At 38.9% G+C, this 105,801-nt stretch overlaps 1 protein-coding gene across 3 annotated transcripts; it reads right to left on the bottom strand.

The window, feature by feature from the left end:
- Positions 1 to 8,082: 8,082 nt before the first annotated feature.
- Positions 8,083 to 67,248, bottom strand: sema3g (semaphorin 3G). Of its 3 annotated transcripts, XR_014871515.1 has the most exons (17): positions 66,667 to 67,244; positions 50,050 to 50,210; positions 44,529 to 44,591; positions 37,843 to 37,962; positions 28,908 to 28,998; positions 26,108 to 26,224; positions 25,769 to 25,911; positions 23,991 to 24,105; positions 23,792 to 23,861; positions 23,525 to 23,669; positions 18,958 to 19,189; positions 18,732 to 18,823; positions 18,427 to 18,468; positions 18,089 to 18,314; positions 15,760 to 15,890; positions 8,933 to 14,364; positions 8,083 to 8,872 (listed from the first exon to the last, which is right to left on the bottom strand). XR_014871515.1 is itself a non-coding variant. In XM_085145732.1 (16 exons), the coding sequence occupies exons 1-16, from the start codon at positions 66,773 to 66,775 to the stop codon at positions 13,852 to 13,854; spliced, it is 2,367 nt and encodes a 788-aa protein (XP_085001858.1). In that variant the 5' UTR covers positions 66,776 to 67,248; the 3' UTR covers positions 8,083 to 13,851. The 3 variants fall into 3 exon arrangements, 2 of the variants coding, with proteins under 2 accessions (XP_085001858.1, XP_085001857.1); XM_085145732.1 differs by having other exon boundaries at positions 8,083 to 14,364; positions 15,760 to 15,887; positions 66,667 to 67,248; XM_085145731.1 differs by having other exon boundaries at positions 8,083 to 14,364.
- Between the last annotated feature and the right edge of the window lie 38,553 nt (positions 67,249 to 105,801).

The following is a 105,801-nucleotide window of genomic DNA, read 5'->3' on the forward strand; positions in this document are numbered from 1 at the left end:
CGTAACTACAGTATTACTTTGTCTCCGATCCAATCAGTTTCCAATTCCTAACAGATGACTCTCCTTGCCAACCCACATGAAAACACATGTTCTTTTTATTTGTGCAGCAAACATCTGTTCAAGGGTCAAAAACAAAACAAAAATCTTGCTAATATCAGGAAATTAAAAAGCCCAAAAATAATCATGTATATCTCTTGATGACAGGCTGCGCTATACAGTGATGATACAAAAGCCCTGTCATCTGCTTGGTAAACAGTGCAAATGAAGTGCTAACCTCAGTGATGACTCATAAACGCTGATGCGCTATAAATCATGTTCAGGATCAGGTATGCGAGGGGTGGGTGAATATTCTGAGTCTGAATTCTGGACTATTAATAATCTGTTTTGCTTTAAGTCTACACGTCCAGACATGAACTCAGCACGGAGCAGGAACGGGCCACAGTGTCACTACACTACACCCCAGATGCAGCCAAGTTAACGCCTCACCACCACAGAGAGCAAATTGCTCTGTCTCTCATATTTTCTTTCAATACCAGCAGATAAACTGAAATGGTGCAGTAGTAAATCTATCCTATACTTCCTTACTCATCTTACCCAGGTCCATAACTTCAAGTCTATCACCACAATCAGGACAACGTTTACACCCTCCCTCTCCTCGCCTTTGCCACTGACCCAGACAGCATAGCTACAGCAGCAACTGTTAATATAAAGTCTTATGCTTTACTATTGGAGTATTAGACTTTTGCCTTTCACACAAACACAAATCCACTAATCTATTCCTCCTGCCTAGTGACCAGATTTGAATGGATGTTTTATTTTGTTTATTAATAAGTTGAAGTTGTTAGTTAGAATTCACTTGCCTTATTTGTATTCTTCAGAATTCATTAAGCCTTTATAATCCATCTGTGCTTCCAGGAACTAAGGAATTCTCACAATTTACGGACACATAGACTGTTCATAAAGTGTGACTAAGAAAGTGGGTGGAAACGTCAGCATCTAATATGATGTTTTTCATATTTCATTGATCTCTTTCAAAAGAGATGTTGGTCTCAGTGAGATTTCCAGAAGAAGTCAAATTCAACATCAAATAAATGTGTCACAGCGAATTATGATCAACTTGATTCCAGTAGCAGAATGAATCCAGACGTCTCCATATCGGGGATAGTCTTAAAGTCAAGAGGTTTGTCGTGGGTTTCCTGTCACTCATCAAAGACACAAACAAAACGATTCAAAAAATTCTCGCTTCCTTGCGCTTCTCTCCAAGTTCACTAACATAAGACAAAAGAAACTGCTGGGACTGAATTTAATAGTCCTAGTTTATCTTCAAGACAGTAAAATCTGATTTTTTTTTTTTTTTTTTTTACACCAAACACAGCCTTTTATTAATTTCGGAAAGATCTGAGTAATTAAACTGGAGCACATGCTCATGGGAAAGGTTTTCAGTTAGGGAGGTGCATTTAATGGAAGTTTTTAGCAAGTGATGACAGACTAATCCACAGCATCTATTTCCACAGGAAGTTAAACTTGATATTAGTTATAAATAATGGGGAAAACATTAAAAAAATGTTGCTTGGGATTGAGTTAACAACTTGAACTACATTATTCATTAAACAGAAAATCGATCAACTCTGTTTTTCAGCCAGATGTTCCTTACCCCCTTGTTCTAAAGGATACATTTTTGGTGACCCTGCAACAAACCTATTATTTGTCTTATTAACTTTGAAGCTGCAATCAAGTCTTGTCATCTTAAATCTTAAAAAGAAAAAAAAATTGCAATATCTTCCTTCTCAGCGAACAGATTATGTGTCTGGAGGATTTTTTTAGAGCTCTGTTCTTTTTCAAATGAAACTTAAGTCCGCACGGATTAAAAAAAAAAGATTTCCACACTATTTTAATTAAGCATCCTTTCAAGTTGCATCAGTGACTTCTTTTGTGGTTTTTGAAGTATGCAAGCCTAAGGACGTTCTTTGGTTATGTGAAACATCAAGGAGGGTCAGTGAGAGATAAATGAACCTGGACTGTGTACTGAAAGATAAGTAATATATAGTCCAGCTGAAAGTGGGCCACAGTGTTTAAGTGCGTCCAGGGACTGCGTTTCCTGTAACACCGTGGGATAATGACATTAATGAGTGATGGTTCTGTTGTATACAGAGTCCCATTCCCATTCTGCTAAAGGCTTTGACACAAAATAATCTTTTATTTTGAATGTCTTTTATTTCTTTCCTTCGGGATGACTGAGACCAAACATAAAAGACTAATGCTCAAGCTTGGCTTCATTTCTCATGAGTCTTCCTTCTTCCCTTGGCCATTTCCCTTGTTTGCCCTTGATCATCACTTTCCATTCAAAAATTTACTATCAAGTGTACCCCACCCATACCCCCCCCACACACATACTATTATGTTTTCCTCCTCCGTTTCCTTTGTGTACTATTTCTTTCCTGCTAGTCCAAACTTGTTGCTTTGATACAATTAGGATGATATGTGCATATCCACAGTCCACTGGTTTACAGTTAAGAAAAAATAGCAGTCATGTATGCATGTTGGGAGAGATCCTGACATGTGGAAGTTAAGGACAACGTGACCAACCAAAATTTCATTTGGCTTTGTTCTGTTTTCATAGCTGCTTTAAGTTGAGCTGTAAAAGTAGTCTGTTGAGAGCCTCCCTTACAAAAAGAAAAAAGAAAATGAAAAGTGGTTATTCTAAAAATGGGATTTTATCAAAATGTTCAAAAAACGAGTCAGAAAAAATATTAGAAACAACCTTTTAAGTTGACACATATGAATGAAAGCTCCCTATTTCACAATAACTACCATGGTAGTAACAGGAAAAAACGATTTAGAATGAAGACAGATGTCATCCACTTCAGCGTATTACAAATACATGTGGATTTTTAAACTTGTTTTTTTAAAGTGTTGCTGATGTCATGTCCCCAGGGCAGCCTGGTTTTGCTGCTGATGGGTGATATTTTACTTTAGAGGAAAGTTCTACAAAAACCAGAATGTTCCAAAATGAAATATCACTTCACCATCTATCCAGCACAGCCGGCCCCGTCTCTGTGGATTAATCTTCATCAGTCAAAATGGAGCCTCCACATCTATAGCCAGCTCCCCGTAGATTGCTTGAGCATGCCAGTACTTACACACACACACACACACACACACACACATATGTGTCTCTTTATGATTTCCTCTCAGAATGTAATCACTACCAGCCTAATCTAAAGCTCACAAAAGCTTCTCATCTGCTTTTAGCAAAGTGCAATCAGCATACATTAATAATACTGTAAATAATATAATACAGGCACCATAGTAAATGTGTACTGATCTTTTCAAAATCACTTTTTTGTAAACAGGTTGCTAAACTTGGAAGCAAAGCGTGGATTCGAGGCAGAACAAAATCACAATGAAGCCAAAAATTAAAATGAAATGAAATTGTTTAATATATAATTTAATATGATGTTATAGAAATGATGGCAGTATTGGGCAGATCATTCTCTGCAGTCAGTCCGGGTGACACTTTCCAGCACACAGAATTAAAAAGACAGCCTAACTCGTTATGATCAGTGAGTTTAGACTGCTCCTGAAACGGCAAAATAAGCTCAACAAGTGGACACTTGTTTGTAGTCCTCCAGACAAAAAAGTGGACCTACTGAGGCCAACATGGTGATGTGGGAAAACTGAGCTATAAAGTTGTTGCTGAGGTGCTGTGGTAAAGTGAAATCAGAGGCTATAAAGCTGCTTAGCCCAACCTATTTGAACACAAATGACACCTCAACACCGGACTGTGGCTAAATCCATCCTGGGAAATAAAAAAAAATCCTTTTCACGGGAATAAATGATTGCTCTTGATTATTTGAAATTAACCACAGTGGTGTCAAATATTGTTCTATTATATTTGTCTCTCTTTTCCTTTTTATTCTTTTTACTGGTAAAAGTGATGCATTGCATTAACTGCTCAGCAGTGGGTATGTTATTATTAAGATAATTAAAGTCCTTCCAGTGTGATCCATTATAGCTATTAAATATAACCCGATCAGCTAATTTAATATCATTAAACATATAAAATGAGAGATATTGTGATAAAGATAAGTATAAACATACCCAAAATTTGACTTGAACAGGCCAAGTGTTTTTCCATATGGTCACAGTTTAGTCAGGCATAAGAGGGCTGTGTACAACAGTTTCAAATGAAACATTATACGTATGCATTTGTGAATCAGATCTGTAATATGGCCAAGCTGATCCGTGTAGATTCTTGCTTCCAAAAAATTCAACTGCGAACCAGAAAAAAAGCTTTAATACATCCAAGTGAAACAATGCAGTCTGAGCTGATGAAGACATGGAAACTAAGACGTTCCTCTTTTTAATCCAAAGTGGCTTCAATCAGTCAGCTTTGAATCATCTGGTGGATTTTTATGGCGTGTAATTTATAACAAAGTGTTATCATTCAGATTCACATTATAAATTTTATGGTTACAGGAACTGTGAATAGAGGAAACGAATACAACATGATCAAAAACACTATTTTCAATAGTTAATTGTCTGTGAATATGGGAAACTGTCTGAGCCCTGGTCGTTAAAGTTCACTTCATTCCTCATAAGCATGTTAATATGTTTGTCAAGACTGTTGATACCAGTGCATGTAATGGTTATTTTCTCTGAGAGAGAAAAAGCTTTAGTATTAGTATGCAGTGCATACACAAAGAAAATTTTAAAAAGTACAAATAACTTATTGTAAGATCTGAAAGACCTGAAAGAATAGAAGTACGAAGGGCTAAGAGAAGAGCTCAAGAAGATGTGGAGGATGAAGGTAACAGTGGTCCCAGTGGTGATTGGAGCACTTGGTGCAGTGACTCCCAGGCTAGGCGAGTGGCTCCAACAGATCCCAGGAACAACATCCGAGATCTCTGTCCAGAACAGCAGAGATGCTGCGCAGGACCATCAAGCTCCCAGGTCTGTGGTAGAGGACCCGAGCTTGAAGGATAAAGACCACCCACAGGACTGACAGGGGAATTAATTATGTATATAGTTGCTGATGCATCTATTTTCAAATTAAAATTAAGTTTTCTTTTACAAAATATTGTAGAAATGCAAAGTTGCATTTAAGCTAAAAAGACCCATATCTAGTTCTATACAGTCCATCCGTTTCTGCAAAATTTCTATGTACTAAAAATCTCAGAATATTTCAAATCTCAGTGACCTCAACCTCAAGGTCAGGGGTCAGATTTCAAGATTTCAGAAAATCTTGTGAATGCTAAGATTTTGAAACTGATACCATAGGTGTATATGCACACATATGTATTCGTACGTATGTACACATTTTTAGGAGGCTGAAAGGCACCATTGGCTGCTGCAAGTAGTTTCTTTCTTTTTTTTTACTGAACAATAGGACTGATAGTAAAATGCAAATAATGCAAATGGTATCCGGGACATAAACAATCACGTTATGCCCCTAACAGAGCTTCAGCTCTTTGCAAGGACAGACAGCATGCTACCACAAAGCTAGCAAGGAACCAAGAACGATGACAAAGCTAAGTGAAACTGAACCCAAGCAGGGAGCCAGAGCCTGATCAGCAGGTAACAAGAGCAGTGGTGAGAAGCCTCCAGTTCTTCCTGTTCATAGTGCTAAAGTAAAATCACTGTGGCGATTAGTTTGATGGCTCTTTGGGTTGGTTTTTAATGTTTGCTTTGTGTTGTCAGCTTTGTGTTCATGCATAAAAACTAAAAGAAAGATCTTCGTATCTCCTCACTGGGATAATGATTTGTGGGACTGTAGTATAAGGTTTCTTTTGTTACATGGTAATCATCAAAAATTGTGCTTCAGATCATTTTACAGACAAGCTAATGTGACAAATTACTTTTTCCATTGGGTATTTCAATAAGATACTGGATTACTTTAAGAATAGTAATGACTAATGTGTAAAACATAACTTATTTTGAATAACGACACCAACACCGCTGGTTTCAGGGATTGTAAAAAAGCCTAGCACCTTGAGAGAGTTGTTCTCTGATATAAGGGGAAGTAAAATAAGGATGTAATAATAAAAGTCTGAAGTAAAAGTTTATCTTTTCTAGGTTAATTCTGCAGGATTTTCACTTTTTTTTGCCCAGTATAGCCATTATATTTAAACATCTGTTGGGAGGTACATTGAAATCTGCAGCATTATATAACAGGACACATTTTGTTATGATTTAAATGTCTAGGATACACCTGAACATGTCACAGACAAAAGAATATGAATATTGTTTTACCATTTTAGCACTTGAATTTAATTGTTATTACAGGAGACAGCAGCAGCTCCCTCTGAGCTGTAGTCATAACAGGAAGCAAATGTAGGTCATAACTCAATGTAGAGAGATAGGGCTGGCAGTAGCAGTGCAGCAGCATCAATAATGCTGTTGTGGATGAGGATTATTTTAGTTAACTAAAATTAAAAGTTAGTAAAACAGCAATTTAGTTAACTGATGTAAAAAAGACAGACTGAAGCAGTAAAATAAAGTAAAATATAATAAACATATACTGGAAATATCCTTAGCTTTGCTTAGACTTGATTTATATGTTTAAGACTGGGAAGTCTATTGTGTTTGTTACACTTGTACAATAATCAATATATAGTCAATAATAGAGGTTAAACAGCCAAGGTGAATTTGATCATTAGAAAATTTATATCTCTTTTTTCAGTAATAGCTGACCATGTTTATGTCTCAGTGATATAAAGTATATATAAGTATATGATGGATGTGGCCAGTGTCATGGCATCCATTGGTTTTGTGGGCTCTCATTTTGAACCCTTGAGGTTGTTATTTCAGTTCAACTTTATTATTTTCAAAACAAAAAATCACCGTATTTGGATAAAATCGTTTTAATCTGCCAGTTAATATTCCCCCATGCTAGTTTTCCATAAGTTGCTGTGACATTAAACGTAATGCCAGACTCAAAACAAAATGTACCTTCCTGACAAAGTGAATATAATTTTTCAACCTCAGAGATTTCTGCTTGATGTGCCCATAGCCTGGAGGTAAATTTCTGCACAACCAAATGAAATCTCCCATTAAATCACTGGAAACCAAAGCATAAAGCTATTTTCCGCAGGCTGTAAGACTTTTACATGTTAATGAGATGTGTCCAGAATTTGAACATTTTGGAATCCACAGACACGAACCTCTCGAGGCTCCTGTTGGTTTCCCTTTGTTGATTTCTGCCCATCAGTAAATCCTCAAACTTACTTCAACAAACCGAGGCCGCTTTACTCTCTTTTACACGTTGACTGACGTCAGAACTGGTATTTTGAAGTTTTATAGCGAGCTGTGTGCACGCTGGGAATTTCTCATCTGCACGTCAAACACATGAGCCAACGTTCACTCGGGCTTGTTTGCTCTGTGGTTGTAGTAATTGACAGGGTGTGAAGTCGTTTAGTGGGTTCAGTTGCAGGTTTGATTTTTATGAGATGGTCTGTTTGCTGAAGCGACAAGCAGCCATTGTTACCCCACATTTCCAGTGATGTTACAGCCCAATTACCCTCCAATCACACGCATGGCCAGAACCAGTAACCGGGCAGTAAAATAGGCAGACACTTGGTCTCCAATGACCTACATATGTTTTCCTGCTATTATGAAGACTTTTGAGAGAGTGCACACACACACATACACACACACACACACTCATGAGCATGTGAAGAGCAGATACTATTGCACTGAGATATTTGTTATAGTATGAAAAACTCTTTTAGTTGTATGTATTTTCTAACTTTAAGGTTAGGTTGAGCTAAAAAACAATGCTTTAGGTCTTAACAATATTAAAATAGAGTCAATGTCTTGTACTGTGACATTTAGTGCTTCATCGCCAGTGTGCTGCATGGTGCTTGTTGCTGAGTATGAAATAGAGCATGTCTTGGTTTCAGTACAGTAAACGTTGCCGTTTAGATGAGTGATTAGATTTAAGGCATTGCAATTTGTCCACATTTATGTCACTGGTCCCATTAGTCTAGTCCTCCCACAACACTACAAAGTCAACCAAAGTTAAAGTATGTTCACTGCAGTCTGTGAATAAAGTTAAAGTAAAGCAGCCAGTCATGGATCACCTGATGTTAAAAACTTTTAATTGTGTTAAATAGCTTACAAGTTCATAGCATGCAGGATAGAAAGACATTTAAATAGTATTTAAATATACATTTAAATAAGACTCTTTCTGCCAGAGTCTAAAACCAGCACACTTTTTTAAACCACATAATAATGGGAAACTTCACAAAGCAAAGTTTTATTAGCTGAAGAATCCTTACGATTAAAAGCATGCTTCAAGAACCTTTCAGGTTTAAAATGATTATGTGCTAGCTGGACTGCAACTACTGAACTACAGGCTTTTCTATTGTATAACTGATAAACCACATTTTGCATTTTGTTTCTTAATGCACCTTAACTGTGGAGTTTAGAGCATGTGCAGACTTCTGTCAAATTCAGGAGGAGCAGCTACAGCCCCCGGCAAAACTATGGTATCACGGCACAATAATAAATCAGAGATATGACACGGAACTATTTTATTCATTAGCTGAACATTCTGGCTTCATGAATCATACCTCAAACAAATTAATTTCAACTATTTTAATACATGACATTTCTGTTCAAGATCACATGGAGGGAAAAAAATGGAATCACTGTTGAGGAAATCATCTCAATTTAGTACCTCGTCAGGCTTTTATGACACCCCAAAAGGTTTGAGGCATGGAGCTCACTAATGAAAAGCAATACTCTCCATCTGGTTAATTCTAACTTTTTCAAATAACAGCTGAGCTCAGTTTTTCACCATAAATTTTCAGTCAGATTGAAATCTTAACCCTTTGTTTCGTGTCCATAGCACTGAGGTAATGTGCCTTTTCTGATGCAAGGTTTTAAGGCTCTATAACTTCTTAAGGCTCTTGCAAGAGGTACTGTCAACCTGATAAATGACTTTATTATCATCACCAAACCTGCTTTCTGATGAGAAGGGTCCTAAAATCTGAGTGTACACTTCTGCATTTACTGCTGAAGTAGTGGTTGCCATCTTCCCCGGGCCTTTTATCTGGTAAAGTTTGCTTGTTTTCATCAAGCAGTCATCTTCATATATGTCATTGGAACAGCATCAGGGTATCTTTTTCTTGCCCAGTTGGCTGACTTTGTGATTTATCACTGGGGTCACTTTCATCCAATCATCTATAGTCCCAAGATTGCTTCTTTTCTTTCTCTTTTTAGCTCACTGTAACCTTGTTTCTGTATGGATGTTAGTGCTGGTTTTCCTTTTGGTTTTCTGTATGTAGATCCCATTTCATTTTTATAATTCTGTCACAAACATTATGGCCCATTTGTTAACAGCTTTGAACATTTTCCATTTTAAGGGCGTTCTGCTTTGATTTTCTATCCTGACACTTTGACATCTCCTGTCTACCCGCAAGTTTTCCTCCTAGAACTTTCCCATTTTGGTTGTACTTACTCCAAGTTATAGACACGGTTGACTGGGAACAAACATCTTTAGCTACACTTAGTGTTGGATTCTTCTGGCAATGAGTTTGATTTAACTGACAGCTCTCTTGTTGGGGGCTTGCCTCCTTTCAATCAGCCAGGTGCAACAGCTTCTCTTCCTCTACTTGATTTTGAAAAAACCAAATACATTAATTACAATTATTTAATGTGCTTGAGGTATCTTTCATGTTCCGCTATTAAACAAAAACAGTTTTGTGACACAGTTTGTTTATTTGCTACAAGGTAAAGGAGTTGAATTAATGCAACGATGCTATAATTTTTTGCCAGAGGGTGCGAACACTGAAACAAGCCTCCTGCCTCAGAAAGGTTCACTTTGACAGATTGTTTCTGCTTAAACACAGGTGTGATTAATAGCATTAGCTATAGCCCATTTCAATTTATATAAGTCATGGTGCTATACATCAAATAGAATGGGATGAAAAGTTTTGCACTCACATCTATTTGCATTGTCAGAATGAAGACTGTGAAAACGGTGTCTTAAAACACAAGTATCGTGATGTTAACGGGTGATTGAATCCCCATCAAATGACCAATCCATCAGTTGTTTTATATAATCATTAAAAAACAGCTTTACATGAAAATGAAATGATCTCGAGAGCATGGGATAGCTATAGAAAGTGAACATCATAAGAACATCATCCTAAGAAGATAAAAATAGAAAATATCACATGCAATAACAAAACACACTTTGTGCAAATCTGAAAAGCACTGAATGGATTTACATTGTTTATGAACCATGCACAAATAACTGCATTTAGTCAGTCACGGCACATTTGTCTGTAAATATGGAGTCCATACTTGTTAAATTTCAATATATAAGTTAAGTAACAGCAAGTTTTAGCATTTATTTTTTGGCAATTTCCTCTTCCTGACAGGTACTGTTAGATGGAAATTTGCATGTTTGTACAATTTTACTATGTTTACAATCACGATTACAAATCAACTACACCTTAAAAACATTTGAAAATGTCGCAGTGGTAGTAATTCATGCCTTACTTAGATAAGCAGAAGCTCAAACAAAAGACACCACCACAAGAAAAGGAAAAACGTTCACACTAAAATAGGAAGCTTTGAGAAAAAAACCCTCTTCCATCCTGTTATCGTCATTGTCTTTAAGATTAACAGTGCAGTAGAAGAAGAGTTTATAGAGAAAACACAAGTAATAGGTGTCATTTAATAGGCTTTCTCATACTCTCAAACTAAGACAATAAACTTCGATGGATTAAAAATGATCATTTGCTGCAAAACTGGGGTTGGAGTTCGGGGGGGGGGGATCACATTTTAGAAATATTATACAATGATGTATTAAAAAAATAATATTATGGGTTAGGATCTTTAGGAATTCCAAATACAGCCTTCATAAGATGCTTATAGTACCTCTTTAATTAACAACACCCTGACTCTTTTTTTTCCTGCTTTTGTCACTTCTGTCATTTCATTTCTGTTTTGAAAAGCCATCGACACAGACCACAGAGCTTCCCATTTAACTGTAAATACTGGAAGGACTATAAGAATAAGTGCATTGTTGTCGTTATACGTATAGCACACACTCCTTGTGTTTGTGAAGAATTGCCTTTTGCTAAGCGTACTTGATTACCTGGTCTTTTTATACAGTTCTTTACCAGATCTCTGTGTCTTCAGATGCTCCTAAGATCTCATTTCTATCCACATGCCATTCTGTTATTTAGTTTTTGTCTTTCCTGAACTTCACTTCTTTTAAAGCATTTTATCAGGAAAATGGAAGTGGAAACCATCTCTTATTTTTAATCAAATCTCCAAAAACAGTGTTTATGTTGAAGAGATCACTGGCCTTGAGGAATATAACTGGTGTCTCTGGATAATAGTCTGAATAAATATGAGGCTGGTGTTAACAGAGAAGTCATCCCAACACTCATGTCTCACCCAAGTTCAACAAACAGATTTTGTCTTGTTATGATGGATTTTTACATTTTGTTCATCAGAATCGCAATACTTTGATAATCCTAACAGAAATTATGTTTTTTACCCAAATATATAATGCTTATATTTCACCTTATTCGGTATTTGTAGTTTTTCAGACAACACTCAACGGTTAGAAACCAAAAGTAAAGTGAAGCCTTAGGAGGCCCTGGTCAGATGGAGATTGAGATCTCATCATTACTGCTACACCAACACAGGGAGGATAAACGTGAGTGTGAAATTCACTTCTTTATAGACTAGTATGTTTGTTCAGTGTCAATCCCTTCTGTCTTGAGATATGTGCTCTGTTCCATGATGTCAACCTTATTTTCTCTTTTCCACCCTCGATTTTAGAAAAGAATCTTTTCGAGTCTCAGCAATCATAAATCATATTTTAATGACAAAGCTACTCTTAAAACTAGTGTTTACACTGCAGAAAACAAGAGGATCCAGCCAATACACTTGACCCCTTTCTATCATTCCCTCCATTATCATCGGAGAGCTTCAGCACACAGAGAAACTGTGGGAAAATTAGTTTGGTGGGTGGCTGCAGTGTGAGGCAGCATCCCCCACAGAGAGGTCAAGTTATGTAATTTTGACTTGAATAGCTCCTTTTAACCAGCACTTGAAAAGAAAAAAAGAAGCTATTTAAAGATGTTAATGAGATTGTCACACAGACAAATTGAAAACATAATGCTGAGTCATTTTGTACAGACACAATAAATGCATAAATTAAGAGGTTATTAAAATAATTGTTATTTGTATGGCAAAATAAATCAGGATCCTCATTCAGACACTATGCTGACATGTGCCAGTGACTTTAGCTTGATGGAAAGGACTAAAAAGGAGCTTTAGTGAGAGCACTTAGTGCACAGAGACACATAAAGTTCACAGAGGTAAATATCAGAGACAAGTGTCATGGAGGTTCTTTCTAAGAGGTGTTATGGCATGTAACCAAAATCATGAAAAATAAACCACCATTTTGTTTAATGGAAAGTTCAACCCAGTGGAATAAAAATAAAGCCATGTGCCTTTAATCTGCTGAACCATCAACAGTCGTCTTATGGTAGCTTCTGGTTTGAGCTTATGCATTTAGCCGTTTGAGTGAGACTTCCATTAATGTAAGACTTGGCACAAATGGAGCCAGACAGACCAAGATCAGATACAGCAATTGCCTAAACATGTTTACAAGTTGCACCTTCCTTCTGCAAATATACTGCAAAGTCATTTATGAGCTGAAGTCACACATGAATATGTAATAACAAGCAAGGTAAGAGACACAGGTCATTAAATGTAAAACAAGACGGAAATGAATCCAGTGAACTGCATCGTATGAAATTCTTGCAAAAAAAAAAAAAAAAAAGTGTGTGTGTGTGTATCCTGGTGGGGACCAAAATCGGACATTTATTATTCTGGTGGGGACTATCTGCACCGTGGGGACCAAAATCCAGGTCCCCTCGGGGTTGAAAGCAATTTTCACACTCAAAATGTGGTTTTAGTGTCAGGGTTACAATTAGGTTATGGTTAGGTTTAGGGTGAAGGTCAGGGTTAGGCATTCCTTTTTGATGGTTAGGGTAAGGGGCTAGGGAAAGCATTATGTCAATGGGATGTCCCCACGAGGATAGCAAACCAGACATGAGTGTGTGTGTGTGCTCTTTGCAAAAGAAAATTAACAATTACATACAAGAAATCACAAACCACCATTGAAGAGTCAATGAGGCCTAAAAGCAGGAAACCAGCTGTAACTAAAATCACCCCGCAGGTACGTGTATGTCACTTAAATCTGAGAATGAGAAGTTTTGCAGGTTTTCTCAGTGAAGACAGAAGTTGATTAAATCAAAACACTTCCTGCCATTTCAGTGACACTAGAAATACGAAAGAACAAAGGTGGGGAAGGCAGGCAACTCCTCAGTGACTGAGATTTTAAAAAGCATCCTCAGAGTGTAGTTGAAAAATTGTCTCTGACCTCTCTTTTTAAACTACTGTCAACATCAGGATTAGCAACAACCTGTTTAGTTCAGTTGGAGTGTCTTTTTGTGCCATCCTTCCAGACAGGTGAACACTTCGGTCTTTGTTCGGGTGACAGCCAGAAACACACGGGTTATGCACTAACCTCATAATACCCCAAACTTCCCATACACTTTCACATGCAGTTTTTCAGCTCAAGTTGTGCTTCCATCCAACATGACTGTCAAATATTCTGAGCATTTTTTTCAGATTCTTTATACACAAATTTTCTTTACACACTAAAATTCATTTAGTTAAAATGAGCAAAAGAGACACGCTGCTTTGATCTACCATGGTTTTACAAAAAACTATTAGGCTGGTCTTTATGCCTGTCTATTTATCTTGTCCTGAACTAACATTTGCTCTCATATTCCACTCCTCGCCTTCTTTTTGTCACTCCTCCCACGCCCTTAGATCCCGCGGCGTCCTGTTGCGTTCACCAGAGCTCTTGCTACGAGTCTTCCTGGCGCTCTCCTGTGCTTGGCGGTACTTCTCTATCATGCTTTTGTGTTTCCTCCTCAGCTTGTCGTTGCACCACATCCTCTCGCAGTACTCCTCCACGTGCGGCAGATTCGATGGCCCGATGAGCTGCATGATATCCTTGAACCATATGCGCGATTGGCCAATTTGGCTTGATGAACCGCCCCTGCTGTATGCGCTGCAAGGCATCCAGGCTCTGAAAGTCCCTGTAGACCGGTCTTTGATTGAGTCAGAGTTTCCTGTGTGTCCACGCGACATGAGCTCATCCACGGTCTCCCCTTGGAGGACTTCGAGGGTGATGCGGGCCAACGTCTGCGTGAAGCCGTGCTCTCGAGAGCGGCAGATGTAGACGCCTTCATCTTGGTGGAAAAGGTTACGAAACAGGAGACCCTGATCCGTGGACATCACACGATCGTCTAGCTTCACCTGAGTGTGGCAGATAGAAAATATGTGTCTGATATTTGATACAACAACATATTAATGACCTCACTAAGTCAATTCAACCATCACTGCTTTTCACTTGAAGTTTGCTTATGACTCAGCTTCAATTTGTCAAGTCATAATGATGCAACGTGATGGAAATAACTTTTCACAGATTTGGTTAAATCTCCACTGACTAATGCAAAGAGCTACATGTGCTAATCAAAAAAGCATGAAAAAGTTAACTGGCACTTTATATATAACTGCAATCAGACCCTTAACCTAACATTTATCTTTTTAATTTATTGCTATATATATATATATATATATATATATATAGATTTGTTTGTTGGTTGGTTAATTCTTGATTTCTGTTTAAAGTTTTAGGATTTCGGTCCCTAAAGGAGCAGAAATTTCTAGTTCTGACCAGGATTTGACCTTAAATAGCACATGTTTCTCAGCGCAAATACCACAGAGGCGTTGTTCTTTAAAGAACTAAACACTGAAGACTGCCCAACAATGTGCAAACACAGTACAAAGAAATCAGGACAAGAAAGCTTTCAGTCTTCCCTTCACATTATGAGAAAAGAGAAAGGGAGAACTGTTTGTATTGTTTTCTCAACTTGGTTTGCAACATCAAAAATATATCATGGGATCAGTCACTGTTTTTATTTTTTATTTTTCTTTCCTCACATTCTCTAATCTTTCCATACTGCCACCCAAAGCCTCTCTGCCAACCCTATTCATTTCTACATTTTCCTCCATCTACCTCCCAACTCCCTTGTCAGATCCTATCTTTCAACCATCCTTTGATGCCAACAAAAACATGGTAGCCTTGTCAGATAGAGTGGCAGCCAGATGTTTATTTGCAGGGAAATGGAGAAGGGTGGTAATGCTTTAATACTTGCATGGCTGACCACGACACTCAGTTTAGCTTGGAGGAGCATGACCTCAAACGGTTGAATGATTACTGTGGGTTTGGGCACACAGAGCAACATAATTTTCTGACTTAAAAAGAAAAGAAAAAAAAGACTGTATTTAAGTCTCAGTGACCAGCAGACAGTGAGTGACACTTTCAGTGGCATATGGTCAAGTTTTGCAGAGAATTCACAGTTTATGGAAGACAGAGAGAGAATGATTGGGCATTTTGCTTTGAAATGCAGCTGCTTAATTTCAACCACATGCCAAATGGTTGTCAACTGTATCAACCACGTGCCAAACTCACACTCAAGTCTAACTTTTAAAGGCAATTACTCAGAACATTCTTTGCCAGAAGTTTTATTCCACCCCTTGACTGTTAGCCAAAACTTTCCCACCTTCATCCTATTTTGGATGCAGTGACATCGACAGGCCTTTTATTGTGTTGATTCTAACCTGAATGTTGTTCACTGGGAATCTTACCTCTTCCTTGTGGTCATCACGTTGGACCAGCCAGGTGACAGTTGCTTGTGGGGAGCGAGGAACACACTCTAGGAAGGTGCTGTTGTTCTCAGTACCAAAGACCACTCTGTCTTCTGTTACATCAAGGTCTTCTTTTTTAAAACAGAGAGTGACAAATAGTTTATTAAATAATGAAATCCATCCATCCATCCATCCATCCATCCATCCGTCCATCCAACATCTTCAGTCTGTCCTGGGTCTAATCATCTCAGCTGGTTTCTTCTGTGGCAGAGGACAGTGACTCTACATTCATTCCCTCCTGAATGACTGAGCTCTTCACCATTATCTGACAATGTGAGCCCAGACCTTTGAAGGGAAGTACCACTAGCTGTATCCGGGTTACATTCTCCACAAGGACCTCTCTCCTTCTACTGTACAGCATTAACAGAATGAATATTAAAAAAAATATAAAGACCTGAATATTAGGTGTGTAGTCACAGACAATATAGTGAATAAAATAAAACTGACTGACTTAGTCAAGAGTTTGTTATGTGACTACACATAAACAATGAAGAGATGGAATCTGAAGACGTCTGCCCCTTGAGTACTTATGTAAACAACCTCACACTTGGGCACAAAGAAACCTTGGTTCACCAGGAGGGTGTTAGGGAGGCATCTTTCATCTGTGCACTCCCTTACACTGTGTGCCCTTAGGTAAGAAAACACACACACTCTTTCTATCCCAATTCTCGATGATGTAATTCCTTTTTCTTGTCTGTCTTCACATTTTCTCACCCTGATCTCCAGTATCAACTCAGCCATTTTCTGCCAAGAACTCAGTATGTTAGCTGATATTTCTACTTCACAAATCCCAAAGCTTACACTATGAGAACTAGTTTTAAATGAATCCTAGGTTGTTTTCTGCATGCACTAACATATTGTAAAACTTTGTCTCATATACTTGGCAAATATGTCTCAGTCACATGAGTAAAAATAGGACAGCTTACCCTGAGATGGTCTCTGACTACAAAAAATACTAACTGCAAATAGTTGAGATGACCACTTTAATTTACAAGCTGATTGTACAGGTTACCTGGTGGGACCTGTCTTCAAACAATCACAGTCCAGCTTAGACTGGCTGGACTCTTAAATAACTGCAGTCCGATTTATAAACGCAGACAGATTGCCAGCAAGTTGCAACCAGTGTGAGTCTGTCTGCACTGAGATGCAGACTGACTCACCTGACTCCACTCATCTGTTTTGCAGTAGGCGACTTGATTCATAGTTGTTATCTGGTTATATTCTTATAAAGTTAGAAGCAAAGTTTCCAATTTTCCATTTGAAAACAGATAAAATGTTTGTTTCACATCTGTCAGCTCCTTATTGGACTCTGCATGTGACTAGTTAATGTTGATTTCTATGCAGGGTAACAAGATTTAATCAGAGTACATGTAACTGACAACTTAACCATTTCAACTAATGCAAACAGCTTGATGACTGACTCTGATAGCTTTTCATTTTATTGAAGATGGCAACTGACTGGTCACTGACATGGTGAAGCAACCATTTCAAAGGCAATGAGATCAAATTCATTGGACCGAGAATCATTTTGGTTGAGCTGCGGTCTTCAATCACTGTTTTAATGACCTCCTACTGTAATCGCTATGGTTGTCATCCTGTGGAAGAAGTCTCACAAACATAATCTAACCCAGACAGGCACAACCACGTTCATTCATTCTTTCAAACAAAAAGAAGCTGGCCTTTGATTTCTAAAGAGATGTGCAGTATACAGGAGACTGCCCTCTCACTGGTGTCCTTCCTGTCTACTCCTAAATCTCTTAAAATCAGTAAAAAGAGGTCATGCATTTTTCAGCTGATTGCCACTTTGATGTGGAATGATCAGCAACTTCAATGTTTTTCTGGGTTGTCCTACAAAAGTCTGAAATATTGCCATACCTTACACTTCGTTAAGACGCGGTTGTAGCTAACATAGTTTAAAAACCACTCCATCTCAGGTTTCAGCTCTCCCATGATGGATTGGTTAACCACTAGTCCATGATGTCATGTGGGTTCCTTTTTTAATCATGACAGCTAGCCCTACTAGAATATGAAAATATCAATTTAGTAAGATTTTGTTTATCCAGTGATTGTAATGCACACTAGATGACAAAAACAAAGACTACTTGATTCAGTGAAGCCCAGTCAATGAAGGGGTATGTGACAGATGATTCAACTGTTTGACTTTCAGAGAAAAGCCTTACAGTGGTTACTTCAAGAAGTCACTGTGGCCAGTGCCACATAATCAACAAAGAAGAAACAAAGCAAGGGGCAGAGTTACAGCCAAGCTTACCACTGAGATTCTGATCCACACACTGCAGTGCAGGGTTTCCATGTCTGATGTCCTGTCTGCGGTAGCGTCGTTTGCTGTTGGGAATGAATCGCGCACAGGACGATCCATCCCATGCACAGTAAGGGTCTCTGGCAAGACAGCATTCAGCACAGGCTTTCCCGTAAGTTTCACAGCGATGGAGCTTCACCTGCGCCACACCTAGTGGAGAGCTTGCATACAAGGCTTGCTGTTTGAAATTACGAGGAGAAAAAAGGAAGTAAGGCATCATGTAGACAACACTGCATGTCAACTGACAGAAGCAGGCACTGAAAGTAGCAGCTACAGTTGGATTAACTCACCCTTTTCACAGATATATCCAGTGACGTAATTGGAGTTGGCACCTGCAATATTGAAAATAATTAACTTCGGTTGTTGCGCTTAGAGGCTTAAAGAAGAGTTGAAATAGAAGAGCAGAATCATAGATTTTACAATTTGTGAACCAGCTTTTTGCACAATTCTTGCATACTATCATCTGAAAATAAATCTTAAAAGAAAGTAAACGAGATGCTACCTATAATGATAACACGTTTCTGGAATATGGATGAATCCTACAGTACATTATCACAGAGTGTATATTTAACCTACTCAATGGAATAAGCCTTACTTTAAAGACTTGTAGCTCCTCTAGTGTGACTTCCTCTGTCTCTAGACTGTTTCCATTGTTTAGTGCAATGGCCTTCAACACTGTGCCAATATCTGAAAGAGAAGCAGAAAAATTAAAGGGCTACAGAACAGACATAGTGTTGTCTGCTCCAATAATTCAGCGTCTGTGCTTGGATGGCTAAAATAGACCTGGATGCCTAAAAGTTATGGAATAAAAATGCACCTACCTGTGCCAATAAACATGACATCATACTGCCCGTCCTCCGCCTCAACACGATCCACCACTATTTGTTTCAGCTTATAAGGAATGTTGGCCTTTACAAGCACAGGGCGACGAAGGGCTGGATACACCGGCCGCCACATCAACGGGTGGCTGCGGGCAAACTGCAGGACTGAATCGGGGAAGTCCTTTGTGCTGCCAAACTCCCTGCCAGGTTGGTTGATGATTTTACTGGGGCACTAAAGAGATATGAGGGGGATAAGAAAGACATAGAGAAACAAAGGAAAAGAGAGAAAAACAAATGACGATAGCTGAAATTCAGTCCATAGAGAAAATTGTTGTTTGGCTAACTGATGGTACATTTGAAGTGAAGAAAGTGGAAGGAGACATGGACAGGCAAACAGAATCACGACAGAAGGAAGAAATCTAAATTCTCGCCTTTTCCATGTTGACTCTAAATTCCCAGCATTTTCTTGCATACAGGGGGTGTTGCTTTCGGTAAGAACTGTGGGCTAATTATTGTGTAGAAAACTTCTCAGAAAGCCCTCATTAAGAGTTTTATTGTGCCTGAAAACTTTGGATGAAAGTTCAGAACCACTGTTGCAGCTTTATGTGCGTGGTAGCAGTTTGTTTGCCAAAAAACAAAGAAAAAAATCCAGTCATTTGTGTCAGTGTAACAGTGAGAAAATGAATGTGCTAGGAGATTCTGTAAAAAATGAATAGTGCTGAAAACAGTCCAAATGAAAGCATTTATATGACCTATATGGTCTCTGGGTTTGTTTATTTGATTTAGATCTGCAGTTCTCCACAAAGCAGCTTAAGGTTTTGTGACACACACTGACAGTTTCATTAATCTTCATTGCAACTCTTTTACATTAGATTTATGGGTGAGAAAATGCCAGTCATCAAATACTTGACCCCTCCATCTCTGCTGGTGGTCAAAACCACTGAAAAGCAACGGCTTTTTCTGCGCTTCCAAAGCTGATTTACCTTCTTCAGTCTGTCAGTTCGTTTAGTTTTCTCTTAAGCTTTGATGGCGTTCCTGTCACAGTTAAAGGATGATGCAACCTGCTGTGGCTCTTATTAAGTTCAAGTACTTCAACAATAAGCAAGTACGGCTTGACCTCTTCTTTACAGAGGTCTTTACTTTCAAGATAAAGAAAAGAGGTTCACAAGACTGCAGTCTGGATTTAATATACAAGTGGTCACCAAAGACAACAAAAGAGTACTTAGTGGCTCGTTTCAATAGTGTTACTTTATTGAAGTGCAAGTGCTGCAACCAGTTTTTATAGTTTTATATTTTTTTCATCAGTTTTTATTAGAGTTTTTATTTCTGGTTGAGTTTGAGTTTCATTTGTTTCAGGGCAATTGGAGGTATTATGACACAAACATGTGTAGAGATACCAGTATCCCCAATGCTGTTTATGTTACAGAATAAAGACTATAGACTATCAGATTCTCTGATTATTTGAAGTTTGACATTTAAAGACCAAAAAAGGTTGCAGTAGTAACGGTTTTGCCAAAAAATCTTAAATTGAGGTTGAGAAATGGAGAGAAATTAAATAGAGATTAATGAACTTAAACATAACGGATTCATGAAAGTCCAGTTTCGTATTTGATCACATTATAATGGAAGGTATGGTATTGTTATATTGTATTGCGTGTAATTGTCTTTCCAGACTGCACTTCCATATGGAGGGAATATAATTACTGCTGCTTATCACAACAGTAACTGATCCACACAATAGCTCTGGAATGGCATAGATCCAGTTTCAGAGGGGGGATTTGAGCTGTGCAGGGAGGTTACCCTCAAATATGCACAAACTATCGATGCATAATTTTTCTGAGTATGCTTTCCAAATCACACTGGTTATAATTTATTCCAGAAGATGTGGAATGTATAAGCTAAATCCTTCAAAGAGAATAACGATAACTCACAAACTTCAAATGTTTATCATACAGTTTTAAATGTGAATGCATGACATTGTTGTAAATTGTTCTAGCATACCTTCCAAGCACAATTTCAAATATGGAGCAAAATCAACTGGTGGCATTTGTATACAGTAAAATTGACGCCACACTTAACCCTGAACATGGTTTCTGAACAGAAATAAGTGTCAATCTGTTTTTGACCTGCTCAGCTTACACGTTGAACATTAAATGTTTGTGCAGCAGAGGAAACTTCACTAATGTGTCTCCACTCATCTGTTTGCACTTCAAGTAAAACCTAAACTGAAAAAGTTCCTAAGTTAATACTCGACCTATCTAAACTTTGCTGCAGCAGCTGAACTGCCTTATGTCTCCATTTAAAGCCCAACAATAAATAATGAGAAGGAAATGATGTATGTTTGACAGGCACCTATTAATTTATACTACTACTGTATATGTTCACGTGTCAAGCATATGTTTTGTAAGTTTAAATCCTAATGAATCACCTGCATTTTCACCCCTTTTTGACCTCGAAGGTAAAAGAAAAACAAAAGCAATACTTCATACTAGATAGGTTGGTGTGGGCAGATATGGGCTGATTTAAAGCATTACAAATATAACTTTAATGCCAAAAAGTATGGTTCATCCCATCTGACTTCACTGTTCTATAAAGATCAAGAATTAAGATAAAGTTCAAGATCAAATCTGAGGCTTTCGTGATGAAAATTTCAGTAAAGATGGCAAAAAAAAAACAATTCCGGAAAACGTAAGGTTAATAAATCTATCAAATTCCATATCTGTGCCTTGGTAGGATTACCTCTACAGCTTTAGTAAAACTGTAATAAAAAAAGATCCCCCCGTCATTTGGTCTGCTGGAAACAATTCTGGTGAAGTTTAAACACAGGAACATCTCAATCCAAGATAAATATCTTGAGCAGATAAATCAACTAAATCTGAAATTAACTTCCATTTTCCATTCTTTTATGTTTTGACAGGTGACTTAAGAGACGATGATGGGTAGGATGAGGCTTAAATCTGTTTCAATGAAAAATCCATGGAAATAAAAAGGTCTTTAGTGTTCTGTCGGTGCAAGTGAAAAAGAACAATGTAGGTTATTGTAACTGAGTTTAAGAAGAGAGGGTAACAATTTTAACTGCAACCAAATATCAAGCCAGGAAAAAAAAGCAACCTCACTCTTCCCACCATCTGTGCCTCCTCCAATCTGCCCTGAGCCATCACCATTTTCTTTCTCCTTCTCTATTTCCTTTTTCCTTCGCTTACTCGCAGATTAAGGCCAAGACATTCCTGTTAATCAAAGAGCCAGTGCGGAGAAACCACAGAGGTGTCTGCTCTGTTCTCACATAATTCATTTTCCTCCTGCCCCCATACTCTCCCATTCGCTATGGTAATGATGCTGCCTACACATGTGTTTGTGTGTATAACAACACTGAGTTACAGCGATGTGGCTGGGAGAACTTGACAGAGCTCTGCTGAGTGTCAGGATGTTAACCAGAAGAAGGGTCTGCACTGCGTACAGTCACCACAGCTGCACCGCCGTATACAGTAGTTTAGTTTACTGACACGGAAACTTTCTACACCCCATCCTTAATGTTGTGATAGCTCCACTTTCCTCTCGGAGTCAGTACACACAGGAGCCGAGCAACTGTTATTATATATATACACACCATTGCAGTCCTTTTTTTTTTTTGCAAAATAAATAATGAAAGAAAAAAATTGAAGTGTCAAACCACAATCAGATATGTTTCAGCTACTGTACGGGAGGTAATTTGCAAATGTTATGAGTAAGCTTCAGTTAAGTCAGTTAACCAACAGTCAAGTTTTACTATTACTAGCTTTTAGTAAAGTTTATATATAAAGTTTGTATATATATATATATATATATACACTGAATGCATCAAGATCAAGCACTGATGAGCTGGTCCTGATGTTTCTAACAAGAGAGAGAAGAAATGTACGTTAATCCATTCATTTCTTCATCCAATTCTCACAAGAAGTCAGCAACAGGGGAAATTTTAAGGTTTAATCTCGGAGTTGAAGATGTATCACGACTGAAGTGTTATTGGGGCAGTTTGAACTGTTGGTGGCAGAGATGGGACGTCATCTGAGGAGTCATTGACTCAATTGGGCCAAACTAATTGACCTGGATGGGGTAAAATACTATGATTTTAATATTTGTATATTCAATAGCTTGCTGCCAAATGCACTGGTCTGAGTTGTCTGATCTGTTCATTTGGATATGAAAAATCAGAAAAATCGTTCTTGGTTCGCAAATTCGGCCATTGAAATTATGCAGTCATTGTGAATAACGACATTAAGAATGGGTGATTCTAAAAAAACCAAAACAAAATGAAGACCTAAGCACACCTGACTATAACAATTAAGTGAGGTGTCTGCATTCAGAAAGTCTTTGCAGTTGGTTTGCCAACACTAGTTATGCAGATTATAGAGACAGATTCTGAATTTCATTAGAAGTTATGAGTATTTGCTCATAATGTTGGCATCAATAACATGTATTACGTTTTTGGGAAGCACAGCAGGGTCACTGGGATGGTTAATGCTGGGCAGCAACAATGCTGAAGTAACTTTAAAATTAAAAATGATACATTTCGATTGTAATCACTCACCACGCCTGGTCTTGGATAAGGAACCCTGCCTTCATAAGCACCCCATTGGTAGTCAGGACCTTCTTTATGTGCAAAAGGTCCGTTGAAAACCTCTCTGATATCAGTCATGCGGTAAACACACACAGCAAAGCCCTGGAATACATTACTGTAAAGAAGAGAATGTAAAATGTACAGTTTTGGAATATAACATATCCAAAATTCATGTTACTGAGTCGTACAGATGTTGAGTGCACATTATTTTGAAAGCTGAGCTCTATGCGTGTTTACCTGATGGTACTAAAGATTGCATAGACATCTGGGTTCCTTTCATCCTTGGTCCTCATCAGGAAAATATCCTCTGTTTTATCAAAAGACAGAGTCAATGTGTGTGAATATGTGCAGATATGATACACTGTAACCAAGTGCAGGATCATATGGAAATTCTTGTGTGTGTGTGTGTGTGCGTGTGTGCTTTAATGTGTCTCACCAAGTTGGTTGAAGTGAGTATCTATTCCGTGAGGTCCTGGTACAGAACAGACAAGTCTGGCTTTGATAAAGGTGCTCCACTTATTGACCAGCACTCTCTGACCGCCGACATCATTCTGGCTCAAGATACAGAAAATCAATCTATAAAGCACAGCTGCGTATTTATTTCCAAACACAAATCATTCATTGTTTTGGCTCTTTACACCACCTCGCTGGATGTGAAGTGAAAGATGATGAAAGTGCTGAGTTTCAGCTTTAGCGTCGAATTAGGATTTTCTGATCTCCAAGCAAGAGATCTACTCATAGCTCCTCAGTTTATGTGTATGTGTGAATGCGTATAATGGTGATCAGCTTTGGTAAAAAGCTTTTTGGTTAAAATCAGTATAGGAGTGTGGATGACATTTGTCTTGGAAAGAATTGGAGGCCTGAGAAGGAAATACTACTTGTATGAGGAAAAAATAAATAAAGATGGAAAAAGGTGAACACATGAGAAGGAGAAAGAAAGTTAGATGGTGAAAGTTTAAGTGGGTTTTTGCCCGAGTGGTTTATCCAAACTTTACTGACACAGTCTATCAAAATCAATGGAAACCCCAGCAGCTGTGTGCATGTTTTTGTGCTTGTGTGTATTTGTGTGTAATATTTTATGCATGCCTGTATTTGCGTGTGCCGTTACAGTACAGACATGGGTTTATAAGGCAAATCATTGCGTGAAAGAATGTTACGGAGCGTGTAGGGCAGATGGAGATCATTGTTGGGAAATCTGACAGCTGTGTGCATTTTGGAAGGAGAAACATTTCATATACTTCTAAATTTCACGATCAACCTTGGGGAAAGTAAATATTTGATCGCACCAAAAGAAATTTGTCTTTTCCACAAGGTAGTTTATGAGTGACATAATAGGAGGATAAACCCATAAAACCATTACCTTCTGTCCTGGAAAATTAATTCTGCAGACATCTGTATGTGGCCATACACTCAGAAAGTCCCTTGAGTCAAACTTTTTGCTGTACAGTATCTAGCTCAGTGTTTCTGTAGCTTATCAATGACTCAAAATATGAGACCTTTCGTGACTCATCTGGTGCTCCTTTGCAATCTCATCTTCAAGTGAAATATCCCTACAGATGTCTCATTCCGGGGACAGGATATTTGAATGGCCTCGAGGAAGTGCATGTCTAGCTCACCTGAACATCTGGCTTCTCTCATCCACACCTATCAACAAACCATCTTTCAGTGTTTCAGCATATATATGTATCAGTTTTTGTGGATCTCCTGAGTTAATGAAACTTTGTTTTTCTGTCTTTCTCTGGCATTATGATGCGATATGCACGATGTTATATGTATTTTATCAATGCTTAATCCTCTAATAATGCAGTTTCTTGTGTAGTTGTAGATATCTTAAAATGTCAGCTTACCTTATATTTTAAGGTAAAGGCCGTACAATAATAACCAATAGAAAACCCCAACATTCAAATGTCCCCTCTATGAGCAAGCACTTGATGACAGTGGGAAGGAAAAACTCCCTGTTAGCAGGAAGAAACCTCCAGCAAAGCCAGGCTAAAGGTCTGTCGGCCATCTGCCACAACCGGTTAAGGGTGAGGGGAGGAAGATAGGGGAAAACACACCGTGGGAGAGAGACAGAGATTAATAATAAACACACACATAGTGAAAAGCCTGGGTCTGTGCACAACGAGCTCTATTGAGGTGGCTTTTACAACTTAAATTCTAAACCTTAACGGAAAAATTTACATCAAATATAAAAAGCATTATGGAGTATCTTACCGCACACACTCGTCCAACTCGTGTGTGTATGGCCCCCTCTGTTTCTCCAGCCTCAGTGGCCTTCTCAGTGAAGAAGAAATACACCTTATCATTGTCCCTGTCATCATTATCCGGGATGAGGTGGGCTGCAATGAACTTGGGATCTGCAAGGTTGAAGATGGAATGAGTTGCATGTGGGAGTATGAGTAAATCACTTTGATCTTTATTTCAGCATCTTTATAGTAAAATTTTGCATATTTCTAACAGACTTCCTGTTGTTTGTTTGTACTTCTTGTTGACTATAATTGTCCTGTATTGTCATTGTATTGTAGAAACGCTCGGGAAAGAGTGAAACATTACCGTGAAGGAGTTTCTGGTCAGTCTCTGTCCTCATTGTGGAGCGACCACCCATACTTCTGAATATCACAGAGTCTCTTCCCAGGAAATCTGCTGTCAGTCCTGTATACAGCTCCCCACCTACAGAGAGACAGGAAATGTTTAAAAGAAGTGGGGGGGAAAGATGATGAGAAGAGCAGAGTTTATTGAAAATGGTTGCAAGAATGTTAAAAGAGGGTAATTAGTAAATAAAAAAGGAAAGGCAGCCAAAAATAATGGGTGAATTTGAGGTTTAGTTAAATGAAGAACATAGATGCAGGACAGGAAAGAAGAAAATGAACAAACCCAACACAGAACACACAGGGAGTGTAATTTGAAACTTAAGCATCCTCCACTAATGCCGGGCTCACACTGTGCGATTTTTTCAGTCGCGCGATTCAGCTCCTGCTCAAACTGTACGATTGACTCGCAGGGGTTAGAAGTTCACAGGTCACGATGCAGGGTCTCACACTATACGACCCGATGCTCTGATGCGACCCGAGTGCTCACACTGTGCGTCCATAAAATGAAGGTTATAACAGAAATTCTGTCGCTCGCTCTCCCTCTCTGTCTTTCACTCACGCAGACACGCACACCACCGCCATCAACTTTGCTAAATTGCTAATGAAAAACATTGATCAGGCAGCTGTGATTGAGCAGCAATGTCTATCCAACTATTTTCACGGTTGTTGTGGTCGTGATAATTTTGTGAGGCCACATCGAAAAGGTTTGGATGAGCTTTCCAAAGTTCTACAAGTGCCTCCATTGCTTGTGTCCAGATCACACGCTGCACTGCCGTGCTGCGCCGTCTTTTTCGCTGACATTTGTGTTTGCGCGTGCGCAGTGTGAGAAACTGCGGTGACACCCTCACGACGGTCAAGCGATTGACGATCGGGAGCTGGTCGTGAGGTGTTAATCGCTTCTCGTTACCCCACGTATACTACACGATGCACGACGCACGATGAAGGCCAAAATCGGGCCAATCGCCAAAACGGTCGCACGACTCAAAAATCGGCTCAAAATGGGCCAAAAATCGCACAGTGTGAGCCCGGCATAAGACCATCAGTAGTGGACCAACTTTAACGTTCAGCCACTCTGAAAATTCTTAGAAATGGAGATAAATAACAAAATCTCTCTTCCAGCACATTTTTTACAATATATTTTGGGAAATCCTCAGCTGTTGGAGGTTATCGGTCACAAGACAAGACAGCGACCCCAAACGCCTATAAAACAACCCACTGCAACTATCACATAATGAAGAATTATAAGAGTGAGTTTTTCATAGTGAAGCTGGGTTGTTTTCAAAAACACAACTGTTTTTAATTTTTCCCAGCTGGTGTAGAAACTCAATCTGGTGACAGACTGCTCTCATGTGACCTTGTGGAAAGTGAAAATTAATTCTTCTTATTTTATTTGGCCATGATAATGGTATTAGAAATGCACAGATACTTCTTTACCGTACAGCGAGACACCCATGCAGTCAAACCTATGTGGTAACACATAATCAAACGTGCAAATATAAACACACGGACATAATAATGCTTGCTGACAGGTCGTGGGGAATTGAGGTTTGCGCGTGTTGGGAAAAGATCCTAAAACTGAGGAGGAGAGATCATTGAGTTGATAACTGATGAAGAGGATTTTCATCAGGTTTTTATTGTTTCATTCTCAGCGTCTCTGTTTCTCTTTATCTTTCTCATCCAGGGCTGCAGAGTGTCGGTCGAAGCTCTGTATGTGTATTTGTTGTTTCTTTCTTTCAGTATTTGGTTATGGCTTTAGGGATACAAAAGAAGAAGCTTTAAGGCGAAGAAGAAAACATGCATAACAAAACCTTGTGGTTTTGACCACTAATGATCACTGAGGCCAGCAGACCGACTGAAAGTCAAATTCAGTCCCGTAACAAGAGTCTGAATTCAGTCTGTCATCAAACACATCCTTGCTGACCCAGAGTGGAGCTGGAGATTTGCTGACTGCATTTTTTAGATTTTACCATTCAAATTGATGATCAATCCTAAACCTTTCACAAATTATGAGCCTCTACCAGCATGTACAGTATGCTTTCGTCTCTATCTGTTACTATTTCTATGACAATGCTTTTGTGTCTCTTTTTCTGTATGCATGTGACCGCTGCAGTATCACTGCAGATGTCCAAACTACTATTTGGCTCTAATTTGCGGTCTTCCTGCCAATTACAGTGCACTGAGGGATGAATTCTGATGCTGAAAGCGCCCAGCTGTGGAGCCAGAAAGGGATGCATACGTGCACACACTCACACTATATATATTTCCACCCTTAGTGGATCCTGGGATTGTGTGTCATTGGCATAAATCAGCGTTATTTCACAAGCCCCAGTAAATACCTCGTGACATTTAGAGAGAAACACCCAGAACTTTTCAACCTTGTCCGGGGGGTGGGGGGTTAAATAGTCAGATGCGGCAAATGAATTAACAGCTGTGCCACAGAGGCTTATGAAATTGATATTTTGTTGTGCAACCCCTTTGACGGAAAATGCTAGAACACCCCCTACTGGGTCTTTAACCTACTCTCTCTTTTTTGGCATGTTTACCTTTACTCTGACAGCAGAGAGGCAGACAGTAAACAGGAAAATGAAAAGGGGAATTGACACGTGCCAGAGCAGTCTGTGTTTTAAATGTTTGGAATATGTCAGCGTTATTGCTGTACGACAAAACATCTAATGAATCTTAAACGGGTGCCCTCACCATATGGCTTCATAAACCACTCAGGAAGTTGTTTAGAAATGTAGGCCAAACAATACGGGACATACCACTGAAGGTGCTGGCGAAGGGGAAGCTGGGGTCATGTGGAACTCTTCCTCTACCATTTTCCACATTTACAGGGTCCATTGTGAACACGTGCTGGGGAAGGAAGACACTCAGTTAGTGTTTAATTCCTTAAGTATAGCTGTTATAATGTACCAGTGCATTGATGTTTGTTTTCTCTTCAAAACAAATTAGAACCGTCTTGCTTCAAAACTCAACGTAACACCTGAGATTAATTATGATTCTGAGGAAAAGCTCAGCGGGTATGTCTCCATAGCAGAGCATTTGGATCTTGTATAAAGGGTTAATTTTTTAATAACTGAAAGGCCATTGTTCTTCCCCTCTGTCCCATTGTCGACACAAATAAAAGAGACCATGGGCTGGTTTTAGTTTCACTGGGTGTTACATTTATTTGTCCTTTCAGCGAACCCGGCGACCGTCTGAGACTGACGGCGCTGTCTGAGATAAGAGGAAATGCAGGATCAGAGCAGTTGCCAGGGTTCAGAGAAATTTCCCACCCTGTTCCCATTGCAGATTATTCCTTAGAGCTGTGGATTTCGAAGAGCCAGGAGGGTAATAAGGGGGGGGGGGGGAGAGTCCGTAAAACACTTATTAAATCGACTTAAACTGCAAACTTTGTCAATAATAAAAAAAAGTGCTTCAATCCTGAGATCATAAAACTCAGTCAACACATACTCTGCAGGGAAAAACAAGCAAAAATATACAGCCAAATTCATGACATGAAAATATAAACAGTTTTTTGAGTCTGTGGCCAGATGATAGACTGAACCGTACACCATGTTCATTCAAACCTTTCCTATTTCATTTATTTTCATAACAGCAGCATATCTTGCTGCACAGCAACTGCTGTTTTCAGCAGCACCAACAATAGTCTGAAACAAGGCGACACGAGTCTGCAGCCACATCAGCTCCTTCACTCACTCCAAAAACAGTCTGTGCTGGAAAAATGTAGGAAGCATGAATGTGACATCACTCTATATTGCATGTTGGGACAATGGCTGAACTTTGTGATGAAATCAAGTTGTTATCTGACCCACTACAGATTTACTGCTTACCTTTGTTTTGTTTGGCTAAAAAGTCTGTTAATTCAGTCAAAATCAAAGCCTGTCTCCAAAAAGGCAGAACAAGGCATCGTGTGTGCACCGTGACAACACTCCAAGGTATCTGACGGAGCACATTTGATGCAAATGACCTGGGGTTTGATGGCATTTTGGGGGTTTCATGACATGCTGAAAATGAGCCACACTTACATAGCTGTCACTTACCTTTCTGTGCTTTTGTCAAAATTAAAGGTAAACACAGATAAAGTGCTTTCCCCCCCAACCTGGCAGTATAATTTGAGTATGCTGAATAGAAATGGATGGAGACATGATTTTACAGGTTTGTCCTTCAGTGCGTCCAGGTGAAGAATATATTTTAGGTTTTATAATCCAGTTCTTGCCTGCCAAGTTAACATAAATTCACATTCCCTGCTGACGTCCACTTTACGTAAAACTGCATTTAAATTCTACTTTTCTTACTCTGGCAGAGCGGAGTAAGGAAGCAATTAAAAAAGCCTCACACAGAAGGCTTCTTTGTCATTTACCCTTTTGTAAAGTTCACCTGACAAATACTGGCCATACTGTATCTTTGGATTGTGAGATGTCTCGGCTTAAAAAAGGGTCATTGTGGACAAAAGGCCTTGTGTTTTTCTGTCTTTGAATTTCCACTTCACTGACACCAGTGTACCAGTCTGTGTTTGCCAGAGATGCCTGCATGTGATCAATTCCAAATGCAGTCAACTTCCAGGGAAAAAAAGGGGGAATAGAAGGTGACAAGAGCAGCAGTAGGACCTCTGGTTTAATGCAAGTGCATGTTACTGATTTAAGTGTCCTTACAGTGAACTCTGTCCGTCTCAGTCTTTGTTCCTGTAATAAACAATGGCGCATTGTTACAAGGTGGGCGAGGCTTTGACTGAGCAGAGATCACAGGGGAGATGATGACATTGAAGTAGGCTTGATAAAAATACTGTAAGAAACACAGTGGACAGCAAATACGCCCACACACAGCGTGTCACCCGGGCAGTAATAAGTGCCAAATATCACGGACACGTCAAATTTCTTCACACTTCAAATTTAATGCACAAACCTTTTCATTTAATCTTCATGTAGATTTTTGGTTTGAATGACTTTTAAAGGTGTTGAAGGGCAGGCATATGCACAGAATTCACACTTCATCAGTTTTTTAGATTACGAGGAGAAGTTAAAAGTAATCTGATTCATGTCTTGCCCTGTATTAGAATAGAACTCTTTAATTCTTCCAGTACTACACAAGTGGGATTTATGAGGGCTTCATTTGTCATTTTGACTAGATTTTATCCACACCGTGACGATTTTTATTCAAAAACTTTCATATGTCAATAACTTTATAGCAAAAGAGCAGAACCTTTTGTATAAATGTATTGTTTAATTAGTTCATTATGTCATACAGTAAACCCTTTCCTCCACCACTTTGACTCTTTCTGTGTTGCATTTTTTCTCATTTCCAGCTGCTTTCTGCTCTTCGTCTCCTCTCATGCATGCGCAGGTCCTTTAGCTCATTCATTAGTCATCCTTATCCTTTCGGCACCTCTTCACTCACATGTGTGCACATATGTGTGTGTGTTTGAGTGTGCATGTGTGTTTTGCATTTCTATATGCAGTCTTTCCGCTGTGCACTTGTGCAGCAAATACGAGTCGGTGCGGCTTTCGGGGTGTTTGCATGTGTGCGTGTGCGTCTGCGTTATCTCATTGTGATCCAAAGGAATGGCGCAGCTGCCTGTTCAGCTGATTAGACTGTCAGAGTCACTTTGCCCATACTTTGCCAAAACAAATACACAGAAGTGCCGTGATACATGGAGAGGGAAACATCCAGGCCACTTTACACACAGCTGTGCCAAGCAAAACACATCGGACCCCCGCTACAAGACCGGCAAGACAAGTGACTACTGACGCAGGCACACACTTCCATTTGTGTAATTTAACATGCGGAAAACTTCATTTATTTAGTTTATTCATTAACCTCCATCCAGCGGATTATTTAACCTTTAAATTAAAACTAATACTGAAAACAATGTTCACCCTTAATCAGCGGACTAAAAGAGAGAATACAGATTCAATGTTAAAGACTGACCCACCTTCTTATAAATGAGGTACTGGGATTCACAAGACAGTTTACTGCTATTAGCAGTATATCCAGGTGTTTTCTGTTCCAGCTGTTTTGGTGGTTTGACCACTTAGGGGGCTATTATTTTGTGAGTAATGTTAGCAGTAATATGGATATGTGCGTTTTCATTGCTGACAGCAACTACAGTAAACCAGAATTCAATGAATGACAAAGTTGCATTCATAAATATAGGGCCCAACTTGTCCAGTAAAAACAACTCTATTACTCTTATTGTTGGGAATGTGAAACCAACTACTGGTTACAACCAAGGGGCAACATCTGAAGCTGAAAAATGAAGTGTTGAAATAAGTGCAGTTCCTCTACTTGCCATTTGAGGCTGGCTCCAAAATCCCCATAAACTCACATGTAAAGATGTCCAACTTTCAGCATTAAAAGGGATTGTTACAGCCTGGCTTAAACAAAAGGTCTGTGCTACTGGATTTGGTCATTTCTTCATATTGTATAGATCTCTGTATCTTCCAGTGCATACACAGGTCGCTTTGCTCCTTCTGTTCTGTGGCTTCAGTGGTTATGAGAGTTTCTGCCTTTGTAATGACTCTGAAATGGGTGACATTTTTCTGTGATGCAATCATTGACAAGTGTCTCAATTAGCATCTCACAGGCTTCAACACTACTTAAAGTGATTAAACTGGACCTGTTCATGGTGTTTGTGTGCTGTTGGAGGATTTTAATTTTGATTCAACTTCTAGGTTGGTGACTGCATCTACACTGTTACTAATCATTTAACTTTTACAAGACGCCTTCATCCTCCCATATTTTTACAATCCTTTCTTTGTCAGGTTGACGACACAAATGGGTGTGTTTTCTCCACCAGTTAAATAAATGGATAGTGTCTCTTTGGGATTGTTCATTCTGATCCTAATCCTAAGAATAAAATAATAGGCTGCATGCAAAAATAACAGACAGGAACAAAAATTTGACTTTCAGTTTGAATTAGATCATCTGTCCCATTAAGATAAACAAAGGAGAAAAAAATCCCATTTTGTCCTTGATTGTTATAAATGTTTTGAAGAAGTGACGCCGCATTAAAACATAAAATCATCTGTCCTGGACATTGAATCATCAAGTTTATTTGACTTGTCCGGGGTTTATTATTTAACATCAGATAAAATTTTGCGACACAGAGCTGTATAAAACACTTAACGTCTAAAAGTGTTTGGTCTCGCTTCAAACATCTTGGACAACTAGCAGACCTCGTGGGACACCATGTTGTACTTGGCTATGTCCCCTCTGTCCAGTCAAATAATGACTGGGCTTCCTCTCTCACCATTCAACTCTCCCTCTGGGGGAAGTAAGCATGGGAATCACGCTCTCCCATTTCATCTTTTGTTGCCTTTCATTCCTCTTCTGTTTTCGAATTTATCTTTTCTGGTTTTATTTGCTTTTGAAAATTACTGAATATTCGTCAGCCAAAGAGAAACGGTCTGAGAATGGAGGGAGATTAGAAGACAAGCGGGGAAGATAAAGCAGAAAAAAAAATAAAGACACAAGGATAGACGGAACGAGAGCTATTGCCTACAATTATAGCAATTATTACAGTTAAAGTTGAAGTAAACTACCAATTAAAATGAGATAAATGGGGCAAAATGAGCAGAAAAAGCACAGGCAGTAAATTTAACTTTCACTTAAAGAGCTCTAGTGAAGAGTCTGATCCAAAGGCAACGCACATGAGAAGACTAGAACAGGTGATATACAAAGAATCAATTTTTCATCATGCTTTCAACCTTTTTAGTTCACTTGCAGTGCTGTTACGCTGACAGGCATTTACTATTTTTCCCAACGGGCATGAAAAATAACTCTTTTTAGGCCACGATGGTGAGCGGAAATGATTTAGCAAATTCCTTACTAAGCAAGTTTATTTTTTTAAGCTCCACAAAACACAAATCTTAAGTAAAAGTCAGCTTTAACTGAATAATGGAGCTTCAGGATCAATGAAGCTTGCGTTAACTCCCTGTATCTGCACATATACATTGAACGTTTTTATGTTTGAATGTTTGCTTGTGTTTCTGTCTCCCTGTCCACATATTTATGTTTTAGCTGGTGTTATTTGTTTTGATGGCTTCTATGTGTGTGTATAAGTGTGTGCCCATGTGTGTGTGGTCTTGTATCTTTATGTCGTCACTGTAACATGTTGGTTTATTTTCACATCTATGACGCTGCCCAGGCAAGCTGTGTCACTCACCGTTGGGGACTTCAGTTTATGTTAGTCTTTAAGTGTGGGGGGGGGTAAGGGAGAGAGAGAAGGGGGAGACAAAGACACACAGACCTGAGACAAAAATTAGAGGTTCATTTAATGGGGATTATGAAGCTCTTAACTGATGACATTTTTCTGAAGCAAGGAACGGGACACACGAGTTCTTCTTGAATGGCCCGATGAAGCTTAATCTCATTGCACATGAGCATAAAAAATGCTTTTAGTGGTTTTTAAATGACCTCCATGACCTCCAAGAAATATGAGCATTACTGACACGGCCAATCATGAGGTTACGCTGGTGGGTTCGTTGACCAGAATGTTTCCAAATCCAATTCTTTGTTTTCATCTTTGAATAAAAGTATGAAATACAGTTGGGCTTGGCTAACACCAAAAGGAAATAACAGCATGTCCAATACTAATAGATTTAGTCAAAACACTGTCTGACAGTGCATTTTTTTCCACTGAGAGCCAGCTGTTGTAAAATGAATCAAATATTTTCTCACAACATGTTGAAATTTTTTGCGTAAAACATTGTTGACAGTCAGGCAACAAAGTGACACCAAGAAAAAGAGAAGAGGGAGAGAATGGGGTGCCACTGGAGCGATAGAAAGAGTATGTATATGCCCCCTAACTGAGATGAAACACCTATGAGGTCAAAGGTCATCCCACCCAGAGTCCAGGAACTGAGAGCCCGCCGCCTCAGTTCCTGGGAGAGGTCAAGCACTCAAATGGGTGTGTTTTCTCCACCAGTTTACAATTGGTTATATAAATGGACAGGCTCTCTTTGGTGCTGTCCATTCAGCCGGACTCGCTGACTACCTGACAGGAAACACTTGTAGTCTGAGTGGTGGTTTCAGACAGACACGCAAGCTGGAGAGCAGCTGGCGTCATGATATATTTTAGGAGAGAAGAAGTGATTTGTTTTTTGACACCCATACGACTGTTGCAGGCTGTTCCGCTCATTAAATACACACCTGGGCAGACACGCATACGCGTGCAAATGCAACTATCCTATCACAAAGTGCATCCCGCGGGGCAAATAAAACAAAAGGAGTAATGATTGAAAAGACAGGTGCACCACCTTCATCATCTTAAACTGGATAGCAACAGATGATTCAATGCACTTTAACAAAAGAAATGACACCTACAGTCCCTGTAGTTTCGTAACTGGCTATCTGAATCATTCCTGCAGGAAAAAAACCCATAACCGCTGACTAAGAAGTGCTGAGTTCAAGTGTGTTGCTTAGTTGCACTGGGGGCAGAAACTCCTGCACTTCCCAGGAGGCTGCAGTTTAAAACATGTGGCCTACATTTCTGCTCTGCTCCCAAATGCATCGCAACCCTTAACAAGGATTCTGCTGAACTGTTTCTATCTCCAGTGTTTGTTTCCTCAGTTTTGAGCCACGCAGACCACAGTATATTGTATCTGAGCTAAATTATTTAACATGAACAGAGAAATATGTATTCCATTTTCCATGATGTGCCATAAAACCCCGAGTTCAAAAACCACACTCGGGATGACAGATCAGGGGGGAGGAAGAAAATGACACCGCTAAGGAGAACACACGCTGTGTCGAGCACCTAAATCCATAACAGAAAAGGAAAAATGCACTTCCTGTGCTTTATATGCACACACAAGCCACACACACAAATCAACACACATTCTACAAGGTTGGCACTCTCCCATCCCACTGTCTCATTTCCCTAACAGAGCGCTTTGCCAACATCCACCTCCCCCCTCCCCTAAAGACTGACCCTCTCCTGCTGGGCCCTACAGGGCAGCACACTGGGCAAGGATCTGTTCAAGTGCCGTTAAAGAGAGAGCGAGTCTGTCTTAATAGCTCCATTCATACATTCTTGTCCTTTAAAGTGGCTGCAGAGGTTTCCACTCAGCTGAGCATCTGAGAGCCAGCCTGTGCATTTGAAAAGATGTATAGAGGGTTTAATGCTGCGGCTGAGTGGCCTGCAGAAAAACTCATGGCAGAGCTGCCTGTAGAGAATTAACATTGAACCTCAGGGATCTGTGCACAGACCCCAGTCAGTCTGAACTGTGTTTTTCTGAAAAGCCACATTGGCACCAACCCCATTTGCTCCATTAGACTGATTTCCTCCACAGCTTTGAGGCCACCCAGTCGTTCCTTGTATCATCTCATACATATACACTATTTCCTTTGTATGGTGCCATGCTTTTCTACTGAGAAGTAGTAAGACCACCAACCTTTCATTATCATGTCAACTGTAAATGTTTGATTAACTGGCCTTTAGTCAGTGTTCATTTACTTAGTATTGACAAATTAATTTCAAATGAACATTTTAAGAGTCACTGGACAATATGTTTGATGACCAATGGCAAAAGTGTGCAGAAAGTAACACCCATCTTTTTGAACTCTCTTACTATTTGGCTTGGTGGTTTGATTGTATATTACTGTCTTTCAGCAGTCTCAAAATATATATCATCGACAGTCATTTCCAGGAAAATTCAGGCCAATTGTATCTTTATATGTCCAGCCTTGATTATACTTTCTGCACTTGTGAGTCTGCTGGGGTCTTCTTGGGTCCAAATGATATAAATTTCATCATGCACAAAATGGTCGGTGGACCTCCACATGCCTGCCAATTTTTGTGTGGCCACAGACTCGTCCACTGAGGCTTTACATTTCATTGCAACAGCTACGTATGCACCCCAGGCAGAGGACTTTTAGTGGACGTCAAAGAAAACGTAAAAATAATTGCTACTGCGGTGTCTCCAGTTTTCCATGTCTGTTTCTGTTATAGAGTCTAATAAAAACTTAAGGCCTCAACCACAAAGGTGTAGAGACTGGTACCTTCGCAGTCCTGAAGACAATGACTCCATGGCATCCACAGAGTGCAAGGTAAAACTGTGCTGGGGGGCAAAGTAGAGCTGAAATGTAGTTCAGTGTAATGAAATATATTGATCCATGCCTGCTGCATGTGCATGTAAACAAATTAGCGGTCAGTAAAGTGTTTTTGTATGTGTATTTTAAAAAGAGAGAGAAGCAATAAAAGTTCTCAGCGTAACCTGCCAGTTCTTACAGAGTGCGTTAATGCTGTGATTGGTCAGTTATGTGGAGGTGAGAAGTCAGGCTCTTATTAAATTGTCATGTGAAATATATATTCAGAGTTTCTAAAGTTGCAGCTCAAACTGCTAATAACACACAGTGCATAAAAAGCATGTATAATTTGCAGTTGCCAAAAATGCAGAGTGAGTGCAGTTCAGCACTAAAATAGGAGTTTTCCACAACTGTGACAGCTGCACACCACAGAGCTTTCATCAGCAACCCCAACTGATATATGTGTTTGCATGTCTGTGTTTTGAGGGGTTTATGGCTGTATTTAGGTAACTGATTGTCAGTGCATGTTTTTCTATTTTCTGCTGAATGATGGATGCAGTGAGATAATCAGCTGCCCAATACAATCTGCAGATGTCCAGAGTTCTATAAGAAGCAGTAGCAGCCCACAGCCACCACCACCACCCGCAGCCCATCTTAAACCCTTCTTACCTCTCCTCTGTGCCCGACGTAGATGAAGGCACACATGGGCTGGAAGGCACCAGTGCCACAAGCCAGGAGGTGCGTACGATTGTAGGGCTGCAGCAGACGAACAAAGTTGGCACACTCTGTCTGCAAAGCACACAAACACACAGTCAGGTTAAAAATCTGTATTTCAAATATGTTAACAAACTGCAGACAAGCTGAGGGTACCAAAGAGAAACCAACAAGCTTATTGATACCAAATGTTGTCCTGAGCCCTGAGAAAGATGAAATGTGATAGCCTCCATCTAGGAGTGGTATCTGTGATTTTTGGATGTCCGCCAAAGCGACGATAAAGAAGGAGATTCATCATATTCAGGTCAAAGGAACTCATGAAACCCAATCCTGGGAGCCCGTGTTAAAATGTGGTAGATAATTCTGGTGGTTTGGTATAAAACGTTTGTGGTTATGTAGAGGATAAGATGAAGAGTTCAGCAATAAATCTAAATTCAACTTTTGACAACAGCAACAAGAAAGAGAAGAGAAAAAATATAGAATCAGGAAGAGATCAAATCGGAAAGGAAGGCTAGAAGCTGCTCCTGCTTTATCAGGCACTCTGTAACTGAAGGAAATTCAGAAGAAATTCAAGTTAAAGGTCCTAAGAACAGAGATTGGTGACACATGACAGGAACAATAGAAGTAGTGACTAAGGAAATGAGTATTAAGATCTTTTTATGATACACAGAGCTGCAGAGGAAGCAGAGGGCATGACTACTTCCTCTTTCCTTTGTGTAACAAAAGCAGCAGACAAAACGGGTGTCAGCCTGAGGAAAGAAAGGATCGGGCAGCGATCACTCGCAGGTCAAAGTCATCTGCACAATCAGTGCCTAGAGTGTGTGGGTGTGTCTGCATGAGCGTGCTTGACTGAGAATTAGATACTAGAGTGTTGGTGAAGGTTTTTGTGTGTTGTGTGTCTATCTGCGTGTTCCATCTTGATCTCCACATGTGTGCATTTGCTAGTCTTTGTGTTTTTACAAGTGCATGTGTTGAGTAAATCTGCCATGCTGTGCATTTGGCCCCTGTCCCTCTCGATGCTGGACCTGAAACCGCCTCTGATCATTTCCCTGAGTGCTTCGTTGCAGACCTGATGTAAACCATGTCACTGCACTAAGAGAAACAGTTTACATCATTATATTACTCTCCTCCACTGGATAATTTCTGTGTTTCAAACAAAACTGGGCAAGTGAAAAACAGAAAACGCATTTATATTAAAAATGTTTTCAGCAAATCTAAATGTACTACTGGTTTTTCGATGTACAAGCGTCTAGATTTCAAACATTCTGTTTCCAGTGAGGATGATGGGATATCATTGAGCCCGTTTGGCATAGCTTTTAAAGGTTTTCGGACACCGCGTCCCCTCAGTTATTTATCCTAAATTAGTGTTGTTTTACTTGCTTATAATTTATCTCCAGCCTGTTGGAATCATCTTCTAAAGGGATAAAATTAAGACGTAAATTTAATTTTGTGGTTGTAAGACGACAAACAGCACAGCCCACGTAGCCTATTGGAAATGAGTAGAAACCTTCCCCTCCTGCATTTCTGTGCTTGTACTTGGGCACTCATCTGAAGATCTGTGTGGCCCTGAGAAAAGAGCGAATTGAAATGTTGAAAAGAGGAAATATGTCTCTCCCACTCTGGGACGTTTGGTTTCACAGTTCTGTGTGGGCTTACTGGGATTAAGTGGCAATAAAGGGAGTGGTGTTTAACAGAAAATGAAAATGTTTGATTACTAAATCTGGTTTTGTTTCACTGGGAGATCTCGGGGAGTAGTCGTAACAACGGCCAGGGCTGAAATTTACCACATAAAAAGTCATGGTTAGGGCAAGATGGTGAAAACAAAAGCATGTAATGTGCTCGTATTAACCTTTAATTATCAAGAGAAGGTTGCCGCCCTCCAAAATGTGTTCCCAGCAATAGTGCTTCCACACTTAAAGATCTGAAATTACCCACAGAAACCACATTTGCGTAACCTAGTATTTGGAAAGAAGAATGTACAGCATTTTAGACAGTGACCTTTTAATCTTTTGCTCTGAGACAAAAGTATCATTAACATAAGCAAATAAGATCCCTGCCAAATCTCTGGCAGAGCTTTGCAATTTGCAGCACTAAACCTCTTTTCCCACTGAATATGGTTATTAATTCGGATCATACAGGAGTAAAGCAGTTTACTTTCATTAATAATACAAGATTTCAAAGTGACAGTGAAACATTTGCAGGGTGCTACTGGAAAGAGAAACCTTTTTGTTTTTTTCTTAGTTTTATTTGACATCTACCTTCCTACTTGTAGTGTGCACAATATACTATATTTAACAGATTTTGCTACATTTGACATATTTTTCAGTCAATTTGAAGTAAAAAAACAGAAGTTGAAGAAACAAAGAAAGGTGAATGGAGACCAACTATGTTTAAAGTAACTAAAAGATAGAATTGCAATCAGAAATGTGTCTCCTGGGCTTATTGTGGCATGTACTTTGCTATTATGTTTAATCCTGGAAGGTCAGTTCTGCACTGTGTGGTCGTCCAGGGTTATTTTTTTGCCAATAATACCTCATTTTGGAAAAGGGGATCACATTTGAGGAGGACTGCTTGGAAGTTTGAGGCACCAGTAAGATGCTGATTGGAGAAATTTAATTTTGCGGTCACTGGTCCATTAATTACCCGTGTCCTTGGAACACAAAGCTACAGCTAACATGGAGCAAACCACAGAGAAAGCTACAGCAGCAGCCAAATATGTTTGAGGATGACTGACCCGGGTAGGGAGAGGCAGGTTTGGACATGGAGAGCAGTTTCCAGTATAAACAGCCGATGTTCAACAGAAAGAAATCTGTTATTCTGTAATACTAACAGGAAGTGAGGACCGACACATTTGTACACACGCACACGCGCGCGCACACATGCACACACATGCACACAAATATGCGCATGTATAACGCTACAGCGAACAGGACCTCCTACATAAATACAGACACACACAAACACTGTGCAGGCAGTTCAAAGCTGGACAGCTGAATGGTGTGTTCAAGTCTTTGGTCTCAGTTTCCGTTTGATCCTCAAAGAAACGACTTTTCTCGATTGAGCAATGAAAGCACTCAGTCAAGACACGAAACTCCTGTGTGGAGACCTTTGTGGCTTCTTGGAGAACTTAAAAGTCATTCTGAACAGTTACAGACATTTGCTGCATCTTATTGACATTTTTATTAACACAAACAGTGAAACGCAATCGAGAGGAGCTTTTGCAGAAGCCCCAATCTGGAGGCCAAAGGCTTTGATGTTATCATAGCTTGGGAGTCTGAGCGCATTATTTATCATACGTTTATTTATTTTTTAAAACCCAGAATTCTTTATGCTTGGGATCTTGACATAATCAGGTCTTTCTACAAGAAATGTTGGAATACTGACACTATCAGGGCTGCCATTAAAGAAAAAAAGCAGAGCAGTGAGTGCACAATTGATTTTTGGAGCCTACATAAAGAATTCAAGCTTCAAATATGCACGCTCAGATGTCAACTTTGCAATCCTAACACCTGTATTCTTGATCTCAGTGATTTAATCCCCGGAAAGCTTTGTTTGTGCACCATAGGAACAACACTGTGACAATTCCTGGCAGCGATGAATTGTTTGATCATCAACCCAGCGGCAAGTGGAGGAAAATTTAAAACAAGACACTACATGTTTAGCAGAAGCTGCTGTCCGCCTCCCTTCCCTTCTGCCTGGTACTTATTTGTGTGAGCTGTGATTAATGGTGGTGAAGGCCACGAGGTTGTGATTCTGGGAGGAAACACTATCAGTATAAACATGTTTTAGGTGGTAGGCACGTGCCAGTAGAACAGTGTGGAGACAGACTTTCATTAAGGAGATAAGATAAACACATTTATTTATTTCCACCGAGTTTCAGTGTCACGGTGTCAGGATGTGGATGCTGAAGATATTCATTCTACTGCAATGTGCTGAGAAGAAAAACTGCATTTCATTGCTTTTTTTACTTTGTGTAACAAGGATTATTCCAAAGATTAAACTACATTCTCTATAAACTATGAACTGTATTTTTAACCTGATTTTCCTCAGTGTGATTGGACCTTTCTCCCTAAATCACCAAACACCCACACACTAAAGTCCAAAGACCTTTCACCTTTCAACCTTTATCGCTTTCTGACAATAACCATATAAGTTGTAACACATGCGCCTATGAGTGTGTGTTCAGTGTGTATGTCTTTTGCTTTGTAGATTATATAGGACACAGCAGTAATCCATCTCATTTGACACCAAAAAAAGCCCAGAAACACACAGTAAAGGAGATATGTGAAGGAATGCATAAAGGTGGCGGTGCAGTTTAACAAAAACTGTCAAATATCTCAATTTATTTCCCGTGTAGGGAAACACACAATCAATACGACTCCTTTGGTACCAGTAAGGTAAAGTTTCACACAGCTGGTTTTCAGACCTGTGCAATAATGGATCGTGACATCACTTCTCCACTAAAGAGAGTACAGTAGCGCACACACATCCAGCACCGTATGAGCGGCCTGTAGAGGAAACACCTAATAAAGGTGATATAAGACACCCATGACACACCTGCCACTTCAAACACAGAGACTACACATACTTACAGACACACACATAATATCTAACCACTTCCAGATGGAGGGGCTGTCAAACTCCTTGCCATAAGCACAAAAGGGTACAAAAATTGCTGTGCTTTTATAACTCTTACACTATGTGTGCATTTTGGTGTGTGTGTGTGTGTGTTTGTGTGTGTCTGTGTGTGTGTGTTAACCAACAGTACCATTTGCTTCTCCAACTGGAACCAAATGCAACGATGTCTCATTAAATCAACCACACTCTAATAAACTTGCCTCCTTCCTTCCTCCAGTCCTTTCTTTCCTACTTCCTTACATCCTTCCTTCCAAAAAAGCACTGAGTTGATCTAAAGTTGCTTAGAACTTACGACATGATGACATTTGCATAATAAGCTTTCTTGCTTGAAATAATCTTTTGTTTATTTCAATCAAATTCAGTTTGATATATTATTGTTAATTTCCTCTGTCATCATTTTTCTTTTGTATTTAAAGATAATTGTTAGCAGCTCATGTGTCCTGCTGCCAGTCAGATTTTTAAATCCAATAAACTTTGCCAGGATCAGCTCCGAAACCAGTTTATGACCTCTATCATCGTAACTGTTCACACTCACAGTCACAATGTGAACAATCTAAAATCACCAGCTAATCTAACCCTTTGAACTGCATGTCTGTGGACTGTGGAGATCCCATTTTTCTATGTTAAAATTTATTGACTCTTCTTATTAAAGATGTGTTACATTCAGTCACCTATTTCATGTTTATATTTATGCAATAATGCTTTAGTTTAGGATCATTTTCAAAATAAATAGATTTCATAATGGACATTTTCCTAATATTAATAACATACTGATATGTTTTCATTTTTAAACCCAATGTTAAACCCGAGCGCTACATTTCCTTGACTGTAGGTAGTTGACTATAGGTTTAAACACATATATTTGGTTGAGAAATGTCCTTCCAGCTTTGGGCTTCTGTGTCAGTGCCCAAATAGTAAATCACTATGTTTTTCCCTCCTCCCTCTCCTCCTACCTCTCTATATTCCTACATCCCTGGCATCCTTCACTGAAGTCTTTATTATGAGCTCTAATGAACAACAAAAATCTTTTCCCTCAACTTCCCTCTGATGTAGACTTCAATACAGAGAAACTTGTTTGGTTCCTAACTCATTAAAATGCTTACTTTTAATAGTTTACTTTCTTTTAAGGCAAAATATGACTTGCCTTAAGGCAGGAAACTGCAGTGTCAGCACAACACAACATGGCACCAAACTGTCAAGCTATCCCATTTACTGCACACTTAGTAGCCCTAGAGGAACGCTCTGCTCCTCCCATCATAACACACCATTTGAGGACTGCTGTTAATGAAAAGCATTGTAAATGTTTTGCATCCTAGTTTTCAAACCTAATAAAATCTTGTTTTAATCTAAACAAAATGTAAACCCAACTGAACTCTGAATGCAGGATTTGGATCGTGAGCCTTCAGAATCATTTGGAGCCTAAAGTCAAACTTGGGAAGATGGAGAGAGCCATCCCTCTGTCATAGCGGAGGCAGTTTATTAAATAAAGAGTTTCTGAGCACCATGAGCCAACTCAGGCACATTTATGGAGAGGTTCTGATGAGATTTTTGGCAGCAATGCACAGTCAGAGTCCAAGTTTCTAGAAACAAGGATACGACTCTAAAGGTGGACATCAAAACTTTATAGGGAATAACCAGCAGCTTGGAAGACATGCACAGGTCAGGTAATCCCTGAAGAATGGAAACGTGAGAGGAATTAAAGGGAAGGTGAGGCAGGACTGGGCATGAAAGTGTCAAGACCATGAATGCTCTAAACTCTATCTCTTTGGGTATGTTTGAACCACGCTGATGGACGTAGCCAAACTGACAACACCCATTTAAAGCCAGCCAGGCAACAGAGACGCCCCCAAGTGTCTATTTGAATAACGAAAGTGGAAACAAAGGAGACAGAAAAAACACTGGATGTAGTCGTTCCTTTTTTAAGCGCTCAGTTTGACAAAACTCACCATATTGCAATGAAAATTAAAATAAACAAGCAGATATTAACAATGTCAAAAAGCTACCTGTGGGTCCTTCCCTGTCTGAATGCAGTCTTCTCTGTTGCCAGGTAATGGAGGCCAGAAGATCTATGAGAAAACGGGGACACAGAAAAATTAGTTTGATGATTAATGACCTCATAACTATCAAATACTGTAATGCAAAGAACCGCCCTACTCAGCCATACTGCCAAATGTCATTTTTTCTTGGAGCGACTTGGGTGGGATAGAACAGAAATATCAGTCTTTGAGTCGTTAAATGCAAATTATCTTCCTCAAAAATTCAACTTTTGTAGCAGTTAGAAGCAAATTGAGGAGAACAGCTCATCCACAAATGATGAAACAAGGCTTTCCAGTGGGCAGCCAAAGATGTTAGGCGTTAACTTTTGGCTTGTAAAGCTGAAACCCTGTGTGTGACAAGGCAAAAATGTACTTTCCACTCCAACACCAGAAGCCAGAGCCACACACTGAATCATAACTATCACAAGAAATAAATTAAAAACATCAAAAAATGAGCTATATAAAGTTTTTCTTTCAAGCCACGCAGATGATTTGGTTTGGATTTTCCCCAAGTTTTTGATATGACAGTGAAAGAAGGTCCTTTTGAGGCCCTCACAGTAAAACAAACGCACTTATAATGATCAACAGTAATGTCTTCTCAGTGACAATGCAAGGCCAAAGGCTTGTGGAAAGAAATGCTTCTGATGAATGATGTAATGCTCTGTGTGTCATTGTCCCGCTCCTCTACTTCCACAGCGCTGCACAATCTTTAGACCACAATGTAAGTCTTTTGGTTGAAATTTTCCATTCGCTTGGTCCGAAGAGCAAATCTTGCATGTACTGTACATAGGCTACACTAACATACTACACAGATGTCTGAAAGATTTCAAGACTTTCTTTTTCTGTGCCAAGACAGGAAATTAGATTTCTGGCTATAGATAAGCAGGGAGAAAAGTGTTCAGCCACCTTAAGAGTGTCCTTTCGACACCATCTGGAGCTATAATAAAACACAAGTTCTCGCAGCATAGATTAGGAAACTCCCGGAGTCTTCCTCTCAGTCTGCAAATTGGATAATTCGATGAGGTGAATCTCAGATAAGCATGAGGTAAAATTTGGACTTTAAACAATGGGGCTAGTTTTCACACTGCCACTGAAGAGAAAAGCCCAAGTCAGTTTGAGCTGAGCTTCAGTGGGGTGTGTAAAGTCAGTGTTTGTGTACTACCACGAGTTTCTCTGAGACAATAAGTCTTTGTCTGATCTAACAGGAAACAGCCTTAGCGGGATGATAGCAACCAGAGGGGAAAACAAATGGTCCCGACTTGCTTCACCATGTCTGATTGCGCTCAGCGTGTGGATGAACAGCATGTGCACATGCACTGAGTGCCACTGTGAAAGCCACTGTTATCAAAGAGCATTATGTTGATGGATGTTTATCATAATGAAAAACTAAATTGATGCACATTGTTTAGCACTGGGATCCATAAAGAAAGCCTTTTGGTCTCCTAGATGAAGGTTTAGCGCTTTGTAAACTAGCCGTCCATCCCAACTACCTCCTGGAGCTGTTCCGAAATAGTGTGCTTCATTTAGTTTAAACAAATCCAGCCAGTGTGTACACTGCAGCTGAACGTAGATGGAAACTGTTTAGTTGAGCAGAAACATGAATTCTCACCACAGCCGTGTGAGTGGTGACACGCTTCATCCAATTCTTTTCCAGATTCCTAATCAAAAATGTATTGGAGACAAATCTTAGCATAAAATGGACACTATTGCTGATTAATTTGTCATTTACAACTCCACAAGCTGGCTTGCAATGGTAGAAATCAACTGGAAACAATGTATTCTGTGGATCAGGCTAAAGTGTAGCTCGATTATGGTCTGTTTCAACATTTTTTAATATATACACAGTCAAGAGGGTCTTAAAGTGTTCCTTAATTTTGAGACCATAAATGCCAGATGTGTGCATTTTATTGTTTTATTCATCAAACACAACACTTTTTATGTGCTGTATGTAGCTTTTTTTTTTGCATTTATGCACAAAATAAGCTGACATCTCTGCATAGTAACACAGCCAAGGCAAGATGTAAATGGAAACTTGATTTAAATACTAAAAGAAAACATTACGAGTCCTTTAAAACCTGCTCAGTATTTAAATCTTCTCTCCAAGAAGATTTAAATACTGATTTAAATGTCAACACAACCACCACTTTTATCAACACATCACATTTTACTCTGTGCTCTTTTCGGGCCAAAGAGATCACTCTTACGCTAAATAAGCTGGGTTAGATGCCAGCTCCAGAATCTCCAAGGAAGCACACAATATACACTGTAGTGTGTAACCAAAAACTCTGCAAAGTAAACCAGTTGTCTAAACTTGCTGAAAAACAATGTTTTTGACAGCCAGCCACATTTTCAACCCATTAAAGCAAGAGTGAAGATTTCATATACATTTTTCAAAGACGGGATATCAAATACCAATCAAACGTGTTTATCTTTTCGCATGGAGCAAGTGGAATATTTATTCGATCACGTGAAACATTTAGATGCACTAAATCATTATTTGTTTTAGTTTACCCTTGGTAATTATAATTATGGAAATTTTTCCACTTTCCTGATGTGATTCAGACCGTAGTGGAGCCAGTTCTGGGCTGACACATGCAACATGGACCAAGTTAATGCCATCTGATTTTTATTCGACTAAAGCCTTGAGTTTAGAATTAAATCACCCCGCATTACTGCACTGCTGGTCAGATTTATAGAGGGCACCAAACTGGGATTATATAACAAATATATACTTTAGACTTTTATGGGCAAAGATTAAGTTGAAAAGCTACAATATGCAGTACTATGAAAAAGTCTTCCTTGTAATTTCTTTAGGTAGTCTTCATGAATAGTTTCAAAGCTCTTTTTTGGATGTTTCTGCTTTTTGTTCTGTTCTTTGTCAAGATGATCCCACACTGCTTCAACACTGTTGAGGTCCGGGCTCTGGGGAGGCCAATAACTGGTAGTGTTCCACTGTGTGTTTTTCTATCCAGGTATGCTTTTACTGCATTGGCAATGTGTTTCCCAATGGTTTTGCATGGTGGATCAAACTCTGATGCCACTTTTCTGTTTTCATATTTCCATCAATTTTGATAAGATCTCCAAAATCACTGAAATGGAGCCCCAAACCATGCCAGAGCCTTCACAGTGTTTTACAGATGGCTATAGACACTTACTGTTGTACCTCTTTCCTGACCTCCGACTGAGGATGACTTGAACGAAAACGTTCAAATTTGGTTTCATCGCTCTATAAGACCTGTTGGCACTGATTTTCACTCTGCCTGTTGTGTAATTTGGCATACCTCAGCCTTTTCTCACAGTTTCCCTTCCTTAAGAATGGCTTCTTGACAGCCACCCTTCCACTGAGACCATGTCTGATGAGGCTTAAGTAAACAGTAGATGGACCACCAGATGGGCCAGACATAGCTCCCATATTCTGTTTCAGGTCCTTGGAGGTATTTTTTTCCCTTTTTGTTAAGGACGTGACTTTCATACCGTTCATCTGCTGTAGATCTTTTTTGGGCCTGCAAATTCTTCTTTGGTTCTCCACTTGTCCAGGATTCTTCAGATTTAAGAAAATACTGTACACTATGCTGAAAGACGCAAGTTTCAGCTAATAGCTCTCTTTGAATCTCGTTGTTGGAGTAGTTGACTGAGTTCTTCTCACATTTTAGTAAAATTTGTAAGATCATTATTCAGACCAAACTTTTAATTGTAACTTTTGGATTTTTTTCACCATATTTGGGAAGATCTTTGCACACTCATGCATGCTGAGGGAAACATTTGGCAGGTTAAATGAGAAAGGGGTACATATTAAACTGACTAGCTAAACTAAGAAGGATGTGATTTTACAGCATGATGTAAAATCATGTTGTAAAAAGGGATAAGCTGCAGGACATGTTGTGCTTCTCGAGTTAGGCATACTTTCTCTTAGCGATGTTATGGATGATTTGGCAGATGCCTTTAATCTTGTAAAAATTTCTTTTACTGAACTCACAATGGCTGGCTCCTTTAGAAACATGGTTGTTAACCCTCACACCGCTCACAGCGCACTTTGTCGGCAAACACCGCGTGTGATCACGAGCCAAGACAGAGAGCTGTGAGAGAATGCGAGAGAGGGATGGAAAATTAAGAGGTAGATACGGTGAGCGACATCTGGCTTCCTGCGTACTTAAATTCCCCATTCACCCATTCACTTCATGTCATCAGTCTCTCTGACCCATGTACACGCACCGCTGTTCTTAGCTAAGTGCTGTAGCACACCGGGGACTTTGGTTTAAAAGGGTTGTTTTTGTTCACCATGTACTAGAAACCAGTTTAATGGAACACAGAGTAAACTGGACATCCTAGTGGAAAATTAAATATTGATGCAAATTTGCAGTACATTCTTGCTCCAAAGTAACACAGTTAGATGAAATTATATCCCGTTTGAACCTAAACTCACTCATTTCCCCGATGACAAATTCTTCTAATAAAAACTGTCTGAAATCTTATAGGATGCAGCTGAAAGGTATAATAACTCTGTAAGTTCACAAATCACAGCAAAACCCCATATGGATTTACTGTTCCCGAGCATAAATACTAATAAAACCTAGATTACACTCTAGTATGAAATGCATTTATTTTTTTTCAATAATTTTTTAACATATTCAGTCTTTTTGACTTAAACTAATCAGTGATTGTTCTCAACTTAATCTAGACTGTTAAAGAGAGAAAGTTTCAATTTTAATTATGATAAAGGCAATAGAACATCTCATCTTTTTGTCTTGGTCAGACTCTCAGTCTGTGATAAACCTGCAGTGAGGTGCAGCACTCGGCTCCTCATCTGGTTCCTGGTTTATAATTTACCTTTCAAGTCTCTTTGCTGTTACAGTGTTTAACAAACCTTAATGACAAACCGGTGCTGAAATTAAAAGCAAAACAGACAGAAATACAATGTTTGATTTATGGGTAGCTGCTTTATTACAGGTGTTCCTTTACTGGGAAGGGTAGAAATGAAGTGTAGTTTAGAGGGAACCTGTTTATAACACAAGAAGTGCAAAAAGTAATGTAAAAGTAAAGAAAACAGAGGAAACCCCAATAATCATATGACTCCCTATAAGGAAGCACTTTGGCAACAGTGGGAAGAAAGAACTCCCTTTTAACAGGAAGAAAACTCCAGTGGAACCAGGCTCACTGAGTTGAGGGTGATGGGAGGAAGACTTTTCAGTTTGATGCAATACCAGTAATATTAAATGAAATGTCTGTTGCCATATTTGTAGCTGATTTGTAACAGAACACTTAAACAGATGTTCTACAAGGAAGGAATTCTGATAAAATGTTAAATCCTCCATCTGTCTCTTCAAGTCATAAATCATCTTTCTACAGGGTGAAACCACTTGAAGCACAGTGTCCACAACCTAAATCAAAATAAAACGACAAATGTAGACTGTGCAGTAAAAACACTTTTACTGTGCATCAATCATCGAAGCAGAGCTCAGTAAAAATATTTAAAACACATCATTTTTACCTCTTTCGATTCACTGCTAACAGGTCCCAGCGTGAGAGAGTACAGGACGTCTTTCCCGCCCAGGAATAAACGGTCACGGTATTCATCCAGGAAGACAGCAGTAACAGAGAGGTGGCCATGGTGACCGCTGAAGATGGATGACCTGTTGGTGGACAGCAGGTCTGCAAAGAGAGCAAGGCATTAGTGACAGCAGAAAACATGGAGGAGTGCCCACTAAAAAACAGAATAAAGGCCGTAATATTTTGGGTGTGCTATTGTCACGGCCCTGCTATTGTGCATTCTGAAAAAATGCACTTTTTGCATTACATTTGCTGTATTTTGTATGGGATTCAAAACTTTAGTGTCAATTCATTTCTTTCATTTCATTTCATTACTTCACTGAAGTAGTTCTTGTAGTTAAAACACGGCACTAAAACAATAAGAGGAAATGTTAAATATTAACATGATGCAGTACTGCAGAAATTCACGATACTAAAAGTAAAAGTACCACGGTAACGAATATGGAGCAATTTGGCAGCAGCTTCAAAGAGGGTCTTGCAATAACTCTGCAGGCTAGGTGCAGACTGAGGTGAACTCGAGTTCAGCTAGACACAGGATGTCTTCTCTTCACACACACATACACTGCATATTGATGCACGTATACACCACAAAAACCAAACATAAAACCCAACTGCCTGGAAGTCTCTGACAACTTTGACATCTTCTACTCTCTCACCCAAACACGTCTTATTTTTTCCCACTTTTTCTTTGTTTCTGTTCATCTTTATCGCCCGCCACCTTACTTTCTTTCTGTCTAGGTATGAAAATGAGGAGAGAAATGTGTGTGTGTGTGTGTGTGCGTGCGTGCGTGCGTGCGTGCGTGCGTGTGTGTGTGCGTGTGTGTGTGTGTGAACACGTCGCTGGTATGCCAGACTCTCAGCGGAGGAGTCAGCTCGGGCTGAATCGACTTTTCGTTTGTCTCTCATCACTCGTCTGTCACATCGGTTATTTCTCTCCTCATTTTCACTCAGCACAATACACACTGACTAGCATGCACAAACACAGAGAGTGAGAGGGGGAGCCCGAGTCACTCGCCACTCAGCGTGAGTACTGACTGAGTGAGGCAGGAGGGTCCTATGTACCGGTGATACCTTGTCCATCACTGGGGCCATGTACACACAATGGAGCTGTTTTTATAAGAAATCAGCATTTTTCCACATACATAAGCATGAACACTTTTCAGCAGTGCTGCAAGTATGCTTTACTTTCTCAGGTATTATTTCATCACTTATCCACCATTTATTTGTTTTAGCTCACACTCTCATAAAGGCCTTCCAAAGAGGTTTCCACTGATATTGACATTCATTTCATCCTGTGTCTTTGCTGAACAGCCAAAAGTTTGGCTGACTAATGAGAAAATTGCCAAGTAATAGCAATATAAGGTAGGGAGAGAGGAAGTTAGACAAAGTTAGAGAAAGAAAGAAATAACTGGTAAGAGAAGGAATGCAGACATCGAAGAGTTCAGCAACTGGTAAGAGTCTGAAAATAATTAGAAGGCAGACAGACAAAGAGAGCAGTACGACCGATTGATTCCTTGAAACTGGCAGGGCTGAAAAAAACATGCTGGCGAGACAGAAGGAAAGATAACCGACAGTAGCTGAAGCTCAGCAGTCTCTTCCACCCTCTGCAACTTTTACATCTGCCACACAGAGATCCTCCACACTGTTGCTTTGCTTACTTTCAGAAACCAAGCATTTCCAGGGACAGCTTCAACTCAGAGATGAAGCTGTTAGGCTTCTTAGCAAGCATAACCCCAGAGCCACGTGGCTGCTGCACTTGAACTGAACTTTATAATTAAAGAATTTATGTAAGGCTTTATGTTATAAAATTGTGTATTTTCTAATCAGGGGCAGAATTAATTTATAGCCTTGCTGCTGACAACATTAATGTCTCTTATAGACAGAGAATAGCATTTATCAGTCTTGTGTTGTCTCAAAAGTCCGACATGTTTTGCGTCATTAACTCCAAACTCTTCTTTTTTCTTCTTTCTCAATATGAAGTGCGTGCAGTTCTGAGCCATTTGTTTTCCACAGGACAATCGGATTCATTCTGTTTCCACCTACACGCACACAAACCCACTCAGACTGGAAGCGGCCTTTCTCCCTCCCGTTGTTTCTCATAAATTACTCGATTGTATACACACATCTTCCTCAAACCAAAGCAAAAATGCAGCGACATAAATACCAGAGCGCACATACACAGAGACACCAGCAAGCATACCCAAACAGAGAGGAAAGGTGAGCTGACAGCTTCCATCTGTAGCTTGTTATCACTCTAGCAGCTCATCACCTCAGTGTGGAAATCACGCCAGTGTCTCACCTCTTACCAACCTCTCCCCCTCTCTCTTCCCTGCTCTCTATCCAGCTTCACCTCACCTCTTCTGCGTCTCCACCACACTCAGTCTCTTCTGTCTATCCATCTTTAACGTCCTTACTTGAAGTCATTTTTGAATAATAGCGTCTTAAGTTTCATCTCTTGTTTCTTTCTGTCTTCCTGTCCCTTTTGCTACTTGATCTTTATTCCTTGTCTCTCTTCTTTTTATCCATCTTTTTGCGCAGTCTATATATACATCCACAAATTCATGACAGCATCCATAGTGAAACATCTGTCTTCAATGTGCATTATTTCCCTAAAAGCAGTCAGCCAGTGCTGCACTGACAAACAGCAGATGTGCCAAAGCAAAGCGACACGCGAATGAGCATCTGGTTTCACTGTGTCAACCCTCACGCAGTCTCACCCGCTGCAAAGATGTGTTTGCAATAATTTATTATTGATTTGTTTACATTTCACTCTTCTGCACAATCGGGCTAAGGCATGCCCTGGTGTTTGTCATATCTACACGTCAGACGTGTGGACTTTGCAATCTCATTCACTGCTCCTGTTTTGCATACTATTCTTTGATCCGGAAGCCTGTGCAGTGATGGAAAGAGCATGAAAAGGAGGAGAAGTGAGGTAAAATTGACGGCACCACCACTGCCTGAATAGATTTTAATTTGGTTCTTAACTAGGAGGTATCACATGTTCTGCTGAGAAAACTTATCTGCAACTGTTTTTTCCATCATGTTAAGCAGTATGGCGTCTCCGTGTGGAGTTTGCATTACCTGCGTGGGTGTCTCTCTGATGTCCAAAGGCATGCACGTTTGGCTATCTGGGGGCTCTAAATTACATGTAGAAGTGAAAGTTGTGTGTCTACATTGGATCCTACTTCATGTCCAATACATGCTGGAGAATGGATGGATGGACTATGACTAGACCACTAATAATGCTGCCAACTTGCAGACTCCCTCAGAGCAGTGGTCGGATTTTGCGGTCAGACTGAGGTTGAAAGGCTGAAACACAAAAAGTAACTGGACCTGGACAATCAAATGAAATGAATGAAACCAAGAAGTTAAAAAAGTTGGGGAGATTAATGCAATTAAGCATTTTTTCTTTTAAGGTTAAAAAAAGACACTAAAATTCAGTAATTCTGGATTAGGAGTACATGCAGTATTGTGCAAAAGTCTTGAGATGTCACTTTCACATACTGCTCTTCTACTATATTTGAAGTTTTCGGTCTGGAACTTCTTCTTTTGTCCCCTTTGTTTAAGGAAACCACACTGAGATATGCCAAAAGAGCCATGAAATCTTTGGGAATCAGCTTGTTGGTGCAAAAGTACTGTTTTACGCCTGTCCAACTCTGTTATCTTTGTCATGTTTCATCAATTTTAATGATGAAAAGGGAACAGAATTTGCGATAGTGATGTAGCAGGCTAGTAAAAGCAAAGGGTCTAAAGATACAATTTAAAATTTGTTCTTTGCTAACTTGTCTCTTATGTGCAGACACAACGCACAACACGGAGGGTACATCCCATGGGTTGTATGCTTTACTGATTTAAAGGTAAGTGCTAAGTGGCTTTACAAACCAAAAATGTTTCTCTGAAAATAGGCAAGTTAATGATGAGACTGAAAATGAGTGAGCTGTGATCTTGAGCGGTGTCTTGAGACGTCTGTGCAGTACTGTATGTTGCTGTGTGGGTCACTGATGTCTGGTGTCACAAAGTTTGCTGGAAATTTTAAAATATTGCCAAACAAGTGAATAACAATGAAAAGAAGCTTTCATGTGCAGCAAATATGCCTTTTTTCAATGAGTACCTGTACAACTTATTATCACACACCATATTTAAAGAGTGTCTATGCAACGTCGCAATATTTAGGAGGGATTATTAACACAAAATCTCAATGGTAAACCTAAGAGTCAGTGTTTTATTGCCAGCAACACACACTTCTGTCTGCACAGTCCGCCAGTCTGCTGCTGTCATTTTCATGGCTCCATTTAGTGATGAAGAATAAATGTAAGAAGCTGGTTTGAACTGAGAATTTTATTAATGGACTATCGGAAACAAAAGAAAAAGTGGGTTAAATAACAAAGTGAAGAAAAGCTTCTCTAATACATATATATATATATATATATATATATATATATATATATATATATATGTATATATATGTATATATATATGTATATATATATATATATATATATATATATATATATATATATATATGTATATATATATATATATATATATATATATATATATATATATATATATATATATAAGCACATGCATACATGTCTGATAGTATCAGTGTTATTGTTGGCTCAGCAGGAGAAAAGAACACATCTGATGCCTATTAGACCCCCTGAGCTACAAAATATGTGCTAGTAAGGCACACATGCATGCCATAATGAACCAATAAGGTCAAACTATCCTTGTTCAAACCACATCTGTGCACATCTGAGATGACAAAACTTACTGTCAGACGCTTTCTCTAAATATTGCTCTTTGGTGTTTTATTTTCACGAGCTCTGATACCAAAAACGCACACACCCACATCCACAAACAGAGACGTATTAGACTCATTACACTGCTGACAGACTTCCCAGGGTATCATTAGATCTTGGCTGTATATTATTGCAGAGTGCCAAATATCTCTGGAATCCGCTGCGTGCACAAAAAGTCATCTCACAATGCTTCTCCTTCTCTCACCTCACCCACTCCTCCTGGGCTTCATCCTCCTCTCAAGGATATCAGATTCCCTCTCATCCTTTACATTTTTCCTCCTCATTTTTATGAGAGCTGGAAAATTCCTCAGAATTATGAACCTCTTCCTGACCTATGTCCTCGCTTTTTTTTATTTCCTTCCTGACAGCATATGCAAAGAAAAAAAATGCACAATGTAATTCTGCTACATTTACTGTTAACTACTTACGTATTGCATTTGACACTTCATCACAGACTTTACTTTTCTCTGGGTTGATTTGTTTACATTACGGCATGCTTGAATTAGGTATACTGTTCCACAGAGTTTCACCTTTCCTTTTTCTCTCACTTTTTCTATCACTTTCAGCTCAGCTTGCCTCGCATTTATTGATAATCTGAACATTTCTTTCAAAAATTTGTCTGAAAAAACATATGAAGCTTTTGTTGTGATTCGGTACTATATAAATAAAACTGAACCGAGTTAAACTGCAAAATTACTCAAAGCATTCAGAAAAAAGAAGACTAAAACCAAAAGTCACCTTCTGCTGGTCATTAGAAGGAATATATCTCTTCGTTTGCTGCACTTTTTGTAGGTCAGTGATGTCCATCTTTTATATACAGTCTATAACATAATATTTTTTTTAATAACAGGTGTGATTGTAGCCTCTGTCACATACTCACACAAAAAACACTTTTCTATACTCATGTATGTTAATTGTGTCCTGTAAGATAATTATTTGGGGGGGTTCTACTCATTTTGCTGAACCTGGAGAAGAAGTCCAACAAAATATGTAAGTTTTTCATGCAGCTTGCACATATCACCCATGTGCTATCTATCAATTTTGTTGCGCAATTATTTTGAAAGTATTAATTTGCAGCTATTAATTCCCACATTACATATCCCCAGGATTTATCCTGAAGATAACTCATGACAGAATAAATCCTGAGATTTCCTGCCAACCTGTTACTTCTCCTCACTGCAAATGTCACTTTACCCTCACAGCTCATATTTTAATGCAGCCGGTCCTTTATATGTGATAAAAACTGAGATTAATTTCAGAAAGGGAGCACAATCTTATGTGGGATTTTCAGTTTCTTTATTTTCTTACTTCCTGAACCTTCCTTCTGTCACAAAATTCTGACACACGCGTGCACACACACATGCACGCACACACACACGTACACACACACACATGCAAGCACGCACGCACACACACATGCGAGCACGCATGCACGCACACACACATGCAAGCACGCACGCACACACAAGTAGTCAAAGCATCTTCTCCCTAAGTCATCTCAGGAGGCTTGTCAGTATTCCTGTTATTCGATCTTCCCTCTTGGGCCAATCAAAACACAGCGTAGGGTGTTACCTCATCACCCTCAATCCCCATCAGGTCACCCCCCTCTTCCCTTATTTCATCATCTCTACCTCCTCTCTTTCTCTCCTTATCTTTCATCCTCTCTGACAGCCAGATGCTTTCTTTTTATCCAGCTTTCTATTTTGTCCTCTTTCATCTTTTCTTCCTACTCCCGTTTTTAATCCACTCTAACTCCATTAATCAATTTTACCACACACTTTACTCTTTATGTCTTTCATCCAAACTGATCCCTCTTAAACTCCATATCCCCTGGCCTCGGCTTTCCTCCATTCTTTTCATCATCCTTGCTTCTAACCTCTCTTAATCTCGCTCTTTCTCCCATTGTTTCAGAAATCTTTCTGTCTTTTCCTGTCAGGCTCTTATTTAATATCACTTCATCAGTCCTACAACACACTTAACTGTGTGAGAGAGAAAAAAACAATGCTGCATCTTTCTAGATTTCCTCCTCAGACTCAGCTTTTTAATTTACAGTTTTGCTCCCAGCCATTGCGCCCTCGATGCCTCCAAATCTGTATGATATTCTGTGATGTCACTTGTTTTTGCAAAAACAATTCAACCAGATTACAGCTGGTCTCACCCACGCTTTATCTAAATGCAATAAAATGAAGACAAATATGCATTTAATTCCTCATTCCTAAATCAAATCCACTGATTAAATGATTTCAGGACTACTGAAGTAGCTCTGCTGTAATCCGCTGCTGCGCTAATGAAGATGAACGATGTTGCTGCGCTGCAGATCATTTCTAAAACATACAAAATATTTCAAATTCAGTTTTGAAATGTAATAAAAAAAAAACAACAACAAACTGATTGATTTGTTCTGTTGTAGCAAAACGAATCAGGATTCAATTAAAGGCAGAACGCTTAGAATCGGACAGCTGGTTGCAATACACGTTTGGCTGTCACAGTAGCAAACACAAAGATGCATTCACGCATAGAGCCTTCCTCTGGTATAAGTTAACGGCCATGTTTGTATGTTTGCAGTCGCTGTTTAATAGATCCATCAGTCCACAGAGGAGTCCTTTGTGCTGTGTTCTTCTTGTCAGCAGCTCTTGTGGAACTAATTGACTGCTACAAGCTTGAGTTTGTTTGTTTCGGTGGCAGGGGTGAAGCATCTCCCTACGTGTGGCTTGTAATGCCCCTCGCCCAGCATTAGAGAGGGCTCTGACCTGCTTATCTGTCATTTCACTTTGGCTTGGAGCCAAAACACTAAATGGTAGCACACTACAATGACGTGAGTGGGCAAGAGGAACCCTCTTTGTCTCTTAAAGGGTTTTTGTGTCCTTTTTTGTCTGCTTCATTTCTGTTGGAAGACTCAGCTGTACCACATTTCTATCTGAAATGCTTACTACTCCCTTTATGTTTACAGAGAAAGAATACATAAGCAATGATAAATTCATTTATCTGTCTCAGATCAAGAAAATGAGTGGCTGAATGATGTTTGTTCCTCAAGCTGGAACAGCAGGACTTTGTATGAAAAACACTGGCAAGGCATCTGTCATTTCAGCACCACAGCCCTGCATGCTCTTGGCGGATGATGACATGCTGGAGGAGGCCAAGTTCAACATTAGTCCAAGTGAGTACAAAGTTTGTTTTGTGTAAAGCTTTTAAAAACTTTGGGTGGACTAACAGTACAGATGATCGTGTAAAATATGTGGACTTTCAATTTAAACCTATATTTCTTTGTTGGCCATAACACAATTATTATTATTTTTTACCTAGGCTGACCATGGACTTCTTGTGATTACAGCATCTTGTTCACTGATTTCCGTTCAGGTTCCAGGTTCCAAAAGACTCTCACTTGCTCATGCATGCAGCTTGGTGAAATCACCATTTTATTAAAGTGCGATAACAAACCAACTGGAATGACTTTTACCAGCATAGTTTTATGTTCAAATCACATCACATCTCTGTGTGCGCCAATATCAGTCTCCACATCAATCTCATCCTCATATAATAGCAACTTGACAATCACAAGGTCCTAAATGGCATCATAATTTCATCATGTTGCATTAAAAAAGACAAAAAACGAACACCTTTGATGATAAACTAGTTAAGAAAATGTTTAACGAGGTCATAAATCACGTAAGATATAGGGTCATTTTCTCATAGGTTTCTACACAGTCTATTTCTTGCAACCAGACGTGCTGCCCCCTGGTGGTCATTAGAAAGGTTGTAGAGTTAAGGGTGTGCCTGTCTGTGGCCTATAGTCAGTCCACCACTTTGGCAATGGAGATGAGAATTTGGCAAATTTCTAATGGGTGCAACCCACATATACAACTCTGCTGCTAGAAACAAAAGTTGAATATCCCTTAAAAATGTGGCACCATTTAAGGGAAAAAATAAACAGCCTTTCCAACCGCATTAGATTTATTGCCAGAAAGCATCATTTTTAGGTTCAACACACTGAAGCGATCGTGGCTCAAGAGTTGGGAGTTTGCCTTGTAATCGGAAGGTTGCCGGTTCGAGCCCCGGCTTGGACAGTCTCAGTCGTTGTGTCCTTGGGCAAGACACTTCACCCCCTACTGGTGGTGGTCAGAGGGCCAGGTGGCGCCAGTGTCCGGCAGCCTCGCCTCTGTCAGTGCGCCCCAGGGTGGCTGTGGCTACAATGTAGCTTGCCATCACCAGCGTGTGAATGTGTGTGTGAATGGGTGGATGACTGGATGTGTAAAGCGCTTTGGGGTCCTTAGGGACTAGAAAAGCGCTATGCAAATACAGGCCATTTACCAAGAAGGGTGTAGTGTATTTTCAATGTCTTCTAATCATCCTTTGACTACTTTTCCAAGCCTACCTTGAGAGCCTCGACTTGGATGTTTTATGACACTTTTTTGGACATAGTTTTACCATTTTTCTTTTCACTTTAGTGTAGATAACATGATCTGCAGCTCCACTGATGCTGTCTTCCAGAAGCTGACAGTGATGCTAAGTGCTAATTTGGCAAACAAGCGTGAAAATGTAAGAGACTTCCTAAAAAGCTTTCAGAAAACTTCCTCCTTACTTCTAAGTCTGATTGTTATCAGGAAACAAGACCCAAACTAGATTCAGAGTAGAGAAGACCTATTGTGAAAACCACGGAGGGGGGCGGCTGTGTCTTTTGGGTGTGGCAGAGTGTGGAAAGACTAGATAAATAGTTTGTCAGGACTTGAGCCCCCCCCCCTCGCTCAAGACAACATAAACCCGGCACTGAGGACACTGAGATTGGTTTTGGCTAGCCTCTTAGCACACATGCACACTCACACATACAGCCATTTACACACACACAACTCTTCTTAACGTGTTAGTCAAACAATTGTGGGCAGCCAGAAAGGTTTCACAAAAGACAGAGATACAGGATACTCCCACTATATGCACAAGACTCACCAGTGCACACACACACACACCCTGTAACTCCTCTGTGTAAGTGGCATACTTAGTAATCCACATGACAGATAGTCAAAGCCACATTGTTGGGACTTGAACCCTCAACCTTTGCTTCTCAAAGGGACCAGTGTCTTTCAGTCGTCAGGTTAGCTCCTGTCTTCTCTTTATCCTTCTATCTGTCATGCTTACACCGCTCTCATTTTTCTCTCTCAACCCTTTCAACCTCCTGTCGTTTCCTTTCCGTTTCCTTCTCCTAGCCCCTCTCCGTTTTTTATCATCCATTTATCTCTCTCTACTACCATGACCTCTTTTTATCTGCCCTCCTCTGGCATTTCCATCTTGTAAAATGCCCCCCCCCCCCCCCCCCCAAGCCACCCCAATTCACCATCCTTTTTTCACTTTCTTTTACAGTCTCTCTATCAAAAATCCCTCATTGGTTTTCTCTCAACATTCACAAATCTTTCATTGATTACCTCTCTCCTTTTCCGTCTCTGATCTTAAAATTTCATTGATGTTTCTTTGCTTTCATGAGCATTCCCCCTCTTCAGTTCATCATTCACCTCACTGATTACTGGGGGCGCATATGTTAATTCAGAGTTCAGCTTTAGACAGTCGAGCCTTGTAAGGCCTGAGCGCACTGACCTTTTAGGGCATCAATGCAGTGTTTATCTGAACATGTTTTGCACCAGCATTAAGCCATTTAAATCCAACACTGGTTTATCAGTACAGCCTTGAACTTTAAGGGCTATGCTGGGGTGTTATATTTATCTCCTAAGGATAATGAGTAGGTGCTTATCCACAGAACCGCCACGAGTGTATCTTAAAATATGCTACAATACTAATTGTGGTGAGCTTGAACACTGTTAACTGAAATGATGATGCATTTATAAGGTTCTAAGTTCACTGGAAATGTGATGAGGAGGGGTTTCTGACTAAGTGTCAGGAATGTGTTGGACCAACACAGATGCACATCATAGACATAGCCTCCTCCTGGTGTCTTTATCTTTCTTGTCTTATACTGTGCCATTTTTTTCTTGATCCTTTCTATTTCTCTCACGCATACACTATTTTTCCATCCTCGCATCTGCGCTCTCAAACCTGGCTCTGCGTTGATATCAACACATGTCTCACACATTTACTGTCAATTCTTATTTCCCTCGTCACTAATTTCTCCATCTGTGTCTTGTCAGTGATTTTGGCTGGTCACCATCTGAGGCTTATCACACGAGGCCACACAAGTGACACCTTGAGAGACACAAATGTGGACATCAGATGCATTAGCTCTCTGATTGAGACACTCTCATACAGTTAACTCTGCACACGCACACATAGTCTAGTAGTTCAGTACATGCAGATGTTTACTTTTAAAAGCAGTACGTCTATGTATTTAGCAAGGACAAGGCTATGCACGCGTGCACATTACACACTTCATACACACATAAAACACGCACACTCACACATTAGTGCTTTGTATTTATCTCTCAGACACTCTTCACCCCTCATATCATGCCTGTGGTGTTAGAAACATGCAATGTGTTTCTTCTGTCAGCAGGTCTACATACCAGACAGGAAAGGTCTCATTATGTCTCTGTAGCCTCAAAAACAATTATGGCTGATATTCCCGAATGGGACAAAGTACTATTGTGCCTCTTTTATATTTTATATAAAGCGCCTGTGAGTTTAAAACACAAACACACATTTCCACCATGACTAGATTTACAGTAATTATATATTATCAAAAACATGCATGCAGTTTTGAACTACAGTGACATGTGCAGGCAATGTGTTCACTATGTTCTGAAAGCTCAGCTTTGCATACATGCATTTGTGCTTAAATGTTAATCCACACCCTTTTTCCACACCAATCACATTTGCAAATAATTTCACAGTGTCAGACGTGTAAATCTTTGAGGCAACTTCTACATCACTCTTATGATTTAAGCTGTAAGTACCTTGTTTTAGTTGATAAGCTTATATCACGACTAACAAATGTGAAAGCTTAGCTTTCGGTTACATATACCAAAACAATGTTTTAAAACAATATTTGCTTTTGATTGCTGGAGGCTGTCTGTGGGATAACATGAACAGCCCACTCTGACCCATTTGAACAAACATGGACAACAGTTATATGCTGTTTTGATAGGATGTTTAATGTGCTGTGTGCTTTTTTTTTTTTGGTAATTGCAGGGTTAGGAACAGTTTACTGCTTATAGTTACTGGGCAGTTCATTAGGTACACCTTGCCAATACCCAGTTGTACCTGCTGTTGACTTCAGAACTGCGTTAATTCTTCATTCGCACAGATTTAACAAAGTGCTGGAAACATTTCTAAGAGATTTTACCGAATAATTATAGGATAGCATCACACAGTTGCTTCAGATTTATTAGCCACTACATCCCAAAGATGTAGCTGAATTGAGCTCTGGTTACTTTGGAAGTCAATTGAGTAAAATGAACTCACTCAATGTTGAAGAAACCAGGTTGAATTTATCTAAGCAACAACAGAAACAGAGGCTGACTTTGACTTTCAGCGCTCGTAATCAGTAACACATGAGCTTGTCCATTTCAACTTTTCATTAAGACACTAAACACCACTGTTTCAAAGTAACAAGGTAAAAAGAGAAACTCAAAGAAAAGTCCTTGAATTTTCCTGCTGTGTACCGAACTCTTGCCTGAATCCTGGTTTCAGGATTCTATACATAGGCGACTTTTACAGCTTCTTCTGTCAAGTCGTTAAATTAAAACTCTGCTGTCTGCCACATCCTGCAGTTATGAAGGCTGTGTGTCTGAGGAAATTATGCACATGGTTTGTTGGCCTAGCAAGTGATGGTGCAGCTGCTTTGATGGGCTGATAGAGAGAAGCAGACACACATCTGAGTGAAAAGCACAGTCCTGCACTGCATCATTCACAAGTTAGAAACTGCAATCTATGAGGATGTAATACATTCAACAGAACTGAGTCATTTTCATACGTTCTTCTTCTTTCCTTACTATAATGACTGTACGGTAGCGTATTTATGTTTGTACCCTATCTCCTCATTAATCTGTGTGCCAATCCAAATAAAACTTTGCATGAACATCATCCCATATGCAGCAGCTGAGCTCAGTAAATGTAGGATTTGCCTCCTTCTGTGTTCAAAGGTTTGCAGATGTGGGTAAACAAGGGGTGATGCGCTCCAGTTGGTGCACCGCAGGACAGCTGTGAACTGTGAAACAGCAGCAGTTCAAAGTTCATCTTTAAATTTAAACCTCTAAATGACCTCGTCTATGCATGTTTAAAATACCTGATACTCACTTAGATGTTTCTTAGCATTTTGTTAGCACAAGAACAATAATCACACCCTCCATACTTAAATGTTCCATGATTGGAATGGAAAGTAGAAGTTGTTCGCCCTCATATGATTCATTTAAATATCACTGGTATAATACTGCCACTATAAAAAAGTAATTGCAACACATAAACACATGCATAATAAGATCCAGTGGATCATTCTTGGACAAAAACTCACATACAAGGCTTAAAAAAACAACGCAGCACTTTGATTTTGACCCAGAAGCTTAGAGAGCTTTTGAAATGCTTCTTTAGATGCATCTTTTTCTAACTAATGTGTATTGTACAGCTGAAATCAATAAAGGATCACTACTTTCACTTGGATCAGAACCTTATTTAAAGTCTGTTTCTTGCCATCCCTGCATTTTTTCCAGTTTTATTAAGCTATCTGGACTATTGTTCATGTACGGTAAACTTTAAATATTTGCTATTGAGCCTGCAGGCTAAAGGCTCTCTTGACTGTATGTTAGCATTTTACGCAGGCATTTTAGATTTAAACACATGTCAGCTATTACTAAAGCACAAAAAAAACCTCTAAAATATTCTTGACTGCCTAGTGCAAACATATACACATTGTAGTTAAAAAAAAAAAGAAAGAAAAAAAGGTAAAAAAGCTCATTGGCTTGGGTACTAAACCCTCCAGTCTCATTCCTTTGTTTAGTTTTTTTTCTTTGCTGGACTTTCAATCAGGTCAGAGGACTGGGAGCACTTCAGTTGAATGTGACAAAGGCATTAGGGAAGACTACAATAAATGAGGAGGGTGGGAGAAACTGATGCAGACCAGAGGAAAAAGACCCAAAAGATGAAAGGATGGGAGACGGTTTACATTCCATCTGTCCGGACCATCTCCATCTGACTTGATGACAGATTACACTCCTCCACCTAAGAACAACTAACACCAGTCTGCATGTAAGCATCCAGGCAAAGCCAACTAGGAAAACAAACTCATTAATTCACAGGCTGTAAGCAAAAACAAACAGGACCCTTCACACGGAGAGCTAATGCAATCTGATCAGAATGGGACGCTGATGTGAACGTTTGTGTTTTCAAGTGCACCCCCTGCCTTACGCCAGACAAAGTGAATATTGTGTTAGACACGGTGTGTGTGTGTCTAAAGTCAGTGTGGGATAGTGTGTGAGCACACAAGACCCAGAGAATTCGAACGAATAAAAGAATCGGGCCAGCTGAAGGGAGAGGAGAACAAATGAAAGACATACACAGACAGAAAGAGAAAGAGCTTGATGGGAGATTTGTATAGATGCTTTGCTAGGAGGGCAGGGAGCCCAGCCAACACATCACACATTACAGACCTCAACGCTGCAGCGTCAGCTCACAGACACATGAACACACACATTTTTACTTTTGCACAATCACGTTTTCAGAAAATATAAACTACAATAAATTCTTACAATATAGTTTTTCTAATGAAACAAGTCACAAGACCATTCAAATGAAAAAGGAAAATTAATGAAAGATTTGCATGTGCAAATGAAAACATTTGAAACCAGGCGCGCTTTGCAACAGTCATTAAAATGCTATTGACGCTATAGCCATGTGTTATGTAGAAAAGATATTTTATCATTAATTTAACTGAATTGTTAAATTCAACAAACCTTTGAATACATTTTTCAAACTATGGTGTTTGAAAAAAAGCTAAGAAGACAAGAGGGATCCACGTACTTTAATGGTTCCTATGAGGTAAAAATGGCCTTCTTCCTGCTTGAACTTCTACCAACTAAGTGATTGAAATGAGATAATGACAGCTTTTCCTGTTGCTAAATTACCTCTACATCCTCCTGGGAATACAAACACCCTCTGGGCTTTTGGGGGTTGCAATGGCATATGCAGCTGATAGAGCACAAGAGAGCAATATAGAGGGGAAGGATAGATGTGAGGCAGGGGAGAGATTAGACTAAAGAGTGAAATGATGAGACACATGTAGAGGTTATGAGAGATTTGCTTGTAAAAAACAGATGAGGAGGGGAGAGACTTGAATCAATGGGGAAATTATGTAAAATAGGGTAAAGTGATGGGTCAAATCTGAGGTCATGATGAAAGGAAGCAACAAGCTCCATAATGTTAATCTCGTAAGCAGAGACCTTTCCACACTCCATGTGATGCTCATAAAATGAGAAGTGAGTGTCTTTCGATGGCAAGCTATGAAGAAAAATGGCTCAATATGGATCTGCTTATTGCACCACCAAAGTGAAAATATGGCATTTGCAAACTAGGCTTTGCATGAGCAAATACAGTGAGTCACAATCGTGAGCTTTTTCCATTTCTAGTGTTTGCCTGGGGCCTGACTTTATTTGCGCCCTAACAGAAGTATCTCCTCCCTGCCTCTTCTCCTAAAATGCTAAACAAATACAGATTTTCATGCCATTTATTAACTTCTGCTCCTCTTGTTGCCCTTTAACCTCAATATTAAAAACCACTTCCATTTTCTCTCCCTATTTTCTATGAGCCTCTCTCGCTCTCTTTCTTCCCCTTGTATTTATTTTCAGTCCAGGCAACAGGAAGACAAGCAAGCTCAGTTGGTGACTTTTCCCCTGAAAAAATGAACAGAAGGAAATCCTGTGTGATATCTATCGCTGATGATGATTACAGAATCATTCAGGCCTGAGTAAAACGAAACAATGACAATAGTTTGGCAAAAACCCAGTCAAGCATCACCTAACCACTCACACACTTTACTGCCTCATTATCATTAAACTTGGGTGAGTCATAGACAACAACTAGATTAGAGCCAGGAAAGGAGGAGATCATGTGTGGGAACAAGCCAAAAGATATGGCAATGATAAGGAAAAATATTTGGTAAACAAGAAAAAAAATCTATCATCAAGCAAGCAATTAGTACAGTCATATGTTGGAGAATTGTGATTACGGCAGCGAAACAGCTTGGACACAATGACGCACAAAATCCACCTGTGAGGACGACTGCAGTAAAAACGAAACAAACAACAAAAAAAAGACCAAGTCTAAATTCTCCAGTGCTGATAACAATTTAGCAGCAAAAATGCTAATTATCAAACATCCTCGTTTTAGGTACCTATTCCGTCGCAGTTGCCCTCCCTAATAAACTTTTACAGTGAGACGATCGCCGCGGCGTGTCTGACCGCAGAAAGACGAGCCTCAGCCAAATTCTCTCCTCTTGCTGCGCACCCGGCTTGTACTGCGAGCTGTTTCAACCTGCGAACCAGCAAATGCTTACATGTGCGTCTCCTAAAGCGCATTAACTCCCTGAAACAGTAGCCAAAAAAAAAAAAAGCAATTTAGCTCTTCCAGCTCAGACCACCACGGAGACAATAAGTGGTTTGAGGAGAAAATGCGCAAAATACAAGAAGCAGTTATTGTATCATTCAAGTATCAGATAAATATTTCACAACCAAGACTTTTCTCCCGAAAAAGAGGAAACAACTAAGCGCATAAAATAGTGATGGAGAGCTTTTGCCCATAGATAGATAGATAGATAGATAGATTACCTTTGTGGGACAGTCTCAGCCGTGGCACGTTTAATTTGGTGGCAGAGACGGTGGCGACAAGTACCGCAACAATAATCATGATAGAGCAAGGTGAAAATATCTTCATCATCCCGAGGAGATGTCCTCCAGCCTTAAGCTGAAGCTGTACACAGGAGCTGTCAAACACAATATTCCCACAGAATTTAAAAGGGGAAAATCCGACGGATCCTTCTTTTCACGATGCCAGCATTTGACTTGGAAGTGTAATTCCCCCCCACAGCGTAAATGGCTCTCTGACCCACCAGCTTAGTGACTGAGCCTGGGCTGGTGAGAAGATTTACTGACTCAGCTTCAGCAGTTCACTTCCAACAGCTGCCCCGCAGAAGTCTGTTACAGCCACGGAGAGAGAAATACCACGCCTCAACAGAAGGGAGAGAGGGAGAGCTGTAGCAGCGAGAAGTGACCTGCCCCTTCTTTACGTATAACAGAGCACTCTCCAAACAGACGCACCTGGAAGATGACTTATAGTTCAAATTTATCATCATCTGCTAGTGAAGGCAATCTAACAGCTTGAACACACAGCTGAGTAAAACCTTTGGAGACAACAATAAAATCTTAACCCCCACTTTAATTCCACCCACATTCTGTAAATATTTCTCAATTGCAGCACATAACAAACACAGAAAGGTTACTGCAGCGTGTAGCAATAACTGAGGACTCACAAGCTGGACTGTATGCTGTTGGGCTCAAGGCAAACTCCTGATAAACTGCAGAACATTCCTTTCACAAAAATAAAAAGCTCCCAATTTCTAAAAGTAGCAAAAGCTATTTTTGTGTATGTTGTGTGAGCTGTGGGTTTCGCAGGACAGAGGGAGGAAGACGTCCCTCTTTCAAGGGACTGAAGATGTCAAAAGACCCACAAATTTATGAACTATGAATGAATCAAAAAGATCTCCCCTTCTACATTTCTTTCCTCCACAACACTTTTAAGCAGGTTCTCTGTTTTAACCCCTTAAGCACCATTGTGATGATTTTAATTAAGTTGTGGAGTTCAAACACCCCCTCCTCCTATGTGCATCTATTCACAAGCAAACCTTCAAGTGAACACAGAGGTCACGGCAGAGTGAAAAAGAGCCATTCAAGGTGTCTGTGTTACTGCAACCCCGGGTCTTTTGGAAATGCTTGTTTGCAGCATGGAAAGAGTCCCACACACTGTGTGCTCATAAAACTGAGCCACCTCGTAGCTCTTGTCAACATCACCGTGGAGCCCACAAATATTCATATGTCTTTAAAATTAATTGTTTGTTCCTTTTTAGTATTTGGGAGGTTTTTAAACTTTCCAAACAACACCTACTGTCTTATTTTTGAATATATGCTGAAAGTGCACTTAAAACCACAATGCAATATCTCTCAAAAACTGGAGAGATACCTAACTGTGTACTGCACACTTTCCGGAACTATTATTCAATCAGTCTGTACTGCAAAGAACAGAAACATGCATGATAATTACCATAGCTTTAAAAGTCTGTCGTGAAGTAACACAAACATTAGTCTATCACATATCAAAATAACTTGCAAAATGACGGCAGATAAATGAGACCATAAGGCTGACAAGGGGTAGCCTCCATCTCATTCTAGCGGTATCGTGCTTCATGAAATTGAGGTCATATTTCGAGTAAATACTGATGTTCACTGATGGAAAAAAGATGTTTCTACTTCTCCTTCTCTTTGGGCACTTTTCGGTATCTTTTAGTACACAAACATGTTTGGAGGGATTTTTTTCCATTTGACATTCTTTGGTTTTCTGTTGCCAGAAACGCTGCAACAGTATCTGTGCGTTCTCATGTTTGTACCTTTAAACAATATAACAGATGTATTTAAATCAAAGAGAAAAAAAAATCAGGTATAATGGTATACATGCAGAAATGCAACTTGCACATGATGATCTATGTTGAAGTAAGTCAGTAGAAGCTGCCAAGGATGATGCTGTGTTTGTTTTCTGCTTTCAGCCACCATTAATATGACGTCAGTTTGAGGCTGTGTTCTCTGGTTTAATGATTAAAAGGTGGCTGAAATCAGATAGCATTTAAAACATGGTTCAGAAATCCTAACATATAAAGTTTATTCACATTAATCCAAAGATGATCAGTTCAACCTTGAAGTTCAAAAGTTTGTTGCATTTATGATGTTTTCATGCATTAATCATTAACCGGAGCAGATATTGCTTATTTTAGGCACTCTTTAATAAAATGCATGTCAAAACAATAACAGTGTAAACTTAATTGACTTATTCAAGCTTAAAACAAAGGATTGCTTGAATTGTATGCAGAGAAGATTTTTGGTGTAACAAAAACGCCCTGCTAACTAAGTGTGCAGACAAATGATTCACATGACAATGAAAGCAAGCTGACAAAGATTACATGAATGCATTTCTTAGGTTTACAAAATTGCTAAAGAGAAGGACAATTAAAATTTACTAACAGATTTAACAAATTGGTGACCGATTGTGATTGAAGTCATTGTGACTGGCAGTTTTGTTGAAGTGCTCAACAAAAGTCCTCGGGGGCTCGTGATTGGACAAAGGTCCTCAAATGTAGTTTCTTTCAGAAGGACAAACAGACGTGGGAAAGTATCACAAGAGGCCACAAGCGGGGTGAGTGTTTAAGAGCTGAATTAATTAATTTGTAAAAGCAGCAGCAGCCCTCTTTCCATCCTGGTGAATGAGCGTTCTCCGTTTTTGTCAGAAGGAGTGGGAATGACCTGAGAGCAGAAATGGCAGAGAGGACTACAAGGAGCTGAAATGATTAAACTAAATCAGTTTCCTTTGCTCTGCTTGTCTTTTCTCTAACGCTGCCCGTGAATTCCTCAGTGTCATTACCAATCACAGACGACACTGGTGTGGTTTTCAAACATGTTGCTTTCTCTTTCCAAAAATCTCACAATGGATCTCCTTGGTTCTCAGTCTCACCAAAACTCTTTAACAACATAATTCATTCTGAAAGGTGCGCCATTCGTACTGTATGAGTGAAAGACTTTCTTTGCACCTCACAAAATCCTCCGGGGGGCTACATTATGCTCTTCGCGCTGTCAGTACAGATGAAATCCAAGACCATTTACTCTCATCCTGACATTGCGTCGCACTGACAAATCACACTGCTGCTCCTTGAGTGGTGATTAGGAATGGCAGAGCAGAAGTTCGTGAATTCACAATGTGGGAGGTTGGGCAGAGAGAGTGGATGGAGAAGTTGGAGGCACAAGGCAAAGAGACAGCTGGTGTTTTTGTTTTTATGCCACAGGGTTCGTAAATGTTTCATCTTTTGTGGTGAAAAAGAAATACAAAGAACGGAGTTCACGTTTATCGAGGCAAAGTGATGAACAATATGGTTTAGGAAAGGCACAGTGAGTGGAGATGTTAAGAAAGCAGTGATCAGTAGTGACAGGGGCAGAGGGAGAGAGTGTTGATATCCATGACCAGTCAATTGTAGTCTATGTCAAATGTGTAGAATGGGAAGCTAAGAGGTACTGTGCAGTCCAAGGACAGTGAACACAGCACTGCCAAAAAGTATGACACACTGAAATGAAATATCATTTAAACTGGACCTTTCCAGTCGCACCGGCCACTTAAAGTGCTGTACAGTACACCACATTCAACCATTCGCACAGCACTTCAATCACCTCATCAATGTGTCAGTCACACCTACAGCTATTTTTCATTTAACCTATTCACACATATGTTTCTGCACTGTGGGGGGAAAACAGAGACCCTGGAGGAAAATACATGCAGGTAAAAAGGCCTGTTTTGTTGTGAGGTGATGTTATAGCATTGTGCTGCTGCATTTTGTTTAAAAAAATATACTATATAGTACACAATGTATGTGGGGGTTAAAACACATTTAAGACTTTATTGCTACTGCTGTGATGAAGTAACTGTTAGAAGCTATTATTACATACTGCCCAAAAGACTTGATCCATCCCTCGTTACCCTCATTACTTTATATTTTACTTCCAACGAGACAAACTTCCTCGTTATGTTTAAAGTGGTCTTGAGAAACAGTTCTCCAGGATTTCTGAAGGAAGTTTTTCTTTGCATATTGACTGATTCTTCACTCATTTTCAGTCCAGTCTTTGTACCTGACCATTTTCAGAGGAATGTTTTCTTGTTTTTTAAGCCACTTAATGACCTAAGAATCCTTCAAGCTTAAGAAATGGCACCTAAGTCAAAGAATGAACTGGCGTTGTGTGTGTTGTCTGTAAAAACAAGCACTTGTAGCTAACAGCCTGTTACAAAAGCACAACATTTGTTCCAGTTTCTTTAACTAAATCTACAAACACACAGAGACACACGCACACACGCACAAAGCTACAGTAAGAAGTCGTTTTGTGTGTGTGGTATGGGGTTGCCTGTTTGTAACAAAAACCATTCTTATGGAAAGATCACCAGGGAGAAAAGACTGAGGTATCCCAAATCGACAGAAAATCAGTTCCAGCAGATCTTATAAATCCAAATTTTTAATTTCCATATTATTGAAGTGATCATCCTGACAGAGAATGGAACAAAAGACAGTCAACATCCAAAGATTAACTTTGAATGTGCTTCGAGAAGCCTGGAGGACGATTCCTGAAGACTACTTTAAAAAATGATAACAAAGCTTGCTGAACAGAGTTCAGGCTGTGATAAAGATTCAAGGTGTTCATACCAAACTTTTAAAATTCATACAAACCTAAGATTTTGCTGTATCTATTTACTTGGAGCAGCATCTACCACTCAGTGGTACAAGCTCAAAAAAACTTTAAATATAAAAGAGTGAGCAGCTTATTTTGGCACATAATACATTATACAAAATGGAAATGACCTAAAATTGGCAAACCTTAACATGAAGAGCTGCTGATATGAGTGTAAATAGTAATTGTGGGAAAACTGAAATGAAATGAGTCAGTTTGACCAAATTTGGAAGTCTGTTTTGTAGCAGGCTACAGCATGTTACTTCTTTTTTTCCCCACTTTTCCACAGGGGAAGCAGGAAGGAAAGATCAGCACAAGCCAACATTATTAAGCACATGTTACTCTTACTCACCTTTCACTTTAGACAAACAAAGACCAACCTGCATAACTGTAAGCCGGGACCACACTTTCCAGTCAGGTGTTTCTCAAAACAGCCAGCTGATCTGGAACAAGATATGTATGAACTGTGAGCAAGCACAAGAATTAACAGCAATCAAACACTGAGGGCTTTCCACGAGACTGAGAGAAAGAAATCCATTGAGAAAAATACTCACAACAGCTGCAGCATCTGTGAGAAGGGGGAGTGCAGCGTTTCCACACAGCCCTGAAATGTTTCGCCACATTCTTCAAAATGCAGCTCTCTGTCATTATTTTGTGGCTGTATTTGTTTATGTTTCTTAAGCTTGTTGGAGTGTTTATTAATTTACTTTTTAAAAAGCAATATTTTCATCTAAAGCTATATTATGTGGCTTTCCCATCCAGTGTACAGAATACCAAGTGTATGTAACATCATCTCACTAAAATGCAAGGTTGGGTCCTGGCATTCATGTGCATGCTGTTGAACATCCTACACTGAAAAAAAGGAATTGTCCATCTCTTGGATTTATGTAAGCATGTTGATGTGTTTATGTATTCAACACAATTGCCTCGTGCTTTAAAGTTAAGTGTAACTATATAGTGTAGAGACTACATGATATACAGAGTGGGCAAATGAAATTATTCATATCATGTTCGAGTGAAGTAAGTCAATAATATAGCAATGTTAAATCTCGCGATAAAACACGTGATTTCATCTCACGCGCTTTGGATCATGGTTTGAGGAAGGCGTCCATCTCGGTCAAGTCGAGCAGTCACCTCTACTTTTTTTGGTATACCGAAAAAAGGAAATTGGATGGTTGTTACATTTACAAAAGTCTTGTTGAGATGACATGATACAATCTGGTAAGTGTGGTTAGTTGCTGGACTCATGAAATTCAAAAGATTACATGAGATTTCAAACTGCAGAAAAATCACTGGAGTTATAAGAGACAGACAGCTACACACACACCACGTGTATGCTATCGCTATTTATTGTGTGTTTAATCTTTACCTGTCAACGACAAAAACATACAGAAAATTCTGCATCAAGTCTTAAAATCATGGCTTTCCTACTTTTGTTAAAGTTATTTGAGTTAGGTTACTTGGTGATACCAAATTGCCCATGAATGTGAGTGCAAATGGTTGTTTGTCTCTGTGTGATAGACTGGTGAGCTGTCCAGGGTGTACCCTGCCTCTTAAACTATCAGCCCCAGCTCCCCTGCAACCCGGATAAAGATAGTAGGATGGTAGTTGTTGTAAATCCATTCAATTTTTATGTTAACCAGACTCTAGACTTTGTTGAACATTATGTAATATGAAGACAACATGTAGTATTTTAGTGATCAAGTAGGGTAAACATTATTGAATAGTGTTGGAATAAAATGCTAAAATGGTGAATAATTAAAATATTCCAAGAGCTCAACTTACTTCATCTAAACATGTTTCAATCATGTTTTATCAACACAAAGTGAACAGGTTTACTGAATATAATTAAGTTGTGTTGATTTAACTAAGTTTTTTAAGTTTCTGCCAAAGCAAAACAATTGTGTGCAACCAATGTCCACTATTGAATTAAGCAAGTCCAAGATGGTCTTTTTTTTCGTGTAACATTGTTTGACACAAAGCCGTCCCGAGTGGATGAAGGCAGCAGATGAAATGACGGGAGTTGCTGAGGAACATCAGTTATCTAGGCAATATTTGGCCAGTGGTTTAAATATTGTGACTGATCAAGATATGAAAAGTGTAATGCTGCTCATAGTTTTTCCCTGGATGCCTTGGACTCGGCATCAGAGACGACAATTTGCAGCATTGTTTGCTTGTGTTCTGCTTTGCTAATTTCATCTGGCTCAAATCACAGGGCAGAAGATATAATCATGAACATCTGCGCTCCTTCAGCAAGCCAGCAGACTGGACGGCTATTTAGGTGTAGTTTCAATTAGAAGGCTAACGAGCCAACAATGATTCTGTTTTAGTTTTCTCGCAAATCATTTCTCTCGTTGTACTTTTCCATCCACCTTTAAATACACACAGCTACACAGCAACAGAAGTGCGGGCCTTCTGCACATATGGGCTGTTAATAAAAGGGTGACATTTGGGAACTGTCTGCGCACACACAGAGACCATGCAGGGCACCTTTAGGACCTATATGTGCCCCCAGTCTCAATTTAGACTGATTAGAGTCTGACCTCAGCAGTGAACTGACACACACACGCAGAGGGAGAGCTCCTGCCTGTCCTGATTAAGCTGTGACCCTGCCACTGACCACTGGACACTAAACACTCCCAGACCAGGATAAAACACAGCTGACATACTGGGGAGACCACATGGGGACTTCCATTATGCAGAAAAAAACGTTTTTTTAAAAAAAGCTTAAGTTGTGGAACTGCATGAGGAACTCATTTAAAGCTCCTTGTCCTGCTCAAAATGTGGATAATTTCACTTTACCACAGCGTGGAAAAGTCAAAAGTTTCCTGCTATAACGATATTTAGATTTTTCATATGCCCAGGGAGTGTTTTCTCACATATAATTAAACGTATTGGAAAACGCCGACACGTCTGTTATCAGTTATTTTGCCTTCAAGTCCTTTCAGAAGATACTTTTTGTTGGAAACGTATGTCAGTTAACGACAGTTTTAGTGATTATAATGATCTTATCCACATTTTTCTCCCTTCAGTGTGGTTGCGTTCAGTGTTTTGCTGCTTTGGATGTCGTGCTAAAAAAATAAATCAATAAAAAAAAAATCACGCAAAACATGAAACACTTTAATTGCATCATTTCCATGTCATATATATTTTTTCTAGAAGAGCCCGGGTGTGAGTGAGATCATTTTCATACAGATGTCACAGATGTGCGTAATGATTGCTGCAGCTGGGATGTTATTAAGTCTGAGAATAAATGTCTAACAAATCCCAGGCTGTATATATATATATATATATATATATATATATATACAGCCTGCCATTTGTGCAAGGACAAGTCTAACATTAGAAAAATAAACTGAGTTACTGTATTTGAATGTGTTGTTGCCCATCATGTGCTGATCAGTTCGGATTTGAATTATTTCTTTAGTAGAGCATGTGTACATATTTCCATGTGTGCATGTTTCCATGCGTGCATGTTTCCATGCGTGCATGTTTCCATGCGTGCATGTTTCCATGCGTGCATGTTTTTGGCTTTTCAGGCTGAATTTTTTTTTTTTTACAGTTGAGTAGCTCTTCTTTGTTCTCAGAGAAAATTATCTCTTTAATTTATAATTTACTCCAGGTTGTTCCCAGAAGCTGCATCCTGTAGTGGGAGGAATGAAGTCAGGTCATGCACGAGGAATAACATCTGCACTCTTCTACCAAACACTTCTACACACACACTCTCATGTGTCTGTGTCCTTACCTTGACATATGCTTCATTCTTATCCCTGACTCTGAGTCGTACTTTCATGTACTCTGTTACAAGGTCGTCTTCCAAAATGTCTCACCCAAAACTAAAGCCGAGTGGGCTTTTGTTGTTATTGCCCCCAGGCTCGGGAATAATCTGCCATACTTTATGGTAATAAGAAAATCTGTGAAACAACAGACAATTTTAAATCAGTCAAGTCTGAGGTGGCTCACGGTTTTGTCAAGTCCACTGTGAATGTTTTCCTTCTGCACTTTCATTTGAATTCTTTCTACTGTTAAAGTTTATTTCTGTATATCTTTAAGTATTTTTATTTAAGTGCTTTTCTAATTTTATCACATATGTTTATCTTTTAATTACTGGAACTTTTTTTAAGTTCTTAAGCTGTAATTACTAGTGACTGGTAAGTTACTTGTGTTGGACGTAGCACATGACACAAGTGCAACCAGAAAATGTAACAGCATTCACAGGGAGATGAGAAAATGAACGTAACTTACAGGAAAATCAAAGGATTTCTAATCAGTCTTTTGTAAAGCATGTAGATGTTAATAATAGTTACATGTGTGACGATGTTCATGCAAAGTGTCATTCATTGGCCCACACGTTAAGTAGGAGATCATCATCACCCTACTTCATAGCACTCGACCATCAGTACATCATTATAGTAGGATTTTTTTTCCTTTTACTTGCTTTGCAATGACTGCAGGTGATTGCTCATCATGATCTGTTATTGCATGTGATTTACATGTCTGTATTCACATGTCTGTATTCAATATCAGTTGCCTGTTTACTTGTTATACTGTTACATGTTGTATTTGTTCTCATTTCTGCTGCCGTCTTGGACAGATTAATCTCAATGAGACTTTTACCCGGAAAAAAAGAAAAACATTTTTATCATGTTATTTGTTGTGTGGGGTTTTATGTTTTTTAAGTAGGTTTTTGGACCTGGAATGCAAGTATGCCTGCCTGCAAAGCACTTAGGGTTAGCTCCTCTTGTTTTAAATGGGCTAAATAAGTAAACGTGACTTGACTTGGCTTAAAGAAGTGATAGCATACTAAAAAAAAAAATCCTCACTTAGCGTCTGTGAGGAAAAATTGGCCCTTGTAAGCACAGAGTAAACAGACCCAGAGATAGTTTTATCCTGGGTGAAATCCCAATTGAGCAACTTTCCTGTCGTCACCCTCATCCCCCTCATCTGAATCATCCACCCCTCTGCTCCTTTTTTCCCTCCCTCGGGGAACCCTCAGCCGGTTTCCAGGTGAGTGCATAAAACAGCCTGCAAGGAGACAAACTACCACTGACTTTCTTATCAACAGAAATACCAGCATAAATTGTATTTAATAGTGTGTTGGAACAAGTTTTCCTGTAGCTCACATTCCTTAATACACATGTATTCAAAAGTATCTCCTGCAGATACCAGGCATGCATTATGCATGACAGTATCTGATAAGCACTGTAGGAAAATAATGACTGCAGCCTGCCCTTTATCTTGTTCCGCGATGTAGATAGAGAGAGACCATATATTAACTATGAGTGAGGAAAATAATATGGTTTTAATTAATTCTTCTTTTTTTATTTAATTCATAAAGCTTTAGTAGTATTATTGTTTTCTTATCAGTGCTTCTCCAGCCTCACAACTCACAGAGTGGAGACAGTTTTTTAAGGAAAATGTTTTACATTCTTTATTTATAAGATTATTCTTGACAGCCAACACTTCAGTGCACATTTTTTCCTGTCCGTCATCAAAAAAATCACCATTAAACTAAATCAAACAATGTGGTGATGTGCAACCACTCTGTGGGGACAGAGTGATGACTATTGTGTGGTTACCACAGCATGCCAAGGTCAAGACCCTGCACTGAAGCTCACGATAACCAAGATTAGCATGGTGGTGTCATGAACACACAAACACACACGCAGACAGACATTGGCCGTGGCTTGTAACCTTTTGACCCACCGATCCGCATTCACAGATGTTTATTTATTGATTCCGCCCATCCTTAACAGCATCCATCATCACTGTCAGGGTGGAGGAGGAGTGTGTGTTTGGGTGTAAGGGTGAGGGTGCCATATTGAGTGCTGAGAGATGTGCTGGGGGATGATAATTAGATGTATTAAAATAAAAAAGAAAGACTCAGGGTTACGCTGTGTTGTTTGTTTGTTATTGAATGTTAAGGTTTCTAGAATGAGGACATTTCTGAAAAGTCAGGAAGGTTTCACTGACTGGAATTCTTGAATTTGAAACTGACTTGGAATTTTTTATGTTTTATGACAAAGCATGTAATTGTGATAGCTGCAGAGGTTAGAGAATAATTGACATTAAAGAAGCTCATCACATGATCTAAAGTGTATGTGTTCACTATGTTATGTGTTTTAAAATCTTGTTTCAGGAAAACCAGACTGGCTCCTGCAAACAGTTCTTTTTTCTATGACATCAGTTGGATAAATTATTGCCAGTAAAGATTTTTTTTAATTATTTTTTCTTCATCAGTGTTAATTTGGATAAGTGATTTGGGGGAAATGTGCAGGATTTGTTCAATAACACGCATACTTGACCACTGTCAGCATGCTTGTTAACATCCGACCACAGCTGTCAGTGTCAAAAACAGTATGACATTTCAATTTAAAGTGGTTAGATGTTGTGTTGTGTGATTTCCTTGCACAGTTGTTAATGGATGCTGATGCCACTTTCCAACCTTTGATGTGTTTATGCCTGGCTGGAAGTCATATTTCCAAAGCTAACAGCTTTTCCAGTCAACTGCTGCCTGACTGGAATAATATTTTTTCAGCTTACTTATCATATTTTCCAAATTTTAACCTTCAGTCAGTGAGCACACGCTCTGGAAGCAGCACAGAGCCAGAGGTTGCCGGCCAACTTAATCAAACTTGTGGCAAAGGAAAACATTTAATTTAGAACAAACTATCACTTTCGATTAAATAAAAATCGTAAGCCAAATTTTGAGCATTTCTTTTCAAATATATGATTTTTCTTGGCGATGATAAACAGCAGCCCCGCTCCTGCTGCCGTCCCACTCCAGGCCATAAAGGTGGGCTGTTTTATGTTCTGTAACCCTCGCTGCGTAATGGTTTTCAAACCTCTGAAACAAGGAAAAACAAGGTGCCACCTTAAAATTTATGAGACATTAAATCCCTTTACATTAAATCTCAGTCAATCCATCATCATTAAGGCTTATCAAAATAATCACCAAGCCTGTAAAACAGCTTAACTAGTGCTTCAGCTGAGGTGTGAGGAAGAGGTGTGTGTGTGTGTGTGTGTGTAAGAGAGAGAGAGAGAGAGAGAGAGAGTTTATGTGAGTTCATGTGTGTGACTCTGTCTCTTTGTTCCAGTTTGGATCTCATTGACAGAACAGGTATTTCTCTTTGTATAAATACAAGTGAAAATGTGCTTCAGCAAATTTTCATTATAACAAACTGTGTCCAGTGTAAAACCAGGATAGGAAAACATCAATTACATGTGTGAATAACTACACGGCTGGGTACTAAATGCTATAATTTGGTGTCTAATAGCATTTAAGTCTTGAGCAAAACTTCCCAGTTTAAGAGACAAATAGAAAGATTTGTTCTTTTCATTTATACTTTAAGATTTTGCTGTTAAACCCATAAATACCAGAGCTAATTGTAATAAATAGCTATTCAATAGCTAATTAATTTAAAGATATATTTTCGTGCACTTTTCTTAAAACTATGTATTAGTTTTTCTCTTTTTTACCAAAGTAGAGTTTATGAAAAGGGTAATTTAGTCACCTTGTGCCCTCAGAATTTTCTCGTTTTCATTGTTTTCATCTATCTTCATTGCTGAGAATGAATGAAACAGTAGCATAAATGCTTGTCCTCTACTTTGTATATTTTTATTTAGGATCCAGAAAATTTTTGACAGTGTTTAGAATAAAAAAAAAAATACATTCATGTTTCACTTTCTCACCCTCCTCTGACTTTTTTCTTTTTCAGTTTTAAACATATACCTAAGAGTCTTTCTGCTTCGCTGATGCTCAGTCGTGCAGCTCAGTCTTTATATTCCTCTTAAAAGCCAACTCCGCCTTTCCCTGTTGACAGACCGGACCGAGCCAGCCGCTGATTCAGAGCGTGCCCAGTGGAGCCCGATTAAAGCCCCCAGTGGTTTCTGGCTGGCAGATCACAGTTTAACTGAAAACTAAAATGGACAGCTCACAGCTCACGAAGCTCAGCTCACTGGATCTCAAATCAAAGCCTTCCTTTTCGGACAAATTTGGACAAATTTTGTTGTGTATTTTGGCACTTTTTGGCACAGAGATTCACAATAATGGCAGAAGATGTGTTTATAGTCATAATGAATAAAAACTGGCAGTATAATGTATTTCCTCTGCAGCGCAAGTATTGGATAAACCTAGTGTGACCTTTCCCAGAGGCTGGCTTTGATCGCCACAGTGTGTTCATGCATCTGTTTGACAGTGATGGATTAGGGAAGGTCAAGTTAAACACAGGCCAAAGAGAACATAAAAAAAACCTCTGTTTTTCAGACTTTCATGTTCTTGTAAAAGTCCTTTGAGAAATCTGCAGCTCGTTTGCTATCAGCTCCATCGTTTTACATTTACTAACACACCCAAATAAACAAACCAACAGTGTTCCTTTGCCCTAAGAGGTATATATAAAGCACTCAATTGGATAAGTAGTACCTTGCTATTAGGCACCAAGTAAAACTGTAACTGGGTAAACACAAGACCTCTCAGTTACTGCATAGTGGCCATTTTAGGATAACTTGGGCATACAGTCAAAAGATGCCAAGTGATGTTGACGTGTATCTTTGGATGTAGCCACGATGCACACGTGCATCCAAAACAATTTTATCTCAACTCAAGCAGCTGGTCAGTTATTAAGAAAAGCCAAAAATGAAAGTCTTGACGAAAATTTGGACCAGTAAAATTAAAGCACCAGCTTTAACATGTGATGTTAAAGACATGTTTCACATTGCTGCGGTCCTGGGCCAAGTTAACTAAAACTCCACCATCCCAGAATGTGAAAACACATTCTGGACCACAAATCACTCCACATTCTGTACTGTTCACCAATTTCACCGTATGTGCATTACTGTGCAGATGTTTGGGGCAATACTTATAAATGTTTGCTGTCATCAGTCTTTATATTACAAAGAGGATAATCCATAATACTGGTTACAGAGATCATACAAATCCACTATTCTTAAAATCAAAATCACTAAAATTCACTGATCTGGTCCATTTTCTCACTGCGTAAATTATGTATAAAGCAATAAACAACCTACTTCCTTACAATATTGCTAAAAGGGAACAGCGATAAAATCTGAGAAGGGAATTCAATTTAAAACATCCCTGAATCCGTACAACACTAAAAGGTTTTTGCATCTCTGTGTGTGGAGTGAAGCTGTGAAATAGACTAAGTGAAGAACTGAAGCAATGTCTCAGCATGACTCACTTTAAATAGCGGTTCAAAAATGTGGTTTTTGCAAAGTACAGGGAGGAGGCAGGGCTTTGATCGGGTGTTCTCTCACCCACTATTTTCACACTAGGGATGCGTATGGGTGCTTGTATTACTGGGGTTATCATGTTAGTTACTAAATAGTAGAAAGGGGGTGTGAATAAATAAGCTTATCCTTCTTCCTACTCCTTTTTGAACATGCAAGTCATTTATAATTATTATTGCTTTGTTTTCCTTTCCTTTTGTTTTGCTTTGTTTTTTCTCTTTTTTCTCTGTTGTTGTTGTTAAACTATTTTAACATTTTCAAGATAAAATTACAATACAATACAATCCCTCCAAATCTTCTATTTAGCAAATGTTTGCACTCAAATTACAAGTGAACTCAGCACATTTAATTATTTTTTTAAATCATTGTAATAGCTTTACCATAGAATTAAAGGGACTGCACAGTACAGCTAGTCTTGGTCTTTCCCTCCTGTCAGTTTTCGGGGGTGAAACACCACCCACAGAAGAGCGATGTGTATCAAAGTCATAAACATTTAGTTGCAGTTAAAGAGCTCCATAAATACATCAAAATTTTTCGAGGTCTGGCATCAACAGGTCTCACCCTGTGCATCAAAAGAGTTCCTCTTCAGTCAGCACAGCGGTGCAGTAAACACAGGAACATCAGTTTCAGCTACGCTGCCTTTCTGTTGCCTAGCTGCCTCCATCCTCACATCTCCGCTTCTAATTAACCGTGCTGTGCACTCTGGTTTGAATAAATACACCGAGCAATCGAAGTAAAGTGAGGTTTCACACGGTTGACTTTAACAGAAAATCTGTGTTATACATCAAACTGCAGCAAACTGACAAGCATAGATGAAGATGAAGGTGATTAGCAGGGACCTTTTTGCCAGTTGGATTTTGATCCTGAATGTAATTAACCAAGTGACCATTCCAGGTGATTCATTCTCATGTTTACCATTGGCTGGACTTGAAAAAAAAATACAAATATAAACTGTTCACACACTTTTTTGTGTTTTTCTGTGTATGTCTGAAGTCTGCACGAAAAGGATAGAGTCCAAAGTTAGCATGACTGTTCGAGGCACGACTGCCAAAATAACAGGAAATAATATGTGGTTGAAATAAAGCAGAATTTACCCATGACTTTTGAAATGTTAACTGATGCTATGGCGTGGTACAGAGGCTGACAAACTTTATTATTCTCAAATATTATATTTTACACTTAAACCATTACCATTTTTTTCTTCTCTCAGAACTTTTATGTCAAGCTTTCTGTATTGTAATTTGTTGGTACAGAGGTCTAAAGTTTATCTTTTATCTCTTGCTGTCTCTTTTTAATTTGCTAAAGTTATTTCTCTTTTGGTCTTTGTCACTGGCAGCCTCCTTATGACCCTATTAATCTCCAACTTCCCTGCTCTGCTTTCATCACACGCTCATTCAGTGTCTGATGTCTTCAGTGCTTCCTTCCTTCCTTCCTCTGTCTGTCTGTCCCACTTTTCATCTCCTCTCTCTTTTATCTCTCCACTTTCCTTTTTTCTTCTCTTATTAGTCTTTCTCAGGGAATCCCCCTCCCTGCTCAAGCTCTGATGGCAACACAAAAACACACATGCAAACACAGATTTGCTTTATAACACTATACACATAAAGGACATTTACAGAACACATAAATCTGCACTTGCCCACAGGAGTGTCTATAAAAAAGCTGCTTCAATTCCTTTTTTTTTGCTGCTGCTAAACAGCTTCACTTTATGATGCTGATGTGTGAGTGTGTAAGGAGAAAGCATGTAAATGCATATTTTTCTCGTTGTTTTGTGACTGGCTTGTTTTTATTGTTTCATTTAATACTAAAAATGTTCTTTATATAAATGTGTGTTTTTGTCATCCACATGACAACACACATTGATTTTTTTCACTCATTTATTTCTCTGGGTTCAACCAGCCATACAATTAATGTGTAAAGAATACAGTTAGGTTAGGCATAGGTTAAGAAAACCCGAGTTACCTTCAGGTTTTGTGTGTGTGTGTGTGTGTGTGTGTGTGTGTGTGTGTGTGTGTGTGTGTGTGTGTGTGTGTGTGTGTGTGTGCGTGCTTGCATGTGTGTGTGTGTGCTTGCATATGTGTGTGTGTGCTTGCATGTGTTTCACTCATAGGAACTCTGCTCTATATGTGAGCTGGTAAAACAGAAATACACTCCCTTTAAGAGAACATAAACCCTCTGTGATTTACAGTCAGTGTCCAGTCCAATTACCTTTACATATCCCCACATCACTCTCTTTGTGTTGCTCACACTCCCACGTACGCACTCTACAAATTTTACTGCACCTCACGCTACACCTGAGAAATGAGGGTCACAAGGTTTATGGCTTCACATGAAGGGGAGCAGCGAGATGAATGGTGCAGAAAAAAGACTGAAAGTGAAAGAAAGGATTTGAGAGAACAGGAATTATGTGAAATATGAAATGCAAACATGCAAAACAGGATAGAAGAGCAGAAGTATTTATGAGGAGAACTGACTGGAGGAATAGGGGAAAGTTAATAAAATGGAAATACATCAAATGAACAGTAAAAGATGGGGTTGAAATGCATACATGCAGCTGCATGAAGTGTGATATTTCCCCTTCGTTCCAAGACACACAGAGTACTGGTGGCATTGCTGCTGTGGAAGTGGAACTGCTCGCTCTCTTTGGCTTGCGGATTCTTTTAATGCCAAAAATTTGGTTTGCGTTGCCAAGAAGGAAAAAAGAAAAGAAAATTAACATTTCAAAAAGTGTGAGCGTGACTGTGTAGGAAGAACACATATAATTCAAAACTTCTGACTTTGGTCCTGGATGGTTATTGATCATTTTATTTTGTCCACTTTTATCCAATAATTTCATTCACCTTTCAGATTTCCAGTGCAAACAAGATTCTGCTAAGAGGCACTTCAGAAGTGGCAGACTTCATTTGCTAACACAAAGTCTCACAGAAAGTAACTTTCTGTGAGACTTTGTGAGCAAAATAAATATATCATCTTTCAGCTGGAAACTCTAAAGTCATAAATAAATCAGTAATTTGAAAAAACCAATGTGGACATATCTATGAAGGACTAGTACATCTACAGTTTTCATTTTTACTACCTCTTTCAGTTTGATTTAATTGTCCTTCCTATGTTAATAGTAAAATTAGAAATTGGATTCTTCTTCTTCAGCTGCTCCTTATATGGGTTATCCTCAGCTGCCTCCATCTCTCTCTATCTCTGCCACTCTCTTCTGTCACACCACCTCTGCATGTCCTCCTTCACTACATCCATCAGTTGCCTCTGTGGTCTTCCTCTTTTCCGCCTCCTGGGCAGCTCCATCTTTAAGATCCTTTGTCCAGTATATCCACTATCCCTCCTCTGCATATGTCCAATCCATCTCATCCTTGGGTCTCTAATTTCATCTCAAACCGCTCATCATGAGCTGCACCTCTGATACGCATGCCTAATCCTACCCCCAACTAAACATGCCATAGCTGACATAGACACCTGTGAGAAAAAAGACAAGCTGAGCCACGAATGCGAAGCACTTGTCCTTTTGACGGCAGGATCTGATAGAGAGTGTCTTTAAAACCTCAGTTGATGGTTTTAAACCACCATAAACACAGGAAAATGTGTTTTAGTAACTGGTTTAAACAAAATAAGCTCCCCTCTTATATTTAATGTTGATGGCTTACCCTCCTAAACACAAATGTGCGATTTAATGAGCGGCTTTAACCACATAAACATAAATGTGCTTTTAATGGCAGGCTTTAACTTTATAAATATGGGTTTGTTTTTCTGCGGCCTCGACTCTTCTTCTGATTCTGCCACCACTGATGAAGTACAGACTACCCCTTTAATCCCTCGCAGGCCCCCTCCCACCTACCTCACCTTTAAGTCTGGCTTTTAAAGTGTGGCAAACATAACTCAGAGCCCAGAGTCTTAATGTTTTCCTCTTGTGAATGAAACCTCTTTAATCCCCGCTAGAAGGTCATGGGATGAAGGGGTTGCGGAGCTGAACTCATCTGGCATATATTTTATTTCCACATGTACAAACATGAAATGCACATCAAATACAAACGTCTCTCCCTGTGCACATGACACCCACCATGGAAACCAGGTTTGCTACAAATTGTGTTTACGTGCAGCCAGACTGCATTAATGATTTACATTTAATGGTTTTATGTTCATCTGGATTTGTGAGCATCACTTCAGCCAATGTTATTGAAAATATTTTCATAAACGCTGCATTGTTTGCAGACTATTTTGCAGCCAGGTATCTGGTTTGTATAAGTGTTAGAAGATTACTTCTGAAATATAATAGTTTATTTCTAGTTACAGTTCTAAAATTAGGTAACGTTAAGTGCTTTAATGACAGCATCAAAGTAATGTAAGCAATCACATTGGATCATTTTTTGATTACTTTTTCTAACAAATGTTTATAACTGGGAAGCAGAGACCTTCCAAAAACATTAATTTCAATCAGACAGTGTAGACCTCACAACAATACTCAACATTAAATCCTAATAAACTTTCATCAAAGCAGAAATAGATGTTTTAAACACACATAAATACCATGGTGGGACAGAAGGTACATTATTTTATGAGACTTATTGTGTCAAATTAACAAACCTTTTAATCTGACATAGATTGAGTCATACTAATTAAAGTGGGAAAATGTTTTGAAACTTCAGCAGTGAAATGTTTTTAAAGGTTTGATGCAAATATACAATATAATTTCCCCTGAGGCAGAATTTAGATTTCTGCAGGGCACCAATGTGAATGGGTGACGTCACTGCTCACATTTATGCTTGTGCTGGTACATTAAGTGTTAATTACCATGTGGACGTGTCCTGGTGCTTCATATGCAGCGGCAAAAAAATGTATAAAATAAAATAAAATGCTGGGACTTTTTCCCTCCTTGGTCCGCTCTTTGTTATGGTCAGTTTGTCCCTCTAATTTTTTCCACTCCTTTGTTCATTCCCTCATGTCCATTTCCATACTTTCAGCAGTCTCACTCCAGGAATTTTGCTGACATTTGTGAGTCCTTTTATAGATGCTATGATTATTATTCTTTATACTGAGGTGATGATTGTTATTTCCTCAGTGATACATTCAAAAAGTGAACAGGCCAATCACAACAGTTGTGGGCTGCGTCGACCTGTTGCTCCATTTCTTAGGAGGTGCATGCAAGATTACGCTTCAGTGCACACCTTAGTACATACTTTATTAGGCACCTATCAACTAACCAATAAGATACTGTTAACTTTATAAATATAAGTTTAGCATTTTATTTCTATTAATTATATTTCTGTTCCTGTTTTTGATGTGCAACAACTCCTCTGTCATAGGGGAGTTTCTGACTCAACAGCTGCTAAATGTTACACTATATAAACAGGCAAATCAACTAACTGTTTGTCTGTTCCTTGAAAATGAGCCAAAGAATAAAAATTCCATCCCTATTTGCATAAACATGAGAGGTTTTGGACAGGACAGCTAAACAATGACATAAGACTCATTAAAAACCAATAGAGTCAGATATGATTAATCATTCAAAATACTTTATGACTAATATAATCGCATAGTCTTATAACACTGTAAGAAATGTAGATTTAGTAAGTAACTAGGTAACATTTAAACACAGCTTTCACTACCAAAGTGCTGTACATATACATGCAATCATATCAAAAAAGTCAAAGGTCCACACAGAATACAGCAATAGCAGGCCATTCGTAACGACAACAGCAAGAAGCAAACAGCTACAAAACAAAATTCAGACACAAACAGAAAAAGATGAATTAGGTGGTGCACACAGCTGTGAAACTGACAGCAGTTTTGTTTTGATGCAGAACGAATAATAACCTCAGACTGTAAATAGTCACCAGTGAGGTCAAGTGTCTGGAACTCAGTCCTCTGTTTCATCGACATGTGATGGCTTACATATACACAATGTTCTCTGCAACAAAGATAAATAGCAACAAAAATTTGCATGAAATATTTTTAATTTTCAAGATGCAACAAAATTTTGGTTTCTGTTGATGCTCTCAGATGCGCATTTAACATATGCATATGCAATCGTGCATAAAGACCAGTGTGTCTTTGTACTTTTTTATCTATATATGTATGAGGACATGACATTACATTTCACTGAGCCTTACTCTACACTTAACAAAAACTGCTTGCCTAACTATGACCCTAACCATAACCAATGACATAACCTTACTCTAACCTTAAACAAAGTCTTCACCTTAATATTTAATCATTTATGCTGTGGGAACTTGCTTTAAGCCCCTGACACATACCCACAATGTGTGAGCATATTAAGGTCCCCACAAAATGAGCAATGCAGGACTTGAGCCACACAAAAACATGCACACACTCACACACATTCAAACCCCTCTTTAGCCCTCGGGCTAATTTCTTATTTCCATGCGGCGCCTTGTCGTAATCCTTGATTTGACTGCTGAAATGACTCCCCAAAGTTAAACCATACACACACAAACACAATCCTGCACACACAAATACACAGACAAAGTGTTTAACCTTCCCACCAGCAGCCCTGAGGAACCCCCCGAAGGTCTGTACAATCTCTGCACACAGAAGCAGATGTGTTTGGGTAACATGGGCAGGGTGATTTCAGAGTTTACCTTTCTTTGTTATCTTTGTTATCAATCAGTCTTTGATTGTAAGTCACTAATTGTTTTATATATATTTTAAACGCAGTATAATTTTGAAGATATGCCATATTATTAGAAAATACCAATCCTCAAGAAATGAATAGAGCTTTATTCATTCATCAGCCAGATTGATGGTTCAGCTTCTCACCGCTCCTGTAAGGAAAAAGATAGAAATTCACAAAAACAACAACAAAAAGCAAAAAATTCTGTATTTGCATGAAACTTATCCATCACTGACACTTGCAGTGCACAGTCATTTGATGCCAGGCTCCCCAGTGTTCATAGATTATACTCCACTCCTCTTGTTTGGCCATGAATAAGACTATCCTTGGTCTTGTGTTGGCAGTTTCCTTTTTAAAATGCCAAAGAATAAAGTGTTTTCTTGGCAGGAACCATCTTGGATCAGTAGATGATGCGAGCCCAACAAACTAAATGTGGGGCAAAGGATTTGTTTGTGTGGAAACATGTGTTTGACTCTTCATTCTGAGTATTCTGAAAGTAGTCTGACATTTTGATAAATCTAACAAGCATACAAGTCACACATTTGGCATGAAAGGACATATTTTATTTGAGTGAAATCTAAACTCCTTTGATAAGTAAACACAATAATCAGAAAAAAAATGCTAATTTTATTCCTATGGTCTTATTTGACAGTCTGCTTATACTCATCTGCTCCTATTGTCTTTTATGTAAACTGTTTGAGCTGTTGCTACAACTGTTGTGTGATTCCAGCTGCTTTGCTCTCAGGGAATCACCTTTGAGTTTTAGTACCGGTGCATCCATCACTTAACGGGTCTTTGTCAGCAGCATGTTTCTTATGAGATTCACATGATCTGTGTCACTTTATGGCACCGCCCTTTGTGATGACTTGCATTTTTCACTGGGAGGTGGAAAAACGTGAAAAAGCGTTCATGCGCAGCATTTGCTCTCACTTGAGTCTTTTCTGCTTTCTTTGCCAATACTGAATGAAAAGCCTCTCAGTGTTGACTCCTGAGAAACAGATCCAATTAAAAAAGTCTGATATTATCTAGTTATGATGGATTAGGAAAAAGGAAATATATATTGTGAAGCTCCATGTAAAGTGGGACACCAAATCACTCAGGCCAGATGCACGAGAGTGTCAGACTGAATTTATTTCAGTATATTATTTCCCAGCTGTGAATGCAAGTCTTTAAAAGCTGTGCTTGTGTATATGTTAATATACACAAGCACAAAGAATATTGTGGCTCCTGCTAAATAAAGATGCTTTGAATAAGCTATAACAGCAGAACCTGCCTTTTCACCATTTGCTTTAAATGAAAGGTTTTTCTCTTTCATTCTGTTTTGGCAGAGGCATGAGCAGCTCTGCAGAGGGACATTTCCACGCACCGCACATGAAACAGCAAGCGAAAGAAACTGCACCATTCAGCAGACAGATTCAAATAAATTTGATTTGGCCAAAAGCTTCAAAGAGCAAAAGGCTGCCTGTTGCTAAGCACAGACACAGATACAGAGCCACACAAATACGTAGACATCAAGACACACATGCAGAGTGTTACTTCCTGATGTGATAAGTCTTAATCACAAGTCAATGGAGCAGACAGGGAGGCAGCTTGGTGTGCACAGTGGCAGGTCTGACACACACACACACACTCACTCACACACACACAATTCATTCCACAAACTCAGTCCAGTGGTGGGGACTCCCTGGGGACTTGCAGATTAGCCATGGCCACAGCCACTAATCCCTTCACATACCTACACTCACCCCACACACAGAATTTCTGTCTCTGTCTCTCTCTTTTTTCTTTTTTACTTCCATATTTGGGTGGAACACCTGAGGACTGAGTATGCTGGAAAAAACTGTGCACTGCAGTCTGAAGTGACCGTTTTTCAAGATGTGGTTCGGCTCAGAGACAGAAAAAGTAAAGACAACGTCAAGAATAAACTTTTACATTTTAAATTTTTAAATCTGATTAGATTTATATATTGAATGTTTTTATCCAACCATATAATTATGGTTATTAACTCTGCTTACTGCGCCACATCTGTCACCATTTAAACTAACCACAGGCAGGCGTGATGGCTTTGCAGTTGGCAGCCCAAATGATCATGGTTGTTCGCCCCTGTATGCTCTGATATGACCCTATCAACTATTTTTGTCCTCTAGGCACAAAATTAACTTGGTGTGATTATCCACACTCAGTTCAAATGAAGCTCAATTGTGCAGTCTCATATGGTAAAATCCTGCATTTGGATAAGCCATTCGTACAAACAGATCGCCTGCTTATTCAGACTTATTCAGACCTCAATTCTTTCCTTGCTTCCTTCATATATTTCAAACTGTGCAATTAAAGGGAACTGTTGTAAATAAAAGCTTCACTCTCAATTGGTTTCCTCTGCCTAAATAAAGCTATACTGACCACAGTCCTTAATGAGCACTGTCAGACTGAACCCAACAATGGTTTATAACAAGCTGCTTGAACAAATGACCTAAAGGGTCCACCTCAATCACCTCCTGGGGACGCTGGTTTCAGCTCATTAATGTAGAGCTTCACTCATTTAAAAATGCATTTCCTGTGGTCACAATGCAGCTAGGATTTTTTTTTGCCACCCCAGAATAACTGGAAGAATTTGGAGCCACAAAGTAACTAAAGTAGCTCTGCTTCAGTCCCTCTATTCCAGAGGGAAGATATTTTGCCATTTAACTGATAAAAGCTAGTTGGTAACTCTCTATCAGTGTTTAAGCGCTGAGCAGGTGCTCTTTCACGTGTTTGCTAAAGCTTCTTTTTTCCTTAAAAAACACAACTGCCTGCTAAATGCAGCATTTTGAAAGGTTCCATGTCTGAAATGAGCTAAAGAACAGGAGATGGGACACATTCAGAGATGGTTTAGTGACGTAGCACTGTGGAACATTCAGCTGTTATGCATGCATGCACACACAAAGCAAACCAAGCTTCAGTCAATACGTCTGCCCTGCGCTGGTGCTGCCCAGTGCAGTGTCATTGAACAGGTCACTGAAAGGTGAAAGGCTTAAATTCAAAAAGGACACATGAAGAAAAAAAGAAATGAGGAATCGAGAAAGTTAGCATTAGAGCTGAGGGGGTTGTTCTCCAGAGATTTACTGAAACCACTCTGCTCTACCTTTAACCCCTGTGTTTGCTCTGCCATCAGAAGGAATCCATGTGAAGAAAAGAAGAAAATCTTTAGATGAGCTTTGAAATTTTGTTCAATTACTCATCCACGTGTCTATCTAATCTCAAAAGCTCTGCAGCAATGCGTACAAAGGAAAAATGAAAGAAGGTTTCAAATGAATTTAAGACAGACTGTGTTTTATATCCATTGCAAACTGAGGATGCTACATCTGCTTAAAAATGTTACTTGTGGGGCAAGTTTTCAATTCTTGCCCTACAATACAGACACTTTATTTAAAAATATGAAACAATGGCCAACATGATTAAGTACCTGCACAGTTTGTGGCTGTGTAACTATACATAGATCTGCACGCTGAAATGGCAGATTGCCTCCAGAACTCTTAATTATTTACAAGAAAAATGTCAACCTCTGCAATTCACTGCATAAACGACGAAGCCTTTTAACTGCACTTCATTCAGGTGAGATGGCTTAACAACATATAATCACTCCCCAGCTACAACTTTACCACAAGTATCTGATGGTTTCACAGCGGCTAAGCTGTCTGCGTTGTAACTAAGACGAGGTCGTAGGGTCAGAGGTTAAAACCACACTGGCTCCTACTGGGAGATTTAGTTTCCTAATATATGTGTGCGTGCATGTGTGTGTGCACGCCATGTTCAGCTTCTTCACCACTCCATAAAAAATCATTCTTCTCAGGCTGACCACCAACTCAATATCCTGTGTGGTTTGTTATGTCAGTTCACAAATGTTTGCTTGTTTTATTTTGCCTCTTTCCATCCCGCAGCTTTTCCTCTTATTTACGATCTCATTCTTTTACACCTCTTATTGTTTCCAGTCGATCCCACATTATTCCTTTCTATTGTTTTCATGCAATATTTCATTAAAATCATTCCCAGTATCTCCCTCTCTCTTTTGGCATGTTTGTATTTTTCACTTTATCTTTTTTCTTATAACTTTGTTCTCTTTTAAGCAGACATTTAATTCTTCCACTTGTGCCGTCACTCCATCATCGAGATCCTCTCGCAGATCCTCTGATTTCTGTTGGAAGAAAATCCGGGGCCAAACTAAAAGCAGATTACAATTTCTTCTTAAAATGGGAAAAGAGAACAAGAGCTGGTCCACTTTTAAAGGATTATCAGTTTTAAATCCCGAAGAAAGAAAAAGGATACCGTTCAAATTTAAAAGGATTACCTTTCTGCCTTGAAAACTGAACAATGGTCAGGAGGAGGAAAACAATCTGCCCGATGGGTTAGGGTTTGCTAACAAAAACTGTCCATTTAGCTTCTGAATTATAATCACATTGCACCCTTGTGGTGGCCTGTGGGTGGTCTAATCTCACAAACAATTTGGTAGTGAGTTATAAAGCTATAAAAAATACATGTTGACATTTTCTGTTTGCCTTTCCCTTAATGCAAAATCTTGTAACCTATCACATGCTCTATGAAGTCACTGTTGGCTCGTGATCTCTTCCATGACCTGAAATATCTCTCAGACAAAATAGCAGATTGAAGTTTGGCTGCTTGAGCTGTGCACAATGAGAACCATACTCTGTTTCTCTGTATGAAAATAAAGATCACAAATATAAATCAGAATGCTGAGAAAACCAACATAAATATTTAATCACTTAAAAACACACACACACACACACACACACGCACACACACACACATACCAGAAGAGCTAGAAATCTTTAATAATCTTGCTTTTAAATCAAAAGTTAAACAAAAGTTCAGGTTAAACACATCCAACCACACTTAATCTGCTGACACTGGTTAAAATGTATGCATCAGATTGTTGCTTTTTTTGCAGGTCGTATGACGGGGGATATTTCTTGGCTGTAAACAGAAACTTCCTGGATTGTCCACTTGCTTCCTGGCAACTTGATTTTAAAAAAACTCAGGAAGGACGTGTTAGCCTAGCTAGTTCCATAGACTGTATATAAAAGATGGGCATTGACATTTTGAAGCATGAACTAAGTCCTTTGACCTCTGCAGTAGTGACTTACCAGTCACAAGTAGACATTTCCAGAAGCACAAATGCGTCAACATCTTTTTACACATAATTTACAAAATCAACATCAAGTTGTATTCAGTGAGATTTTAAACTAGCAACTGACACCATAAACCTATCAGGAAAGTCTCTGCTGAGGTCATACAACAAGTGACCAGTGTAGGGTCATTTAATGAGAGATTGATTTACAGTCTAACTTCTTTCTTCTTACAGTCACCACCTGCTAACCATTAACCCTTTAAAACCGGTCAGAGCGGGCACGCTCCGTTTCGCGCAACTATTTTTAAATCCCGGTAGCTCTGCAACCACGTAAGCTAGCGCAATAATTTTTTTTGCACATGAAACCGGAGGAGTTGTACTTACATCTTATGCCATCAGCTTGTCCTCGGTCACAGTTTCCTTCCACATATAGCTTTGCAAAAACTGCATAAAAAGCACTTGCAGCAACAAAAACATAATATTCCAGAAACACGCTTTGCCGATCCGATCAGCTGTTCGTAACACTTCCTACGTCCATCAGTGCGAACTATCGCATGTCCGCCATGTCCTGCCCGAAACCGGAAGTGACGTCATTTTGCGGAAATGTAGTTTTTTACCATCAGGGCCTCAATGAGCCTATACTGGTGTTTTTAAAAGTTATCTTTGACTTTATGACTATCTGTGTCGTTTCTGGGATGCTTAGGACTCATATTGCACTGCTGGAAATAGTTTATTTTGATGCATATGCTGCTTTTTTGCAAATTTGCATTATAATATTTAATTTAGTTTTTCCTGCAGTGTATAAAAATTGGTGTATTTCAAAAAAACAAAAATGATTTTCAATTTTTTTGTAGTTTATTGCACTTTTTTGCAATTTATGTAATTACTATGCACTTAATGTATACATATTATTAAATTTAGGCTGTAATGGTTGTATTGATGTATAGCAACTTGAAATGCTCCCAAAAATGGCTCCACAGCATGTAAAAATATAATATAAGCTCTGGCGAACTTGGTTCTATGGTAGGTCTTAAAGGGTTAAAAAGAATGCAGACTTTTATCTTAAATGAACAGCTAGAACAATTAGGAAAATACTTGTTGTCTCAGAGTTTGAGACTGATCCTATCCTTATTTGGAATAAGGAGAAGTTTAGTGTAAATTATTTCCTCTTGATGTAATAAATATGTCTGTTGGCTTGATGTTTGCTTTAGTGTACAACGAGGTGCAATGGGCTTTGAAGTACTTAAGATTTACCCAATCAGTAGTGATTTTAACTCTGCAAGTGCTGCAATTCAGTAATACAGCAGGGTGTATACCAAAAAACACGTATTTATATACTTCCGCTGCAAATATTTTTTGGTGTGTTATCGAAGCTAAACACATCCCAGCCATTACCATTGAGTGTGATATGGGACACATGTAATTGGAACAGTTATAAAAAGAGGGTAAATGATGAAAGGAAACAGGGTTCAAAGGAGAGTGAGAGTGTCGAGGGAAGCTTAAAGATGTAAGAATAAGAAAAGATAGAATGACATAAATGGTAAAAAGAATTTGGGGGGTGGGGTTTGGTTGCTGGTATCCATGGAGGTAAATAATGAGAATCTCATGATTTGGGGCCTCCAGGAAAGCGTCCCACTTTTCTCGATCATCTGCCTCCCTTTCTCTTTCTCCCTTTCTTTCATTGCACCCCTCCTCATCTTATCCTCTCCCCGTTGTTTTCATCTGTGGTCCTCTTAGCTGACTCCCTTTTGTCTTCGAAAATCCTTCCTGCTTTTCGCTCAACCAGCTGCACACACACATATGAATTAATAGACACAATTTGCATGAGAAAAGAAAAGTCTGGTTTTTTTATTTCTCAATGGAGCAGTTGTGAGACATCATTGAAGTTTTGAACACTGTTTATTGACATGAGAGGCTTTTGACTCTCGCCTAATTTTATTCACATCAGAAAGTCATGAATAAAAACTTATCTGTATTTCTCTGGAGTAATAATAATAACGATCATTTATTAAACACAGTAAAACCTATTAAACAAAGCTCTACTCATATGGATCAGCTGAGTATTTTAAATGCAAACCATGACTCCATGTTGTGTTTCCCTATGTTGTAAACATTCACTGCTCTTTCCAGAACATTCAGAATTATGTCCCTATTGAAAACTATTTTTTAAAAAAAACAGAAAAATGAATGAAAAAATGAATGAAATGAAGCAAAGAAAGTGCAAGAGGGGAGTCATAAAGGGATTTAAAACAGTATTAGAGAGTGGGGAGGTGAAAGTGAAGTTACAAATTAAAATCATAACAATGAGCGCGCGCACACACACACTGGATACCACGAAGCAGCAAAAACTGAATATCTTTTCTGTGTACTGTGGTGCTTAGTGTTCTAGAATTCAAACTTTTTTTTCTCAGAATTCTATTTTTCTCGGAATTCTGGATTTAAGATCAAAATTCTGACTTTTTTCTCAGAATTCAAACTTTTTTTAATCAGAATTTTGACCTCAGAATTCTACTTTTCTTCTTAATCTCAGGATTCTACAGAATTCTGAGACAATAGTCAGAATTGTGACTTTTTTCTCAGAATCTTGCATTCTTGTTCTCAGAATGCTGATTTTTTTTTTTTTTTTTTTTACATGAAATCTGACTTTAATCTCTGAATTCTCACTGTTTTTCTAAGAATTCTGACTTTTATCACAGAATTCTAACCTTATTTTTAATGAGAATTCTACCTCTAATCTCAGGATTCTCACTTTTTCTCAGAATTCTTTGTTCTCAGAATTCTGACTTTAATCTCAGGATTCTGACTTTTTTTTCCCTCATAATTCTGAGTGTAAAATCAGAATTCCAACTTTTTTCTAAGAATTCGATTTTTTTTTTTTAAATCAGAACTCTGACTTTATTCTCAGGATTCTGTAGAATTCTGAAATTAGAGTCAGAATTCTGAGTTTAATCTCAGAATTCTGACTTTGTTCTCAGAATTTGAACTTTTTTTTAAACAGAATTCTGATTTTAACCTCAGAATTCTACTTTCCTTCTCAGAACTCTGACTTTAATTTTAGGATTCTACAGAATTCTGAGATTATAGTCAGAATTTGGACTTTTTTTCATAGAATTCTGATTTCAAGCCCAGACCTTAAACCTTAAAGTTGGAATTCTGACTTTTTTCTCAGAATTTTGACTTTATTCTCAGAATTCTAACTTTTTCCCTCAGAATTCTGAATTCTGAGATTAAAGAATTATGACTTTTTTCTCTGAATTCTTTGTTCTCAGAATTCTGGCTTTAATCTCATGATTCTGACTTTTTTTCTCAGAATTCTATTTTTCTCGGAATTCTGGATTTAAGATCAAAATTCTTAATCTCAGAATTCTTTCTTTAATTTTCTTTCTTTCTTTCTTTAATCTCAATATTCTCACTTTTTTCACAGAATTCTGACTTTAAGCTTATGATTCTGACATTGTTCTCAGAATTCTGAGATTAAAGAATTCTGACTTTTATCTCAGAATTCAAATGTTTTTAAAAATCAGAATTCTACCTTTAAACTCAGGATTTTCACTTTTTTTCTCTGAATTCTTTTCCTTCAGAATTCTGACTTTAATCTCTGGATTCTCAATTTTTTTTCTTGGAATTCTGAGATTGAAATCAGAATTCAGACTTTTTTCTCAGAATTCTTTGTTATCGGAATTCTGACTTTAATCTCGAAATTCAAACTTTTTTTAAAATCAGAATTAATCTCAGTGTTAATCTCAGGATTTGTACTTTTTTCTCAGAATTCTTAAATTAAAGTAAGAATCTCGGAATTCTGACTTTTTTTCTCAGAGAAAAAAGTCAGAACTCTGAAATTCTGACATCAATCTCATAAAAAAAGACATCACCACTTTTTTCTTTTTCTTTTTTTTTGTACACTGGCCGTAATCCTCTTCCATAGTATTCACACAGTGTAACGGTATTTTGCTGAACTTTTGTCACCAGCCACTTGTTTACTTTAGCTTACAGCCATGTTCTGCCGGGCCAGTGTATTACTGTTGTCTGGCTCCTGTTGTCTTCATTTATAGGCTCTAAGCAGTATTCCTTTGATTTACAAGTATCAAATATTTATATTTGATATATATTTGGTTTATAACTACCATTTAACAAAATAAGAGATCTCACAGCGTGACTCAAATCAGTACCTGGTGTGTGTCATCATTAGGATCTTTCTTTTAGTGTTTAGGGATAAACACAAAGTAGCCCAATGAGAAACTACAGCAGTTGTCATTGCAATTCTGATATAGAAACACATACGGTTAGAAGTGTAGCTACAAACATAGCCGCTTATCTCTCATTTTGTTCCCTGCTGGAGGAGCCAACTTTTCTGGGTTCAGCATAGACTCAACTTTAATATCATTTCTTCATTACTAGCTTTGTTTTAGCATGTTGTCTTTATCCATGATTGCTTAGAGTTCCGTTTATGTAGAGCTGGACAGCTGTGCCTGAGTTGAGTGTACTGTATTTTCCATGTGTGTGTTCTGATGAGATCATCTGATGATTTAAAGGTGTTTATACCACTGGAGTGACCTCGCAGTCGAACGACAGGTTGACTTAAACCTCCTGGAACCATCCCCACAGCAATGTGTGTTTGTTGTCCCTAATGGTTGTGTCTTTACTGTGAGGTCATTGAGGGTAATCCCCACCTTTAGAGGAAGGATAATCAGACACGCCACTACAAATGCAATCCTACAAAACTAACAGAAAAACAGAGAATTTCAGGGATATTTAGCATGTTGTATAGGATGGCTCTTGCGTTTCACACTGCCCTGTGTTTATTTTAAAAAGGTTTAGGATTACCTATGTGCCTCACATCCTTCCTCTTAAATAGTGTCATTACATTTTGTACAAGCCTTTTGCAGCTGAGGACAAAACAGGGCTTTTCTATTTGTGTTTGATCTACACTCTGGCTTCTCTCACAACCAGAGGCAGCCTACATTAAGGCCCTGGCTTACATCTGAAGGCGGTCCAGGCTCCATTCATCCCTTTTCTGAAGTGCTTAAATCTATATTCATTATAATAGCCACTAGGTGGTAACTCATCTGAGGACACTGATTCTATAGAAACCTCTTTAAAAATTAGCCTTGGCTCGTTTGATCTATGAGCCTTGTGAACACTTTTCTAATCAGTGTATGGACTCAATATGGAATTTATAAATTTCCGTTTGTAAAGGTCATACCCTTCAGAGTCAAAAATGATGAATAAAGACTTTAGTGTGGCCCTTATTTATACAGTTTTACCAACTTGTGTTATCTGTGACAAATCAGTGTTTGCATGATGTATGTGTATTTCAAATCACAAGTCTAACTTTGCTTGGATTCAACACACACATACACACAAAGCATAAATTCTCACAAGTCAAAATACTTTTGTATGTGTATGTGTGTCTCTTAACAAGTATTATGCACTCATCACTCAGCCATACACCTCAGTTACCTAACTTTATAAGCGACACAGAAACTCATTCACATATTATTTGAACATTATTCTCACAGTCGGGCACTAATTTCATTTAATCTGTTATGCCATGTTACACATAGATGCCCTCATCCACAGAGAGGGTGCCATCCGTAACCTGCAGCACACACACTTTCCGTTCCTCTCGGTCTCTCATCCCCTTAAGAACCGTCTTTGTTTAATGTGTGTTTTAACCATGCTCGCCCCTGCTGAGTGACAAATCTCTCTCCCAAAGAGGCAATCCGTCAAGTCCAAGCACACACACACACACAAACACACACACACACACACACACACACACACACACACACACACACTGACAGATCCACTGTGTATTATGAAGATTAAATGTCACAGTAGCCTCACTTGATCCAGTCCAAACTGATTCTCATCCTGAATTCTTGTAGGAACCTGCAGCTGATACACAGATCATAGCAGGAATGCATGTTAAAAATGATCCAGACCAGAGTCACATACTTATAAGTTTGTGTGTGCATGCGTGCATGCTTGTGTGCTTGCGTGTGCATGGACTCAATACACATTCACACAGAGAGGCACACACAGGCTGCTCCACATACTAAGACACACAGTGTAGTTGGAACAGAGCTCTGCGATTTGGTCCGCTCAGCAGGAAGTCTGTTGTCACAGTACGGTTTCCCATGGTTGAACTTTAAAGGGAAAATCCACCGAAAAACTGCTTTCACATTGTTGATGGACCGGGCATATGTATAGGCAGGAAAAGCAAGTTACACCAAAATCCAACAACTTGTATTTTGTTTTGGGGATTTCACAATGAAAATGTTTCTGTTTTTATTTTGTTCCATTAGCTTTTGTATGAAAATAAATAAACAAATATTCAAAATAAAATAAAATAAAATAAAATCCTGATATACATGGAAGTCTTCAGTAGGGAATGTACAAATATGCAGGGACTATGCAATAGCAAACACTAAAAACAGTAATTATATAGATACGATTCTTAGAGAGAGGAAATGGCACATTCATTGTGAAACAAGGATTATGTGCATGCAGAATGGGCCATCACAGAAAAGAACATATTCTCACTCTGTCTTCACAGCTGCAGCTGCATCGACCTAAATGGGTTCTTTCAATCTAAAATATAAATCTGTCTTTCTTGTTGATTCTCAAAAGACCAGAGGATGAATGACTAAATAAGTTCAAATTATCTCATTTATCTTTGGTGCTTTGAAACTTTAGGTCCCACTCACAGAATCAGGCCTAAAGTTTCACAGGTATTAAGGCTTCACAGGGAACTGGCAAACTGCTGCTAGCTCCCTCTAACCCTCCTTATGACTGACTTCATTCAGCAGCAGCTAGCAACCCCTGACAATCACTCACCAACTGGTCGTGGGAGTATGAATTTTTGCTTAGCAACTGGTGGTTTTCACAGGGTCACCAACCAGTCTTCAGGCCTGTTTGGTTGAGGCCATAAGCTCTGAAGAAATTCCAAAAATGAATAGTTCAAATACACAGAAATACAAAGCAATAGTGGGCACTAGAAGAGCTGTTGGCATTAGATAAGTGCCTCCAAGTGTGCTGCTATGAGTAAAATTTATATTTCAATTTTGAATTAATAAATGAAACTAAAGCATTTTTTAAGTTATAGTGGATTTGACGAATGCTGTAGATTTCTTTCCACATATTTGACAAAATAACTACAGCCTGTTAATAGCTCTTTTCTTAATATGCACCAATGAATCGTGTAGTCTTAGTGAGTGAACTGACGTCTCTGAGAAACACTCTCTCACTTTAGACAGCTGTAGCCAGTGGAATCTGAAGAAGCATTTCCCACACATACAGTCTCCAATTTAGGATCAACAGAGCAGCTCCAGGTTATGCATTTCACCCCTCTGTCCTTTTGCTCTTGTGGCTTTGGAAGAGTCCTACCCTTTCCAGGCTGAAAGGGTTTGTTACAAAGACCTAGGAATAACAAATTTCAAAGCTGGTATGTGGCTCTCAAAGTTCAGCTGGTATTTGCCTTTAAGGTCTTACCAACATTTATATACACAGAACACTGCAATAGGGCAGAAACCACCCCAAGTGTTTATGTATGAGAGTAGCAGGATAGTCCCACAGTTCTTTTTATAAGCCCGGTAGACTCGGTTGGGGTTCGGAATTTACACAAAAACAGAAACGCTATTCTTTGTGATCTTTCCATCAATGTCCAGCACAGAAGAATCAGCCTCTATGTTTTCTCTCCCTTTAGACATACATGAAAATACCTCGCTTTCTCCTGTACCTCCTGTACCCCGAGGCACTTACAATACACTCCAGACACATACTCAAACTTACAAATGAACCATCAACAGCACCCACTGCTGCATTAGGCCTGCGGGTATGTTGGACAGTGAATGGAGTTATTTAGAGTGTATGTTTGAACATTAATCACATATTCAGAAGCATGATAATGTTTCCCTCAGTATGCTGGTCAGTCCTTGGGGGGATTTGTAAAGGGTATAAAATCCTGTGTTGGGATTTTGGTCCTGAATCAGTGAGTAGTTTAGCTGATTTACTCCCCGAGAGGCAAAGAACCGTATAGAACCTGCTGCTGCCTCTTTTTTCTTTTGCTTAAAGACATTTTGTGGTTTTCAATTTCATTCTGTTTCACTTATCAAATTATTTGGCATTATATTTGGTACTTTGGTTCATTAAGTTAATTTGCCCTCATTTCTACTCCTACATGTTGGATTTTAAGGGGCTGGACATACAAATGTTCTGTCATGCAATTTTTAACCAAGCTGTGTCATAAATCCAGTCCACAATTCCTCATGTTTTCGTTTCCTTATAGTATCTTTAAAGGAAGGTCCTGTTACAGATATGGAGTTTACACTATTTAAAAACAAACTAAATGAGTATTTACAGTATTTATGAATGATGCTGAAATGTCACACCAGTGCGAGTAAAAAATATTCACCCATTCTTCCTAAAGACAATTTTTTTCTTTGCCTTTGCAGTATGTCTCACTCTTAAAATGTGGCTCTTACCATGAGTTGGTGTTGATTTTGGCCTTGCCCAGCAGACTTTACTTTTGCAAAGTGAGCCTGAGCAAACTCTTTATCTTACAGATCTATGTAAATTAATCAAACTATGCACTTCCAAGAAAATAGTCTTCAGCTGACGCTGCAGATGTCATTTCTCTAACTTTGCACCAAACATTTAGAATTAACTGCAAGATAGAAAAATTGCACAAAGGATGAAAAGAAAGAAACTAGAAGAGCGTAAAGTAAGGGAGAATGAGAGATAAAGATACTGAGACGGAGTGGCAGCAATATTATACTGAATCTGGATTTCCCAGTGGGAACCATACATAGCAGGGTACCCAAAGCGCTGACCCTCATCATTGTTCTTTGACAACGCTTCACTTCTCCTGATTTATCACACCATCATTCATCTTTCCCCTGCAGATGAGATGAAGAAGGGAGGGAGTGTAATAAGAAACTCAAGAGGAAGCAGTACATGAGAAAAAAAAGTAATGAAAAGAGATAAAAACGGAACAACTCGGTTAACAAAGACGTGGAGAAGCTTGAAGGCATGAGAGGCCAGCGTGCTACTAACTTATTTACAAATATATATATATATATATATATATATATATATATATATATATATATATATATATATATATATATATATATATATATATATATATATATACACACATAAAGAAAAAGCAGAAAGTTGGATTTTAAACACAATCACATGATATGAAACCAGTAATAGCTGCAATAATCCATCATTGTTGGGTATGCTGCTAATGTGCTAATGCATTAAGACACATTATTCCAGACAACCTATAGATTATGTGGAGAAACCCCTGGAAATCAGTCAAGAGTCTATATGTACAGAAAACAAGATATTTAAAAATATGTATTTTTCTTAAATAAATACATACAAAAATATATTTAGGAAAAAAATTAAAAGGTTTGCTGTTGTAATCAGGGGAAAAATGAAGTAGATCATGGGGGGGGGCAGACAAAAGAAGGAGTGTGGGGACAATAGAAACTACAAGGAAAGAGAAAACAGATGAAGGGAGCAGGGAGGGATGAAAAGAAATGAGGAGAGTGCTCGGGGAATAGCGGCCGTTCCAGAGGTGATAAATGTTGTTTTGACACGTGTGTATCCACAGGCATGAAGGTCGCAGTTTAACAGAAGGAACGTAGGTCAGTTTTAAGTCTGGGTCAAGTCAAATATGATTCCTTAAGAGACACATTTTGAATTCAGATCTATGGCTCGCTGTAGCTCATGGCATGATATTAACACAGGGTTTTCCTATTTCATTATGTGAGGGGTTATACTGAGTAAAGTTAGCTTACTGGTTGCAAATTAAGATAATGTAGCTGTGGTCAGCAGGGGGTGGGAGCAAAACAAAACTTTTGTACAAGCAAAGGAAAGGAAAAGAAAAAGGGAAACTCCAAGTTATGAGCAGGAAAAAGTAAAGCTATCAGACGTTGTTAAAGTTAACATGAACCTAACTTTTAACTAACTTCAGTTACAAATTTGACAATTTGTATGCAAGTAAAGCAGACACACACACACACACACACACAATCTGGAACCAGTTAGTTACTCTTTACCTGCAGGCCGGAGGCGACCCTCATCAAACATGCTGTGTTTAGACATGAGTAATCAACACCACCCTTGTGTGCATATATGTGTGCGTATGTTCCAATGATTATATTACTTGTGTTGTGGGGAAATTCGTCTGTTTACATAGTCACATTGTGAGCATCCACCTCCCTTATGGGACAAAGAGTAAGTCCCCATAACGTAAATCATACAACTTTAGGTTTAAGGTTAGAGAAAGGGCCAGGTTTAGGCTTAGTGTGTGTGGGTGTGTGCGCGAGAGAGAGAAACAGACAGACAATAATTGTCTTTAATATTTAAATGTACACTACCTGAGGGAAACACATACACACATGTTCTGCTCTTGACTCTTCAATATGTGGCCATGTTATGTAAATAAGTTAATATCATGTCCCACAACGGGGAGATAAGACAGATTACTGAGACTGAATCCACGCAGTGAGACTCCAACATCAGAGCAACACGTCAATACGACATACACGTGGTGGATATATTTTTGTCTCCATCCAAATTTATTTTGGTCTGGTATGATATTTTCTGTGGTCCCAACTCATGTTTCAACCAAATGCTAACACAAATAAGCTCAACAGATTGAAAAGCGTTAGCAGGATTATTAAAACTCCTTCGAACTATCCTCTACCTGCTTTGGGTTTGCTGTTCAGGTTTGCCCTGTCCATGTCTTCAGTTTGCTTTGGAACTTGGCTTTGGCTCGAGTCACACTCAACCATAGTAGATCACAGTTTAAAGAGACTTATAGAGTCTTGGGCAGATAAGCGATAATTTTCAAGCTTAAGCCTAAGGATTTGTTGCTTCTTACCTGGTGGGCAAACAAAACTTATACGAACAATAATTCAGCAGTTGAAGCAGACATATATATGTCATACATGCAGAAAAATGGTCAACAGATCTACTTAAAAACACTATGACAGGACTGTTTATCCACTGCAGCCAGTCAACTTTGTTCGTGCTTCTTCTGCTGATACAAAAGGACAGTACAAAGCTTTTTTAGAAGTTCAAGGGTACCACATCATTATTAACCTTGACAGCTTTTGAAGGCCTGTCCACTCTAAAAACACTAAATGAAAATATGAGTCAGTATTCACATATGGTTTTATCTATGACATCATAATGACGGCTAAATCATTTGTGTTTTGACTTTACAAGTGTGTTTAGAAAAAACATGTAGCATGTAATGATGGTAACATAACTTTACAATATGGACTTTCCAGAGTTTCCTGTCGTTGCCAAGACTGCACGCTACGTCTCCCCAAGAGACGTTCATATGGGTCCGTATGTCAGTAATATATCTTGGCCATATGCAATAGATATCTGGATGAAGTAACAACAGGCAGAATCAGAGAAAAAACTATGTATGCCAATGTGACTTTTTTTTTAAATGCTTTGTACATTTTATGGTTCGTACTGACTGAGGGCTCACAGATCCAATGATAATTTTAGGCTTGAACAAACAGGGATTTCTTCAGATTCATGTTATTATGTATTGTAATCCATTTGAGTTTTGGAAGTAAACATTTTTTGTCAGTCCTTGCTGGAAAGACACTAGTTTTAGTAGAACAAATTTAAGACCTGGGTTAGCCATGATGATTGCAACTTTAAGACATCCACGTTCGTCTTCTCTGCCTCTGGACAACTCTCTATCTCAGCCCTTCAGTTCTCATTCAATCAGTGATGTAGCAAAGGGGGTGACCCTATCACCCCAGCACCATGGAAACACCCTGCAGCCCTGCACCCTGGGTCCACGGGGCCCTGGGAAGGTGGAGGAATGCGGGAAGCACAGTGGATGCGCAACCTGACCTGATGGATGGATTAAATGGCAGCTGGAAGACACACACACATGTGCTTCCACACACTCACACACGCATACACAAATACATGTACAAACGTTCAACACATTGTGTTTAGCAAAGTATTAATTAACATAAAAAATTTTGGAGCCTGAAGGTAATTTATTCACACAGAAACACACTAATACACAAGCATGTGATACCTACAAATCTGCACCAATCAGAGTCTAATTTACTTTGTCCTTACAAGCTACAGGGCAGAGGCATGATGTGTCGGTAGGGAAGAGTGGTGAAAGGGCTTATTTCCATTCATTCACATGATGTCAGAGTTGAAATACTTGAATTCTGCTCACTTAAGTGCAGCATAATAACTCACCAGCCTTCACGGCTCCTTTTTAGTTCTAATGTGGCTCTGGTTTTAAATCCAGCATGCCTCACATAGCTGACCCCGTGAACAGGTTTTATAGCAATGAACCAACAAGCTTGTTAAAGAGAGACACTTACAGACACAGACCACACTGACTAGACTCACAAATCATTGTTCTGAATGAACGACCAGGTTAATGTTGAGAGAGATGATCTATATATATATATATATATATATATATATATATATATATATATATATATATATATATATATATATATATATATATATATATATATATATATATATATATATATATATATATATATATATATTTGGCGCTGGCTGAAGAAGGGTGAAATCATGAATAGACTGTGAAGGATAGTAAATCACAGCTCCCCACACATATTTATGTGCGTATATCAGAGAGCAGTGAATGAAATGCAGAAAATCTGGAAAAATTAGGATATTTTAAGCAACATTTACCTTGGTATGGAGATGGTTTTATGGTTAAGAACAAATAATGTTCATTTTGAAGGTATAATAGGAAACATTGAAACATTATTTCTTGGTTGTCTTTCAGTTATTTGCTATTCCTCTTCTTGTTGATATACTGTACCACGAAACTGGGAAAGTTTACACTCAATGACATCCTCAGAAAGATATATTATTATTATTAATATTAGTAGCAGTATTGTTGCTGTTTTTGCTTTGATGAAGCCATATAAGTCAACTCATCTAATCGCACGTTAACGATTGCCATGTATGAGCTAGCATTACTTGTGGCAGTTTAATCAGAATCATTCAATCATTCAAATATAAATATCACATGAATTAAACTAAAACTTTCTGTCTGACTTACCACAGACAGGTTTTCATCTGTAATTGTTGTTAAGACGGCAACTTTTGAGGTTTTATGTTGTTTCAAGAGGTCTTGAAATTATGGCATTGTTTTGATTTGAAGACCCTTAATAGCAGAAGTGGCTAAGATAAGGATTTGAGGTTCAACCAGCACTTTAAGTATTTTAGGTGGAAAAAAAAGTTCCTACTGCAGTGGGTATAAAAAGTCATTTGAATATTTTCCTGTATGGTTTGTTTCCTTATATGTTTCAAACACATATAGCTTGCATGTTTTATAACAAAATAGGTAGTCTAAGGACAGATGGTTGCTCAC

This window comes from Neolamprologus multifasciatus, chromosome 20 (assembly GCF_963576455.1).
Source record: "Neolamprologus multifasciatus chromosome 20, fNeoMul1.2, whole genome shotgun sequence".
Lineage (NCBI taxonomy): Eukaryota > Metazoa > Chordata > Actinopteri > Cichliformes > Cichlidae > Neolamprologus > Neolamprologus multifasciatus.

What these genes read in the sequence shown, in the direction of transcription:
- sema3g (XM_085145731.1), bottom strand. Translation starts at nt 66,775, where the DNA reads ATGATGAAGATATTTTCACCTTGCTCTATCATGATTATTGTTGCGGTA. An exon ending in TTAGCAGTGAATCGAAAGAG is followed by an intron (nt 44,592 to 50,049) that starts GTAAAAATGATG and finishes GTTTTCTCATAG; the next exon opens with ATCTTCTGGCCTCCATTACC. An exon ending in ACGTCGGGCACAGAGGAGAG is followed by an intron (nt 28,999 to 37,842) that starts GTAAGAAGGGTT and finishes TTCCTTCCCCAG; the next exon opens with CACGTGTTCACAATGGACCC.